This window comes from Macaca mulatta, chromosome X (genome assembly GCF_049350105.2).
Source record: "Macaca mulatta isolate MMU2019108-1 chromosome X, T2T-MMU8v2.0, whole genome shotgun sequence".
Taxonomy (NCBI): domain Eukaryota; kingdom Metazoa; phylum Chordata; class Mammalia; order Primates; family Cercopithecidae; genus Macaca; species Macaca mulatta.
Window position 1 is genome coordinate 75,626,938 of NC_133426.1, and position 144,179 is coordinate 75,771,116.

The 144,179-nt window shown below is 48.1% G+C and overlaps 1 protein-coding gene and 1 long non-coding RNA gene across 3 annotated transcripts; one reads left to right on the forward strand and one right to left on the reverse strand.

The window, feature by feature from the left end:
• Positions 1-40,557: 40,557 nt before the first annotated feature.
• Positions 40,558-45,185, reverse strand: PJA1 (praja ring finger ubiquitin ligase 1). Of its 2 annotated transcripts, none has more exons than XM_015127613.3 (2): positions 45,063-45,185; positions 40,558-42,828 (listed from the first exon to the last, which is right to left on the reverse strand). In XM_015127613.3, exon 2 carries the CDS (start codon positions 42,765-42,767, stop codon positions 40,998-41,000), a length of 1,770 nt encoding a protein of 589 aa, XP_014983099.2. In that variant the 5' UTR covers positions 42,768-42,828; positions 45,063-45,185; the 3' UTR covers positions 40,558-40,997. The 2 variants fall into 2 exon arrangements, with proteins under 2 accessions (XP_014983099.2, XP_014983098.2); XM_015127612.3 differs by having other exon boundaries at positions 40,558-42,834.
• Positions 45,186-59,763: 14,578 nt separating this feature from the next.
• On the forward strand, positions 59,764-89,669 carry LOC106995229 (uncharacterized). Its single transcript, XR_001442000.3, has 5 exons — positions 59,764-59,852; positions 81,278-81,433; positions 84,160-84,277; positions 84,620-84,756; positions 88,006-89,669. It is a non-coding gene; the product is annotated as an uncharacterized LOC106995229 (long non-coding RNA).
• The last annotated feature ends 54,510 nt before the right edge of the window (positions 89,670-144,179 follow it).

The window sequence follows — 144,179 nt, forward strand, 5'->3', positions numbered from 1 at the left end:
GCCTCAGAGGGCTCCTCAGAGCTCGTCTCAGCCAGGCCCCAGCCCGGCCCATGCTCCCTTCCCCTTCCACCTCCAACCCACCTCCAATTCACTTAGCTTGACCCCGATAGGAGTGGCCAGGTGGGGGATCCACAGCTCAGTGCTCCTGGGAACACACAGGCTCTGATTCAGCCACTTCTAAGGACTCAGAGGACTTAGGAGGCAGCTCTCAGCACACTGTGGAACAGACAGGTGTTGGTGACAGGCACTGTGTTCAAGTCTTGTCTAGGTATGGTTCTGTGTATATGCACATATGCGTGCACGCAGGATGACTGGGTGTCTGAGTCGATTTGCAATTGTGCAGGTCTGTAAATGTGTCTGACTCCAAGCACTTGGGGCTCTGTTTGCCTGGGTGGAAACAGATGTCTGGATGTGTGTGCCATTGTATACATGTATCTATTCACACATACCACTGTGTCTATGGATGTGTGTTTCTCTATGTAAATCTATAACTACAACTGTGTGTGTGCAGGATTGCAAGCACGTGAGATAATCTTTCCAGTGTCCGGGTGTGGCTGGGTGTGGACGCAGGTGCCTATACCAGTATCTGTGCCTGTTGACTGTTGACTCAGATTTATGTGGGTGCCAGGTGTGTATAATATCATGTGTGTAATTTATACGAGTCACTGTGTCTGCAGGAGTGTGATCATCAGGGTCTTTGTGCATCTGGGAGAGCGTCTCCACGACATGTGCCTGGGTCTAGGGATATCTGTAATGGCATATATACGTAGAGCACACACTTGAGTATGTCTGCACGTGCATCTGTCTGTGTACACCTGAGCCTCTGAGGGAGCCTGGTACATGCAGACCTCGGTGTATTCTCAGACCTGATCTCAGTCTCCACTGGGGAGTCTCAGTAGTCCCCCAACATCCCCTGCAGCCTCCATGACCCTCCCCCACATGCCAAGGAAGCAGGACCCATCCGGTGCAAGCATCCCTCTCACACCCTGCCAAGTGCACTAATCCCCCTGGGGAAGTGATTACCAACAACCATACACAGCCGGAGTTGCTTAATCACTCTTAAGAAATTTCTTTATAATCTGAGTAAATTACTTTAATTACTTGCAACTACCAATTAGTGTTTGAAGGTTTCCCTTCCAGAGAAACAAGCCTCCCCCTCTGGCCTTCCAGCTCCCTCCTCCTTGAGGCTGAGGGGTGCTCACCTGGCTGCCCCTCCTACCAGGCGCCAGACTGCCCCCTCCTCCATCCACAGGGCCCAGGCACAGTGGCCCAGACCCCGGCTTGGCTTCAGGAGGGCTCAGTCTCTCAGTGGTGCTCTGGGCCCTCCTTCCTGACCCCAGGGCCCATGCCAGAGAAGGAGGCTGGAGAGACTGGTGGTTAGCACACCAGCAGGCCCCAGCCCGGCTCACCCGATACACCCCCATGGGGCCTGGCTCAGCTCTGATCCTGTTCCGGGCTCTGCTGCCAATGGCCAGAACTTCCCCTCTCTGGGCCTCCCTCCTCTCCTGCCATCGCCTGCCTCTTCCCTGGTATGCAGGGAAAATGGCTGCTGCCTCTGAGCTCCTTGCACAGACGGGGCAGAGTGGATGTAGGTGTCTAAAGGCCAAGCAGTCCTCCAAGTCAGGCTGCTGCCAGCTTCTGCTGAAACCCCAGAAGAGACACTGACTTTACCCAGCTTCCACCCCCAGCCTAGGGAACCCCCTGGAGATTTCCAGAGAAAAGGCAGTGTGCTGTAAGAGGGGGAAGAGGAACACTGGCTTTGGGTTGGAATCCTGGCTCTGCTTCACCTGCATGCCCTTGCACACGTCATTTCCCACTCTAAGCCTCAGTTTCCTTATCTGTAAAATGTGGAAGATGACATTGACTTCACACTTTGGTGTGAAGATTAAACCCCCAGCCCCACGGCAGGATGCCAAGCACAGAGAAGACATAGAGTACATGCTAATTCTCAGCGTACTATAGGCTGCGGACACAGAGAAACAGGACCCTTTTGCTGCCTTCAGGAAGCTTCCAGTCTCGTATGTGGAGAACAACCGGAACAGAATAAGAATTGTGGTACTTGTCCCTAAAAACAGACACACAAATTATTGGGAATGGTCAGAAAAAAAAAAAAAAAGTAGGAAAAGTAGGGTTAGTGAAGGAGATAATTTCATTTGGCATTCAACTCACCACCCAATTCCCGTTTGTCCTTCCCTGTGTTCATTAAGACCCTGGACACCTGGGCAAGAGCGTCTTTGTGTGGCACAGCCATCTAGGAAGCCACAAGACCCCCCACAGTCTGCTCCAGCTCATTTGGTGCCTTTGTGCACGTGCATATGTGTTTGCATGTATAGGACAAATGTGTATGTGTGTGTGCACATGTTCATGAGAATCTTGGGGGAGAAAAAGAGTGGGTGAAGACGAGGCAAGAGAAGCAGGCGGCAGGGAGAACGGCTCCCGTCTCCCCTCTGCCAGCTCCTCTCTCCCTCTTCCCAGTGCTGGGTGGCAGCCCCTGCTTACAGAGCTCAAGGAGGTCGACTACCCACCCACTGCCCCACTTCAGGCCCCTCTCTTCCACTCGGCACCCCCTTCCATCCCTGATATTCCTGATTTCTTCCCATCTGTACTTGTACACACAGTTCTCAGAGCATTTGCCCCTCCCCTGTCCCATTAGATTGGTCCCACAGTTCTGACAAATAGGTGCTATTAATATCCGTTTTAAAGATGGGGAAACTGGGGCACAAAGAGATGATATGACACATCCCCTCCAAAAATTGTGCTCGAAGATAAGCTTCTTAGACCCTAGTCCCTTGGCCTCTAGAGGGGAATCCCACCAACTCTTTGAGGGGCGGGGAGGGGGATTGAAAAGGAAAGCTGCTTCTTTGTCTGGGGGCCAGGGGTCACTTGGGTTCCAGCTCCACGTCCTTTCTTCGTGCTTCAGTTTCACTGCCCCCCACCTTTTCCTCACCCCACAGAGATGAGGGAACTGGCAGGCTCCTGGGCAGGCAGTAGGGCTGTGGGGGTTAATTAACTGTTTCCCAAAAAGCTTTGAAGATGAAGGCTTCTGCAGGAGGCAGGCAGTGCAGGCCAGCTTGCAGGCAGGCAGAACTGCCAATGAGTTGGGGCGCCAGGTTGTTATTAAGGAAAAATTCCCAGCTTCTGGCCTCCACTCCACCCACCCCCTGCCAGGTGCTCTGTACTCCGCAAGCTCTCGGGACTCCGTGGCCTATCATGCCTGGGCGAGCTTTTTGAAGGTATGCAGCCCTGGTGGAGGGGGAGCTGAGACCCTGGTCTCCAGTGGGCAAATGAGGAGGGAGGGGAATGACCCAAAGCTGGAGGTAATACAGGTCCCAGAGCCACGTGGAGGGGAGGCTGGAGGTGCTGCCCAAACATCCTGCCTGTCCCGGCTCGATTTGGCTCTGGCCTTAGTTCATCTACACCAGGTTAGCACGGCACACTCCTCTGCCATGTGCCTATGTGTGGGCGTGATCCAGAGGGGCAGAAAGATGGCTCCTGATTCAGTGCCTTGGGTCCTCAGAAGGCCAGAATTGGGATCTGAGATGTTTTTCCCCAGGAAAACCAGGTGAAAAGTAAACTTGTTCCCACCTTCAAGCCAGAAAGTTTCCATAACTGCTTTTTTATTCTCTTTCTTGCTTCCTTCCCTCTCTCCTGGTGCTGCAAATGTAGAAATGGCAATACCCTGACCCTGGACTCCTGGAACTTACAGTCTAGGTGGAGCAACCGAGTTGTTAGATAAAATACAGCCATTTAACCCAGCATTCCTCTTCTACGAACCATCCTGTACTCATGCACGGGAAATTGTACACAACCTAAATGGCCATCATTAGGGGGCTGGTTTTAAAAGCTACTCCATACTATGAAATACAATGCAGCTGGTCAAAAGAATAAGACAGATCAATACATGCAGAATGGAAAGATGCCCCACACATACGTTAAGGTTATTTTTATTTTATTTTATTTTGAGACAAAATTTCATTATGTTGTTCAGACTGGATTCGAACCCCCAGGTTCAAGTGATCCTCCCGCCTCAGCCTCCTGAGTAACTGGGACTATAGGCACGCACCACCACGCCTGGCTACCATTAAGTTTAAAAAGCTGTAAAACATTGGGTGCACGTGAAGTCGGATCCCACTTGTGAAAAATGAAACCAGGCTGAGCGCAGTGGCTCACGCCTGTAATCCCAACATTTTGGAAGGCCAAGGCGGGCGGATCACCTGAGGTCAGGAGGTCAAAACCAGCCTGGCCAACATGGTGAAACCCCGTCTCTACTAAAAATACAAAAATTAGCCAGGTGTGGTGGCAAGTGCCTGTAATCCCAGCTACTCAGGAGGCTAAGGCAGGAGAATTGCTTGGACCTGGGAGGCAGAGGTTGCAGTGAGCCGAGATTGTGCCATTGCACTCCAGCCTGGGTGACAGCAAGACTCCTTCTCAAAAAAAAAAAAAAAAAAAAAAAAAAAAGAAAAGAAAACAAAGAAACCAATTCTACATGTCTATCTGTACTTATTCACGTATGTGTGCAGATATACAGAACAAAGTGCCGGCTTTCCCTCGCCCCTCCTGGACAGCTCCACTAGCCCTGGACTGGCCTGCAGGTGGGGCCTGACACTTCTTCACTGATCTTCGTCCCACAGTGGCACAACTACAAGACAGGAACTAATAAGAAGTAACTGAATGCTCACTCTAGGCCAGGTCCTTGCTAGGACTGAACATGTGTTTGTTGAGGGTGGCTAAGTCTCAGCTGAGGCTGACCAGCACCGCCAGAAGTCATCCCGTTGTGACTCCTGCCTCCACACCAGATGGCTTCTTCCCACACCAGTCAAACCAGGGTCTCCCTGATCTCTGGCAATGCATGTCTCCCTTTCTCCAGGTCTGGGACCAGGGGTCAGCAAAAGGGTGTGTGCTCTGTGGCCCATGCTAAACCCTGGGAGGGGAGATGGGGAGCCAGAGGAAAGAGTATCTGCCCCCACAGTCTGCTGGGGGTGGTAAAAGAAGTAGGGTTCTGATGGCACATATGGAAACCAAACTTCAGTCAACTTGAGCTACAAAGGAATTATTACCGAGACTCACGGAAGGGGTACTGACAGAACTCATGGGAACCAAAGAGCCAGACTTGAGAGCCAGTGGAAGCCAAGGTTCAGGAAACGTGATGCACAGTGCCTGTCTTGTAACCAGCACTGCCTGGTCAGGACGCTGTCACTGCCACACAGCCCTCATGGCCAATATCCACCACTCCATTGTGTACCTTGCTTTCATGGCCAGCCCCCTCAACCACCTTAAGTTGAAGCAGTTATCTTAGGTTACACCCCAGTAAGACCATAAAATAGGAAGAGGTAATTCCTTCAAAAAAAAATCAGGTTGCCAGCCAGGGTGGTTCACGCCTGAAATTGCAGCACTTGGGGAGGCCGGGGCGGGCAGATTGCTTGAGCCCAGGAGTTCGAGACAAGCCTGGACAACATGGCGAAACTCCATCTCTACAAAAACATTTTAAAATTATCTGAGCAAGGTGGTGCATGCCTGTAGTCCCAGCTACTCAGGAGGTTGAGGTGGGAGGATTGCTTGAGTACCGGAGGTGGAGGTTGCAGTGAGCTGAGATCACATCACTATCACTGCCACTGCACTCCAGTCTGGACAACAGAGCCAGACCCTGTCTCAAAAAAATAAAATAAAATAAAAAAGAAAAAGAAAAAAAGAAAAGAAATCAGGGGGCAGGTGGACGGGAAATGGGCAGCTTCCAAATGGCAAGTGGCCAGGACAACGGATGCTAGGACATAGGTATCAGACAGAGCTACCCTAGACCAACAAAGCCTTCTGTGCTGAGGGCATGGGTAATGGCCATCCAGGCATGTGGGGAAGAAGTGTTGAGCACCTCCTCAAGGCTGGCCTTGCACCAGGCTCTTTCCACATATCATGACCTTCATCCTCACTTCAGCCCTAAGACATGGGCAGTATCATCTCCAAATACAGATGGGGACCTGGCGGCTCAGAGGCAGGAAATGACTTGCCTGATGTCATCACCTACCAACAGGCTGAATTGGGACTTGAACCGGGATTCTGGCTGTTCTCTCCCCCTGCTCCCCACCCACAATGTGGGAAAGCCACTGCACTGCTGTTTGACCAGCTCCTCAGGATCGCAGCAGGGCCTTCAGAACTCTGTGTTAGCGGCACTCTCTTGGGCTCTCTTCTCCCTCTCCCTCCTTTCCTCATTCCCACCTCTAGAGCTCAATCTATCTAATCTAAGCAAATCTCTGAGCTTGATTTAGAAAGGGTGCTTGAGGCCTTTGGTGCCAGGCGGCCTCGTGGGCAGAGGCAGGGTGAGCTGTGGTCACATTTCCTGGAGGCTTTCCTGCCAGCTCTCTGCAAGGCTGGCCTGGATCCGTTGGCTATGGGCAGGGCCTGGGAAAGAGCTTCAGTCCTGGAGGGGACAGAGCAAGGAGTTCCTATTTCTCTGCTGCCTTCTACCCACTCCAGCAGCACTGAGGCAGGCATGAGGCTGCGTGGAAAGCAGGGGGAGTGCAAGATGGCTACAGAAGGTAATCCAGGCTATCCAAGGGAGAAGGAGAGGATTCTTCTGGCTGGAGGGTGGCCTGGAGGGTTCTCGTGCTATCCTACCCCTCCTCTGAGCTGACTACTCAATCAGCCACATTGGTGGCTGGCTCTCCTACCCTCCCTCCCCACTCCACTGCCAGAGCACAACTATCAGGACTCAAGCCCTTTCCAGGCACTTAGACTACTTCATGGGCTCCTGGCTTCTCACTCACACTAGGTGAGTTGCCTTCTTAGAGAGATGAGTCTTGGGGGACCCTGGATGGGTCTGTTCAGGGCCTCAGGCAGGTCTAGGCCACTGGCTTTGAGGCTTATACTCTACAGCCACGGTTCAGGGGGATTAGCAGTTCTTTGAACTCACACTTAGAAATCCTTGACTTGTTCCTCTTGGCCCATCAGCTATATGGTAAAATTAAGGACTGTAGCCTGGAGAAAAAAGTTCCTTCCCGCTGTTGCTTGACTGAGCTGCCATGGACAATGCCAGGAGGTACGTGGGTGTCAGTGAATAGGACAGAGAGACCTGCAGGTGCAATTCCAACCCTGCCGCTATTCGCTGTGTAACCTTGGGTAAGGCCCTCCCCTCCCTAGCTTCCTATTACAACCCCTAGGTCACAGAATTGCTGGAGGCTCAAATGAGTCAATGGTTATAAACAAACTTTGTAACACAAATAATTTATTGAGTGCTCACTAACTGCCAGGCACTATTCTAAGCACTTTCTAGTATTAACTCATTTAAGTCTCACAGCAACCCTGTGACCTAGGAACTTATGGTTATCATAATTATACAAGGGGATTGGGGGAGACCTAAAGCACAAAGAGACTGTCTAATTCACCCGAAGTCACAGAGCTACTAAGTAGTAAACCAGGAGTTAAGCCCAGGAGACAGGAGTTAAGCCCAGGAGACTTGGCTCCAAACATTTCCCTTTAAACACTACGCTACACAGACAGTCCCTAACTTATAATGGTTCGACTTAGATTTTTTTGACTTTCCAAAGCTGCAAAAGCAATAGGCATTCAGTAGAAACTGTAATTCAAGTACCCATACAACCATTGTTTTACTTTCGATACAGTATTCAATAAAATACATGAGATATTCAACACTTCATTATAAAATACACTTTGTGTTAGATGACTTTGCCTAACTGTAGGCTAATGTAAGTGTTCTGAGCACGTCTGAGGTAGGCTAGGCTAAGCTAGGATGTTCAGTAGGTGAAGTGTATTAAATGAATGTTCGACTTAGGATATTTTCAACTTATGATGGATTTATCTGGACATACCCAACCTTAAGGTGCATCTGCACTATTAAAGGCTGCACATGCCTCCGTATGATTTTTAAATAACTGCCTCTAACTAAGGCTGACTGCGGTGTTCTTCAGAGAGGAGGCTCTAAGGGAAAGCAAATGAGGATTTGGGGAGGAAAAAACAAGTGAGTGCCCGCTTTTTGAAGCTGGTGGAGGTATGCAGAGGTCAGCTTGTGCCTGTCCTGGCTAGGAGCCTGGGGTCCCTTGGATTTGGGGGAGCCTCTGGGCGGCTCCCGTTCGCTCAGGTCGGTGGGACGGGAGCAGCGGGTGAGCAGCTAATCAGAAGCAGCGGGCCTGCCCAGGCTGCGCCCCGACCGCTTGGCTCGCTCCTATGCAGCAGCGAGCGCCTGCTGAAAGGCCTCCGCTCCACCCCGGAGCTACTGGCCGTGGCGGGGGCGGCGGTAGTGGCGGCGGCGACGGTGGTGCGACGGCGGCGGGGTGAAGATGAAGAGCCCGCGAAGCCCCTCCCCAGGGGCAGGCTGCCCGCCACTTTGCTTTGATAGCCTGATCCAGGAGGCAAGTCCGCAGTCCCGCAGCTCCTCAGGCGCAGCACGCATTCTTCCCGGCCGAGAAGGAACGCGGCGAGCTAACGGGATCCAGATGTAGGAGTCCTCTGGGCTTGAACCCCAAATACCCCAAATACCAGCCAGGCCACTGGGAGACCTGGGGACGTGCAGGAGGCGTGCTGGGGACTCCCGGCCTCATGGCCTCATCGAGGGCCTGGAACCCACCCTCAAGCCCCCTCCAGTTGTGCTCCAGTGGCCTGAGGGCAAGATCTGGAGCCTGGGCCCAGGCCTCTCCTCCCTCTTGATTCTGTGCTTGGTCCTGGTGGTTAGCCTGCCAGGCTCCCCAGCTCTTTCCCCATAGGAGATGAGGAGCCTGGTGGGTAGCTCTGAGGCCCCGGAAGAGGTTACATGCTCCTGTTGGACTCAGAAGCCCTATCCTCTGACACTGCCACCACACTCGGTTCTGTCCCCAACCTGAGCTGTCCCTCTTTGTCCAGAGGGGACTTTGGGCAGCCATGACACCCAAGGATCACAAGACTTGAGTGCCAAGTCTTGGGTGCATGTCACTTCAGTTTTCCAGGGCTGTTACCTCATCCCTAGAATGGGAGTATGTGTGGGCAGTTCTGCCATATGAGGAAAAACGGATCCCAGCCCTGAAAGCTGAACCTGGCACCTGCTGGCTCAGAGGGAAAGGAGGCAACTCTCCAGAGACCTCTGGAGTGGTGCCCCGACCCCTACTCTTACATGCTTGCTTCTTCTCCCACAGGGCCTGGCCACGCTAAGCAGAAGGAAAGGGACTGGCAATGTGTGTTTGGGTCCCTGCTGCAGGAACTAGAGGCTGGAAGCAAAGTTTGGGCAGGCAAATCTGGGTGCCTCCTTGGACATACTCCTTTAAGAGCGGTGCGACTCAACCTATGGCGGTAAGCTGTGATCCCAGACCAACAGGCATTACTGAGTATGTGGCAACACAGAGTATTGGATAAATGGTGTGTAATATAATATGATGGACTCTTAAAACTTCCCTCATCCTCAAGCTCTTTTTCAGTCTCCAACAAGCCCAGAGAGCCTGAAATTGCACCATTAGCACTTTACAGCAAGTTATCATTTGCCATTGACACCACAGTGTGAATTAGTTGATTAGCTTGCTGGAGGACCAGGAGTGATGGGCGTGGGGGAGATCATTTCAGAGCCTGGAAGGATAGATCTGGGCCTGACTCAGGTGCAGAGACAAGAGTGCCAGGCCCCCAAGGAGCTGGCACAGGGGGACTGCACCTTCCAGAGCGCTGGACTGAGAAACAGAAAACCCACGTTCAAGTTCTGCCATTGTTACTAAGTTGTATGCCCACAGTCAGGTCATGCCCCCTTTCTGAGCCTCAGTGTCCTCATCTGTGCAGTAGGTAGAGCCTGCTCTGGATGGGGACAAGGAAGGTAGAGTAGTCTCTAAGTGCTATCTTAAGGAGAACATTCAAAGATTTTAATGTCCCAGCAAAGCTCTGAGCTGGGCCCAGCCCAGAGTCTCCCTATGGTCTTGAGAAAGCGGAGGAAACAAGGTCTTAGGGGGAGAAATTCTGGGCCATAGGAGTGGGGAGTAGGGGGTTCCTGCTTTGTGGGAGACCCAATCCCTGGTCTATACAGACTCAGAAAGGTAGATAAAGAGGGGAGGAAAGAAGAGGGAGTGAGAGGGCTAACTCCAGCCTATTCCCCTCACTGCATTCGCTTTTAAAATAAAACCCATTTATATATAAATGTTGGCCTGATGCCCAGTCTCTGTAGAAAAGCTTTTCTGTATTAAACGCTACAATGAATTAAATTAACCATAATGATTTCTTTGTGAATGGAAACCTCTCTCTCTCCTCTCTCTCTCTCTCTCTCTCTCTCTCTCTCTCTCCCTCCCTCTCTCTCTCCCCCCACCCTTTCCCCCCTCCTTTGTGACATGGTTTTGATCAGGTTTTCTCCTCCCTCTTCAACTCCAACACCCCCCACCCCATCTTCCACCCTCCACCCTTCTACCCCACCACCACCCCTGCCAGCAGCACTGCCCTCCCACCAGTGACTAGTTCTGTGGGCCCTTCCCAGGTTAAACTGATGCCTTCTGACTTTCAATGGGGAGCAGAAATCAGCCAACTTAGGGGACTCGTGTGCACAAATGTAGCTGAGGGCACGCCCTGGGAAAGCATGTGCCCACCGTGGCTTCCATGTGAGGTTTTCCAGCTGTACAACACTTCTCTCAGTCTCACTTCACCTGCAAACTGGAGTGAGTGGTATTGAGGTCAACAAATGAATGCGGGGAAAGTGTAAGGGGGCTATTCCTGTGGGCATGTGTGTACACTGGCTGTGCACAGGAAAAGAGTAGATGGGGGTTCTTTGTGGGACATGCCTGAGAACATACCTACCCACAGAGCAATCTCCAAATGTGGGTACCTGGACTCTTGTCCTTGCTCATACATTTAGCCATGTGTGTGTGCATGGCAGGAACATGAGTGCATATGCAGCTTGATCTTCTAGGAACCTCCCCCAGGGCTCTGTGGAGAGAAATCAGACATGGGCTTTGCCTTCGAGGCACTCACAGATGCTGTGCAAGGAGAAATGACCTGAAGAGAGGCTCGGGCTTCCAGCTGGGAATAACCGAGGAAGGCTTCCTGAGGGTGGTAGCTCTTAACCTGGGGGCCAGAAAGGGCGGGCCGAATAACAATAACCTTTCCCATAGACAGAGAGCTTTACATGTCCAAGGCCCTTTTATAGGCATTATGTCATTTCTCCCACACACCAAGCCTATAAAGTATGTGTTATTATCCCCATTTTAGAGATGAGAAGACAGGACTTCAAGTCTCCAATACCAGTTTACTCTACAGCCATAGCCTGGCCCCAGCCCATCACACATTTGATCTCCACCAGGCCAAGCCAACCAACACAATGACTCCAGTCCTCAAGCTGTGACTCATACAGCTTTCCCCTCCTTTTGCACCATCACCTCACAGGTACATCCTTTCCATACCTCAGTATCTCCATCTGTACTATAAGAAGTGCCCCCAGAGCCTAACCCACAGCCCTCAAAATTACCAGGCCATTGTATGCCTCTGAGTCTCTTCCCAAACTGCATCCTCTGCCTCCTTGTCCACCTTCCAAACACCTGTTTACCTTTCAAGTCTCCCAGCACCCCTCAGTACAATGCAGTGGCTGCCTCTTTTGCCCTCCCTCCCGGCACTCTGAACAATATCCCAGCAGGACACCTAAATAAGACATTTGAATGCTTTGTGGACATGTCTGTGCCTCCCACCAGATGGTGAGCTCAGAGATGGTGGGAGTGATCTCTGATGCATTTCTCTTTCTCTGGGGCCCAACGCAGTACAAATCACTGAGATGTTTGTGGAAGGGGTGAGGTGTAGGGGGCTGGGGAGAGGGGCAGATGGTCTTTTCAATGCAGAGTCTACTGAGGTACTTGTGGCCTTCATTCAATCAAAAACTGTTAGGATAAATGAGCCTTTATGATAGTTCTAGGATATATCAATTTCGAGATGGTGAGGGCAAAGCCAGGGTGCTGCCATCCATTGATTGCAAGCTGGAAACAGGAAAGACAAGTGTACTAAGGTTGGGGGTAGTGATGTGAGATGGATGACTCCCAGGGCTATGAAGCCTTCCTACTGAGGCTAAAAAGCCTCTGGAAAAATAGGTCCCAACAGCCACAGGGCACAACAGGCAGATGCTGCCGGCCCAAAAGAACAAATCCATCACACAAAGGCAGATTTCTTTCTAGAAGGCTGGAATCCTCTAGAGACTTTGTGGAGAGGGGAGACACAGGAGCCTGATAAAGGGGCAACATCTTAGAGTCTCACAGGCATGAAGGGCAGGGACGTGGAAGGGAAGTCTGCCCCTGCCCTTTCTGTTTCACTCAAGTGCCCTAAAACTGGTGGGCACTGGCCCAGCCCCAGGGCTTGTAGGGTTGTGCCTGGATTCTAAATGTATAGATAGCCATATCTGACAGAGGCCAGAGATGTTAATGAGGCCATTCCCCAGCCTCTATGCCTTTGGAGGTCCCTCAGTAGATGGTGGCCATGGGGGTCACATAGGAGGGAGACCAGGCTATGGGGCTGGCTCAGAAGAGTTCGGCAGGGTGCCAGCAGGCCTGCCCTGGCACAGAGATGTGAACGCATGGCCGTTGCAACTGGTCTAATTGCTGTCTCATCAGCTCTCCCAGGGGCTCATTCCAGAGCTAAGCAAAGGGAGGTTTCTGCTGTGAGACTTGAGGGAGCCTGAAGAGAGGTGGAGGGGCCGGCACTTTGAAAGGCACTGACAAACCCCAGCATGCCCAGGGCAGAGACCCAAGTCTGGGGGCTATGGCGGGGAGAGGCAGGGAGCAAAATGGCCAGGAGGGAAGGGACTAACTTTCCCATCAGCTGCTCTTGGCTCCCCCATTGATCCTGTGTCTCCCTAGTTAATGTTCCATATCTCCTTTTCCAGGGTCTTCACTGGGCTGTCCCCACTTCCCCATCTGTCCTCCACACCTAAGACCACTGCTGACAGCTTCCCACCCCTACTTCAGCTCTCACCCAGGACCTCAAAAACCTAATTACAAGAAGTCAGTGGACACTTTTTCATCCTTAGCTCGTGGAACCTCTCAGCCACATTTGATATTTGTGACTACTCCTAATCCTCTACTCTCTACTTAGACATGGCTTTCCTAGTTCTCCTCTGGCTTGACAATTCTTTCCCAGTCTCTTTCCCAGGCCCCTCTTCTCCAGTATGCCCCTTAAGTGTTGGGTCACCTCCCCTACAGATGCTCTCCCTGGCTCTCTCAGCCCCTCCTGCGGCTTCCACCACCTCCTCTCAGCAAGTGAATTCCATGTAACCTCAGCCTGGGCTACTCCCCCAAGCATCAGCCAGTACAGACATTTACCCAGTGGTCATCTTCAAAGACACTTCAAACTACCTTGCCCCAAACAGATTTATACTCCCAGACCACACATCATTTCTCCAGACCCACACCACACTTCATTTCAGCTTTATTCTCCAGGGGTAACCCCACCATCCACCCAAGTTCCTGGCTAGAAACCTTTTCTCCTCCCTCTCCCTTGCTCCTCACATCTAATTAGTTTCTGTGACCTGCCAATTTTACCTCCTTAATAGCTCTGGAATCCATCCCAAGCATTCCATCCCTACAAACACGGCCAGAATCCAGGCCTTTATCATTTCTCTGCCACCAGAGTGCGTCCTCCTCAGACCAGCCTCCACACAATAGCCACTCAGACCTTTTCTGCAGACAAATCTGAGCATGTAATTCTCCAATTCAAATCTGCCAGTGACTCCCCACTGCCCCCAGAGGAGAGTCTAAGTTCCTGAGCCTGGCGCACAGGCCCTTCAGATCCGGCCCCTGCTCACCTATCCCACCTCCCAGCCCTGGAAGGGATTGTGCTTTCATGCTATGCTCTATAATCTCACCTTACTCTTCTGCTGGCAAGTTTCTACTCACACAAGCAGCTTGGTGGAGTGGTTGAGAGTGTGGGCTCAGGGCCCTGACTGCCTAACCAGGAAAGTCACTTATCCTCTCTGGGCCTCAGTTTCCCTATCTGTAAAATGGGGGTGAAGACTGTTTTTACCTCTTAAGGTTGTATTTGTCTTACAAGGGAATTAGATCATGCATGTAAAGCACTTATAACAGTGCTTGACACACGTTAAGCACTGTATAGTGTTAGCCACTATTTATTATTCCCCTTCAAGAACCAGTGCAGACTATACTGTATCTGTGAAGCCACACCCTCCTCTGAGACTACGTGCTCCTCTTCTGGTTCCTTCTGGGACTCTAGAGCCCTGGCTAACTTCTATCACAACACTTGAGACCATCTGCCTGCTGTTTGACCTTTCTCCCTTGCTATTTGATATCAAGGACTGAAGTCTACCCATCTTTGCATCTCTAGCACCTAGCCCATGTCTTTTCATATGGGCCTCAGACTAGCCTGAGATCAGACCAGTACTGTAATATTATCATGTCCATTTTGTAGATGAAGAAACTGAGGCTCAGAGAGGTAAAGGCAATTTTCCAAGATCGCACAGCTAGAAATTAGCAAAACGTGGGTTTAAACCCAGGTCTGCAGGATTCTGAACTCCATGATCTTTCTACTTTATCTAACTCCTTGGGGGAGGGGAGTCTTGAAATCTTGTCCTAGAAGGAAGGATTAAAGAACTAGTGGATGCTCTGCCTAGAGGACAGACAACTCAGGAGCAAGGAAAATCCCTTCCCTTCCCACCCATCTGTCTGAAGCCTACTGGTGCTTATATGTGTGTTTCAATGTTGATGCCAACGCATGTGTTGGACACGTGTGCAATGAGGTCATGCCAGAATGCTAGAGATGGAAACCTTAATCTCAGAGCCCCTGCTCACCTTTATATGGTTCTCCAGAGTTTACAAAATGCTTTTGCGTCTCATCTTGTCATTTGATCAGCCTCACGCACCTGGGATGTGGCAGTCATGCCCTAGACAGGGCAGTGAACTGCCGCAAGTCACCCAAAAGTGGCAGAGCTGGGACTCCAACATTTAGTCAATGCATAAAGTCTGCAGCAAGCCCCTTCCTTCCAGCAGGAAGCCTGAGGATTCTGAGACTGTGGCTGGGGAAGTCATTCCCCCAAAGAAAAGGGGATGTGAATGCTGTGTGTGGCCCAACCTAGAGAGAGGAGAGGTGAGAGAGAAGGTCTCTCAGACTCAGGGTTCCCATCTACAAATGGAATAACACCCCCACCCTCACGTGGTAGGTGTTAAGTCTCAAAAGAGATGATATACGTAAAATGAAACAAATGCCTGGTGTGTCCTAAGCACCCAACAGATACAACACTGCACCTTTTTTTTTTTTTTTTTTTTGAGACGGAGTCTCGCTCTGTCGCCCAGGCTGGAGTGCAGTGGCCGGATCTCAGCTCACTGCAAGCTCCGCCTCCCGGGTTCCCGCCATTCTCCTGCCTCAGCCTCCCGAGCAGCTGGGACTACAGGCGCCCGCCACCTTGCCCGGCTAGTTTGTTTTTTTTTTTTGTTTTTTTTTTTTTGTATTTTTTAGTAGAGACGGGGTTTCACCGGGTTAGCCAGGATGGTCTCGATCTCCTGACCTCGTGATCCGCCTGTCTCGGCCTCCCAAAGTGCTGGAATTACAGGCTTAAGCCACCGCGCCCGGCCAACACTGCACCTTACCTCGTGGAAAGTTTGTTTGAAACAGTGGCAAAGGTGTTCAAGGAAAGTCTGCCTGTCAAGAATTAGGCAGAGGTGGGTTTTGAAATGCCATCTCTGCCCCTTACCAACTGTGGGGGCTTGAGAAAGTCACATAAACCCTCCAAGTTTTTGCTGCCTCATTTGTAGGATGGAGACAATGAAGTCTACCTGACAGAACCGTTGTGAACGGCCACATGCCGAGTTTGTGTGTAAAATGGCTGACACAGGAGCTGGCACTAATAGTCATGATTATTGTTCTCACAGATTAGATGGCAGAGCCAGTGAAGATGACTCTGGAACCATACCACCTGGGTTCTAAGCCCAGCTTTATCTACTAGCTATGTGACCCTCAGCAAGTCACTTCACTTCTCTGTGCCTTGGTTTCTTCAGCACACAGATGGTTAGGATTAAATAAGTGACTACATGTCAAATGCTTCTAGCACAGGGTACATGCTCTGAGTGTTGGTGAGCATTGTTGTTATCAAAGGCCCGAGAGGCATGAAATAGGGTCCCTCTTCGCCCAAGGCATCACATCCCCTTCATGAACAAAGACATTAGCTGAGGCCAGTTGGAACAGATTAATGGGGTTCCTTTCATTCAGCTTCCTAAAGGCATAAAATGACCCCTCCCTAGCTGGGGCCCTGCTTGTAAGGATAGCTGTGTGCAAGCCAGACTTCAGCCAAAATGCCCTAGGCTCTCCCCCAGATTCAGCCAGAACTGTCCAGATTCGTTGCAAAGGGCTTTGTTGGGCTCGGAGAGCTCAGAAACCATTACCTGCTATCCCTCTCCCTTCTTGGGAGGCCGGAGGTGGCCGTTAGGGAATAGATGCACCGCTCACACACCTAACTCTGGCCCCCATGGCTGTGGGCGGTAGGGGTTTGGCTACATGGGCTCAGCAGCAGCAGCAGGAGGGCCGTGTGGGGCAGAGTTGGGGGCCAACACCTGGGGTCCAGGCCCAGACGGTGGAGGCCCTGAAGTTCCTGTTCTGGCTCCATTTACAACAGGCTTCCTGGAGTCACGGTGCATTTTCCCAGGCGCCTGCTCTCGGCTTTCATAGCTGCCTCCCACCACCCAGACCCAGCTAGGCCGGCCTTCGGGCACCCAGAAGGAAGCAGGAGCCCAAGTCCTGGCTCACTTCGGTCAGTGCTTGGGCTGGCTTGCCGCGGCTTTCACACACAACTCTGCAGCCGCGAGGAGATGACCCCTCCCCTCCCCTCCCCAGGCCAGCCCGGCCCCGCCCCGCCCCCAGTGCCGCGTGGAGGGAAATCAGGAGAAGCTGAGGAATTGTTTGTAATTAGTGTGTTTTTAAAGGCTTTTCCGTGAGCCTTCAGCCGATTTCGGGGGAGGGCAGCTTGCCAGGGAGCATTGAAATGGAAATCCTGTGTTCTAGCCGGGACCCTCTTGGAAGGAGATTCTTCCCAGAGAAAAGACCAGAAGCCCCGCCCCGTCCCCCGGGTCTCCCGTGCGCGGCTGTGGTCATGGCGGGCTCAGCGATGTGTGGCGGCTTTGTGGAACGGCATTCCTGGCCAACGGGCCTCAGCTCTGCCTCGGGACCCCGCCATTCAGCCCCCGCATGAAAGGCCGCTGCCCGGGCCCGCAGCTCCCACTCTCCCCCACCCCAAGGACGCACCCATTCACCTCCTCTCCCCACCGCATCTCCCTTTCCCCCATTTTCCCCAAACGGGAGGCGCTGGCCCTGGAACATGGCACATCCAGGGCTACCTCCTCCCAAGCTACCCAGAGGTCATGTGTACAAGCAGCAATTCTAAGAACAGTCCCTCAGGCGTGAGCGGCATTTTACAGTTTGCAATGCCTTTGCACATCCACCAGGCCAGTTATTCCTCGTAGCAACCTCGCGAGGAGCTTCTATTATTATCAGTTCTCAAATGGGACTGGGGGAGGGGAATGCCTTGCCCAAAGCCCCTGGGCTAGCAACTCACAGAGCTGGGCCTAACCCAGGGGTCTGCAGGATGTCTCCTAACATTCCCACCCCAGGCTGCCTCTCCCACATGCTGGCTGACACGCAGTCAGGACTGTTCTTCTGGTGCAATCCCTGGGCCTTGTGGTCTGGGATCATTTCCTGTGGCCTAAAGTACTTATTTGCAAGTTGTAAGGACTGCTGGGTTTCTGGAAGCCTCGCTGAATGCTTCCAGCTGGGAATTTAACCTTCTCAGACCCAGCTGTGGATCATGAGAGCTCTCTTAGTTCCCACCCATTTTCCTGGAGCCCCCTGAGATAAATTAGTTGTGTCTGGGTGGGGACAATGGAGGAGTACTGGACTGGGATCCAGAAGACCTGCCTGGGCCTGGCTCTGACACCCACTTGCTCTGTGACCTTGGGCAAGTCCCTTCACCTCTCTGATCGCAAATCAAGGCTTAGAAACTGTGCTTCCCTGCCTGAGTTTGCAAGCCCAGCCTCTTGTTCTCACTGAAGTATGAACGGAATTGACCTTCCCTTCCGCAGCTCCTCCACAGCTCAAGGTCTTGTGAGAACCTTGGAATTGTTGCACCTGAGAGCCGATTATGTAGGCCCCTGAAGATAGTGGAAACCACTCCCCCCATCCTCCAGCATCAGACAGATGGGCAAACTGAGGCACAGGAAAGGGGAGCAAGCTAATAGTAAGGTTAGGATTAAAATCCAGATCAACAGAGGTGATACCAAAGGTAGTGTGAGAGATTTTAGCTTCCTATACTCTTCCACCACTTTCCCAAGCCTTCCTTTTATTCACATTTTACACATTATTATTAATTATAATAACATTAAAAATAAATGCATAGTTAAAATCCTGTGTAAAATGTTTATAAAGGTATCTTCAGAAAACTTCCCTCTTTTTATGTATCTGTAACACACATCCTCTGAGCATATACAGTGTTTGCTCGGCACATGCAGCCTCAAGGGGTGGCTAACCTCCCACCAGATCTCTGCTGCCCTCAAGGCCCTCTTATAGAGAGACTCAGTAGGCATGGGCCCCTTGCACTCTTCCCAGAAGCCTCCTCTTTGTGTTTGGGAACACACAACACCCGTGGGTACCTTCTTTTAGCCCAAGATCCCACCCCTCCTTAACTGGGGGAGGCTTCTCAGACAGAGCCCCACCCTCCTCCACTTCTGCCCTTACATTGGTTCTAGGAAGACAAAAGCACAAGGAGGAGAATCCGAGATTTACAAAGGAATAGTTTCATGGATGTTTCAGAGGTGACTCTGCCTGCCTTTCCCTCATGTCCTCCTCCTTCATAAAGGAAGCATTTTTTTTTTTTTTGGCAGAATCTCACTCTGTCACCCAGGCTGGAGTGCAATGGCATGATCTCAGCTCACTGCTGACCTTCACCTCCCAGGTTCAAGTCATTCTCCTGCCTCATCCTCCCGAGTAGCTAGGGTTACAGGTGCCTGCCACCACACCCGGCTAATTTTTGCACTTTTAGTAGAGACGGGGTTTCACCGTGTTGGCCAGGCTGGTCTCAAATTCCTGACCTCAGGTGATCTGCCCGCCTCGGCCTCCTGAAGTGCTGTGATTACAGGCATAAGCCAACGCGCCCGGCCCTAAAGGAAGCGTTTCTGAGCTTTCCCTAGTCCACAGAACATCAAGGAACTAGAGCATGCTACAGCTCCAATAAGCCCTTACACATCTCCATTTCAACTTTCTCAGGTTACAGATGAAGAAACTGAGGCCCAGAGAGGGGGCAGAAACTGAGAAACCTGGCAGAAGAGTGAAGACCAGAAACCTCTTCTGCCTCCACAGCCAATATTTTCCCACCGTCCCCTGTACCCTGCTGCCTCCTGCATACACGTACAGGCTCACCCATGTGTGTACTAATGCAGGTTGACGGCTGCTGGGAGGGTCACACATGGAGCCACACACTGGCCCATTCACTCTGACACATACCCCAGCTGGCCGTCCCCAGATACACACTCCACCATCCCCACTCGCCCACTTGCCTGCAACTACCCATCCCATCCCCTCCCCGCCATCCCCTCCCACAGGCACACCCACACTGATTCACAGGCCTCTCCCTGCTGGCTGCCCTGGGTCTCCCTTTGTTGATATGACTGCCCAGAGCTGCGCAGAGAAGGTGCTGAGGCAGGGGAGACAGGGAGGGGTGTGTTGGGGGGTTGGGAGGGGTGTGTTGGGGGGTATGAATGTAGACTGGATCCAGAAGGCTCCGACTGGTAGACGTGAGGCTCACCCACAGTTTGGATAGAGCAAAGCAAGGGGAAGACTCTCTAGTGTTTGGAGAGGGAACAGGAGAAGGAGACAAGGGCTAAATAGCCCAAGCAAGGTAAGCTCAGGAGTGGAGGGGCTGGAGCCCCATTCTGACAAAGCTGGGATGAGGTCCTGGAAGAGTAGCCTGGCAGCCATCCAGAAAGTGTCCGTTCGGGGACCACTGGACATTAGTCTAGACTGGAGGTAGGTGAGGGATGAAAGTGGGGGGCAGCCTCTCTAGAGCTTGGGGAAGAAATTGCTGAGCTGGAGAGAGGCCAGGCAGAGGTCCCCAAGCAAAGAGCTATGAGTTTGATAAGTCTCTTGGGCTTTATGAGATTGGACATTGCCTGACACCCTGTGGGTGGCAATCTGTGATTATTAGATAAATGAATCAATGAGCTCTGTCACCCTTTGCCATTGTCATCACAATGGCCTGGGCCTGAGCCCACCACACAGTCCTGGCTGACTTGGTGTGGCTGGCTGCATGGGGAAGGTTTCAAAGGACAGTGCCTTGAGGAAAGGAACTGAGCCCTTGGGCACCACTAGGTGGGATGGCACAATGGGGCACAGCAGGTGGGGCCCTGGGTCATCATCAGCCAGAGCTAGCAGGGCCCCTCCTAGTCTTTTTTTTTTTTTTTTTTTTTTTTTGAGATGGAATCTCACTCTGTTGCCCAGGCTGCAGTGCAGTGGTGCGATCTCGGCTCACTGCAACCTCCGCCTCACGGGTTCAAGCCATTCTCCTGTCTCAGCCTCCCGAGTAGCTGGGACTAGAGACACATGCCACCACACCTGGCTAATTTTTGTATTTTTAGTAGAGATGGGGTTTCACCATATTGGTCAGGCTGGTCTCGAACTCCTGACCTCAAGTGATCCCACCTCGGCCTCCCAAAGTGCTGGGGTTGCAGGCATGAGTCACTGTGCCCAGCCCCCTCCTAGTCATCTAATTTAACCTCTTCCCCACTCTCTTAGGTGAGGAACCTGAGACTCAGACTGGGAATGAATTTTCCAAGATCCTGCAGCCCACTGGTGACAGGGCTCAGCCTGGGGCTTGCCTTGCTCACCCAGTTCAGGCAGCTTACTGCTTCCCCTAGCTCCCGCCTCCGAGCTGCCTCAATCGCAGCACTCTCAGCTGCTGAAGTCTGCTTGGGAGCCTTGACCCAGTGGCTTCTGGGCCTGGGAGAGATGTGAAGAAACCAGGAAGGATAGAGAACATATAAAGTAAGAAGAGAGATGAACTTCTCTGGGGGAGCAGAGGAGGAACTACCGGGTCATAAGTAGAGTTGTGCATCTAGGAGACAGATGTCCATTCCAGCTCTTTTCTGCCACTCTGATGCCACTGAGGTGGAGCCAGTTGTTCCTCACTCTCAAAAAGTCCACAGGGCAAGGTTTGTGTTCCCCATACACCACACTGTGTGCACCCGCATGCACACACACACTGATGCACATGCACAGAGCCCTAGGGGGGAATCTGTCCCATTATGTGACAGAGGCAATGGTTATAAAGACAGTCTCTGTCCCTCCATCTCACAGTAGGGCCTAGCATTGCAGTTAGAAGGGAAGTACCGGGTGGCTTGGGGGACAAAGGCCCTTGGATTCCATACACCCCCGATGGATATTTTTCTTGTTAACATACAATGCTGCTTGCATAACTGGAACTGGCTAGACACTGTGAGAAATGTTTAGTGCTTGGGAAAAAAGCAGGAGGAGGAATAAACAGCCACAAAGCCACAGGGTCCCAGGGGCTGCTTTCCCAAAGATGGCCTGCTACCCCCACCCTCCCACATTCCATGAATGGGGTTCTGGAAAGGAGGCTGCGAGGAGCGAGCAAGCGCTCCTCTCAGCCACACCAAATGGCCCACTGGGTGTGCAGGGCTTGTCTCTTTGCACAGAACCCAAGGTTCTCCGTGGCCTCTCATCTTTTTGTCCAGCTGACCCAGCAGGACCCTCTGGTCCTGGATTCTGGTCAGATCCAATCTCTAGGTTGGGTCCAGGCTGGGTGAGCAGCAGTTGGACAACTGTCAGGGCCTAAGCCGAAGGGATGTCTCCACATGCCTAATCAGGTCTATGTAGAAAAACCAGTTGTTTCTATTCAACCCAAGCCCCAGTCTTGGCCCTAATTCCAGCGATAAAGTGATCCCTGAGATGGTAAGCAGTGGCTTAAGGATGTGGGAAAGATGAGGGGGAGATGATCAAAGAAAACTGATTTTATCAGATGATTTGGGAAAACTTCTTTGGCGAAAATGTGGCAAACTCCTTTGTCCCCTCAGCTGGCCCCCTTAGCATTGTCAAATGCATAGGCCTTATCTTTAAATACAGGGCTAGGATGAAAGGACAAGGGAAAATGGGCCCAGATGCCTCAACCCAAGTGTGCAAGGAGATGCATATGGGTACGTGTGCAAGGCCAATGAGCAAAGATGGCATGATGCCCGTCCTCAGCCACCAGGGCCAAGCCATATGAAAACCACCTTCTTGATGCTTCCCTGGAGCCAACAGGCCCAAGGGTAAATAGTCCTCAGAAACTGACATTCTCTCACTGTAGGCTTTGGGGTGGGGAGGGTGAGAAACATTGTATCCCCTGGCCCCTGCTCCTCAGTTCTTTTGCAGACAACTTCCTGTTGCCATACCCTTAAGCCTTTTCTGGAGGCAAGACTCCCCAGAACTTCATTTTCTTCATTCCCACCTCTGCCTTTCCCATTACCTTTTGGGAGGTGGACTCCTTGAAAAGAGGCCGTGCTAGGCCCCAAGCATCCCATTCCAGTTCTCGTTCTGCCTGCCCCCTGGAAAATGGGTAAGGGGGATCTGGTGACTGGCACCCCTGGGTCCTTAAATGAGAAGCATGTTTGTTTATAGCCAGAAGAAATTCATCCCTACTCCTACCTACCCCCTCCCACGTCTATGTATACGTCTCAGAAGTTCCTGCCACGGCCTCTGCACCAAGCTGGCTGGGGAGGTGGGGTCCCCTCCTCCCACTTCTCCCAACCTTCCCACCCCTGGATCCCCGAGAGGCGGGGCTGAGGCAGCTGCCACATTCAGCGTGGCAGAGCCGCTAGCTCAGTACAAATCAGAAACACATTGGAGGCATGCAGGCCGGGCGGGGAGCAGACAGGCCGGGGCTGGGGCCCATTAAGGCCGGAGCCCGGCCGCGCTGTTTACCGTCTCAGCACAAGGTTTCAGGTTTGCCTCTTGATTGTTTGTTTGTTTCAGAGATGAGAAAGGCCAAGAAGGCAGCTGACAAGGACCATGGGGGGCATGGCGGGGAGGGGGCACGGAGGCCCTGGCTCTCACAGGTTCTCCCCACCCTGTGTAGGAGAACTCACCAAGTGTAGGAGAAGCAAGCTGCCTCTTTTCCCTACCCCCACCCCCAAATTTCAACCAGATGTGCAGTCAAGATTCTTCCTCTCTTGGTTGGGGGAAACAAAAGAAATTAAAAATGGGACCCTAGAGACACCACTTTAAAAAGAACCCTAATATAAAGAAGGGATGAAAGGGAGACACAGGAAGGACTTCCGGAGGTGCAGGTGAAATGGGAGAAGTGAGGGGGGTAGCTCACCCCTTTCCCGAAAGACAAGTTCCTAAAGATTCCTATCTGGGGTTGGGTGGTTGCAGGGAGAGTGGTGCTGCCTGGAAGGATGATTGCTCTGGGAGGTCCCACTGAGTCTCAGATGTAAAGGATTCAAAGATGTCCGCAGACATGAATAGAGTCTATGTATCTTGATTCAGTGAGTCCTGACTTAATCAGGGCTGGCAGTAGAGACCCTGGAGCCCAGCCCTTCACTGAGAGACAGAGACTCTGAGGCCCAGGGAGGGGAAGGCATTGCTCAGGATAGCACGGCAGATCAGGTTCTGGACAAAACCTGCATCAGAGGTCTGCTGGCTCCCAGTCCAGTGCTCTTTTCATTTTGTGCTGCTCCCCTTGCTCAAATGTTGTGATTTTGTAGGAAAGCAGATTCCGGGCTTCTCTCACCCAGTCTCACCCCAGCTCAAACCTAGTGTCTCGGCGTTCTCTTTCAGGGGATCTCTGCAAAGTCTGAAAGTTCTCTCTGGATTTGCCCTGCAACCACAGCTGCCTGTGAGGGGGTTTCTACTAGTGCCTGCCTCTTCACCCAGGCCAGTCTCAAATTGGTTGTGAACAGTGTTGCCAAATGGTGAGCACCTGAGTTTAGGTGACTGGGCCAGTGACCTTGTTCCTGGAAGCAGAGCTTCCAGCCTGCCACTGGCTAGGCCAACCCAGGCTACCAAGAGTTTCATGCCCAGCACTGTTCAGTCCCTACTCAGCTCCTCCCTCATCTCAGATCTGTCTGCCTCCTTGCTAAGTCTGTTGTAAACCTGGTCTCCTTCCATGCCCACCAGAGGCCAGGCTGAGGGAGTAGAGACCCTCTGGTCTAGTCTGTAGCAGACTCCAAGGCTGTCTCTGGATGCTCTCTGGACTCCTGGAGGGACCTGGACAGAGATGGTCCCCACAACATATACATACTTGCACACATACACTGTTTCCAGAAGCATCTGGTGACGGCTATTCTTCCACTTGTGCCTAGGGAACTGGCCAAGCCTCACCCTACTGTTAAGACTACTAGCCTTGCAGTAACCCATGGCCCATTGTCTACACAAAGCCCTTACCCCAAGGGGCTTTGAAAACGCCTGTGTTGGTGTCCATGCTAACAGCGCTAAGGATCAATGCTAAAGAACAGGTTTGGGGAGATGGTGACCAAGGAGATTACATTCTCTTTCAGTGACCCCCTCCTCTCTCTCTCTCTCTCTCTCTCTCACACACACACACACACACACACACACACGCACACACACGCACATGCACAAACATCCTCCTCGTTCCTCTCTCTCTCTTTCCCCCCTCACTCCCCAGTTCTCTTTTTTCTTGCAATAAATTCTAAACAGATGGGCAAGTCTTCTACCCCCACTTCTGAAGTTGAGAGGGAATATCAGCCATGGGGGAACAAGAAATCACTCCCTTCCTCAGACTGGATCATCCCAGCCTCTCTGGGCCTCCCTTTCCAGTGTCTCATGCCTCACTGGATTAGGCCAGATATTACAAAGTATTTCCTTAGTCCTTTTTGTTCTGCGTCTACTATTGACACTTGTGCTTTCCTCACTGCAGGGCCTTAAACACAGTGGGGGGTGAGGAGGAGGGAGGGGGGAGGACACACTTTCTAGGATTCAGCTATCTGAAGGGCCAGACCCAGGCTGCAACCCTATTATCACAGGGGAAGAAAAGCTAAACTCTTGGGCATGACTGAGAATATCAATGGAGTGTCGTGTCTGCCTATACAATCTCTCTAAGCCTAGAGACAAGCACAAACAGAAACAGCAGCATTTGGAGCAGTCAAGTGCTGCTTCTTGCTTTGCAGCAAGAGCTGGGTCTTGTTATTTGAGCTATAGACAGAGGGATTTCTATGTCTCTATGTGATTTTCCCTCTCAGTGCCAAGGCCCAGAATCCCTATGCATAGGCAGGGCTGGGACAAAGCCTCTCACATCTCAAAGACGTTCCCAGAATCAGCAGCGGGGACAAAGTTGGGCTGAGCTACCTGGTTTCTTCGGCTTGCAGCCCCTTATGGCTACGGCTGTGGCCACAGAGCCAGCACCCTGGCCCCTGGGGTTGACCTTTAAACTCAGCTGAAGCTTCACCTGGACTCTTAGACCCCTGGCTTGGGTGTCATCATCACCTGCAACTGGTTTCACAACAACTTGTGCCTCTGCCTTGCACCCCAGATCCAGCAGCTAACCCCCAAGCTTATCTGTTTGGGCCCTTCATAGGACTATGGAAGGATGCCATAAGAGGGACACAATCGCTACTTACTTCTCTGACAAGTAATAATAGCAATGATAACTAACACCTTTTGAATGCTTACTATGAGCCAGGCACTGTTCCAAGAGCTTTATATGTATGCTATGACATAGAAACTCAGCATTGCTCTCATTTGAGGCGAGGGACCTGAGGCACAGAGAGGTTGAGTAACATGTCCAAGGTCACACAGCTAGCATATATAAGAAGTGGGATTCAGCCAAGTATAAAGATCATGCCCTCAAGCACATAATCACTGCCTTCCAGGGCTGCTGCCCTGTTTTCTCAGTCTTCCCAGGATTGCAGTCAGGCCTCCAAACCCCATGCCCTGTGGCTATTCTTCGATTGGCTGCCTATCAGAGTCTTACCAGATGCCACCCACCTGCCTAATACCTCTCCAACTTTCCGACCCTAGGCTCACCGGCCCTCCTGCCTGCCAGGCAGGGCCTTGGCTTCTTGCCATCTGATGGGACCTTCCCCCATTACCTGCCCTGCTCTATCTAGGGCATCTCTTCAGAACCGACAGCATTGTTACCTCTACTGGAGATTTAGCATGGTGCTGTCCAATAGAAATATAATGCGAACCACATATGGAATTTTCTAGTAGCTCAGTTCAAAAAGTTTTTTTTAAAAACAGGTGAAATTAATTTTAGTAATATATTTTATTTCACTCAATATGTCCAAACTATTATTTCAACATGTAATCAATATAAAAATTATTAATGAGATGTTTTACTTGTGACCTTCCACAGTAAATCTTCAAAGTCCAGTGTTTATTTCTGCTTCCAACACATGTCAATTCCAAGTAGGCACAGGTCAAGTGCTGACTAGCCACAGGCAGCGAGTGGCTACTGTATTGAATTGCACTGATCTAGAGACACAGTGTGGACCTGGAGGGGCCCAGAGTACAGAAGATAACGAAAATAATGCAGAGGCAGGGTCAGTACACTGTGCAAGGGAAGCAGGAAGCAAGAGGGATATTGACTTGGGAGCTAAGAGTCCTGGGTTCTACTCTCAGTGCTGATGCTACATGACCAGGGAGTTTGAATAAATACTTCACCTTCTCTAGATATTACAACTGTATTACAATGAGAGGATTGGCCTGAAGACTCTTCCAGCTTAAACATTCAACCACCACCGCCTCCTATCTCCCCACACACCGAGGGTATCCAGTTATTAGTAAAAATAGAAAGTCCAGTAAGTGATGCAGTTCTCAGGAAGCAAGATGAGCACTGGTAGAGCCCCATTTCTCCAGACCATAAAACTGTGGCCTCTTCTGGAAATATCCCTGGTTTTGTGGAACTTGGCCCTTCATCCCTCAGAACCAAAGGACACTGAAACTCGGCCTTGGACTGTCACAGATAGACACTTAAATCGATGCAGAGTCAGGTCACCTTTCCAACAACAGGAGCAGCTTAAGCACAAGTCAGCCCAGGAGTATATCAGTCAGTCGGTTCTCAACTTTTTGAGAACCCTCCTGGCTCAGTGTTTCTCAATCTTCATTCATGCGCATCCACCTCCACATTCTGTGTATCCCATATCAACCAAAAAGGTTTGATACAAGCTTGACTTTCTGGAGGTCAGATCACGGAGAAGAAAATAGGTATCTTGAATCTGCTTCTACAAATTACACATGCCCTTGGGAATTCTGTAATCCACCACCAGCACATCCCTACCTCCTGACCAAGCTCACAGTCATTGGCCTAAATGAAAACACTTTTTCCATTAGAGAAGTGTTTTTAGTAGAGTTCTAATCCTGAGATTTCAGAAGACAAGGGAATTTTCCAGTGATTTGGGCTAGTTATAATCCACTTGGAGCCATGTTGGCCTATTAGAATTATTCTTCTAAAGAAAATATAGCCTGCTCAAAGTTATTACTGGAGTAGCCTTATCACCAAGGTCAAATGTTGTAGAATTAAAATAAGTATTCTACTTCCAGTTCATAAAAAGAAATAATTTTTCTTTTTGTTTCATTATCATTATTTTGAGACAGAGTCTCACTCTGCCACCCAGGCTGGAGTGCAGTGGCGTGACCACAGTACACTGCAACCTGGATCTCCCGGGCTCAAGGGGTCCTCCTGCCTCAGCCTTCTGAGTAGCCGGGACTACAAGTGTGTGCCACCACACCTAGCTAATTTAATTTTATTTTTTTTGTAAATACAGGGTCTCGCCATGTTTCCCAGGTTGGGCTCAAACTCCTGGTCTCAAGCAATCCTCCTTCCTCGACCTCCCAAAGTGCTGGGATTACAGGTGTGAGTCACCACACCCTGCTAGAAGTCATTTTTCTTTGGTAACTTAAGACTTTGTTTATGACGGTGGGATGGGCCAGTGTATGTATTGATAGGGGAAAACCTTTGCAAATGTGGTCCAGGACACAGAAAAAAAAAAAATGGACATTTTGCTTGGACATTGCCCCTGAGACAAATATTTCAAGACTTGGTTACAGCTTTTGGCTATGGGACCTTGGGTAGGTTTCTTCCCTTCTCTGAGACTTGGCGCCCCCATCTGTAAGGTGGGATCAACAGAGCCAGCCTGCCTGAGTCCCAGAGTTGTTATGAGGGAAGGGCCTATGAGATAACTAACTTGCAAACAGAATTTGTAGACTTCAAAGTGTTGAGCACATGTGAAGGGTTATCTCCCCACCCAGAGGAAAACAGGGGTACAAACGCAGAGACTATCCTGTCTTTTGGCTATCTTCTGCACGTTCAGTGTCAGTGGGGAGGCTCAGAAAATGTTTTGTCTACTATGGTTGAAGGGTAGATTGGGCACTGGGAAGCAACCAGTGCCCAGGAGGAGTGGAAGGAATTCCTGAGTCAGAGGTGAGAATGGAAGAGGCAAAGGATGTAAAGATCTTGGGTAGGATCTTGAGCAAAGTTAATAACAATAATTTTTAAAGCTTATAGTTTATAGCATTCTACTTTTCGAGAAAACACTTGTGCAAATATTAATCATCATAACAACTCTGAGAAGTGAGAGCTATTATTATCTCCACTTGACTGCTGAGGCCCAGAGAGGGTAAGTCATTTATCCAAAGACACACAAGGCTAGTAAATGACAGAGCTAGGATTTGAATCCTAGGCTGTCTGATGACAAAGTTATCCTCTGTTCACACCATGCTGCCCCTGACCCCAAGAGAACCGTGGACAAGCACACAATAATACTGACAGACTCATGGCACTGTCCAGGCACTGTTCTATGTCCCTTGTGCATATTATCTCATTTAATGCTCATTACACCCCTGTCAGGCAGGTATCATGATTATCCTCCTCACTACATAGGGAATACTGAGGCACAGAGACACTAAGTCACTTATCTAAGGCTACCCAGCTGCCAAGTGGCAGAGCTGAGATATGAAGCTGGCCATCTGGCTCCGGCGTCCTTAACCACTTCCCCATGCAGTGTTTTAGGCCAAGCTGTCTTGCCCAGGCAGTGGCCTAAAGGAGGCACCACCTATGAGCCTCTTAGTTAGTGGCAGCTGGGAAACAACCCAGGCCCTCCTCTGCAGGCTGGATCCAGCATGCCCTCCCCAGGAGTAGTGAGCCACCATGCCCATCTTTTTTTTTTTTTTCTCGAGACGGAGTCTCACTCTGTTGCCCAAGCTGGAGTGCAGTGGCAAGATCTCGTCTCACTGCAACCTCTGCCTCCTGGGTTCAAGCGATTCTCCTGCCTCAGCCTCCCAAGTAGCTGGGACTGCAGGCGCGTGCCATCACGCCTGGCTAATTTTTTGTATTTTTTTTAGTAGAGATGGGCTTCGACATGTTGCCCAGGCTGCTCTCAAACTCCTGACCTCAGGTGATCTACCCACCTCGGCCTCCCAAAGAGCTGGGATTACAGGCATGAGCCACCACGCCCGACCATACCCACCTTTTAAGAGAGCTCAGCCAAGCAGAAGCAAGCTCAGCCTGACAGAGAGGCAAGATGGTGTAGTGGAAAGAATGTGGCCTCTAGCATCAGACAAACCTGAGTTGAAATTTTGGCTTTGGAAATTACTTTGTGACCTTGGGCAACTCACTGAACTTCTGTGGATTTCAGTGTTCCACATCACTAAGGGCTGTTGTGAGAAGTAAATGAAATGGCTATATAGAAAAGTGAATTATATACTCTAAAGTGCTCTTGAAGGTTAGTTATAATTGTTAGTTGTTCTATAGGGCTAAGTTCCTTGGCCGAGGCTGGGCCACAGCGGCGACACGGAGAAGTGGGCTTTAGAAATGCTAATACCATGGGTGAGTGACAGTGCGAGGACAATGGAGGAGGGCGCTGTGAATGGGGCCGCCGAGGCCTGGGAGCCGGGCTCCCCACGTGGGAGCTAGGTGGGGGAGGGGCGGGAGGGGAGAAGCGGGTCCCAGCCTAGGGGCTCCGAGCCTGGGCTAATTGGAAGGGGCTGCAGCTCCGGGGGCAGGAAGGGGGAGGGGATTACCTGCTGGTCGGCCGCGGAGGGGCAGGGCTCTGAGGAGGTGGCGGGCCCTGCCGGCATTGGGAGGGGGCGCCGAAGAGCCTTGGACCCGCTGACCTGGAGACCTGGAGAAAAACGATGGGGAAGCCAGCGAAAAAAGGCCCTGGGCCTAGGCCTGCTGGGGTGAAAACTGAGCAGGGGTTTTTGGGATGGGCAACTCTAGGTCCAAGCCTCTCCTGAAGGTAGGAAAGACATGACAGCTAGTTTCCAAAGTCAGCTCGGATCCTGACCACCTTGGGTTGACTTGGGAATCAGCCTCCCCAGAGAGCGAGGGAGCGAGCGAGAGGTGTGCGGGTGCGTGTGATGGGTTGGAGGGTAGGGGGAGGCAGGAGCTGGGTTCTTCTCTTCTTCCCCCACTCCTCACCCCGTCTCTTCCCTCTCTTCCTCTTCTCTCACCCCTCTCCTTTTGCCCTCCCCTCCCCCTCCACCATGAAGGCTGTTTTTGTTCCTCCTCCTGGCCTAGCCCCTGAGGTGTGCAAACAGGAAGGACCTCTCCCTGGGCAGTGAGTAAGGAGGGAAAAATGAGGTGTTGAAAAGATGACAAGTCGCCCTGTCAGAGCTCACCTTGGCAGGGAGCAGGCGGCAGGGGCCTGTGGGTGGTTGGGGGAGGTCGGCCCTGGAAGCCAGCCTACATGTGCCCAGAGCCAGGCAAGCTGATACGCAACAAGCAGGCACTGTGTATGCGTTTGTTTGGTTTAGAAAAGTCTAGCCCCCTCCCATTCCCACCATCAAAGATTCCTTCCTTTCCTTCCCAGTAGGAAGAGTAAAAGCCGCTGGGCCAGCGGTTTAGTGTATGATTGAAGGAGGAGGGGCACTGGGAGAGGGCTGGGCAGGAGGCCCAAATCTGTCTTCTAAACTCCGAGACTTGGATCCCAAAGCCTCCTGGACATCCCTTGCATGTTTCAAAGGCTCCTCGCCCTTGACACATCCTAACCTGAATTCATCAATGCCACTTTCCACACCCGTGCATTCGGTCTCTCCTATATGGCTCCTATCTCAGTAAATGACCTCATCCTTCAGCCACCCAAGCCAAAATCTTGGGAGTCATCCAAGACTTCCTCATATCCCCGTTTGGATTGGTCTCCCAATCTGTTCAGTTCTCTCTTATCTCTCAAATCTGTCTCATCTCTCTTCCCTGTGGCCACGACCCTATTTCAGCTTCCTTCATTCATTTACTCATTCGGCAACTTTTCATTAAGCCCTTACCGTGTGCCAGGCACCGTGCTAGCCACTGAAGATTTGGCTGTGAATAAATCTGATCTGGTTCACACTCCCATGGAGTTTTGTGTCAGGCACAGCTGGGCTCACTGCAGTGGGATGGGGCCGACAAGACGAGCCAGAACACGATGGTTAAAAGCAGGGATTCAGGTCAGGCATGGTGACTCACGCCTGTGATCCCAGCACTTTGGGAGGCCAAGGCAGGCAGATCACCTGAGGTCAGGAGTTCGAGACCAGCCTGGCCAACATGGTGAAACTCCATCACTACTAAAAACACAGCTGGCTCTACCACTCATAACTGTGTGGCCTTGAGCAAGTCACTTAATCTCCTTGTGCTTCAGTTTTCTTTGTGTAGAAGATGCAGATGATGATAGCACCTACCTCACAGGGCTAATCTCAGGGTTGACTACATTGATATTTTAAAGTGCCAGGTAGCACAGTGTTCTATTCGCATTGTTAATTTTATTATTTAAAATATGCAGTGAGGCAAGGCCTGACCATAAACCAAGTTCCAGGAGTCCAGGGAGAGGCCAGGCTGGGCTGGGAAGCAGTGGGTCGGATTGCAAGAATATGACAGCAGGAGCTTGCCATGGTCCCGTCAAGAATTCAGCACAAGGAAATCCAACCGAGTCCTCATTAGCTGGCAGAGGCCTGTCATAGGACCTCCAGGTGCAGCATCCAGAAATCCAAAGGATATGAAGCAAAGGGTAGCATAACAGTTACTGCCAAGAAGGCTGGACTAGCAGCTCCAGCTCTGCTGCTTCCTAGCTATGTGACCCTGAACAGGTCATTTCCCCCTCTGAGCCTCAGTTTCCTAAGGATGGCAGTTGGCAAGTGCTGAGAGCTTAATATGTGCCAGGCACTGTCCTATGCACCTGCTCCCTGCAAAGGGAGCTACTATTATTTAACTCCCATTTTACAGATGAGAAAACTGAGGCACAGAGCGCTTCAGGCTCTTGCCCAAGGTCACAGAGCAAGTGAAGTGCAAAACTCAGACCTGAAGGCAGGTATCTTTGAGACTAGTGATCAGAGCACCTTCCTTATAGAGCTGCTGGAAAAATTCCCTGAGATGATACTTAGGGAAGTGTTTTAACAGGCTGGCAGGCTGCCCAGGAAGGACTGTCATCAGACTGTGGGCTCTTGCCACTGGGCTGAGGCTACAAAGGCTAGACCAGCAAAAGGAAGCCTGAGCCTCAGGCATCAAACAGGCCCTGAGGCAGCATCAGCAACTCCAGAAACAGGCCAGAATTCCGCTGGTCAGAAGCAGGGCTCAAGGTCAATCCTGGGCTAGTGGCTAATAACCCATGAGACTGAGGGCAGAGACCATTTTCCTCACTTTTGGATTTCCCAGTGCTCCACAAAAGGAAGTACTTAATAAATATAGGAAGGAAATGGCACTTTTAGAGTGCCTCCTGTGTACCACCACGGCACTAGTCCCTCATGTCCTCTTTGAAGCAGTTCTGTGAGGTTATCATCCCCCTTCAACTGATAAGGAAACTGAGGCTCAGAGAGGTGAAGTGTCTCACTAAAGATCTAGAGCTGATAAATAGTCAAGTGACTCTTTCAACCTAGAGAAGAGAGGGAAAAAAAAAAAAAACAGTACAAAGAACCCCTCCCATTCATGGCAGGGGAGGAAGGTGCATTTTAAAACCCCAATTGACAATTTTCTGGTGATCATGGGCCTTACCACCTCTGCCTCACACTACCCATCTATAGCCAATGGACGAGCTCTACCTCTGCAGAGCCAACACAGGACGAGATTTGCACTTACATGTCCTAAGCCTTCACTGACAACCCTTGGGGACTGGGCCATAGAAGCCCCCATCCTCTCTGGCCTAAAAACTTGGTGCTGTGGGACTTTTCCACGTGAGAACAAAGAGACCAGCAGGAATTTCCGACTCTCACAACCCTAGATAAGATCCCAGGTCAGCTACCCTCTTAGCTGAAGGGACTCTGGGCAAGCTTTGGGCTTTTCTTTTCCCAGTGCCCAGCCTGGGAGGGAGGAGTCGATGTGGCAGCCATGTCTAATCAGGCGGGGCCCCATGACACAGAAGCTCCTTCATCTAGGCCTGCGGAGGGGTCAGACTGGGGCTCTGGGAGGGGCCACAGGAGACACAGAGCCCATCCAGCCTGGACCAGCCCACATTCCTCAGCAGGCCTGGATGGGGTGGGCACGCGCAACAGGAAGCCAAGCCCTTCACCAAGAGGCTAAGCCACCATCTGTGCATGTAGACAGCAGTGAGCAAAGTGCCTGGGCCAGCAGAGTCAATTGCACAGAAAAAAAATAGCAAACATTTTGCTTCCTCCCCCTACTCCCGCCCCCACCCCACCATCATGCAACACTCCGCTTCCAAAGGGAATGTTGGAGTCCTGCTAACTATTTTTCTCCAGACTGGGGCCAGGCATCCGGAGCCAGCCTTGCTAAGTTGCTGAAGACAGAACGATGAGGATGAGGTGGAGGGATTCTTTCTACCCAGGGAGTAGTTTGTTTGTTTGTTTGTTTGTTTGTTTTCCTTCTGAACCTTAAGCTCCTACTGCCCCAGCCCAGAGAAAAAAGAGCTAGGAAAAACAACAACAAACAACAACAATCCCATTAAGATGGTATAGTATATTTTGTCTATCATTTGCTCATTCCCATCACTCTATGGGATAGGGATTTTTTGGGGGTCCCATTTTATAAATAAGCAAACCAAAGCTGAGAGAGGGCATATGCTTGATCAAGACTCGCAGTTAATTAGCACTAAAACTGCTTCAGACCCAGGTCTGACTCCAAATGCTGTGGTCGTTCCACTAGGCGACACTGCCTGGGTGCAAAGCCTCTTTGCAACTCCAACACAGGACCAGGGTGGCCAACAAGGGCCTGCTTGGCTTCCCTCAGGAAGATCCCGGCCTGAGAGGTTTCAGTCAGTGTTTGAGCAACATTTTAATTGTCTCTTAATTCTTTCTCCCCAATCATCTGCTTGTTGAAGAGAATTTAAGAAATGCCCTCAAAAAGGAAAGACAATTAAAATTAACTACATCCCACCACTAAGAGAGAATCACTGTTAGCTAACTTCATGGTAGGTTTCCTGATAATCTTTTTATTATGCACATATACGATGTGGAGATCTCTTTTACATACCTGAGATCATGGTGGACCTGCTTTCAGTGCTGGGCCACCTTCCAGCCCCCACATCATGTCTTCATGAGGCTAGCTCAACTGCAGTTCTTCTTCTCCGTTGGAGACCTGCTGGAGCCACAATTTCTGGTTCCCCGGCGGGGGCCTGACCTTGTAGCTGAAAGTCCCGACTGGCGTTTTTCCATTTATATCCTGACAATAGACTCCCCACTTCATTACTACATTACTAGATGTCACTTGGGAGGGTCTTTCTTTCACAACTCAGGGTCTCACGTGCACAACACAAACACACGCACACACACACACACCCCACACCACACACGGTACTGTTTCATACCTCCATGCCTTTGTTCATTCCGGCCCTTTGCCTGAGATTTCTGCCCTTTTTTCTCCCTCCCTCCCTCTTTCTCTGTTTCTGTCATGTATACACATGGTAAAAAACAAAACAAAAAAAAAAAACGAACAAAAATAAAAACAAAATCAAATTAACATAACAAAAACTCCAAAAGGGAAAAAGCATACAGTGAGAATTGAGGCTCCTCTTGTCCCTCACTTTGGGCCGTTTCTTATATATCGTCTTTCCTGAGATATTCTGTATATTCGTTAGTACAAATGAATATGTATCTTTTGTGAAACGTGAATGATAATAACTGCCCACTGTTTCACACCTTGCTTTTGTAACTTCTTGATTTTTTGATACTGCTGCACGGCAATAACTGTGGATGTGCCTCATGCTGGGTATAGGCTGTCTAGCGAAGTATCTGATGGCTGTGCCATAATTGATTAAACCAGGCCCCTAGTAATGGACATTTAAATGCCTTTCTGTCTCTTGCTACTACAAACAATGCAACAATAAAGATACTTGTACAAACAACTTTGTGCTTTTGCACATGTAGCATAAATTCCTACTACTGGAATTGCTGGGTCAAAAAGTATGTGGATTTTAAATGTTAATACATTTTACTAAAGGGCCCTTCAAACAAATGGTAACAACTGACACCCCCACCGTCAAAGACAACCCGACAATGTAGAAAGGGCCCATCCTACACTCCCTTTCCTTACCTGTTTGGTGCCTCTGAGGCCCAGCCCTTCCCAGCTGGGCCAGCCAGGCTCTTTGCTCTCAGGTCACCCTGTGCCTGCCTCCACATTGCCTTTCACAAAGAATATGGCAAACCTATGTCTGTCTGTCTCCCACACTGGACTATGAGCTTTTTGAGGGAAGGACTAAGCCCTACTCATCTCTTGCAGGCCCCAGTTGAACACACCACAGGCAGGAGCTCAATCAATATTTGTTGAGCTAAACTAGCCAACTCTGAACCTCCGTTTTTGAGTGCAAGAGTGGGCAGAAATGTGTTTGCTGAATGCAATTCGAGCATGGTCCTGACTGAGCAGAGCCTTGGGCTTGGTTCCCTGGGTCCCTGCAGATCTGTCTCCATGGGTTCGGTGGCCCAGTCACACACCTCTGACTATGAGCAGACACTATCTGCTAGTCCCCAGTTCTATGTATGAATTCTTCTACGTATGTGTCTTGTTTCTCCTCTTCCTCCTACCAAAGTGCCTGACTTCTATTGTCTGCGTGCCCCTGGGCTGCTCTTGCCCTGGTCCCACAGTGCTGTGCTTGGACGCAGGTAGCACACAGTGCTTATGACCAGAGTGCCTGAATGGGGTCTAGCTGCAGCCAGTTGGGGGTTCTACATTGACGTCCAGATCCCCAGGTGCAACCCACCACGCTGGGACTAGGATGGATGGGGAGAAAACATCTCTGCTGCCCTCCCCCACCAAGCAAACATGCTCTTGCTCTGTCTTCAGAATGTCATCACCTTTCTGAACATTGGTCTCCTTACCACTCACCTGGGGTTGATGGCAGGGTCTAGTGAAATCAGTGAATGCAAAGGGGTCTGGGGAAATCTTATCCAAATGTGAGAGATTGTGAAGTCTCACTAATGTTTTACCACCCTTCTTGGGATAGTGAAGTACCCAGGGAGGAAACAGGAGGAAGGGGGGCCTCCAGGGGTCAGCAAAACCCACAGCAAAGGGCCTAGCCACTAAGTTCCAGGCTGCAGAGGCATATGCCAAGGCAGGCTGAAAGGGTTGCCCAGGGGTCCCAGAATCTGGCTTGCTCCACACCAGACCTTGTGCAAGGCTGGGACCGTGTCGGCAAACACCCTATCAGCTTCATTTTATTCAGAGGTTCAATCCAGGCCAAAGAGGGGTGTGCTGAAGCTTGTTGCCATGTATTTCTCCATCTTCAGATAAATGCCACCTTCTCTCCACAGGCCTTGGGTATGAGAACAGCCTCTGACACACTGGGGATTCCACAGGACAAACAGAAAATGGGATAGAGTTTGAGGGTTGAGAGGGTGGCAGGAGGGGAGGGGGGCGCCAGGGCCTCAGAGGCTGGGGGTGGGAGTGGGGCTAAGCTTGGTCCAAGTCCCCATGACCCCTACTGCGTTCTCTGAACACAGCCCCTGCTTGAGCCTACCTTGGGAGAGGAATCTATTCACGCTGTCACCCAGTGTTGCAGAACACTTTTGTGCCAAGCAGTGCATGCTGGGACTGTAGAAATGGCTCACACATAGCTTTTGACATCAAGAACTTAGAGATGGGAGACACAGAGAGGCAAGGAGCTAGGGGATATTGAATTTTTCTTTCCAGGAGCTGGCAAATTAGTTTTTTTTTTTTTTTTCTTTTTTTGAGATGGAGTCTCGCTCTGTTGCCCAGGCTGGAGTGCAGTGGTGCGATCTCGGCTCACTGCAACCTCCACCTCCCTTGTTCAAGCCATTCTCCTGCCTCAGCCTCCTGAGTAGCTGGGACTACAGGCGCGTGCCACCATGCCTGGCTAATTTTTGTATTTTTAGTAGAGACGGGGTTTCACCACATTGGTCAGGCTGGTCTCAAACTCCTGACCTCGTGATCAGTCCACCTCAGCCTCCCAAAGTGCTGGGATTACAGGCATGAGCCACTGCGCCCGGCCACAGATGAACTTTTTAAAGGATGAATAAAATTTAAACAGAGCTGGAAAGGACACTTCAGGTCAGAGATCCCTAGGCACTTCCATGGAAGGGTTTCACTGAAACAAAGGGCTAAGAGAAGGGTAGGGCCTTAGGGCACAGTAAGAGCCTTCTAATGGTTCAGCTGTAGTGCCAGCTGGGGAGACCACCTCAGGAAGTTACAGTGCTCTCTTGCAAGATGTAGTGCTTTATGCCTCAAATGATTGACCAAATCCGGGGTTTTTTATTTCACAGCCAGAAAACAAGACCAGAAACCCAGAAGTAAAGTGTAGTGGGTGATACCTTCAATGAATACCCAAACAACTTATTTTCATAAATGACTGCTTCATGTCTGGAGGCCCCTGAGGCCTGCTGTTCTAAAACCATGGCCCCGGGTGCCAATGACAGGTCCACTGCATCATAAACAGAAATTGCCTGACCCTTGGCCATGTGAAATATCTCATATGATGAGGAAAACAGCCACAAAAGTGGGATATGGTATTGGCAAGTACTTGGGGTTCCTAGTTACAAACAACAGAAACCAATGCTAGTTTAGTTGAATCCGAAAAGTTTTATTGGAAAGCTATAGAGGAGACTGGGGAATTGTCAGAGAGGCTGGAGAATCAGAAACTGGCAAGAGCAAAGGAACTGGGCAGCCAAGCACACAGCCACATCCTGCCATAGGAGCTATTGGCTGCCAGCACTGTCAGCACGGGACCCACATCACTGCCACCCTGTACCACTGCTGCTGCCGCCCCTGCTGCCACCACCATCATCACCACAGCAGCATGGGGACAAATGCTTCAGGATCCCTGCTTCTCTGACTTTCTCCCTCCAGCCTTAAAGTACTGGGCACGAGTGTATGATGGGCTTAGTTCATGTCCCAGGTCCAAGTCACAGCTACTCAGGGCCCCAGGAGTACAGGTCCTGGGGCCTGTGGGCTTTCCTGGTAGAGCACGCCTCAAGTCCACCAAGACACTGCAGTAGCAGGTTGCTCCAACACACCAGCAGGGGGCTTTGAGCACTGGGTAAGTGTCCCTTTCTGTTTCTGTGCAGAGACTAATTCTGACTAAAAGGCAAATTAGGGTCACTGCTATGCAATAGCAACAGAAAGGAAGATGATTAGGACCCAAGCGTGCTCCTAAAACACCTCCTTAGGTGGTGCCAGTCAGAGCACAGCAAAGGTTAATGGTAAACCTCCAAAACCCCACCCTAAAAGGGCTCTCCAAGGACTCAGACTCCTGAGCCTCCATAACCAGCTGAGGTGCTGGCTGAAGGCCAAGGGGAAACCTAGAATGACTTGTGAGGGATGAAGTCATAAATATCAGCTTGACCAGTTGCAGAAAAAAGAGCTGCAGTTTCAACCCACATTTCTGTACTTGCAGTGAGAGAAGAATGACATCCTGCTTTTCCTAATTGGAAAATTTTTTGATTTTGCTTATTTTGTTGTAATAATATTCATGAAAATGCACTGACACTGTAAAAAATATGAAGCAAATTCATTATTTCAGGTGAAAGACAAAAGCCTCCTTCCTGACTGCTTTCCCCCAATCCTCCGTCCCTCCCTAGAGGTAACCCCTGCCATCAGTTAGGCATGTCGCCTTCCAGACATTCTTAGGCATTTTCATATAAAGTTTGGTTTTGTAAGGTTTTATTTTACACAAACACTGTACATATTACTCTACACTATGCTTTCGTAACACTGTCTTGGAGATCTTTTCGTATCAGTACATCCAACTTTTAACTGCTGCATAGTTTTAATTCCATACTAGCAAGGAACCCAGGTTGGGCTGAAGTGCACGCACCAATTGAATATGCTGATAGATAGCTACTACCCAAACTGTTCTCCAAGAAGACCGCTATAGTTTATATGCACACCAACCCCATGAGTCTTTTCATTTCATCTCTTCCTAGCCCAAACTAGATATTATCATGAAGAAAAGCTATTGGCTTCTGATAGATGTAATATGTTTCATCGGTGTGTTAATTTACATGTCACCGATTATGAGTCAGGTTGAACTTGAACAACATCCAGCCTGTTGGAGATGTGCGGAAATAGCACTCAGAAACTGTCAGTAGGAGCATGAACAAGTGCAATGACTTTGGAAAGCAATTTGGCAATATCTAGTTGGGGTGAAGATGCTCAAACCCTAGAACCCAGAAATTTCACTTCCATATACTTACCTCTAGAGAACTTCACACATGTGCACAAAAGGACATCTGTTTAGTATGTTCATTGCCGCAAAATGCTGGGAAGAACCTAAGTGTTCACCAGTAGGGAAATGGATAAATAAGGTGTGGTAATTCATACAATTAATATTTTGTATACAGCAGTTAAAACTGCATGAACTAGATCCACATATATCGGAATGGCTAAGTCTCCAAAACACTGTTGAGCGTAAAATTCAAGTTGCAAAATGATATATATAGTCTATCAATTATATCCATTTAAAAAACATTAATACTGTATTTTATTATGAATATATACACACATATACATACATACACACACTCATATATATGTCTAAAGACACACACAAGAAGTAAACACACCATTTTCTGGTGTGTTTCTTACCTCTGTGTAAGAAAGAAGGTAAATATTATGGGCTGAGGAACTTCACCTGTGCTTAAAAAATATATATTTATTGGAGAGAGAGAGAGAGAAGAGAGGGGTGGCGGGAGAGAGAGAGAGAAAGAGAGAGAGAGAGAGACACATCTCTGAAGCAAATATAGCCAAATGTTAAAACCTGTTCACTCTGTGTAGGTGAGTACCTGTATTTTCCTGTAGCACTTGTGTGGCATATTTTTTCTATTCCTATCTGTGTCGCTGTGTTAAGCTATAAAATTCGCATATAGCTTTATTTTTTTGGACCCATTCCCTCTGAGAGTTTCTATTTTCTCAAAGGTGATTTCAACTCATTCATCCCTACATTCAGTTTGGACTTAATCCTGCCATTGTTTTGTTTCTTTACCATGCTTTCTTATTGTTTCTTTCTTTCCTTCTTTGTTTTCTTCCTTCTTCATCTATTTGACTTTTTCCCTGTAGTAGCTGGACAACCATACACTTTATTCCTACTTTTAAAGTCACTGCCCTCATTTTTTTTTTTTTTTTTTTTTTTTTGCGATTGTTGAAGTCAGCATTTCCAGTGAAACTAAAGTTTTTGATGCAAATGCAAGGGATCAATTATAAAGTCATTCAGTACCACTGTTTCAGACAAAACCAAAGAATTCCATTACACCATGTAAAACCAAAAGAAAAACTTTAATAAGCTTTTACAGCACTGCAATTACAGGAACATCGACCCATAACATGCAACAAAAATGATTTTGCCTTTTGGACATATTTAACAGATACACTTGACATTACAAGTAACAGCAACACATTCTACTGAAGAAAACAAATGCGATTTAACTTTCAGGTTAGAAAACGTATGTTCTTACTGCAATCTCAAGTAGCATTTATAAAGTTTAGTTTTCCCTTTTCTAACCTCTAAAAGATGATATGATTTTTAATGCAATCATACACAACTGTTTTCACATTGGAAATAATCACGAGGAATCAATAGGTTTAGGCTAACTGACTGACTGGTTTTGTTTCCATTGTTAATTTCAAGAGGGCTCCTGCAGTATTGTGGATTTCAGATGGGGAAAATAATCAGACCAGGAGTAAACAGCCTTGGTCTTTAGAGTGGGGGAGGGAACATGCAGCGGCACACAGGGCAGGTGCCTGACTTCTGAAGCCAGATGGACACACACGGCTTGTGGAAATAGTGGTGGCATGGCAGCTCAGTTGCCACCTCCCCCTTCACATATTCGCTACAGCAGATGGGGCAGCACATCTCCTGACCAACTGCGCCATGATCTTCAGTGACCAGGATCTCGGGAAGAGCGTCAATGCTCTCCTTGCTTGCTGGTGGATTGGCCACCTCCACATCCACTGCAAGAGACTCCAAGTGTGCAAGGGCAGTTTCCATTGCCTGGGCCAGGCGTTCTTCAAGTGCCATGTAGGTGAGGAACTGAGGATCCACATAGGAAATGGCTTCAGCCACTCCTAACCCATCTGCAAATCCATCAAAGAGGCTCCAATCCACTTCTAGGTCTTCGCTCACACTGGAGTCATCTTCAAGGTTGTTGTTCCCATCCAGCATGAATACCCCAGGCTGCATCAACTCATGACCAGAATCATTATCCCCCTCACTGCTACTCTCATTCTCATTGTACTGGAGCCAAGGAATTTCTCCTTCTTCCAGGGATGCCTGCTCTTCCTGAAGAGATGGTTCTCGAACTTCTTCAAGGTAATTGTTGCCATTGCTGCCAGCACTGGCCCCGGCGCCAGCCCCGGCACTGGCACTAGCACCGGGGCCGGGGCTGGCGCCAGTGCTGGCACTCACCTTAGCCTGTGGAGGTTCCCGCTCTTCTTTCCCCGGCAGAGTCTCCCAGCTTTCGCCACTGGAGGACAGGGCTTGCTCTCGGCTTCGATATTTCCGACGCAGAGCAGCAATCCACTCTTTGTCACTGTCAGAGTCTTCCTCGCAGTATTTGTAGTAATCATCACTGTGCGTCCAGAAGTCAGGGTCGGCCATGGTGTGTCGTCGTCTCGGCACCTTTTCTGGTTTCACTTGGTCACTCCTCACTTCCCGTTTGTCTTCAGGGTACTTTGGCTCAGAATAGCCACTTGAACTCTCGCCTCTGCCTCTTCTTGCTGGGCCATCTGAGTGGCCTTCATTGTCATTGGCAGTATCCCTCCACCTGGAAGTACTGTGTGGCATATCATCATCATCATCAGTATCAAAAAAAATTTTGGGTTTCACGCAGTTTGGACTTGCCAGGTTTCTGATTTTGGGCCTGACCACAGGTTCCTCTGCACTCTTTGAGGTGTTTTCCCCACCACCACAAATACTCACAGGAGCCCTGCTGGGACATGCAGGTAAATTTTGCTCCCTTTTCTCCCTCTCCAAGCTGTCACCTTTTGTAGCCACCTTGCCTTCAGCAGAAGACGACTGTGAGGCCACACTACTTTGTGGCAGGAAGTCAGCTCTGCTAGCTGAGCATCTTGCTGCAGGGACTGGGTCTAACTTGTCTCGCTCCTCTCTCACATCACGGCTAAAACTAGAGAACTGTGGAGGTGGCCCAGCCAAAGACCTTGCCCCTTTCTCTGGGTCATACAGCTTATCATCTTTAAACTTGCCAGTTTTTCCTCTCGCTGGCGGTCGCTCAACAGGCCCAGCCCCCTCCTCCTCACTATCATCTGCCCCATAAGAGTCAATATGTCCATAGGTCATTCCTCTTCTGCTACCCGAAGCTCTGTACTCTCTTGGCGGATACCTGGAATAGTCCTCATTATCAATATTTAGGTTGGTTCCCGAACTCTCGCTGTCGTCCCAACTACGACGAGTAGTGGAAAATGGCGATCGGCTCCTCTTGGTGGTTTGACTGGAGGCTGATCTGTGCATTGGGACTTTGGAGTTCGTCTTTCTCTGGCTGGCAATCCTTTCCCGCTGGCTCGTGGGTGGCCTGAAACTGACATAAGCATGCCTTCTTCCATACCTCCTACCTGTATTGGACTGATACCCTCCTGTTGGATTGGGCCATACAGGCTTGCTAGATTCCTGACCCATCACTCTGACTTAGGAGGGTTTTCAATACAGCTGGGGCTGGGGCAGGAAGATTCCTGCTCCCTGCACACGTTTTTCAGATGGGAAAGTAAAATCAGTTTAGAATAAAGGAGCAGGGAGATTTATTTTCACTTCAGCAGGCAGGTAACTGAAAGAATAAGGGGCCTTTAAATTTAGTTTCACTTTCTTCTAAGGCCTGGAGTAGCATTCCAGTGACAGGTGTAGACCTGGAACACATTTTTTAATGTTGGCAAAATGATTACAAGACTGGGTTTGCAGGAAAGCCAGACTTAGGGGAGAATCTGATGGAAGATGGGGGGTGACCGGACACTTGGAAGGTGGGTGAAGTACTGTAGAATTGTGCCAATGTGGGGAAAGGAAAGACTGCTGTAGTTTTCTTTTTATGGGGTGCCTGCCTTTTTCTGAGTGCTGCAAAATACAGGAGAAATGCAAATTGGAATAGAGTGGAAAATACAGATCGCTGTGTGCGCACAAGTGCCTATGTGTCTATCAAGAGGAGAGGGACAGGTGGAAGGGGACCAGCAATCCTGCAACAGAGGGATGTTTATGTTTGTAGGGGGAAAGGGTATGAGTGTTAGAATGATTCTGGATGTGGGTATGAGAATGACAGGCATGGGTGGGGTGGCTTTGGAGGAGAGGGGTGTGTGTATGTATGAGGAAAGGGAAGGTGTTTATGTGTGTCGCTGTATGTGTGGCAGCTGAAACTACAGAAGGATGCCCATGTTTATGTGTATGTCACAGGCAGGGGAGTGTATGGTTGGCAATGGAGAGGAGTGTCTGAGAGTTTGTGTGTGCGTATGTTAGTCAAAATGGGAGGCAACAATGGAGAAATGTCAGTGTGAGCAAATGCAGCAGGCACAAACGGAAGCGGGGGTCGGGAGTGGCGCAGCACTGGAGACGGATGCGCTTGAGGTGGATGGAACAGAGGCCGGCAATCAAAGAACGATGCCTGCCTGTGTGGATATGGCAAGCAGGGAAGCAGGTGGTGTCCCCATAGAAGGATTTATGTGAGTGTGTGTGTGCACCTCAGGGACCAGCGAAAGAGCTGTGTCTGACACACGTGGCAGATCAATAGAGGAGAGCATTTGAGGAGGGGGTATGAATGAGCACATGTGGCTGTATATGCATGTCACTGGCCAGCAATAGAAGGATGTCCTTATGTGTGTATATGACAGGAAGGAAGAAGGAGAGCAGCCTGAGGGGGTGTGTGAATAGGCATGTGTTCGCGAGAGCACGCAGAGGCCGAACAGGGAGGGGGCCGGTGCTAGAGGTGTGTATGTGGTAGGCGGATAGAGGAGGGGGAAGGCATGGGAGGGTGTGAGGGTGTGAGGGTGTGTGGAGGGTGTGTGAGAGGGTGTGTGCTGCGTGTGCCTGCGCATGCGCGGGAGAGAAGACGCACTGGAACCTTGAGGATGGAGGGGCAAGGAGGGGGCTGCAATGGAAAGCTTCTCTGCGGGGGCGCGTGCTCGCGAGACACGGAGGGGTGTGGGGTAGGGGGTACGCAATGTCATAATAAGAGGTGGGAAAAGGCCATCAGCTCAAACGGGAGACCCAAACCGATGTAGCAGGGAAGAGGCAAAATGAAAGAAAAGGGCGTGCGTGGGTCTAGTTTTCCCTGAGAATAATTATTTTTTCCTCCTTACAATTTTTTCCCTGGGAACAGTATTTTTACCTAAAAATCTTAACCATTTACCATTTGGCAAAACAACAGCAAAATATGGGAAGAAAGGCCACGGAGTGCTCCGCAAAGGGGCCGAGGAGGGAAGAAGGAAGGAGAGGGGAGGAGAGGCAGGGAGAAGTGGGAGAGGGCCGCGACCACCACTACCCTCCCAATAGCGATGAAAGCCACTCGAGTGGGGACCGCGCCACACGAAAGGGGTTCCCGGCAGCGGAGGATGCGGCCCCAGAACAGGCCGATGTAGAACATGGGCCTCACTCTGCAGTCAGGTCCCGCGTCCGCCCCACCCCTTCCCGAGGGGCGAACCTGAAAAGCAGTTCCCAGGAACCCCGCAAAATCCTCGTCCCCGTGCCCGGCCACTCGCACTGCGCCCGACCACTCGCGCCACCGCCAGCGCCCGGATGAATCGAGGAAACAATCAGCCTTTCACTCACCAAGTCCAGAAAGCCACACGCTTTTCAGAGAAGCAGAGCTCTCGGACCTCCGACCGCCACGACCGCCAGAGCCGCTGCTCCCGGTCTCGAGCTCCTCCCCCGCCAGACAGCAGCGGGGCGGGTGGCGACTGCGGCGGCGGAAGTGATTGTGAAGTCAGCTGGAGCCCGCCCCCTTGATGTGGCGGGGGCGGCAGCTGCTCTCCACAAATCAGGGTGGGCCCGAAAGCATTATTTCATCTTAAATGATGAAATCGTCAAGGATACAGCAAAGGACAGCGAAAAATGTCACGAACACCCAGCTTTAACTAATGTTAAATATTTAGCTATATTCCCTTCTGTGTTTTTTTTTTAATAAAATAAAATCTGCAAATTCTTTCTGATTAAGTCCAATGTGAGAGTAATTACGTTACTACATCACATCCTATGTTACGTGTTATGGTTGTACCGAAAGTATTAAACCTGTGAAACTATATTTAGGGTTGCAGTAAGCTTAAATTTTTTTAACCTTATTGTTAAAGCAAACTGAAGCTGTTTAGTGTTGAATTTGTTGCTGCTAATCACAAAACCAAGCTTCTCTATTCAAGAGATCATAAGACACAACACAGGTTCATATTCTGGTATTGCATTGCAGTTAAAACATATTACAGTTATGCCTTTTGGATTTATACCATTTTACTGAATTCTGAAGTCTTTAAATTGCGCTTTATAATGGAACTCTAATATTTACAGCCAATGTAAACATTTCCTATGTTCACAACAGTAGCAAAGTTTTGTTCTTACTGGAAACAAAATGCACAAGAGAACAAAAATCTTAGGGGTAGCAACATAATAGAAATAGAATGTATAACTTTCAAACCATTAAAGTAATAATATGTGGAACAAAGAGAAAAACTCATTCTGAACAAAGGTCAAGAAATGTTGCTGGGGGTGTGCAAAAAAAAGGATGCAAAAAGTAAACAAAAACGCAGGAATCTAAATATATCAGCATGCATTATGGGTTAACATCTCCTAATAAAAACCAAACTCTTATTTTGAGGATTTTGTTTTTAAAAGTCAAGTTATATACTATTTCTGTGAGTTTCACCTAAAGCAGAAATAGAAAAAATATATATATGACAGTAAAATACTAGCAGAAAAAAAGGAAGGGAGGGAGGGAATGAGGGAAAGAAAGAAGCAAAAAAAAAAAAAAAAAGAAAGAAAGAAAAGGAAGGAGGAAAGAAACTCGTAACAACATCAATATCCTAAACATCGAGAACTCAGAGTAAAAAGCACTAAAGAGAACAAAACAGGTTGTTTTATTCACTCAGAAAGATACGACAAGCTGATGGTGTGTGCCTGTAGTCCCAACTACTTAGGAGGCTGAGGCAGGAGGATTGTGTGAGCCCAGGAGGTTGAGACTGAAGTGAGTGGAGATCACGCCACTGCACTCCAGCCTGGACAACCAAGCAAGATGCTGTCTCAAAATAATGATGATAATAATAATGATAATAATAATTGAACTTCATTGGCGAGAAATCTGAAGCTATCAATTTTTTAAATGGAGATACATTTTCTTTCTTTTTTTTTTTTTGAGATACATTTTCATCTAGCAATTCTACTTCTAGTCAACTTCTCTGTTGTGTGTTCTATTGAGACACACAAGTGGAGACAGATATGTGAATAGGAGTGTAGCAAGATAATGCAAACCACTTTAATTCTCCTCAACAAATAAATTGCTTAAATTTACTTAAACATGTTGCTTGGTGGCTCATGTACAGACATGGTGGCTGACACCTGTAATCACAGCACTTTGGGAGACCAAGGCAGGAGGATTGCTTGAGCCCAGGAGTTTCAGACCAGCCTGGACAATATGGTGAAACCCCATCTCTGCAAAAAAATGTAAAAATTTCCTTGGCACAATGGCACATGCTTATAGTCCCAGCCACTTGGGAGGCTGAGGTGGGAGAATCACTTGAGCCCAGGAGGTTGAGGCTGCAGTGAGCTAAGATTGCGCCACTGCAATCCAGCCTAGAAAATAGACTCAGACCCCGTCTCAAAAAAAAAAGAAAGAAAGAAAGAAAGAAAGAAAGAAAGAAAGAAAGAAAGAAAGAGAAAAAGAAGAAGAAAGGAAATAAGGCAAGTATATACATACTGATCTAATATAAATATATTAAGTGAAAAAAGCATGTTGCAGAACAACGCATTTTTTTTAAAAAAAATATGATAGTCACAAAAATTTATGTGCCAAACAACGTAGTTTCAAAATATATAAAACAAATACTGTTAGAAATATAAAGAGAGATCAGGAAGTCTGCAATTATAGTGGGAAACTTCACCTCATTTCTTATGGTATAGATAAATCAAATAGACTGCAAAATAAATAACGATATGAGGAAATGGGACAATACAATATACTGAATGTATATGTATTTTTGTTTTCTGTTTTTTTGAGACAGAGTCTTGCTCTGTCACCCAGGCTGGAGTACAGTGGTGCAATCTTGGCTCACTGCAACCTCCACCTCCCAAGTTCAAGCAATTCTCCTGCCTCAGCCTCCTGAGTTGCTGGGACTGCAGGTGCTCACCACCACACCCAGCTAGTTTTTGTATTTTTTGGCAGAGATGGGATTTCACCATGTTGACCAGGCTGGTCTCAAACTCCTGACCTCAAGCGATCCACCTGCATCGGTCTCCCAACATGCTGGAGTTACAGGCTTGAGCCACTGTGCCCAGCTTGTATATGTATTTTTGGACTCAAGAGAGGATACATTTTCTTTATAAAATATTCTTAAATATGTCAACTATACAGAAAAGTAGAATACAAAATACACATTTGAATGCACCTGTCACATGGATTGCGCAAATTTTATTTTCTCCAGATCCTCAGATCCTTCTGTTTTTGAAACAAAATAGTACAGTTGAAGCTCTCACTTCATCCTATTCACTTGACCTCTCTCTTGAAAATAAGCCTTATTTGGAAGTTGATGTGCTCTCGTCTTGTTCATGTTTGTGTGTGTATATATATATATCTATGTATAGATAGATGTGTATATATGTATATGTGTATATGTATGTGTATGTGTATATATATACATATATGCATATATGTAGTATATATTTACAGATGTGTATATATATATCTGTGCATATATGTAGTATATATTTACAGATATATATATATCTGTGACCAATACACAATTTTTTTCATGTATTTAAATTATGCAAATGGTATCATTATAAATATATACTTTTGCAACTTAGATTTTCACTCTATTGATTTTTGAAACTCAGCAATTTTGATACCTGTAGATCTAAGTCATGCATTTTAACTGCTGAATATTACTGTATCAATTATCCAATATATTACTATAACGTATTATTGTATGGCCTTCTTTTGCATAAGTTATCTAATTTATCTCTTTTCCTACTGTTTCTGTTTTGTGCAATTATAAGTGAGGATTCAATGAACATCCTAGTGCATGGCTCCTTGTGCCTACATAGAAGAGTTTCTTCAGGGCAGAGCTTCCCAACTGAGTTATAAGTGTTCTGATGTATTGATCCCCTTAGATCTACAGGAAGGTAGCTCTGGCTTCAGCAGCTGCCCCTAGGGACTGTTGCCTCTGGCCAAGAGCACACTGTCTGTTTATTCCAATGAGCTGACACAATATTAGCATTTTAAATATATGTTCTGATGTGAAAAGGATTGAAATAAATTGCTCCAGTATAGAAACACTGAAATAGAATTTCTTGGTCAAAGAGTATGTTGTAGTTATCTATTGCTGTATAACAAATTTCCCTAAAACATAGCAGCTAAAAACAACAAACATTTATCATATCACGGTTTCCATGGGTCTGGAATCCAGGCATGGCTTAGTTAGGTGCCTCTGGCTCAAAGCTTCTTATGAGGTTGCACCCAACCTCTCATCTAGGGTTGCAGTCTCATTTGAAGGCTCAAGTAGGGTAAGAGGTCCACTTCCAGGCTCTTTTACATGGTTGTCGACAGGCCAAAGAAGACCCATTTCTAAGCTAATTCATGTGACTGTTGTCAGACTTTGTTTCCTCGTCATGTGGACCTATCCGTAGGCTTCCTAAGTCTCCTCACAGCATGGTAGCTGGAGAGAGGGAGAGAGAGATCCCAAGAGGAAAGATGCAGTGAGAGCCCATCACTTTTGCCATATCTTATTCATTAAAAACAAGCCATGGAATTTGTTCATTTTATCTAAGTTACCAAATTTGTGGCCATAGAGTTGTTCATAATACTTTGTATTATCCTTTTAATGTCCATGAGGTCAGTCGCAATGGCTCCTCTGTAATTTCTGATATGAGTAACTCTGTTTACTCTCTTTTTTTCTTGGTTAGTCTGGCTATAGGTTTCTCAATCTTGTTGACCTTTTCAAAGAACCAGCTTTTGATTGTATTATTTTTTCTCTACTATTGTTCTGTTTTCAATTTCATTGATTCCTGTTTTAATTTTATTGCCTGTTTCTTTCTACTTACTTTGGACTGAATTTACTCTTTTATTTTCTAGTTTCCTAAGATGGAAGCTTAGGTGATTTATTTAAGGTCTTTCTTATTTTCTAATGTATGCATTCAATGCTACAAATTTCCCTGTAAGCACTGCTTTTGCTGCATCCCACATATTTTGGTAAATTATCTCAAAATACTTTAACATTTATCTTGACACTTCTTCTCTAACCCATGTTTTATTTGAAAGTGTATTGTTTAATCTCCAAATACTATATGATTTTCCAGCTATCATTCTTTTATTGATTCCTAATTCAATTTCATTGCGGTCTGAGAGGATACTTTGTATAGTGTCTATTCTTTTAAATTTGTTGAGGCATGTTTCATGGCCCAGGATGTAGTCAATCTTAGTGAATGTCCAATGTGAGCTTGAAAAGAATGTGTATTCTGCTTTTGTTGGATGAAGTTATCTATAAATGTCCATTAGATCCAGTTGATTGATGGTGCTATTCAGTTCAACTGTATCTTTACTGATTTTCTGCCTGCTGGATCTGTCAATTAGTGATAGAGTGGTGTTGAAGTCTCCAACTATAATTATGAATTCATCTATTTTTTCTTGAAGTCCTATCAGTTTTTGACTCATATATTTTGATGCTCTGTTGTTAGGCACATACACATTGAAGATTGTTACGTCTTCTTGGAGAACTGACTCCTTTTTCATTACATAACACCCCTATTTGTCCCTAATAATTTTCCTTGTTCTAAAATCTGCTGTGTCTGAAATTAACATAGCTAATCTGGCTTTCTTTTGATTACTGTTAGTATGGTATATATTTCTGAATCCCTTTACTTTTAGTTTATCTCTGTCTTTATACACTTGGTTTCATGAAGATAACATATAGTTAAGTCTTGTTTTTAAAATCCATTCTGATAGTCTCTTTTAATTGGTGCATTTAGATCATTCACATTTAAAGTGATTACTGATATAGTTGGATTAATATCTACCACACTTGTAGTACTTGTAACTATTCCCTATTTGATGCCCTTGCTCTTTTTTTTTTTTTTTTCTTGTTGATGGAGTCTTGCTCTGTCACCCAGGCTGGAGTGCAGTGGCTCAATCTCGGCTCACTGCAACCTCCACCTCCTAGGTTCAAGCGGTTCTCCTGCCTTCACCTCCTGAGTAGCGGGGATTACAGGTGCCCACCACCACACCCAGGTAATTTTTGTATTTTTTTAGTAGAGAGGAGGGTTTCACCATGTTGCCCAGGCTAGTGTTGAACTCCTGACCTCAGGTGATCCACCCACCTTGGCCTCCCAAAGCGCTGGATTACAGGTGTGAGCCACCATGTTCAGCTTTTTTTGTTTTGTTTTGTTTTGTTTGTCTTTTTGTTTTTTTGAGATAGAGTCTCACTGTGTCACTCAGACTGGGGTACAGTGGTGTGATGTCAGCTCACTGCAGCCTTGCCTCCCAGACTCAAGTAATCCTCCCACCTCAGCCTCCTGAGTAGCTGGGACTGCAGGCACACACCACCATGCTCAGCTAACTTTTTAACTTTTTTTGTAGAGATGAGGCCTCCCTATATTGCCCAGGCTGGTCTGGAACTCCTGGGCTCAAGCGATCCTCCCACCTCACCTCCCAAAGTGCTGGGATTACAGGCATGAACCACTGCACCCAGCTTCTCTGATTTTAATTAAGCATTTTATTCTCTCCTCTCTTAGCATATTAAGTTTACTTTTTATTTTTACTTTTTTAGTGATTAGAGCTTGCAATATACATTTACAACTAGTCCAAGTTCACTTTTAAATAACACTATAACTCCTCATGAATAGTGCAGGCACCTTGTAACATACTATTTCCAATTCCTTCCTTCAGTCTCTTATAACAGATTTAATAATCATTTCTGTCATTCATTTCATTAGTATATATACTATAATCATTCAACATATTGATACTATTATTTTGAACAAGCTGTTATTAGATCAATTAGTAACAAGAAAAACAAAATATTTTATTTTATTTATACCTTAATTTATTTCCATTTCAATGTTCTTCCTTTCTTTACGTAGATTCATATTTCTAACCAATATTATTTTTCTTCTCTCTGAAGAACCTCTTTTAACATTTCTTGCAAGGCAATTCCTAGAAGTGACATCATAATACTTTTGCCACATTCTATTTATTAAAGGTGAGTTACTAGGCCTAACCCACATTCAATGGGAGGAGATTACCCAAGAGCATGCATGGGGGCAGGAGGAGGCCATCATGAGGCATCATGGGGGCAGGAGGATGTTGGAGCATTTCAACCTTAATAAATATTCCCAATGTGTTTTCCAAAATGGTTATAACAATCACATTTTCACCTGAAGTTTATTCACATCTCTGCTTTTGGTGAGTATTCGCCAGATCCTCACCACTCTTGATATAAGCTTTAAAACTGTTGCCAATTTGATGAGTATGGAACACTGGCTTTGCTTTTCCCTGAATTACTAGAGAAGTTAAGCATCCTTTCACAGTTGTTGACCATTTAGATCTCTTCTCTGAATTGCTTGGTCATATCTTTTGTCCGTGTTTCTACTGGGGTTGTTTTTATGGTTATTGATTTCTAGGAGTTCTTTATATATTCTGAATACCAGATGTCAGCTGTATTTGTACCATTGCAACTATCTTCTCATAGTCGGAGTTTTCTTTAAATGGAAATATGAAATTTTAAAAGCAGTTAAAATAAACCATGGGAGAATGTTTTTTTTATAATCCTGGAATGGAGAAGACCTTTGTAAGTTCGATGAAATATACAAGAGAAAAAAAGAGAGAGAAAGAGAAAAGTTTCAACTACATCAAAAAAATCTTCTGGCCAGCAAAAAATAAACAATTCTAAGTAAAATAAAAGAAAAATGAAGTGCCAGGCACAGTGGCTCACCTTGACAACTTGAAGCCAGGAGTTCAAGACCAGCTTAGACAACATAGCAAGACCCCATTTCAATTAAATATTTGCTGCTAATTGCATAAAGGACTAATTTCCCAAATACATGAAGAGTTCCTATAAATCAATAAAAGGCCAACAAACCAATTTTAACATGAGCAAAGGATACCAATAAACATTTTATTAGAAAGGAAATACAAATGGTATTTCAACATGTGAGAAGACGTTCAAGCTCAATGATACAAATAAAATGGAATATGATTTCACCCATCAGACTGAGCAATGAGAGACAGTTTGATAAACACTGTTGTTGAAGGTGTGGAGCCACAGGCAGGCACCCTTCAACATTGCTGGTGGTAGGGTGAGGGTACTTGGTAGTTAGAGCCTCTGTAGTCAGCAAGTTGGCAATAGCTATCAAATTACTAATGCACATACTTTTTGGCCCAGAAATTCTACTTCTAGGAATTTGCTTACAGATATACTTGCACATGATTGAAATGAAATATGTGCCATTATATTCCTTACATCACAGTGTTGTTTTGAATAGCAAAAAACTAGAATGAACCTAAACATTTATCAAAAGGGAAATGAATAGTTGTGACGGTGGAAGACCTACTGTAACACAGCTAAGATGCAGACTCTAATGCTAGTTGTATCAGAAGGGATAAATCTAGAAATCAATATTGAATGCAAAAAGTGAGTTGTAAGAGGGTATGTATATTACAATAGCATCTATATATGTTTTAAAAGCACATAGGGGGCATTGTAGGTTTGAGATTGTTCTATCTTCTCAGAGAATTATTTATTTGATCACCAATAAATGACATAATGATATACCTCTAATAAGACTTTTGGTATAAAGGTCAATCCTGCCAGCAATTCTACTTTCCAGTTTTTGTTGTTGTTGTTGTTGTTGTTGTTGTTGTTGTTGTTGTTTGAGATGGAGTCTCGCTCTGTCGCCCAGGCTGGAGTGCAGCAGCATGATCTCAACTCACTGCAACCTCCACCTCCTGGGTTCAAGTGATTCTCCTGCTTCAGCCTCCCGAGTAGCTGGGACTACAGGCTCATGCCACCATGCCATGCCAAGTTAATTTTTGTATTTTTAGTAGAGACGAGATTTTGCCATGTTGGCCAGGCTAGTCTTGAACTCCTGACCTCAAGTGATCTGCCTGCCTGGGCCTCCCAAAGTGCTGAGATTATAGGAGTGAGCCACCACACCCAGCCTCCAGTTTTCTTTTGTTAAGATTTTTTTCTGGCATATTTTTACTCATCTTCTAAAAATATTTTTAAGGTAATATCTTTATAATTACACACAAATATTTATGTAATTTTAGACCCAGTCATAAAAGAAACCCTATGTGCATGCTTTATTAAAACTATAGTCCTTTCTCGGCTTGGGCGGCGGGAGGGCTGGCAGCAGCCAGCCAGCCCAGCTTCGTGAAGGCTCTCCAGGCGCCGCAGCCCACAGGCACCCGGCACGGGAGGCACGCGCCCTCCCCGCCGCGAGGATTCCCAAGAGGAAGGTCTGCTCCGCCTAAGGGGCCGCCAAGGAAGAGCCCAAGAGGAGATCGGCGCGGTTGTCAGCTAAACCTCCTGCAAAAGTGGAAGCAAAACCGAAAAAGGCAGCAGCAAAGGACAAATCTTTAGACAAAAAAGTGCAAACAAAAGGGAAAAGGGGAGCAAAGGGAAAACAGGCCAAAGTGGCTAACCAAGAAACTAAAGATTTACCTGCAGAAAACGGTGAAAGGAAAACTGAAGAGAGTCCAGCCTCTGATGAAGCAGGAGCCAAATCTGGTTAGTGCCATATACCATGTCTTATCGGTGGTCCCTGTCTCACTTCTTGTACAATCCAGAGGAATATTTTTATCAACTAAATAGTTGGTAAATTTACAAAATTGCAAATGTAAATGCAAGTTTTTTAGTAGCTCTAGAAACATTTTTAAGAAAGAGGGAATCACACCTCATCCCATTTTTTAAGTGTAAATGCTTTTTTTTTTTTTTTAAGGTGAAATCATTTGCCGGTTGTTTATTTTTTGGTACAACCAGAAAATAGTGTGGGATATTGAATTATGGGATGTTTTGACTGTCTTGGGTGTCAGCTTAACATTCCGTAGATGGGGGTTAGTTTTTATATCCTGTAATACAAAGCATATTAAATGGCAATATGGAGTCAGTCCTGCATTTAATGTCTTGAACATTTTAAATTACTTCTATTCCCATGGTTTTTTTTTGTTTTTGTTTTTTTGTTTTTTTGTTTTTTTGTTTTTTTAGTAGAATTGTTTCCTAGAGAAAACCACTCTTTGATCATGGCCCTCCCTGTCAGAATTGTATGCACTCTATAACATCTTTGGTTGTGGTAGTCCTGTTTTCCTGATAACTTTGTTACTGTGCTGTGAAAGATTTAAAATTTGAATATGTAGTGTACATGCTATTCAGTTGTGAATTGGTGGGATATATAATAGCTTATCAACATGTGAAGGTACTGGTACTTGATAGCCTCTTTTTTTTTTTTTTTTTTTTTTTTGAGGCGGAGTCTTGCTCTGTCGCCCAGGCTGGAGTGCAGTGGCCAGATCTCGGCTCACTGCAAGCTCCGCCTCCTGGGTTTATGCCATTCTCCTGCCTCAGCCTCCCGAGTAGCTGGGACTACAGGCGCCCACCACCTCGCCCGGCTAGTTTTTTGTATTTGTTTTAGTAGAGACGGGGTTTCACTGTGTTAGCCAGGATGGTCTCGATCTCCTGACCTCGTGATCCGCCCGTCTCGGCCTCCCAAAGTGCTGGGATTACAGGCTTGAGCCACCGCACCCGGCCTTGATAGCCTCTTAAGGAAAATTTGCTTCCAAATTTTAAGCAGGAAAGTCACTGGAATAACTTTAAAAAAGAATTACAATACATAGCTTTTTAGATTTTTGTTACATGTGTTAAGAATTGTGTACAAATCGAAATGTCTGTACTGATCCTTAACCAATAAAATCTCAATTATGAAAAAAAAAATCATAGTCCTTTCTATTTTTACTTGCCTCCCACCTCAGCCTGTATCAGTACTCCCTCCACAACCTATGTCAATAAACTAGTATTCATTATTCCATATTTTTCTTCATACTTGTGTAATCACATACAAACATATGCATACACATATATGTATACTTTTGTGTGTATATACATATACACATATGCAATACATGCACAAGTTTTTATTTGTCCTTTTTTATTAAAATGAGATTATATACATACTCTTCCAGTTCATATTCTTCTCACTCAACAACACTCCCTGGAAATCAATCATATGGATCTAATTACTAATCTTCAATGGTTGCCTAGTATTTCATAGTGTGGATGTGTCATAATCTACTCAGCTATTAACCTATTGATAGGTTACTATGATTTTTAGGGTTTAAAAAAGCTGTAAGTAATTATGCAATACACATCTGTTATGGTTTGAATGTCTCCTCCAAAACTCATGTTGAACTTTAATTGCCAATGTAATGGAATTGGGAGATGGGGCCTTTAAGAGGTGATTAAGTCATGAGGGCTCCACCCTCTTGAATGAATTAATGCCATTATTGTGGTAGTGAGTTAGTTACAGAGGGAATGGGTTCCTGATAAAATGATAAGCTTGGCTTCTTCTTACTCTGTGCTTTGCATGCTCACTTCCACCTTTTGCCTTCCACCATGGGATTACCCTCACCAGATGCCAGTGCCATGTCCTTGGACTTCCCAACCTCCAGAACCATGAGCCAAATAAACTTCTGTTCTTTACAAATTACCCAGTCTGTGGTATTCTGATACATCAGCAGAAAATGAACTAAGACATCTTTGTCCATATAGGACCTTAAGTACTGGGGTTTCCATTCTTACAGGATGATGTCCCAGAAGTAGGATTGCTAGGTCAAATGATGTGCATCTTTTTATTTTAATAAATGGTGTCAGACTGCTTTCCCCAAAGCTTAGAGCCTTCTCACTTCCTCAACAATGTGTGGCCCAGCAGCCTGGCTAACTTGACTTATTCTTGGCAGAGATTCCTCTCCAAAGAATTTGAAATTCAAAAGGAGACACACAGAGATTGAGAAGATTGGAGCTGTGTCATATTCATATCAATCAATTCTGAAAACAAGCCCAATATCTTGAAAATAGTCTTAGTTTTTGCCCAAGTTAGCCAGAGTTGAATTCTGTTGCTTGCAACCAAAAGACACTAATAAACCGTAGTCATGGACTGAGACCTCAACCTGGTCACAAATCCAGCCCTGATCCCAACTACGAATTCAACTCTAATCCATGCCATAGACTTAATCCTCACCCAGGTTGGAAACTGAGGGTCATTCCTGGCCCCAGACTTCACTGTACACTGCCTGCCAAGAACTCCTCTCCAAGGGATGTTCCTGGCTGCCAGTGGATACATTTCAGTGGAAACATTTCGGCCAAACGTATCCATAGCCTGGGACCCAAAGTTAAGGCTTCTTTGTGGCAACCAGTGCTGATTACTTCTGGAGACGGGGGAATTTCTTGTGAAGAAAAATTTGTAAAATCTAAGAGATATTTTGGGGACATCTGGGTTGCAGGAAATAAAAGATCAAAAGGGAACACGGTTCTGGGGTGAAGGTTTAGTTTGTGGAGGCAGATAATAGGGATATGAGGGAGCCAAGTGTCTGGAGCTGAATGGGGCTGGGCTGAATCCCCTGCTGGAGCCTACATGGGTCTCTGTGAGAGAGAGATCCCGTGCTCCCAGGATAAGCTCAGAGGAATTGTCACCAAGAGGTCCGGGCAGCCTGTGACCCATAGTCTTCCTTCTTTGTCTCTCTCAACATTCTGGCACTGCCTCAACTGGCCCAATGGGCCCCCATGAGGCTCAGGCCCCTTTCCCCACTGTTCTGACACAGGCCCCAAAGCCACCTGCCACTTTCTCCTTCCTTCCAATTTCCCTCCCATCATCTTTTCCCCTGGTGTATCTTCTCACTGCATGCCTCCTGCTGAATTTCAGGGATTAGGACTGTCTACCATGGGACACAGCTCCCTTCTCTTCTCCCTGGAGCCAGGAGGTTCTTGCCAAATCTGGCCCCAGCCTCACCCCAAGGATCTCTGGAAGGAATTAGGCAGAACTTGCTGGGTGTGTGACTGGAGAGACAAGTCAAGAGTGTGGGGAGGGAACTACCATTTGTCAAACACCTATTATTATATACCAGGTAGGGAGTTAGTACTTAGCTCCCCTATTTAATCTCCACAGCAAGTCAATGAGATAGCAATTTTTATGGTCAGATAGGGAAGCTGAGGCCCAGGTATGTTCAAAGATTTGTCCAAGGCTACTCAGCTAGAGGTGGCAGAGCTGGGATTTGGACTCAGGACTGTTGAATCCAAAGCCAGCTCCTTCCAGGACTTAAACAAGAGGAATGTAGTGGCCTCAATTTCTGCCTAAAAGGGAGGCCCTACCAGGTAGAGAGTTCCCTGGTGGAGGCCTAGAGCACCTTCCTGGACCCTGGGCCCACTCTGTAGGGAGGGCTAGCTGGGTAAGAGCTGTACTAGAGGGGCAGAGAAGCAGGTTTCTCTCACCCCAACCCCTGCAGGTTCCACTCAGGCAGTGCTGGCCTCCCTCCTCCCATAGTGTCTCCCCACTCCCCTTATTCCTCTGTGCTTCCATCAACAGGGAGAGAAGAGAGCCAGCAGACAGTGCTGAGAGTAGGGTAAGCAGAGTCAGAAGACCAGACACAGTTCATTCACAGGCAAGAACTCTGGGCTGCTCCCGCTTCACTGTTCCCATCAGGGCAATGGGGCATGGGGGGGGTGTATAAGACGATGGCTGAGACCATGTCAACTCCACCAGTGCATGTGTGGTGAGGCCTGCCTGGGCAGGCAAGCACTGTGACCATGTCAGTGGAGATGACTTTGCCCACAGAACATGATTCAGGGGATAGCAAGGGCAGGAGCTAGGGTAAGCCAGGAAGACACATCAATAGCTGGTACAAGAGCTCTGTTAGGCCCTGCCTGGGGTCCAAGCCCTGCCTCTGGCTGCCCCATCATGACAGAAAGGTGGAGGATAAGCAAATGAGAATCTGTGGTTAATAGAAATGGGGACTTTTTGAAAAGAGGAACACTACAGGAAGTACAAGAAAGTAAGAAAGGGCTGGAAACACTCTCCTGGTTGTCCTGAGAGGGAGAGGAAATTACACCTGTAAGAAAAAGCTTGCCTTTAGATCTCCACAGAGGCAAGGGGCACTGTGTGGCTGATTAAGCGGCGTTCTAGTTACAGATCTGATACCCCTGCTTGCTGTACAACCCTGAGCAGGTCTTTTATTCCTTTCCGGGTCTCAGTGTTTCCATCTGCACAGTGAGAATTTGGACCCAAATGTTCTCCAAGAGCTCTGTCAGCTCTCAAATTCCAGCATCTTCTCCAAACCTGCTCTGAGTCAAGCCCCTTGAGCATGGCTGTGCCTCAGGCACTGATGGTTGTTTTAATGTGCTGATCAGTAGTGGAAGTCACAGTAACATTGTGACATAGGGGTGGTGTGCGTTGGGGTCATCCTAGGATCCAACATGAACTCCTCACCACAGCCTAGAGGCTTGAGTGGATTAATGCCCTGCCCATCTTTCCAGCCTCCCCTCTCCCTCTCCAGTTTCCCCTGACCTCCTTTCCTTGCCTGGGACATATCAGACTCGTTCTTGCTTTGGCACCTTCACATACACTGTTCACTGTACTTGGAATGCAGGATCCCCACCTCTTTGGTAATTCTCTTCCTTTTGATCTTAGCTGAAATGGCCTCTCTTCCAGGAAGTCTTCCTGGGTCCCTAGCCTAGGCCAGCTCCCACTCTGAAACACACTCATAGCATCATGATAAGATCACAGTAGTAATTGCTTGTACCATACAAGTATGTTTGTATCTGTCTCCCCTCCTCAATTATTATCAGCTCCCTGATAGCAAGACCCTTGTTTATCTCATTCACAGCTCTACCCTTGGTGTCCAATAACCCAGGAAACTTTTAACCAACAACTATTTCTTGAAAACAAAACCCCTAGAAGCTGCCATGTGCTATAGACTTACTGGGCTCCAGGCACAGACATACAACATCTCATTGGATCCTTGGATCATGCCCTCCCTACTTATTTCTTAGGTGCAGAGATAGTGTGGCAGAGAGCTGAGGGGTTTTGTCCTTTCAGAAGTCTTTGTCCTGGACCAGTTGGCTGGGATGCGCAGAGCTGGGCCTGGCAAGCAGGTCTGCCTGTTTTGCGCCTCCTTTATTTGCTTGCCACCACTCTTCGGAGAGGAGCAGCAGCTGTGGCCGCTCCTCGTGTTCCCATAGCAACCAATGCTTACCTCCCGCTCACACTGGTTCCTAATTGCCTGATTACGCATCTTCTCCCCCACCAGCTCGCCAGCTCGGGAGCTTCTTGAGAGCAGGGTCCATGGCAGGCTTTGCTCACCATTGCGTGGCTCCAGACTCAGTGAGTATTAGTTAAATGAACAAAAATGAATGCATGACCATCCATGCACATGGGTTTTTACAAGCTTTCATCAAAAACAAGGCACCTGGCAACCTGTAGTGGCTGGGGGGAGGGCGAATTTGAGGACTCAGTGCTCCTGGCTCACCTCTGCTTAGTGGCGTGGGTGGCCAGCCCCCCTTCTCCTTTCTCCCCTGCTGCCTGGGGAAGCTCTTTAGAAAACAGGCAAGACAGCCTGCACGGTCATGGCTGCTGGCAGGAGGGGGATGCTGGAGATGGTGTGACACCCTCCCCTACCAATCCCCCCACCCCTGCTCCGCCATGCACAGGCACACTCGAACTCCCTCACCACCTCCTTCTGATGGAAACCATCTCAAATGGCCAGTTTTTGTTTTAAGAATTACCAGAAACAATTGAGCAGCCTATCCAATTCTAATGCTCTGTTCACAGTCTCACCAGTCAGCCCCTTTACTCTGTTCCCATTGCCATCATGTTAATCCCACTCACCACCATCTTCCACCTGAGCTGCTCCAACAGCTGCCTCTCTGTCCCACTTCTGTCCTCTTCTCTTCCCCCTCCTGCCCTCCCTCACCCCATCTTCCGTGGCACAGACAGAAGGAGTGTCCCAAACAGAAATCATACCATGTTATTCCCAGCCAGACTCACGAGGGAGGCAGGTGCATTTTTTACTATTTTTGTGGCATGACAGAGTCTGTGTAAGTCACCGAAGTGCCTAGAGGGGGAGCAGGCAGAGCTACTAGTCCATTAACTTAGTCTTTAAATGTTTGTTTCCTTAAATGTTTGGCTTTGGACCACACATAAGCTGGTGAGTCCAGAGCTCACAAGGATGGGACCAATATGAGTTTTTACCCTAATGGAAGAAACAGAAAAAAAAAAAAACAAACTGAGACGTGATCCGCACTTTGTAGAGGGTGCTATGGGAATGTACAGGGAAGTATGTTTGTGCGGAACCAGAGGAAGAAACATTTGAGCTGGACTTCCTATCAGAAATTGTTGGTTGCAAGCAACAGAAAGCATCTCTCATTAACTTAGGAGAGAAGGGAATTTGTGGGGTTGGAGGGGTAAGCTATAGGGAGCTTACAGAATCAAGAGAAAAGCTAGAGAACCAGATATGGAAATTGACATAAGCAAAGGCACTTCTTGGGGAGGGGTTGGGAAGGAATAGGAAGCAGGAATGGTTTGATCAGGATGCTGCCAATAAAATGAATGAAATATGTTTCCTCTATTCTTATATTCCTTGTTCCAGATTCAAAGTCCAACGAGAGTGTCCAGTCACCAAGCTTAGTCACATGCTCTCCTCCTGGCTATACTGGGCTGGGGAGGGGAAGGCAACTTCCCTTTGGCTTCTATGAAAGGAGGCATGCATAGATTTATTGTTTCACCAACATCACCCACAATCAGGCAGAGACAATTCACTAAACAGGAGCCTAAGGAAAGGGGAGGAATGAAGGCTGGGAAGCCACAAACCAACAAATGTCCACTCTCTGCTTGATGGCAGCAAAAAAAGAGGAAGAGGGCATTCTAGCCAGAGAGAACTGAATGGACAAAGAAAGAGCTGAAGCCTGCTGTGCTCATGGCAGGCAGGCAGCAATGTGTGACTGGGGTGTAAGAAGAGGAAGGCAAAGAGCTACAGATGAGATGAGAACAGGGAGAAGACAGATCACAGTGTGTCCTGTGGAGTGGGCCCTAGGGAGCTAGTCTCTAGGGGTGGGGGGGTGGTTACCACATTGGCATTTTAGAAGCTTCACGCTGGGGGTGTCAAGAATGGATCAGAGATGGCAAAGTTGGAGATGGGGAGACCTGCAAGGAACTCTTGTAGGCAAGAGATGATGAGGCCTGAATTCCAACATCGGCCATGAAACGGAGAGAAGACAATGGATTCAAGAGCAATTCAGGACCTAGAATCCTGAAGTTTGAGAGGGTGGAGGAGGGAGAGGAGTAAGAGATGACTGTGTGTCAAGAGGGAGGAGTCAGTTTGGGAGAGTTTGTGCTTTCTTCACGGACTTCAAGAAGCCCACAAAAAATGGGTGTTCTCTCAGCACTCATTCAATCAGTAGTTAATGTCAGCCTGGCCCCACTAGTATGTACTGTATTGAAAAAGGTGGGGAGAGAGAGTGAGAACTTTTTTTTTTTTTTTTTTTTTTTTTTTTTGAGATAGAGTCTCATTCTGTCGCCCAGGCTAGAGTGCAGTGCAACTTCACTCGACTCACTGCAACCTCCACCTCTCGGGTTCAAGTGACTCTCGTGCCTCAGCCTCCCGAGTAGCTAGGATTATGGGCGCATGCTGCCACACCCAGCTAATTTTTTTTTTTTTTTAGTAGAGACGGGGTTTCACCATGTTGGCCAAGCTGGCCAACTTGTGACCTCAAATTACCCACCCGCCTCAGCCTCCCAAAGTGCTGGGATTACAGGCATGAGCCACCCGCGCCCAGCCAAGAGTGAGAACTCTTAATGGACCCTCTCATACTCTGCTGGTGGGAACATATACTGATGCAGTTACTCTGGAGAACAATCTGCAAGTATGTTTTACTGTTTTAAATATGCATACCTCTGCACATTGATTTCTAGAAATTTGTCCTTACAAAATAACAAGTGTGTACAGATAAACATAGGTACAAGGATGGCTCAACAGTGTTTATAAGAGTAAAAAACTGGAAACTACCTCAATATGCATCAGCAGGGAAACTGGCTAAATAATAAGCCAGTAGGGACAGAAAAGAGAGAAGACACTGACCACATCCCTGGCCTCTGCAGCCTGACAGGCCTCAGTGGAGGAGAGGGGTAAAGCTTTCACTTTTAGTGAAGTTTGGGTTTTGTCTGTTCCATTAGACTGGACATGTTAATTCCTGGAAGTAATCGGAGGATTTTTTTAATTATCTGAAAGCACCTCAAAAAGTTCTGGCTCTTCAGGAGATTTCACCCAAGAAGCAGGGGAGAAATAGGTCACAGAGAGTGTTTAGGAAGAAATAGGAGAGAGAAAATAAGTTTTCTGCTTGTGATTTCAACCCGTTTACTAAAGTTACAATAACAACCATTACCTCTGGGGAATTCTGATTGAAAGAGGCAAGACTTTTACTTAATATTTTAACAACTTTCGCATTGTTTGAATGTTTTACAATGTGCCCAAATCACAGAAATAAAAAGATAGTAAAAACAATAAAGATACTTGCATTTGTGGAGAGGGTGGAGATGCTGACAAGCTCCCTGAACCCCTGGAGCTTCCAGAGCAGGGTTTCTCAACCTGGGCACTATTGACTTGTTGCAAGGGCTATCCTGTGCATTGCTGGGGTGGGTGAGGCAGACTGTTAGCAGTATCCCTGGCCTCTGCCCACCAGGTGCCAATAACATACCCCCACCCTGAGTTCTGACAACCAAACTGTCTCCAGACATTGCCAAATGTCTCCTGGGGAGCAAAATCACCCCCAGTTGAGACGACTGCTCTAGAGGGATTATTCAGAATATGTGGGCGTCTTCTGAGCCTCTAAGCCTGGTGACCTCATTAATCCTATCTCCTAATGGCTCCCTGCCAGCACCTTTCCATGACTCCATTGGTCTGGTAGTCAGAAGATGTAGCTTCCAGTTTCGGTTCTGCCACTTACTAGCGATGTGATCTTGGGCCTTCCAGAGCCTCATTTCCTCATCCCTAAAATGGAATAATTAACAATGACGTGGCTCAAGGACAACCAGGTTCTCCCTTTCAACTGGATCTTTCCCTACGGCTTTTCAGGTGCCCAGGTGTCTCCCACTGAAACCAACAAACCAACCCACCTTCCTGGACCTTACTTCCTTCTGCAGCTACTGCCTTGCCTCTCTCTTCTTCACATACAAACTTCTTCAAAGAGTCATCTCACTCTTTGAAGGCATTTCACACTCAATGTGTCCTAAACTGATCTCATGATCTTCCTCCCCAAACCTACTGTCTTTTCCTGTCCCTTACATCTAGTTACACAAGCCACAAGCCTAGGAGTCATTTTCAACATCTCCCACATTACCAACCTCATAGCCAATCCTGCTCATTTTACTTCCTATGTTGCTTTGACTTTCAAGGTTATTTATCTCTAAATAGGAAATACATTGAAAAATCAAAATAAATATAAAACAAGATTTAGTAAGGAGTCTCACCCAACTCCATCAACTTCAGTACTCCCCCTAAAACACACACAGATAAACCACCTTTATTTGAGGGGGTAGGTATCCTTCTAGTGCATCTTTATGGAAGGACAAACAATAGATATTGCTCCCTTTCTTCCACAAAATACAATACTGTACATGCTGTTTTGTACCTTGCATTTTTCACCTAAAAATATATTTTGTCAATCTTTCTGTTCAGTATTAGAAATCTTTAGCTCTGTTTTTACAAATAGTATTCTACTGGGTGGACCTAATAACATTTATTTTACCATTCCCTTATTTACAAGTGCCAGTTATAGGTAATCTGCTATTCTAAGCAATTTCTAAACATCTTTTCAACCCATCCACTTGTTTCAGTCTCCTTTGTCTCCCCTCTAATGCAAGCTACCACCATCCTTTCCTGGACTCAGCAGTATCACTTTCTAAATACTCTGCCCAAATCATCTCTTGCTCTATCTTCATGTAGTGGCTGGACTGGTATTTTCAAAACAGGACTTTGATCATATCCTTGCCTTGATTAACGACCTGCTGCAGCTTTCTTGTGGTTTCAGGGTAAAGACAAAACTCCTCCTTATGGCCTATGAAGCCTCATTGAGTCTGGCTCTGCCTCACCCACCTCTCCCTGCTCCCCTGACCCTCTCTGCCCCTCTCCGCCCCTCTCCTTCTCCACTCCACTCCCAGTGGCCACCTCTTAGTTCTTTGCATATGATGTTCCTTCTGCGTAAAACACTCCACTCTGCTCCACTTACCGAGTTCCTTTCTATGTGCCTTCAGATCTCAGCTTCTTTGTCCACTCCTCAGGAAGCCTTCGCTGAGCTCCCTGCTAGGTCAAAGCCCCAAATTAAAGGATCTCATTAGTACCACATGCTTCTCCTGCATAACCCTAGTCCCAGTTGTAAGTTCACATTCATTTGGGGGACACTTTGATAAATGTCTGGCTCCTATTCCCATGTGGACTATGAGGTCCATGAGGGCAGAGGCCGTACCTATCTTTGCTTTCCATAAGGCCCTGCATCTAGAAAATTGTTGACCAAATGAATGAAAGGATGAGGCATATAAGGGCCCCAGCAGAGAACCTGACACATAGTAGGTGCTCAAGAAATGTTGCTTTCCTCTTTCTTGCATTCACTGTCTGTCTTTGCTCTGGAGCCTGTAACGGGTTGCCTTCCATGTGCGCTACTCAAAAACGCTGCTCTCTAAACACTCAGCCTGTGGCCTTTGCTTGGACTTCTCCTTTCTTGATATGACTCATTTAATGGCTGATCATTTATTCCTCCTGAAAATCCTCTCTTGGCTTGGCTTGATGCCCTGGGATCCCCTTACCCATGGTGGCTTCCTCTCTACTTTCTCTTCCTCTGCCTACCCCTGAGATGTTGGGATTCCTCAGGTTTTATCTCAAACCCCTTCTCCTCTCATTCTATACACTCTCTTTTGAGCCATCTCATTTATGCTCATAGCATCCATCACCACATATGTGCAAACTTTGAGTCTCCCGCTCAGGCTTTTGTAATATGCCTCAAGCCCCCATATTAAATGCCAGCCTCTGCCTCTAGAATGTAAGTGGAGCAAGAGAGCAGAGATTGTGCTGTGTTTGCTTATTACAGTGTCCCCAGCCCCTGAAGTAGTGCTTGGCACATAGTAGTCGCCCAATAAATACATATTGTCAAATACATAAATGGCAGGGCCCATGTTAGCATAGAGACAGCTGCCTTCCCCAGAGGCAGCCTTTTTGTTGGCAAGGCAGTGGGGCAGAGAAAAAGGCTAGGGGCTAAATGTCATGTCCTGGCTTTTCTCATGCTGGGTCTTAGCAGATATCTCACACCCACAATCAGGGTGAAAGATGAAATTCCAAGCAGGATTTGCACCCCGGAGCCAGCAGTCTCTGAATCAGCAAACTGTCCTATGGGATTGTTTCACTCCATTTGCAAACCATAAGGCAGCCTTTGAGAGAGAAGGCAGCTCAACAGAACATGTGCTAGCATCATGTCCAGCCAAGTAGCCTTTAAGGGGAGCAAATAGCTGGCCACCGTGTGTGGCAATGTTGTCAGAGGGGAGGAGGGCACTAGGCTGAGGCTGCACCTGCCAGGATATGGAGATGAGGTGGAATCCTCCTGCCCCACTGGAGAGGGGAGCCAGACCACCCTGCTTGCAAACCCAGGGCCTTTCCAACAAAGGTCAAGGGTGGAGGAAAGCCAGGTTGAGTGGGCAGAGGAATTCTGCTTATAGCCCTGACACACTGCCTGTGGCACAGCCTCCTACAACAGGCTGTTCTGAACTCAGGCCAGGTCCTGCCTGGTCTGCCATGAGAACTGACACAAAAGTACAGACTGTTCTAAGTCAGAGCTGAGGAGGCTCTTTGAACCCCAGTTCTACCCACCTCATGATTCTGATGGAAAAGCTGAGATTTAGGTTCAGGCAGAGACTGTCCTGTAGTTGGTAACTAGCAAGCCAGGGCATCTGGCTTATCTCTTAGCCTTTAGCCTGCTTGGCCCTACAGACTTGATAGTTTCTTCCTGCTTACATTTTAGAGGGAAGAGACAGACCACAATTTTAAAAAGAATATGCAAGTAAAATATGTAGCATGAAAGATGGTGGCAAGGGTTATGGAAAAGAAGAAAGTAGTGGAGGGGAAATGAGGGTGCTAGGGTTTGTGATTTTAGATGGCGTTGTCAGGGGAGGCCTCCTTAACAAGGGAGCACTGGAGCAAAGCCTGAGGGAGGTGAGTGGGTGCACTTACTCTCTCTACAGTGTACTGTGAGGACACCTGAGACAGAGCTCGAACCTCCAGACTGCCCCCAACAGGGCCATGGTCAGAGGGCCTCCTGGGAGGTTTGCCTATGGATTTTGGCCTGGCCACAGGGACAGGAATAAGCATATCTTCTGAAACTGAGACTGGACACAGAACCAAAGGCCTATGACACCCTGGGTCAGGTAATATTAATAACGACAGTAGTAATAATAATAATAGCACCATTTTATCTGCATTGAGCACATACCATATGCCAGGCACTGTTTCTAGCATGCTACTTGTGTTATCTATCTTATTGCATTCACACAATGACCCTATGAAAATTGTGCTGTTCTAATGCCCATTTCATAGATGAGAAAACAAAGTCTCAGTGTGGTTACAGAACTTGCCCAAGGTCACAAAGCTAATGAGCAGTAGAGTCGTGCTTTGATCCTAGGTCTTTGGACTCCGGAGCCCGTTTTATAGACAGAAGCAGGTTTTAGGCATCTGGGCTGGAACGGTTGTCTAGAGGCAGAGGGTAGATGAGATGATCTCTTGGGTTCTCTGCTATGGTCATAAGGGCCAGGCAGCTCAAAGGCAGTTGAAAGGGATGTCTAACATGGCAGCCAACCTCGGGGTAGGATTGTGTCTGAGGCCTCTATGGAAGCGGTAGACTTCATCTTCTCTGGAATGTGAGCTCCATGAACAATAAGCCTTGTCTGTCTGGTCTGGTGCTCTATCACCAGTGCCTGACACTTTGTCAGTGATCAATAAATATTGGAGTAAATGAACGAATACAAGAGTGAATCAATAATTCACTCTCACTTATCGAAGGTGGGCCCAGCCATAGACACTGCCATCTTTCCAAACAACCAGGGCATCTGGACTTGTGTCTCCCTGAGAATGTGAGGCAAAGAAAGAAGGCAATAGCAGAACTAGGAGCGAGGGAGATGCTGCTGGGCTCAGGAGCCAGGACAGAGCCCAGAGCTGAGGACTGGGACAGTGATGGGTGCAGAGAGGCCACCCTTTGTGAACACAGTTCCGCGTGCTTTACGTGCGCTTCCTCATATCATCCTTCCCACAGCCTTGGGAGATAGAGATTGCTACCTCATAGAAAGATGAGGAGACTGAGGCATAGAGAGGCTAAATGACTTGCCATGGATCACACAAGCATTATGGGGTGGAACTGGGTTTAAACTGGGATTGGCAAGGCAGGCCAATTGCTTCGTGTGGTCCCTGACTGGGGTGCAGTCAGAAACTCTCTCCCCTCTGCTATCTACCATCCCGCATTCCAACCTCCCAAGCTCCTTTGCTCTGCAGCTGTCTCCAAACCTCAGTCTGGGAGCTGGACCCTGCCTCTTCAGTCTCCCTAAAGAGGGGAGACTCCAATGCAGCAGCTTTTCCCTCCCTCCCTCCTTTCCTCCCTCCATGTACCCTAGAGGTCTGAGGTCAGGGCAAAGCCAGGACCAGCAGTAAAGAACAGACCTGGAGTGAGACAGATCCGAGTTTAAGTCCTGGTTCTTCCACTTAATACCTCAGAGAGGAAGAACTACCTTGCTGATCCTCAGTGTCCTCCTCTGTACGTATGGGATAATATCACCCATGTCATGGGGTTGTGGGGACTAACTGAAATCACTCAGGGGAAGGAACTGGATTCCAGGTGAGCTGAAGACAGGAGGAGGCAGTCACAATAGTCCACCACATTACAGCTTACACAGCACGTTTCCATTAATTTCTAGGCTCCCCTTTTTTTCTGTATCACCATTCCATTGGGTAAAGTTATGGTCCCTCTTTTGTAAATGAGAACACTGGGGCTTGGAAGTGACTTGCTAACCAAAGGCATGCAGTTTGGAAGTCGCAAGGCAGACATTCTAAGCTAGATGCATGTGACACCCGAGTGTGTGGGGAGCCCCCTTCACCTTCCAAGGCGAGCACTCCTTTACACTCCTATATCAAGTCTGGTGGTGAGAGTACTGGTCTTGTAAAGGGCTGGTTCTCCTGATCCTCTCCTCCAAAGCAAGACTCAGTGGTGCACTGAGAGGATCTCCTCCAGGCCATGGCCCGCCTCACTCTGCAGTAGCAGCAATGAGGAAAGGAAAATGGTTGTCCCAGCACAGGATGGGAGAGTCAAGCATGGTCACAATGAGGGCCAGAGAGGGAGCAGGAGGTAAGCAGAAACACTGAAGTAGTGCACCTCAAACCTAGGAAAAACCATGTCTTTGGCCATCTTGAGAGGCGGCTTACCAGAGAAGCTGCAACAAGACCCTTCCCCGTCATCAGGTCATAGCAGTCATCCTCTGTGCATGGCTCTGTCTCATATTGTGAACTTGTTCTTTGTATAGAATGGGTCTCTTTTCTGCTGTAGCCTGTGAGGTTTTTTTCCTTATCTTTGATGGTCTGTGAATTTCCCACAAAGTGTCTAGGTATAGACTTATTTTTATTTATTTTGCTTAGTCCTTGGCCTGCCCTTTCTCCCTGAAACATATCTCTTTTCCTTTCTGAAAAATTCTCAGCTATTATCTCTCAATGATTGCCTCCTCACCATTATCTGTTTGGAGTTTCTGTTAGACTTAGGCCGAAGCCCCTCCATGCAAACCCTTCATGCCTACTAACTGCTCTTTCAAAGTTTGTTTCTATGCTGGTGTGAATCCCTCAGCACTAGCTTACAATTCTCTAATTCTTTCCATGATTGTGCCCAGGCTAGAGCTATCCCATTCATTGAAGTTTGCTTTCTTTTTATTTCAATGACTATATTTTTGACTTCCAAAGTTTCTACTTGATTTTCTTTTTTTATCTCTCTTCCTGTTTTTGTGCAATCCTATTTTGTCCTTTTAAGGAATGTCATTCCTTCATTTCTCTCTGTGAGCATCCTAGGCATGCTTATTTTCAAAATCTGTCAGCCTATTCTCTAAAACTCATCTGGAGTAAATTTATGTGCTGATTGTAGATTTTGCTGGCTCTCCCTGAGCATTTGATTTCTTTATGTGTTTTGGAATTTTGGTTTGGAGAGGCAGTGTTGGTGTTGTTTTGTTTGTGTTTGTGTCTTATTGTCTTTCTCTCTCAGTGCTTACCCCTCCCTGTCTGGTGGTTTCATGGTGGCCTCCATTGGCCCCTCCAAACCCCTCAGCCCAGAATCTGATTTTATGACACTCAGGGCTCTTGCCCTATAGGAGATGTTGGGAGCATTCTCCTGCTTCAGTGTAGAACCTTGGGGCTCGGTTCACTTCCTTGTCATGAGGCCGAGTCTCCCTCCGCCCAGCTCCTCATGGCCCAGGCTGCCTTGTAGTCAGAACTCCCAGAAGCAGCTGGAAGCTGTCTTTTCCAGCTCATAAGGGGAGAACCTTGCCCCTCCTCCCCCTGGTTTCTGCCTCCCATCCCACAATGGAGCACTTGTAGTACTCACAGGAGCTGAGTCTTGGCCACTCCTGCCCACCCCCCGCCACGGTGCCCGTGTTCTGACCCAGAGACTGGCAAGTTACAGCTGTGCTGGTTGCTTTGCATTTCTGTATGTGCTCTATATCTCATTTTTTCAGCCTGACTCTGTCTTTGGGGTTTTCTCTTTTTATAGTGTATCGATCTTCCATCACTCCGTGCTTGGTACAGAGGGGCTCTGTTGCCATCTTAACTGGAAATGTACTCTAATTGTGTACTGTATGTACCATAACCAGAAATGATTTAACCAATCCCCCATTGTTACACTTTTATGTTGTTTGCCATTTGGGGCTACTACAAATAAGAAGGCAATAAACATCCTTAATGTACTTGTCTAATCCCTGATGCGAAGTTGTGAGATCAAAGGGTAGCCATGTTTCCATTTGATACACATTTCATTTTGTATGTACTACCCCAACCATCACCACCACCACCAATACACCATCACTGGCATCTGGTTGGTTGAACAGAACAAGGGAAACCCTGGAAATAAATGAGACCGTGCTGTTGTAAAGTCTAACTTGGTGTACACAGGTGAGGCATTCTTAGACAACTTCTTCCCTGTTCCCATCTCTTTTGGAGCCCCAGATCCTTCTCATGGGTTATTTCATTTAATCTTCGTGACATCCCTACAGGATAGGGAAATCTCATTTTGCAGAGGAGGAAGCCAAGGCTCAGAGAGCTAAGACGACCTCCTAAGCTTTTACTGATAGGAAGAGGAGTCCACATGAAGTTGAGGAGAAAGGTAGGGTGCTCCCCAGTCCACTGAGCTGCAGAAGGGAGTCTTTCTGGCCTTCACTGATCCATATGTTTAGGAATCTGGCTGCCTCCATGAGACCATGGTACAGCGATTGTGGGCCACTCCTAATCGTCTGGGTTTGGGCACACTGGGGCAGCCTCCACTGTGTGTGGGACAAGTGCTGGCTTTGCAACTCAGGCTCAGCCCCTCTGTAGTTAAGTAATGATGAGCTCCTCCTTATCCTCTCATTTTTCAGTTGGAGATAGCCAGGTATAGTGAAAGCACACAGGCTCTGGATTCAGTTAAAAACCAGCTCTACCACTTTCCTGCTGCTTGACCTTGGGCAAGCCACTTCACCTCTGTGGGTCTCAGTTTCCACATCTGTAAAGTGGGGTAATAAGGCTTCTCTTGGAGAGGCATTGTTAAGATGAAAGAAAGACCGGTGTGCCTGGCACATAGTAGAGATTCAAATAAAGCCTGTTTCTGACAAGGGTGAAAGGTCACATAGCTAAGCCTGCTCAGCCAATCAGCTGGGGCCACACCCTGTCCTGACTCCACACTCAGTGTTGAAGCTCTGGTCTCTGTGCATGCTCCCACAGCTTCTGCTGGGCTGCCTGACATGAGCATGGGCCCTGAAAGCTCCACATGTGTCCCTGGACCCCATCACAGGTGTGAGCCTGGATGCGTGACTCTGCAAGATGCTACACACTGAGAGGACTGGAAGTTTGAGATTACTGTGGAATGGTAGCTGCTGACGGGGCTTCCGGCCTGCCCATTGCCTAGACCTGTAACCCTCAAGCGAGTCTCCCCTGCTGTCTTGGAGGCACTGCCAGCAGCCTGTTGGAAGATCACAAAAAGCAAGAATTGGCCCTTCCTCTTCTGGCAGAGCCTGCACAGCCTCTGGGAGGCAATTAGGGCTTGGGCCTTCCTTGGGAATTCCCAAGGGTACCCCAAAACACTTCAAAGTCACAAGCCCATCTGCCTGCTTCACCCTGGGGGAGAGGGGCAAGGGGGTCATATTGCAATCACTCCCCGGATGGGAAGCTAAGGAGACCAGTCTCAGGCCCACGGTGGCCTGGGATGGAAGCTCTGGCCATGTGAGGTTCTTCCTTTGCACAGTGCTGTGGCACATAAAGGTGTCTGGTTGTGGGCTCAGTGTGAGGGAATGGGGTGCTGGTGAGCAGAGGTGAGGCAGGGATACTTGGAGTCCCAAATGCCTGCAGCTCTCACAGCTAATGACCTGGGTCTCAAGATAGGCAGAAAGACTCTGTCACAGGGAGATGGCACTGGAACGTCATGAGATTAGAACTGAAGACCCAGACCCTTCCAGTCTGGTCACTGGCACACTCCTGAGGTGCTCTCTGCCCATCACTGGCAGGTTAGTGCTCCTTGAGCTCTGTACCAGGCTCACCTCTCTTCCATCCTTCACATGCCTCTGGTGTGACCTCATCCACCCCTCAGATTGCAGCTACCACCTCTGCCCTAATAAGAGTTCAGATGAAGTGAGTGCTAACTCTGTGCCAGGCACTGATCCAAACATTGTGCTTGTGTCAATTCATTTAATCTTCACAGAAACCTAATGAGGCTGACCTTACGCCATCACACAGATGAAGAAGACAATGAGGTCTGGGAGGCTATAGAACTTGCTAGGAAGAGGCTGATGACTCCCAAACTGCTCTCTTTCCAACTGGTTTCTCTTCTCATCTCCTTTCTTCCTATTGCTCGTGGCACATCTAGGCTGGAATGTCCCACAAGCTCCTCAAACCCACCACAGCCAAAACTGCACTGGCATTTCTCCTGTACCCACACCCCATCTCAAAATCCTCCTTCTCCCAGAAGCCTCATCCCCCACAGTGACTTTCCCATCTACTACATCCCTGGGTGGTATATCTTGCATTCCTTTCTCCTCCCCCTGCAACACCTCAAGGGTCTTCAGTCCTACGCATTCACATTTCTTCAATCTCCCTCCTGTTTTTCTCCTTCCTCAGTGATCCTTCCCCCTGGGGTCTTCTTCTCCTTCTTCTTTGGTTTTATTTTAATTAATACATAATAATTTTGCATATTTATGGGGTGTAGTGATGTTTCCATACATGTATACATTGTGCAGTGTTCAAATCAGGGTAATTGACATAACCATCATTGAAGCATTTATCATTTCTCTGTGGTGGAGACATTCAAAATCCTCTCTTCTGGATATTTTGCAAGTACACTACATGATTGTTAACTGCATGGCCTTGCTGCACAGTAGCACACCAGAACTTACTCCTCCTGTCTAATTGTAACATAGTTACAGTTGGAACAACCTTTCCCCATCCTCCCTCCCCAGCCTGTGGGAGCCATTGTTCTACTCTCTACTTCTATAAAATCAACTTTTTTAGATTTGTCATCTCATATTTCTACTTTTGTCTTCTCCCCTCACATTTATCTTCCATAGTGCCATGGGGAGAGCCCATGGCCCATCCCCTGCTCAAAATCCTTCTATGGTTTCCCATAGCCTACAGGATCAAGGCCAAATTCCTGATCCTAACATGCAGGGGCCCCCACAGTGGGAACAACTATCTGCTGAGCTTCACCCTTTACTTTCCCGGCCACTCTCTCTAGCCAATCTGGCCTCCTTGCTGTCCTTCCAAGGTACATTTCAATGCCTTGAGCGTACTCCATCCCATCCCCACACTCCTCCACACCCTTGGAAAGCTCTCCTTCTTCCCATCCACCTGTCCCAAATGTCCATCCCAAATGCCACCTCCTTGGTGAAGCCTTCCTGTCCTTTCCTGTTGAAAGTACTCTTGGCTGTTTTGAGACTGCAGCACTGCAATATGGAGATCGGACAGACCACGGGATTTGGAGACAAAACTGAGCCATGGGACATCTGAGAAGGCCCTTTAATCACTCTACCTCAGTGTCCTTCCTTATAAAATGCAACCATGAAGACCTCTCCTCTGGCTTGTTGTGAGGGTGGAATAAGAGGCAGCAGGCAAAGCTTAGCACACAGTGAACAGGCCATGGGAGAGCCCATCACCTCTTCCCAGGGGCACTCCATGTCCACAGCCCTCTGTGCCACAGCACACTGCCAAGGACTGTTCTACCACCCCCGACCCCTGAGATTGTTTCTCTCTCTTTGCTTTCTTCCTAGCCCAGCATGCAGTGGTCCTCAGAAATCCCTGAGGGAGGAAAGTCCTGGCAGGAAATCACCTTTCTGGGCAGCCTCAGTTTGGGGCCTGATGGTAGAGATTTTCCCCAGTCTCAACAAGTGAGACATGCATCATTGTATTGTACAGGTCAAGATGGGTTGTTTCTGATTCCACTGAGCACTGAGGACTCCAGGAGTAACACTGACTGGCTTGGGAGGCCAAGCTCAAGCCCCCATCCTTCGTTGGCTGGAGAGGCTGTCATGACATGGTCATCTCCCCTAAGAAAGGGAACTTGGCCTGAGCAGTACTGGGCTCTGGGAACAAGGTATGTAAGTTATGGTCACAGAAAACCTGTTCTTAGAGGAGACCTGGACACCTTGTTCCTGGATTTATCAACTATCAGGTTTCTTAGCTTTTCTCCCCTGGGCCATGGGTCCAAGAACCAATGGAGCATTTCTGGGTTTGAACAATCTGTACTTCCCTCTGTTCTTCCCCCCAGCCTGATCAAAGCTCACTCTTGGACCTTACTCCCCTGTTCCTTTAACAGCAAGTTCAGGAGCATGGTCATGGTGCCTGGAGTGCCCAGACAATCCAGCTGAGCCCGACAGGACAGAGAATAAGCATTCCCTTATATGTGATTGAGTCATCAGTCACAAATCACATTCTCTGATTCAGAGACTCTCAGAGTAGCAGTGCTAGGGCAGTTCCATAGACCTTTCTCCTTGCATTGCTGCTGGGCAGACTGAGGTCCAGTGAGGGTGAGGGACTGATTCAGATCACACAGCAAGACAGCGGTGGAACCCAGACCTCCAGACTCCCAGTCCAAGGCCATTTTTCCCACACCCAGGACTCTATCTGAGAAAGTGATGGTAACTGGTAGGAGAAGCCAGGGGTGAGGGCTGCAGGAGGCAGGAACTTGAGGGGAGGAATGTGGGACTGGAAGGTGGAGGGGAAGCAAAGCCCCCAGCGTTGAGTGGCAGCCCACCCTGGAGACATCAGCCTAGCTATCACACTGCTTCCTTTGCTGAAGATTAGCACAAACATCCCCCAGCTGTGGCCCTCCCTGCTGGCCAGCTGTGCAGGCTTTGGGTGGCGTGCCCCAGATGCAGGAGGCCCCAGGCTGGAGGCTGGACTTTCTCTCTTGTGACGTTGTGTGCTCTCCCGGCATCCAGAGGGCATGGGCCAGCCTCTGGCTCATCTCTGCTGTCAGGCCTGGTGAAGGACAGTCAACACTCCTGACTGATCAAAGGCACTCCCACCCTCTGGCCCCAGGAGTGCCGGGGCCGAAGGGGAGTGGGAGAGCTCAGATGCCATCCTGTCATGCTTTGAAGTCCCAGTGCATTCTGGGATAGAACTTGCTGTGGAGTGAGACCTCTGGAACACAAACTTAACAAAAATTCCTGACATGTGTTATGATGGAGGCAGGAGAGCCGAGTCCTGACACCTTTGGCCAGACCTTTCACCTCTCTGAGCCTTGCCCTTTCCAACTGGGCCAGGAGGGCACTGGATTCCGCAGAGTAAAGGCCAGGCCAGCTTGCCGTCCCATGACTCTGTGACTTTCTCTTTCTTCTCTCAGAGGCCAGGTGGGTAGGGTGGCCCAGAAAAGGCTTATGGGCAGGAATAGAGGTAGTCTGGCACCAAGGACAGGGTACGTGGGATAGCTAGGGGTAGGGGCTATTTATTCATTCATTTATTCATTCATCCATCCATGGAGCACCTACTGCATTCCTTAGCCCAAGGACTTGGAAATCGGGCACCCTACCATGCTGATCCACTACTCAAGGGACCTATTAATAGATTCTGAACTGGCTCCTCCCCTCACCGTGCATCGCCTCTGTTCTAGAGTTAGGATGGGCACCCTGGTTTGTGACTTTTAGTCATCAGGGGCCATATCCAGCAAGAATTTTGGTTGAATCTGAGTCCAGCTAAGTTAAACCAAAAATAGATTTACTGGAAAGCTTTGGGATGGCTCATAGTCTTGTTGGGGAAGGGGGAGAACCAACCTCAGAGAAAGGGCAGGCACCCAACGAGGCAGGGAAGTATGTTACAGAACCAAGGGGCAGTCGGGCTCATACACTACTTCCAGTACTGCTTCTCCTCACCTGACCTCTGCCAATGGACCCTGACATTGGGAATCATTTCTGAAATGCTTCTTTTCATAAGGAGTATCTGTCTGTCTGTCAGGGGACTTGAGGAGGAGCTCTTTGAGCTTCTGGCCTTCTCCCCTTCCTCTCTGAACTCTCTCCAGCTACTGCAGCCGATGCCCAAGCTGATACTGTTTTCTGACTGACCAAGCTCTTTGGCTTCTCCAAATGCCCCAGCAAGCCCTGAGCTTTCTGAACTCACTATATCTCCAAATAACTTCTTTTCCCCCTCCACGTATGTCCTTTAAGGCCACAACTAAAGGGGCCAACACAGACATCTCCCTCACTGGTCTTGATCATTTTGTGCCTGGTCCCAGCCTAATTTAAAGCTCTGTAAACTAGTACATGTCATGACCTCAGGGTACAGGTGAAACCCCCTGCTGTCTGCTGAGGAGTGGGGGCGGGGCTCTTGCTGGAGGAATGGTACAGTCCAGACCCATGATTACCCCAGGAGAATCAGCCAGAGGCGAGCCGGTCTGCTCAAAGCCCTGGGGGCTGAGAGGTCTGGTGGCAGCCTGTCAAGGAGCCAACCATGCAGAGGGCTGGCCAGACTGGATGTGGGAACCACACTGGAGACTTATTGGTGTGGATCCCTCTCATAGCTATGCTACAAGCCCTCTTACATGATACAAAGGGGATCTTCTGTTCTCCACAAGGGCAACGTCCTACCAAGGTGGGGGTAAAACTGGCCTTGGGACATTAGAGACATTATGTGACTTGCTGAAGGTTATGTAGATGATAATGAGGAGAGCTGGAACTCCCCGGTCCTTAGTCAGCAACAAAGCACTCCAGCGAAGACCACATTGTACCAACTCCCCCAGATAGCTTTCAGGAGCCCCCAGCTCCCCAGCCAGCCTCCTGCCTCAGGCCTTAACTACTTCATTAGAACCACAGTGTTGAAGCTTGAAGAGACCTCAGAGGTCAGTAGCCTAGCCCTCCCCTCACACACACATATGCACACACACACAAGTACACAAAGTACAGCTGGAAAATTCAGGCTTGGGAAAGGAGAATGCCAAAGATCGGCAAGCGAGTTGATGGGTCTAGAAGCCAGATCCCTGGGCTCCTCTGGCAGCCATGGTTCTGTGTACAGGCCCGGCTACATTCCTGTCCTTATCTTACAACCTAGCTGCAGCAGCTATTCCTACCTGTCCTCTTTTCACCCTGTCCTCGAGCTGTGCATTCCGGGCCGAACCTACTGCTGGAGAAGTCCCCGCCCTCCACCTGAGCACCCATGGATCAGCTGGTACCCCCACGGCTACCCCTGGTGGAAGAGCCACCCCACTTCTGGCCTACTTCCTTCTCTTTTAGTAGTATGTGTGAAGAAGAAGCTGTTGGTGCCAAAAAGATTCCAAGAAAATAGGTAGGTCCAGGCCAGGCAGCCCAGGCTGCTAATGCAAAGAGGCAGCTCCTACCCTTCCATCAAAGCCCTGGAATCCAGAACTGCAAAGGCCCCAGGGAGGAAGTAAAAGGAAGCTGAGTTGCTAAGTGGCCTGCCCCCAGCCTCCACGCCCCTGGGGATGCCTGGCTGACTGGAGAGGAGGGGACTAGCAGAGGAATGATGATAACCATCCCTCCCATCTGGACGGCCCTTTCACACACCACTAATAGGCTTCCCTCCCCTTCCCTTGTCCTAGCCACACAAAACGCTTGGTAATTATCCCCAGCAGCCAGATGGAGGCTCAGAGAAGATAAGAAACCTGCCTGAGGTTGCACAGCCAGTTGGTGGTGGTATTAAGCACAATTTGCAATCCAGGAATCCACGTCCCATGCATATTCCCCTTAGCTTTCACCTGGCTTACAAACCCAGGCCTTGGGCTCCTGGATCTCTGCCCCAGCCAGAGGGCAAAGGGGATAGGGCACCTGGGCTGGAAGGGACTGTAATAGAAGAGGCTTTAAGATGGGGGAGGGCACTGAGAACCGGTATGACAGAAAAAAGCAAGTCTACCCCTGTCCCAAGTTTCCCTCATTGCCCTCTTGACTGAAGAACTTTCTTTAGCTTTTCTTTGAGAGCAGATCTGCTGGAAACACATTCTCTTAGTTTTTCTTCATCTGAGAATGTCTTTACTTCTGCTTCCTTCCTGAATGATATTTTCACTGGATATTGAACTCTCTGGGTTGACAGTTCTTTTCTTCTGGAATTCAAAAAATACTGTGGCACTTCCTCTGGTCTCCATGGTTTCAGGCAAGAAATCCACCATCATTCATACTCAGGTCTCTTCTGACTCCAAGGGTCTGCTCCAAAGGAGGCCAGGCAGGGTAGCAGAAAGAACTCTGGAGGACTGGGAGTTGAGCCACAGCTCCACCACTTCCTATCAACGTGACATTGCATGAGTCCCTTCACCATTCCCAACCTCGGCTTTTACATTGCTGCTATAAGAGGGTAGGACTGGATTGTCACACTAAAGACCCTGACATTCCCAGGGTCTCTGAGAATTATCCAATTCCCAGGGGTGCCAAGCTCCTGGTGATGAGGAAAGAGACCCCACAGAGACACCTTCTGTCCCTGCTTTCCTTGGGGGATGTGGCTTGAGTCCTGTACTTTTTGCTCCCTCGACTCATGCCTACCCTGGCCTCACCTGGTCCATTGAGGCAGGGAGGGTTCTTAGGATGTTTCAGGCTTCCCAACCCAGCTCTCAAATCCTGAGCAACCGGGAGAACCCCCTCATTCCCTCTCATCAGGGCCATTGCAGAGCGCTCCTTCAGTGGGCAGGGGGGCAATCTCCAGGACCACCCAATGTCTCTTGCCATCCTACCCACCCTACAGTACAGTCTGACTGCTGGGCTCTCCCAGACACTGCCATGCTGTTTTCATGCTTCCATTTTGTTCCCTCTGCCTTGGAAATCCTTTCTCCCTTGTCTACTTGGCAAGGTCTTGCAGAAGCAATACTAGCTCTTTACTTCTCTCTGCCTTGGTTTTCTCATCTGTAAATTAGAGATTACAATAATAGTGGTAATACCTACCCCATAAAGTCATTGGGAAGATCAAACAAGCTACTCCCTATGAAATCTTTTGAACAGTGGTTGGCCCATAGTAAATATTCAACAGACACTAGCTTATTATTACAGTTATCATTAACACTATTATAGTGTGATGGTTAAGTGCACTTAGAATCAGACTTCCTCTGTACAAATCCCCTGTGCCACCTCAACCAACTACTTGACCTCTATGTGCTTCAGTTTTCTCATCTTTAAAAGGTGATTAATAATAGCCCCGCCTCATAAGGTTGTTATGAGGATCAAATGAGATAACACTTTGCACAGAGCCTGACACATAGTAAGCCCTCAAAAAATGTTAGCTGTGATGATAAGGAAGCTCGTCAACATTTCAGCTTCCTTTCCTCTTGAGAAAGAGAGGCAGCAGGTACTCTTGGGGAACGTGTTCACTGGAACATGAGCTAGGGAGAGACACCCATGCACCCATGCAACTCTTAGACCACATCAGGTTCCTGGTTCTGGCTTGTGAGATTCCCCACCTCTGTGACTTCATGTGGCCTGTTCTCTATGCCTAAGTTGCCCTGTCCCCAGGCCCAGTTCCAAGGCCTCACCTTTGGGATGCCTCCCGCAGCTCCTGCATGTTGACCGACTTCCAGGTTCTTGTAGGACACACCCAACAGGTCATCTGAAGCTCCATCCAATGCTCCCCCAGGTCTGCTTGGGGTGGAGTTAGTTCTGCACTACAGCCCTCAATTCTAGTCCTGGCTCTGCCCCTGACTTTCTGTGTGACTTGGGGTCAGTGTCTTTTCCTTTCTGGGCCTCACTTTTTCATCTATAACATGAGAATTTTGACCCAAATGGTCTTTAAGGTTTCTCCCAGATGGGTAAATCCTAGTATTACTCGCCACTGTCATCCCAGGGCTAAGCTAGTCCAGTGCCTGATGTTAAACGTTTGATGGGGACTCAGGCTGAACTAAAGTGGACTGATTATAGAACCACAGACAAATGCCTCCACCCATTCCCTCCCATACCTCCTGTATGTCCTGTCACCCAGGCTTTAGCCATCCTTGGCTGCCCAGCTCCCCAACCTCTGCAACTCAGGGCTTGAGGACAGAGCCTAGCTGCTGCCTGAAGGCTGGGCTCCTGGGGCCCCAGCAGGAATGTTCCTGGGCTTATTTTGGTCCTTTAAATTAGAAGGCTGGAGGTTCTAATTTACCACTCCCTGCCCGGAGCGGGAGCCTGGACTGGAGTGGCATGCCTCAGCTGCCAAGCATGAACCCCACTCTCGACCACAACCCAACCTCAGAGCTGTCTGTGGCTGTCCCTGCATAGCAACACCACAGACAACAAAGGCCCTTTAACCCTCCTCTTCTAGCGGTGACTGTAGTAGTGGCTGCTGCTGCCTGGGACTCAGCAGGATGAGGCACAGAACGGGGAATGGGCTGGCTAAGTCAAAACACTAGGAAGGTACAGACAGTTCCTGTGCCCACACTGGAGACTCACCCTTTGGGCATCTTGGCAGGGCCACGTGGGCTGCCCCCACAGAGCTAGGCCAGATGGAGAAATCTGGCCAATGGAAACTAAGGCCTAGGACCTAGAGGGCCACTGGGCTTTGAGGGAAGAGCCAGCTGTTTTCCATCTTCACTGAGGACTGAGGGAATAGAAACAGGCAGGAAAAACAGTGAGAAGAACTGCTGGTTTCAAAAGGCAAGCCTTCTATCCTAGGCATACTGTGGAGAGGTGACTGGACCTCCAGTCATCCCCCTTCAATCCACCCTCCAGGCTGCCATCAGTGGTACCTTGCCAGCAAAGACTTGATCGGATTATTTCTTTAATTAAAACATTTCAATGGTTCCCTATCGCCTACAGGGGAAAATCCAGCCTTCCATTCAAGGAGCTAAGGCCCTTCACAATGTGGCCCCAGCCTACCTTTCTGCACCACTCTCAAGGCCTTTCCTACCCCACAAACCCTACAATACAGCCACTCTGGTGGCTGGCTTTCCCCCAGACCTCCCATGCTCTTTCACGCCTCCATTTTATTCCTTCTGCCTGGGAAGTCCTTTCTCCCTTGGCTCCTTAGCAAACTCTTTTTTATGGTTGAAGCCTCAGCTCAAATATTCCCTATTCTTGTACAAAGGTAACAGTTTCCTCTCTTGTGCTTCCAGTGTTTCTGTCAGACTTTTATTCATTCAAGCAGCATGTATTGAATACCTACTATACAACAAGCATTGTTCTAGGAACCAGGGATACAGTGGCAAAAATGACAAGCCATAGACCCTGCCCTCATGAAACTTCATGTGGAGGAGACATACAGCAGATCAGTATGCTGACAAATACATAAGATGATTTCAAATAGTGTTGTGTACAGGGTGTACTGGAAAATGCTGAGTGATCTGCTTGGAGGAGGGCATCTGCAGCACCTGCTGACTTCCGTGGTGCCGACATTCCCATCACGGCTGATCTCAAGCTGGCAGTGTGAAGTCATTGAATACTGAGTTGGGAAGAGCCAGTGAAAGCCAGCTCTAGCACACTGGTACATACTAAAAGGAAAAGAAAACCAGTTAATAGAATAGAGAGCAACTGAGGCACAGAGGTGGGGAGTGTTGCTCAATTCGATTAGGTGCAGGGGGGACCAGGGAAGGCCTCTTTGAAGAGGTGATATTTAGGGGATGGCCTGAATGACAAGAAGCCAGTTATGCAAAGATCTGGGGAAAGCTCTTGGCACTTTTGGTTTTTAAAAATACTTTTTCTATTGAGGCATAATTTCCATACATTAAAGTGCACTAATCTTAAGCATACAGCTCCATGAATCCTTACATATGTATCAGCCTCTGTAACCACCACCTAGGTCGAGATATAGACCATTTTCAGCACTCCAGAAGGCTCTTGTGTGCCTCTTCCCAATCAGTAATCCCTGCCCCAAGGGAAACTACTATTTTGACTTCTCTCCCTGTAGGTTGGTTCCACATGTTTTTGAAGTTCATATTCATGGAATATAAATATAGCATGCCATAGTATGTTCTTTCTTTGTGCTGTATTTCCCTCACTCAACATCACATCTGGGAGAGTCACACCCATGTTGTTACACGTTACATGTGGCCATGTTCTTTTTCACTGCTGTATGGTATTCCATTATATGACTCTTTCCTGGTACCTTCCATGTTAGTGATGTTTTCCTGTCTGTCTCCTCCTCAGGGCTTTGTAACACAGCATGAGCAGCTATGAGCTCTGATGTGGGCCCGGCCACCACTGAGATCAGGGATGTGGAGTCCTCTTCTCTGAACAGGATGTTCCCTTCTGTCTTTGTATCTGTGAAACAGATAGTGGCAAGCCCTCCTACATATGTAGCAAAGAGTTAGCAAGATGATCCACAGCAAGCACTTAGTGGAGGCCCTGGTCTGGAGGGTCTGCTCAAGGGCACCCCAGGTGCCTTCTCCGCCCTTGGCCTGTGCATTTGGCGAGCAGCAGGTATAGTTCGTGCATGTGTGTGGGGGAAACACAGCACACGTTTGATTGTGTGTTGTGCTATGAAATGACTGCCGAGATTGCTTTGGGGATGACTGGAGTGAGGGACAGTTTTGAGGGACCAGAGGCACTTCCATTGCTGAGAGGGCCTGGAATGTGAGCTGCCACAGAAAGGTCTTCAGTACCCTCCCCACCAGGCTGGACCAGGATGTATTGAGGGAAAGAAAGAGGCGAGGAACTCAAGACCCCTGCCACAGTGCTTGCACAGGAAGGAGTGCAGGGCACTCCGCTTGGAGAGGGAGGCAGGGCAGGGACCATTTTCTTCAATTTACAGTTGCATGAACCTAGGTTTGGAGAAGTAAGGTCAAGTTCACATAGCCTAGAAAGTGTTGGAGGAGAGATTCAAACCTAGGTGTGTTTAACTTAAAGCCAGTGGGTTGAGGGCATCTTGTGAGACCTTGAGGGTTCCGACCCAGCCTCAAGGAGACAGAGTAGCTGGGCGAGCAGGCTGGGCTCTGGCCTGGAGGAAGGCCTTGGGCCTGGTGCTGCCAACTGCAGAAGGGGCTGTCTGGGGAGTCCCTACCAACACGTCCCACATAATGGGGCTCACCTAGGCATCACATCCTCTTTTTTCTCCCTTTACTCCTGAGAGGAGACAGTGAGCAGTGGAAGAGGAGTGCCTAAAAAGAAACACGTGTCCTCAGCATTCCAACTACAACTTCCTGCCTGCCCACTCCCCTGCGCCTCTCCCTCACTTCCCCACCAGCCCCTTGTCCTTGGTGCTGCCACCTCTGGCTCTCCCCACACCTCCAATTTGTTTCCAGAGGCCTTGAAGGCCAATCTTTCTTCATGACAGAGCCTCGTCCTTCATTCACTCATTATCTCTGTCTTTCCCTGACTCCTGGGAGCCCTAGGCCAGGAAGGGAGAGTGATGGGGTGGGGACACAAGAACATGTGGCTCCCAGTCCTGACTCTACCACAGATTCCCTGCATGCCATTGGGTCAGTCCCTTCTCTTTTCTGGCCTCTTTCCCTATCTGTGCAATGGACCAATCTCCAAGGGTCTTGTCAGCCTTGGGTTTCTCACCAGGCAGCAGAGACTCATTGCCCTAATGGAGAGAAGCAGAATAAACTACAGCTCGAGGTCAAGAGCAGACCTGGAGGCAGAGAGGAGGCCAACTGGACTGTGTTCAAAATGGAGGGCTGATTCAGGCATAAGGGCATAAAGAGGCTGGGATCTGCTCACCCTGGGCCCCTTTTCCTGTGACCGCTCCCTCAACATGCATTCAACAAGTCACTATGGAGCAGCAGCTCTGGACCAGGCAATGAGTTAGGTGCCTAGGGTACAGCAGTGAGCAAAGTGGACATGGTGCAACTGCTAAAAATTGCAACAAACCCTTGGTTCCTTACTTTGGCCTTACAATCCCAGCCACAGCTTCTACTTCTCTTCCCTACAGACTAGGAGAAATGTGGGGCCTGATCATCCAAGGCCACACAAAGAATTAAAACCGAAAACTGGGCTCAAATTCTCATCTCCTAACCACCCCCACCTCCCCACACCTTGTCAAAATTTTTCTCCCTAGAATCCTAGACTCACTGTCTGATCCGGAAGGCACTTTAATCATGCCTAAGAGCCTGGAGATTTATAAAGGAAGCTGTAACTGGGAACAATCCGGCCTGCGGGGAAGCTGCTTCTACCAGGTACCCACAAGCAAGACACGTGGCTTCACTCCTCCGCACCCCCACAGTATTTTGTTTCCCCATGTAGGCACAGCAGTGGTGCAGGTTGCCCCCTTTCATCATTTACTCACATGCTTGTCTCTGGCACTGAGCAGAGCCTGTGTCTCCTCCATCTCCGTATCTCCCAGGCCTGGGCCAGGCAGACATGAGGAAGCAATTCAGTGGGTGCCTGTGGCATGGAATTGACCATGTTGCTCCTGAAACACAGTTTCTTTTCCTTCCTTCCTTCCTTCCTTCCTTCCTTCCTTCCTTCCTTCCTTCCTTCCTTCCTTCCTTCCTTCCTTCCTTCCTTTTTTGAGACAGGGTCTTTCTCTATTACCCAGAGTCGAGTGTAATGGTGCTATCTTGGCTCACTGCATCCTTGACCTCCCGAGTTCAAGTGATCCTCCCACCTCAGCCTCCCAATTATTGGGACAACAGGCACACACCAACACAGCCAGGTAACTTTTTGTATTTTTAGTAGATGGGGTTTTACCATGTTGCCCAGGCTGGTCTTGAACTCCTGGCCTCAAGTGATCTACCTGCCTCAGCCTCCCAAAGTGCTGGGATTACAGGCATGAGCCACTGCACCCAGTGCCTGAAATGTAGTTTCTTCTGTGCCTGCCCTCAGTGAGTGAGCTCTGGAGGAAGGTACCCTGGATTTGTGCTGTGGTTCTGTCACTAACCCCAACTTTGACAGTAGCTTAACCTTTCTGTGCTGTGCCTTGCTTTTCTACTGGTAAAATAACAGCAATTACGGTACTGATTCATGGGGTTGCTGTGATGCACCCCAAATAGTGTCTGGTACATAGTAAATGTTCAGTATTTATTACCACTATTACTGCGGCTCCCAATCCTACTACTGCACTCACTACTACTACCATTTTAACTTAAGGATGTATGAAGCTATTTCCTGGATAGGCTTCCAGAAGTGGATATTCCTCATATATGATTGCCAGCCTAAAGGCTGTGAACTAGCCTCCTCTTCTCCAATTTTCTCGTGCCTAGGACTCACCTGGGGATCTCATTAAAATGCAGTTTCTGATTCAGCAGATCTAGGGTGGGGCTAGAGACCCTGCACTTCTAACAAGCTCCCAGGTAGTGCTGACACTGCTGGTCCAGGGACCACACTTTCTATAGTAGCCCTTGCCAATATTAACTACCAAAGAGAACTACTGTCTATTGAAAACCCAGTAAGTGACAGACCCTGTGGAAGTGCTCCATATACATTATCTCCTTGAATCCTTGCATCAGCCCTGAAGAGTATGTATTTTCATCCCTATTTTACAGATGAGAAAACAGAGGCTCAGATAAATCAAGTGACTTTCCCAAAGTTACACAGCTTGAAAGTGGCAGAGACAGGGTTTGAACTCAGACCAGGCTGACTCCCAACTCCTATTTTTTTCCATTCTTGCAAAGAGCCTCCCTGTGGCATGGCATACCCCAGAAGATGTCTGTCCCCCCACAGAGAGAGGACTGCAACGCAGCACCTGAAGTGATAGCAAAAATCACTCTCTGGGCACAGCTCTTTAACATATCCAAAGCGCTTGCCTGCCCACCACAGGCCTGGTAAACAGGCAGGGCAAGGACCTGGATCCCTGTTGAAGCTGGTGAGGACTGAGAGCTGTTGGGGTGGGTGTGAGGGCAGGCAGAGGGTAGAGGAAGACGCTGGCCTGGATTCACCAAGGGATGGCCCATGACCCAGGAGCTATTCTTCATCTCTGTGTGCTCAGGAATCCTCCAAGGTTGCAGACTCAGGGCCACTGAATGCCACTGGCCCAAAGCCCAAGATGCTGAGGTCTCAACCAAAGGACCCATTTCATGCACTGGGGGCGGGACAGCAAGCCAGCAAGAAGCCCCTGTATTCTCACTGGCTTCTTACCATGAGGTAAGCCCACAGCCTCAGCAGAGAGAGCCTGTTGCTTCTGGCAGCTCTGTGGTTCAGGGCTGCTATGTCCCAGCCAAGCCTAGAGACATCCTCACACCTCTGACTACATGATTATGCCCATTCCTATTCCTGACTAGGCCCATAACAACCTGTTTTCACACAGTGCATAAGACGATAAACATGTGCTACTCTCTTGGGTCTTTCTGGGTCTCCTAACGGGACCATGGATCTGTTGGGTATCTGAGAGACAGGTTTCTGGGGTCTGAGATTCCCCTAGAATTGTAGGCAAAACCGTAGGGGGATGTGACATTTTCTGAAGGGGCTATTCGTAGCTTTTACCATTCATCTACTGATTTAGCAAATATTGATTGAATGCTTACTCTGTGTGGGGCACTGAGTTGGGCACTAAGAGTGCAGTGATGAGCGAAACAGAGATCCATGCCTCCAGGAAGCTTCCAGTCCAGGGGGCAGTCAGTGAACAAGTAAACAAACCAATAATACACATAAGGACAGATAGTGATGCTGGGTTCTGTCCAGTCCAGTGTCATTCGCTACATAAACAGGCACTGCTAACATTTTTGAAGTGATGCCTGAGTGAGGGCCAGGGTGAGGGAGGGGCAGGGCCTGCCAAAGGTCATACCCCCAAAACAGACCCTCGGGCTTCCGGGCATGCATGTGGACCATGACATACATGAAGCGTTTAAGTGGGCATGGAGCTAATCAACAGAGCTGCAGAAGAGAATGACCACCTTGGGCCTGGCATGTTTTTCGGTAACCAAAAAAGCCACCCCCACCTCCATTCCTATACTGAGCTTCTCTGTTTCCAACACAGATTGCTTATGGGGGAACCTCACCCCCTAGCCCTCTTACCCCAAAGGCAGCTGTTCTCCCTCTAGCCTGCTGGGTGGGCTCTGCACCTTCCTCGGGCCTCACTCCTGAGAAGGTCCAGCTGGTGGGCCCAGCTGGGGATTTCAAGGACGATGGAGCCCATCTGGAGGGAGCTTGGAGTGAGTCAGAGGGGCCAGTAGAGAGGAAAAGCCCCTTGGGAACAGAAGCCTGGGCTAGGGGAACTCTCTCAGAATGATGCGAAGAAGAAAAGGAAAGGCCGGAAACCTGGGTTGGCATTCATGAGAGCGTTCTGAGGCCTGAAAGAACTCTGAGAGGTCACCTTCACTCACCCCACCTTCATCTAGGACGCACTTCCACTGTATCTGAATCTGTGTCAACGTGCAGTTTCTAAAGACTCCTGGCTGGCGAGTGAGCCCTCTCCCCGCCCACTGTGCCTTAGCACTCTTCTCTTTCTTCTCTTCTGGCTCCTGTGGCCCAGACACCGGGCAATGTGTGGGGAAAGGTAAAGAGTGGATCCACAGCTGAAGAAGTCCTCTCTCTGTTCTAGAGGACTTCAGTCTCATGCAGGAGACAAAGCCTAAAGAATTTGCTTGGATACAATGTGGTCAGTGCTTTCGGTCTTCTGAGGAGGGAAAATTATGTCTGTGGAGGGTGGGGTGAGGGGACCAGCAGGGAGAGTAAGGAAAGGCCTCCCAGATGAGGCCTCAAGAAGTGAGAGGCTCTATGGACAGAAGGCCATCCCAAGCTTCCAGAGAGCTGCCTGCTCTGATCAAATCCTCATTCAGATGTTCAATTCCCGTCTACCATGTTTCAGTCAAATGCTTGCCCAGCCTCTCCTTTCCCACTTCCCGAAGCAGGGAGCTTATTCCCTCTCAGGACAGAGATCATTTCAGGACAGACTTAACTCTAAGAAAGTTGCTTCCTTTTTTTTTTTTTTTTTTTTTTTTTTTTTTTGTCTTTCTTTCTCTTTGAGATGGAGTCTTGCTCTGTTGCCCAGGCTGGAGTGCATGGCGCAATCTCGGCTCACTGCAACCTCTGCCTCCTGGGTTCAGGCCATTCTCCTGTCTCAGCCTCCTGAGTAGCTGGGACTACAGATGCCCGCCACCACGCCCAGCTAATTTTTGTATTTTTAGTACAGACGGGATTTCACCATGTTGGTCAGGCTGGTCTCAAACTCCTGACCTCAGGTGATCCACCTGCCTCGACCTCTCAAAGTGCTGGGATTACAGGCGTGAGCCACAGTGCCCGGCCCAAAAGTTGCTTTATTCAACTTAGCTGAACTCTGTCTCTTTGTGGTTTCCATCCATTGGTCACAGTGCTGCCTCTGGGGGCCACCTAAGCTCTGCCTTCTCCCTCTGCCCTCCAGCAGCCTCTTAGAGGTCTGAAGCATCACCATAGCCATAACCCCCAAGTCTTCTCCAAGCAAAACAACTCCACTTCCTTCAACTGTTCCTCCTGAGACCAGGGCCCCCGCTTTCTCCACGGCATGCTTTTGCCTCCCTGGTCATGCTCCAGTGTGACTCTGGTACCCTTAATACGTGGCACACAGAGCTGACACCATATTCCAGGGCAGTCTGTCACCTCCTTGTTCTTGAAACTTCACTTCTATACTGCCTACAGATGCAGCTGAAGGTTCCATGGATGTATTTGGTCAGACCATGCATATGACAGTCACCTCCTCAGCTCTGCTCCTTGCCCTCTCACCTGGTTCCCCCTTGCCAGCCTACATTTGAGGACTGGATTCAAGAGCAAGACCTAACATTTCTCCCTGTCATATTTCCTTTGTAAGCTTCAGCCCCTCCTTCTAGTCTGTCAGGAATGGGAATGCTTTTGAAAACAGACTCTGAAAGCCAATGAGATGTGCTCCTCCTGCCCACAGTTGGACCCAGGCTCCAAATTTGATCAGTGAATAGCCATGTCCGCACATGTACCATGAGGCACTTGTCTGCAAATTCATCCGGAGACCTTGACAGATGCCTGGAGGCCAGAAATCAGCCTCTTCTATGCTACCATGTGGCCCCAGGAGCCTGAAGAAAACACCAAGTACATCTAGAAGTTGATGGTTGACCGATGGGAGAAGGGGCAAGATGCCAATCACTCAGTCAGTCAACCTTTCCTGAAGATTGTTGGAGGCTCCAAGTGACATAGGGGATCATGCGAAGAACATTCAGAGACATCATCTACTGCCTCTGCCTTCTGGAAGTTTCTAGTCTCACAAAAAGGAAGACCAGGGAGACCCTTAAGACAATGTAGTAGGCTAAATAATATCCCCCAAAGATATCAGGTCCTAATCCCTGGAACCTGTAAAAGTTACCTGATTAGGAAAAATGATCTTGGCAGATGTGATCAAGTTAAGGGTTTCTAAATGCAATCACATAAGAGGGAGGCAGAGGAGACTTGACATAGACAGAAAAAGAAAAGACCACGTGACCCTAAAGGCAGAGATTGGAGTGAAGTGGCTACAAGCCAAGGAATGCCGGCAGCCACAGAAGCTGGAAAAGACAAGGACCAGGTTCTCCCCTACAGCCTCTGGAAGGAGCATGGCCCCATCAACACCTTGATTTTGGCCCAGTGATACTGGCTTTAGATGTCTAGCCTCCAGATCCGTGAGAGAATACATTTTTGTCGTCTTCAGCCACTAAGTTTGTGGTCATTGTTACAGAAGCCACAGGAAACTGAGATAGGTAATGAGGGAGCTCCACAGGCAGGTGAGGGGCCTAGACCACAACCAAGGTGGGCCAGGCAACTGATGGCCATAAATCTCAGGCAAGGCTTCCTGGAAGAGGCAGGCCTGGAGCTGGGACCTCAAGAGTGGTAGAGGAGGGGGCTTGGCAGAGGGAAGAGACAGGGCTCCCTGGGTTGTGACAACTGAGCAGATCAGGCCTGGTGTGGCCAGAGATCACTGAGACTGCAGAAGTGAAGGGTGGTGGTGTGTATGTGAAAAGGCCACATCCTGCCAAGTTGCCACTTTACGTTCCTCCCAGGGGAAAGTTAGCAAAACCCTGCATCGCCAGCAGGGTGGCCCTTGGTCATGCTGCAAAAAGCCAAGATGTGAGGTCAGACAGACCTGGTTCTAGCACCACCACATACTGGTGCCTGCTGCCTCCCTGAGCCTCAGTCTCCCCATCAGCAAAATGGGGATGATAATATTGGTGTAATTTCCAAGGTTATTTTCTCATTTTCCAGCTTTCCCTTGTCGCATTTCTTCTTTAAGCTAGATGTTCATAGGCAAGAGGAGGGCTGCTGCTTTTAAATGAAGGGATGCCAGGGGGGCATGGAAATGCCAAGACCCCCCTCCTTGGGATGAGGCGGGGATTGGGCAAAATAGTAGCCGGCTCTGATTCTGTGCACACTGAAGGTCAGTACCCTCCCTGCTTGCCTCCAAGAGCCACCTGCCAGGGCAGGTGCCCCTTCCTCCCCAGAGGATCTGGCTCCTCCCTCCTGACGTCTGCCAGCCCAGCCCCCAGGCAGCCTCAGGAAGGCATGGAGGAGAGTCGAGCTTGGCTATTTATAACATGGGATGCGATAAACACTTCCAAGAGATATTTCCCGATAGACCAAATTCAACGGAGATTACATAAGCAATTAGATCTTTTGAGCTCTCTGCTATCTCTTTGCACGGAGGCTGCCAAAAGCATGTGCGAGCAAGTCTTTCTTTATAGTCATACATTTATACTTTATGAGAATGTAATTGAAACGTTTCAGGTGAGCAAGCCCACCCTCCCTCCCTGCTCCACGACTCACCGTCTCCCTCCAGCTGCCACAGGCTGGGTAGGGAACCTCGGGGCCTCTTCTTCTCAGCCAGCTGTATGTTCCTGGCCAAACTTCTGCCCCTCTCTGTACAAATACAGGGCTAGACAAGCTGGCGTCTCGAAGGATGTTGGGAGATTTGAGGACTCCCCATGCCAGGGGCTACGGGAAGAAGAGCACTAGGCAGGGAGCCCCAAGCCTGAACTGAAGCCTTACTGCCACACTGACTTGCTGAGTGGCCTCAGGCAGGACCCTTGCTCATTCTGTACCTTGGTTTTCCTTCTGTACAATGGGGAGAACAACGTCTAGACCATAGTGCTGTCATGAGAATTCTGTGAGAATGTACATGTAAAGCTCCCAGCCTGGCCTATGGTAGGTTCTCAAGATATTCTGAATCCTAGGGTCCCTTTCCTCTCTCTGGTCCACCATGGGCAGAGAGGACGGTTAGTAAGGAGTCTGGCTCCTAGTTCATCTGGCCTACCCTCCCTGGACCCACCTTTCTCCTTATGCCACTCCTCCCCAAGTGCAGACGCTGCTTTCTCATTTATCAGGCTGCGGTGAGCCTGAACAGTGGGAGTTGTCTCTTGCTAAGGGTGAGAGCTGTCTACTTTCAACAAGGGTCGTGCCTCCACTTCTTCCTGGCCCAAGTGCCCAGACTCAAGCTGATCCTCAGGTGCTGGCGCTTCCCACCACAGCAGGATCTTTTGTTTGTCAAAATGTGCAGGTCCAAATCCCCCAAAGCCTTACAGCCAGCAGCCCCTGGGTCCTGGCTCTCATGAGTTTAGCTGTCATGACTCGGCACACAGTGGCCCAGTAGGCCTGCCTGCCCACTTTGTCCATGGGGAACTGGGCAGAATGGCTGGCTGGCAGCAGCCCAAGGTGGCTGGGGTGCTGAGAGGAGGCCTGACCCTAATTGTCCTCTCCTTCCTCAGCTCTGGTTGTTCTCTTCACGCACCCTGAGCTCCTGCCACACTCAGTTGCTTACTCTGTTCTTCCCACCTCCAGGCCTTTGCCTATGCTTGTCCCTCAGCCTCTGCTCCATCTCCATGTAATAGGTCCCCACTTATCATACAGGTCCCAGTCCAAATACTGACCTACTCTGTGAAGGCAACAATCTCCAAGATCTGCACTCCCAGGGGCTTAGTGTGTCACCCTCTCCTGGTATCAGGATATACTGTGGGTCTATGCTCTCTGTGGTCCTCTATGGCTAGCCTGGAGCACCTAGCTCAGAGGAGATGCCCTGGGGCATTTTGGGCAGTAGCATCAGGGTGGTCAGTACGGGAGACAGTGAGGCAGGTGGAATCTCTTCCCCCAAGGCCACACAGAAACGGGCCAGCACAGCTGGGGGCTCCTTTCAGTGGAAGAAATGAAAGTGAGGGGCTGAGGGAGGGTGGAGCCTCTTAGAGCTAAGATGTGACTTTAAAGGTATTCAGTAAGCACTCAAAGAAGGTTACTGTGGGACCCCTGGAAATACTTCTGCTGTGTAAGTGGCAAGGGATCTGTTTCAATGTGGTGGACAGAAAACCGGCCCTAGGATCACAAGACCACCATGCAACCAGCTATGTGATCTTGGTCAAGTCAACTGTTCTGACTCTCAGTTTCTTCATTGTATGATGGGGTAGGAATCCCTACCTTACATGGCTGTCTCAAGAAGTAAATGATAGCATGTGAACACTAGTCGGGACCCCAATAAACCACCATTTCCCTTCCCTACCAGGCCCCCCAAGGAGCTCACAGTGTATCTGGGGGCCTTATCCAGTAGAGCCCAAGTAGATTCCTAAGTTTTGAGGGCCTCAAAATTTGAGTAATGAGTTCTGTTTTTGTTGTTGTTTGTTTTTTGTGACAGGGTCTTGCTCTGTCGCCCAGGCTGGAGTGCAGTGGCGTGATCTCAGCTCACTGCAACCTCTGCCTCCCAGGTTCAAGTAATTCTCCTGCCTCAGCCTCCCGAATAGCTGAGATTACAGACACCTGCCACCACACCTGGCTGATTTTTTGTAGAGACAGGGTTTCACCATATTGGCCAGGCTGGTCTCGAACTCCTGACCTCAGGTGATCCACCCACCTCAGCCTCCCAAAGTGCAGGAATTACAGGCATGAGCCAGCACACTTGGCCGAGTAATGAGTTCTTAAAGGGACATTTTATGAGGACAGGGGTCATGGGAGTGAGGTTAAATGACTATAGCACAGATGCAGGTAAGACAACAGGAAGAATTCTCAGATGACGAGGACTTGGAACCAAGAAACTTTTGGAAAGGAAAGATCCTGTAAGGAATTGACATCTGAGCTCAAATCTGTATGACATGAAGGACCTGGCCATGGGAAGTGGAGCAAGTATGTTCCAGACAGAGAGAACAGCAATGCAAAGGCCCTGAGGCAGGAACCAGCTTGTAGGTTCAGGGCACAGAAGAGATGAGTGTAATTGGAACAGAGTGAGTAAGGGGAAAGTGATCCCAGATGAGGCCAGCGGTGTCAGCAGGGACCACTGTGGAGAGCCTTGTAGACCATAGGTAAGGCCTTCACATTTTCCTCTGAGTGACATCAGAAGCCTTGGGAGGGTTGTGAGGAGGGGAGTAACATGACTGACTTAGGACTGCCACAAATCATTCAGCTTTTGCGTGACTAACAGTTGGGAAGGGACAAGCCTAGAAGCAGGGAAGCTGAGAAAAGGCTGCTGATCCAGGCTAGAGGTGAGAGTGACCTGGACAAGGATGGCTGCAGTGGAGGTGTGGGGAAGAGATTGGGTCTGTGATTTATTTAGAGGTAAAGAAAGAATACTTACACTGGGCACGGTGGCTCACACCTGTAGTCCCAGCACTTTGGGAGACTGAAGTGGGTGGATCACTTAAGGTCAGGAGTTCAGACCAGCCCAGACAACATGGTGAAATCCTGTCTCTACCAAAAATACAAACATTAGTGGGCATGGTGGTGTGTGCCTGTAGTCCCAGCTACTCGGGAGGCTTAGGTGGGAGGATCACCTGAGCAGCAGTCACAGTGAGCCGAGATGGCGCCACTGCACTCCAGTCTGGGTGACAGACTGAGGCCCTGTCTCAAAAAAAAAAAAAAAAAAAAAAAAAAAGAACAAAGAACAAAGAACGCTTACTTGGCATCTATTATATGTGCATCCGTCATCTCACTGAATCCTCCCGACTGCCCTGTGAAGTCAAGCTCATTTACCTCCACTGAACTGAGGAGGAAATTTAGGCTCGGACAGGCAAGTGGCTTGCCCAAAGTCACACAGCAAAGTGGCAGACTAGGACTAGGACCCAGGTCTGTGTGATTCCAAAGCTTATATGCTTTCCATGACACCGTGACTGGAGGCCCTGCTTTCCCAGACATCAGCTCTCTGAAGAGAAGTTTCTTGCCACTGCTATGTTCTAAACCTGACCTGGAGCCCTGTTCAGCCCACCTGATTCTCCTCCCTCACTCCTGAGACCAGCCTTCATGTCTTCATCTGTAAAATGCAGGGACAGCCCATTCTCACTCTGGCAATGTGAGGGCTAAATGAGATGGGATGAGATAGCAAAAGCTCCCTGTCTAGAGTCTGGCACACTCCCTTCCCTCTTCCCTCTTAGCTGCAGGATTCACCTGGGGCCCAGATGTCCAGCAAGCTGCCCCCACTGCTTTGGTGCTCCCTTCCCCACCCAGTTCCCCACTCAGAAGCCAGCATCCCTAGGCAGGGCCCAGTCAGGCACACGCTCTCCCTTGTTCTCACCGTCCATTCCTCAGGGCTTAGGCAGATGGGATGAGTCCTGTCTTGCAAGAAGGATGCAGAAGCAGGAAGAAAAGCTCTTTCCTCTGGCATGATGTTTTTTATCCCCACCAAAAACAAACATAACTGACACTGACTCTGTGGGGCCCAAGCCCCTCTGGGGAAACAGAGAGGGAGCAAAATGTCCATCCCATGCCTTTCCTCTCCACATTCCAACTCTCCTGCCACAAAGCTTCAAGAATACTTCAAACCAAAAGGAAGCAATGGCTTGCTCTCGGCGCAGCACTCTTACGGTGCATCCGGAGAATCTCAGGCTCAGGAAAAAGGGACTTGGACACAGCTACTTAACAGTGGCACCAGAAATGAAATCCTCGTCTTCATTCCCAGAAGTATGCCTTTGCCTCTCGTCGTGACCACACGGCAGCCCGCAGGTACCTGGCATGTGAGACCATGTGCCCCCCACTGGCTTCCACTATTCTATGCAAGGGCCATGCAAGGGGAATTGGTGGGGGGGGTGTCTATGTTCAGAATCTCTTACAAGCCCCTGACCCTTTCTCCCTGTCCCCAGGACAGAGGTTCCATCCTGGGTCACCCCAGAGTAAGGACTCATTCCACAAGCTGCGTGGATCAAAGGCCCAAGAATGGATGCCACCACTGTTCCCTTGCCTCAGCCACCCACCTCCATCCCTGGAGACTGGCTTCTCCCCAGATTACCTGGCACCCACTATGTCCCCTCTTGGCAGCCCCATCATTGACCCCAACCCAGACTCTCTCCCACTCAAGCCAGGAAGAGCGGGAGGGCATGCAAAGGCCATGAGGAAACTCGTGCTGAGCCGGCCCTTGGGGACCTCACATTGGTGAGCAAGAAAGGGGCCATGGCCTCTGGGGGTGAGAGAGCCAGCACGGGATTATGGGCTCCTCGCTTGGAAATGATTGGTCGTGACAAGCTCACTGCAGGAACAAAGCCATGTGAAATTGACCTCATCACCAGCGATCAGATCAGATTGTTTAGTGTGAGGGGAATGTGAGGGGGTGTTCAGCTGGGCGATGACCTAGTTAGGGCCTTAAAGAGGCAGAGCAGCTGCCCCACTCTGGGGAGACAGAGGCAAGAGGCCTCCCAGGGGAGGCCCCCACTGAGCTACAGGTAGAGGAAGACCCATTCCCATGCAGGCCTTTCAGCATCTCCAGAGGGTAGCTGAGCATCTGGGCTAGGGTCTAGCCTCAGAGGACTAAGGGACAATGATAGAGGGGGCCAGGGTAGGAAGCAAGGGCAGAGTTCATATATTTGTCCAGGGAGATTAATGAGATAGAGCAAAAACTGGGGCAACTCGGAGGGTAGGAGTTGGGGAGATCCTAGGGGACAGGGGCTGAATTTATTTAACAATTATTTGTTTATTTACTACACCTCAGATGCTATTCTGAATATTTTACATATATTAACTCAACCCTCAAAACAACCCAGTGAAGTAGATACAATTATGATGCCCATTTTATAGATGGGATAAACAGACTTGCAAATCTATTATGTGGCCCAGCCTGGGCCATCTGGCCTGATGTCTGTGCTATTAACTGCTACATTCTACTGCATCTCCTCTCTTTGACAGGGTTGACCAAATGCGGCAGACCAAATAGAAACTAGGAGGAGGTTCCCAGTGCCTTTAAGGCCTTTCTTTCCCATCAGTCCCTAGGGGCACCAGGAGGCCCAGAGGCTGGGGCAGGGAAGAGGGGTCCTGTCAGGAACAGGTGCCTGTTTTCTCCTTGGATCCTGTTTCCCGACACTTGCTTGAGGAACCGAGAGGGGAGGGAAAGTAAAGGGACATGTGGCCAGCTGGGCAGAGCAGGCCCCTCTTTGCCAAGTGCTGCCTTAGGGAATATGATTCCTGCTGCCTGAGAGGTATAGAGGGATGCCAGAGAGGGGGCAGGACTTCTGGTGGGGCACATGGTGTTAACTCTTTCATCTGTGATATGTATGCAAAAAGCTTAGCACAGGGCCTGGCACGGAGAAGTAAGACACTCACTAAATGTGCAGTAAACAGCAAAATCCACTGACGGTAGGGCCAGAGCAACAGCTGCAGCATGAAGGATCCTGGTTGGCTTCTGGGAATCATTCCAGGGAGACCAGAAATCTCCCTTTAAGGGCTTGAAGCATAGAGAGACCCCTGCCACCCCAAGGAGTTTGGGAACACCTGAGGCCAGTGCCTGGGTGGAGCTGGCACCCTTGCAACTCCTTGGGGTGCCGTCCTAGTTTGGTGCAAGCTGAAGAGCCCAGGCTGGCAGGATCTCAAGACTTCGTGCCTGCTCTCTAGGGAGTGTGTGGCTGAAAAGCGCTCTTGCTACTCCTGGGCGCTGGGCTGAAAGGGCTGACTCAATGCTCTGTGCCTCTCTTCTTAGAGGGCATCCAGTCCTGAATGTGCCCCCAGAGCAGGCCTCTCTGCTCTCTGGCTCTTGGCTGCCCAGTTTCCTGGGCACCTGAGGTCTCCTATCATGGGTTTGGGTCTCAGGCAGGGACGGGCCAGCCTGCCTCCTGCCCTGGCCTTCTTTCCAGCTGCCTGCCTACTTTCCCTATGTCCTCAGGCTGGGCCAGTTTCCATTCCCTCACCTTATCTCAGACTGAGGTCCACGAACGTGACCTGGTGGGACATCATTTCTGACCAGTAGCCCCTCCCTGGAATATTTCTGATGCTCCTGCCAACTCCCTCCCCAATTTGGTTTAGCATGGGGATGCCCTCTTCAGGATGCAGTGCAACTACGATGTGTTGGAGGGCCTCTCATTCTCTCCTGAGAGCCCACATTGAGAGAATGCAGGCAGAAAAGGACCTTAATTCTTTGGGGAGACCTCTGAAGGACTGCCAAAGGGCAAAGGGAGCTAGGGTGACCTGGATGATCCCAAGGACCACAGTTAAGACTTGTGGGTGGAAGTCTCAGAAATAGCAATTTTAGTCCACTTCCAGAAAGGACCTCCTGTCAGTTTGAGCTGTTCTGCAAGGGGGCGGCTGAGTCAGGGCATATCGATACCCCCATTCCCAGAGGTTTGGAAGTGGAGGCTGGATGGACAACCATGAGGGATGCTGTAACAGGGCCAGTGAAAGGAGGGTGGGACAATTCTATCCCCATGTCCTTCTCTGTGTTTCTTTGTTGCAATTGCTACAGCCCCATGCGATGTTGACCTCTGGTCAGCTCTCTTCAACAGAATACCTATGCAAGTTCTTGAAGTTAAAGACAAACAAAAAGGCCAAGAGCAAATTCAAGACATTGAATTTGCTTTGGGGTGGAGGGAAAGAGAGGAGGAAAGATACAAGGAGAAAAGAAAAGTGGGGGTGGGGGAGGCAGCACAAGAGCAATGACGGAGAAAGAGAGATAGATACATAGAAAAAGGGCCAGAGACATCAAACCAGAGGCAGGGACAAAGTTGGAGACAGAGAACTGTTCCCTGGACTGTATTCTCCTTTGTCTCCAGCCAGCAGTGTTGAGGTTTCTGAGGAGCGTATCTGACCCCTAACCCTATGTGTTGCTTCAAAAGCGAAGGAGTGGCCCCCAAGGGCAGCTGTGTCAGTTGCATTGGTCAAGGCCTTGGAACATGCCTGGCTCAGGCCACCACACTTCTCCTCGGTTGTGCCTTTGGTCAGAGAGAGCTTTCAATGGGGCCCCAGAGGCACCCAGGTGGGAAAAGCCAAGAGAGGGCTCTGGGGGAGATGGTCTCTGGCCTCATACGTCTAAAGAGTTGCCACCGGGTAGAGAGGGCAGACTAGGGTCTGGTGGCCCCAGGGTACAGAGGTGTGATCCACAGGTGGCAGCCACGCAGAGGTAGCACTCAGCTCAATCCAGGGAAGGACTCGATAGTCATCAGGGCTCTTCACAGAGGGATGGAGTAAGAGAGGCAAGAGAGGCTGGCTGACAGCCTGGTGGTGGAGCGGGAAGGCCCAGGATTGCACGGAAATGAGACTAGACAGCTTCAGAGCCTAAGAGAGGAGCTGATTCTGTGATTCCCTGTGTACTGGGTGACACACCTTTCCAGCCCAAAGGAGAGAATCCTGCATTACTTTACATAGCCAAGCTTTCTAACAAGGCTTTTACATAAGAATGTTTCTAATCTGAAGAATTTGCATGTGTCTATGTTGTAATCTCTATGACTATGTAACTATCTATCTATGCATTTATAAATTTCCATAGCTCTGTATCTCTATATCTATCTATATATCTAAACGCCTCTATATCTAAGTAACTATAGGTCTATTTATGCATCTCTTTGCTCCATATCTATTCTTTATGCATCTCTCTCTCCACTTCTGAATGCGGCTGATGGAGATCCTGGAGGTTTAGAGCCCCCTGCTTCCTCAGCTGCCTCTGTCCATGGTCATTGCCCGCTTTCATGCCAGTTGTTCAAGGCCTGCCCTCCCGGCCTCCTTTCCCACAGGACAGTGGCCGTCCTGGGCTTGGGCCAAGGGGTTACTGGGAGGATCCTGGCCAAAGTCCGGAAAGCCACCCTTGTAAGCCAGAATGCACCCTCTGCCTGCATTTGGGGGTCAGGAAGACAGGAGAAGCAGGAAGATAATTCTGGGGAAGTGTCGGGGAGGGGAAGTGTGGGGAGGGGAGGGGAGGAGACAGGGAATGTGGGAGCAACCCAGCACTTGTTAATTTTCATTATGGGAGGCAGAACATCCAGATTAGTGGCCCGGTGTTGTCATGTACTTGCTGTGTGATCTAGGACAAAGTCCTGTCCTTCGCCATGCTTTAGTGTTTCTGTCCACGCCATGAGCATCTTTAAGGATCCTTCTGGAGCTGCTGCCCTCGAGTTTGGTGACAGGGCAACAGTCACCAAACTTTTAAAATCATTAACTCTTATCACTAGAGCATTTTGAGCACACCAACTCAACACATTCACAGAAATTTGTTTATACATAATAGTGGTTAAGAACACAGACTTTGGGCCTGGCCTGTGTGAGTTTGCATGCTGGCTTTTTGCTTGGGCAGGTGACTCCATCTCTTTCCACATGCTATGGAAAGTGGAGCTGGTAATACTACTTACGGCCATAAGGTGTTGTGAGGATCTTGTGAGTTAATGCATGTGGTATCTGGGACACAGTAAGTGTACATGGGTTGCTATTATTATACATGCATTACTTTACTAATTGATTAGGTATATCACAAATGGCATGCTGAAAGTCAAAACTGTTAAAAGATGAGGTAAAAATAAATAAAACATATATTGTGATATTTTTCTGTCATTCCCCAAATGGGTTGCCAGGTACAGTTGGAGTTGGAGGTGACTGTTGTAGAGTTTGGATGGGACCTCTTCTCTCGCCTTCTGACTGACTCTACTAGAGGAGCTTGAGTTTGACGGTGGGCCCCCAGGGGCTGACTGGGATGCCCCTCACAACCACTCCTGGGGCTGTTGCATCTTTCCAGGAGGCCCAAAGGGAGCCCTACTTCCCTAGACCCCAAGGGCCAGCACCATCCCAGGGACCCTCCCACACAGGCCCCCAGGCTCTGCGGCCCACACATCAGGCCTCTGGTTTTTCCACAGACCAGAGCCTGGTGTCCAGGTGGAGCCCCTTCTTCTTTCCCTCAGCGTAGCCAGCCTCACAGGGTAGGGCACCAACCTCTGAACCACAGATGAGCAAGCCAAGCCCAGGGCTCACAGTTGGCATGAATCACTATTTACCAAATTCATAGTAAGAGCTCACCACTGGCCAGGCACGGTGGTTCACACCTGTAATCCCAGCACTTTGGGAGGCCGACATGGGTGGATCACGAGGTCAGAGATCAAGACCATCCTGGCTAACACGGTGAAACCCCATCTCTACTAAAAATACAAAAAAATTAGCCAAGTGAGGTGGCAGGTGCCTGTAGTCCCAGCTACTCGGGAGGCTGAGGTGGGAGAATAGCATTAACCCAGGAGGCGGAGCTTGCAGTGAGCCGAGATCATGCCACTGCACTCCAGCCTGGGCAACAGAGCGAGACTCCATCAAAAAAAAAAAAAAAAGAAAGAAAGAGAGAAAGAGAGAAAGAAAAAGAAAAAAGAAAAAGAAAGAAAAGAGCTCACCACTGGCCGGGTGCAGTGGCTCACAATTGTAATCCCAGCACTTTGGGAGGCCAAGGCAGGTGGATCGCTTGAGGTCAGGGGTTCGAGACCGTTGGCCAACATGATGAAACCCTGTCTCTACTAAAAATACAAAAATTAACTGGGCATGGTGGCAGGCACCTGTAATCCCAGTTACTCGGGAGGCTGAGGCAGGAGAATCGCCTGAACCCAGGAGGCAGAGGTTGCAGTGAGCTGAGATCCCGCCACTGCACTTTCAGCCTGGTTGACAGAGCAAGACTCTGTCTCAAAAAAAAAACAAAAAAAAAAAAAACAAAAAAAAAAAACAAAAACGGCCGGGCACGGTGGCTCACGCCTGTAATCCCAGCACTTTGGGAGGCCTAGGTGGGCGGATCATGAGGTCAGGAGTTCAAGACCAGCCTGGCCAAATGTTGACACCCCGTCTCTACTAAAAATACAAAAAACTTAGCGGAGCGTGGTGGTGCATGCCTGTAATCCCAGCTACTCGGGAGGCTGACGCAGGAGAATTGCTTGAACCCAGGAGGCAGAGGTTGCAGTGAGCAGAGATAACACCACTGCACTTCAGCCTGGGCGACAAAGAGAGACTCCACCTCAAAAAAACAGAAAACAAAACAAAAACAAACAACAACAAAAAAAACCCTCACCATTACTGACGGCTTGTTATGCACTTTCTTAAGTACTTTACCCACGCTGTTTCTTTCCATCGTCCCAAGGATCCCGTGAGGCAGGTGCTCTTATTCCAATGTGACTGATGCTGGAGAGCACATGGTGAATAAGCGAGGGAGCCCGAAAAGACTTCCAGCAGTGTGACTGAAGAGCAGCCTCTTAACCACCTTTTGATGCGGCATGAACGAATGAGGGAACGGGCTCTCGGGCCCCCTTCACACTATTCCAAGTCACCTGCTGTTGCCTTCCTTAATTCTGGCCTTATCCAGACCCCTCAGCTTCCCCGCCTTTTTTTCTCGGGGTCTTCAGGTCAGCAGGTCCAAGGTTCTTCCGGCGCCCACTCCCAATGCCGGCAGGGCCCCCTTACCTCCTCGGAGCCCCGCCCCTCCGCGGCCGACCCGCAGGTAATCCCCTCCCCCTTCCTGCCTCCAGAGCTGCAACCCCTTCCAATTAGCCCAGACTCGGAGCTCCTTGGCTGGGACCGGTTTCTCCCCTCCCGCCCCTCCCCCACCCGGCTCTCACGTGGGGAGCCCGGCTCCCAGGCCTCGGCGGCCTCATTCACAGCGCCCTTCTCCATTGTCCTCGCACTGTCACTCACGCATGGTATTAGCATTTCTAAAGCCCCCTTCTCCGTGTCGCCGCTGTGGCCCAGGCAAAAAGGGACTCACTTTGAAACGTAAGTTTTGGGAAAGGGTGCTTCCTAGGCTGCTCAAAAGCTTATCTTTGGGTCCTTTGACTCCGGGCCTCAGTGTGTTCGCCGATGAAATGGGGAGAATCGTTTTCCCTCATCTCTAGGCTCAAACACCTGGAGCTTCTCAGCTCCAAGAGTGGTTGAGAAACGGGGCGGCCCCCAGGGGCCCCAATCAACTGCCTGTCCCTTCCTCTGGGTTTCTTAAGCCCTGCCAGTCTGGACCCTCCATTTCCCACCCACGTGCCAGAGGAGACATGGAGTTTTGTCAAAACTGGTTTTCCCTGCCCTAACCCAGGCGCCTTTGTTAAGGGCCTGGCAGGATGGGGCATGAATGGGGGTGACTTCTTTGCCCTGGCATCTGAAACCCGCCTAAACACTTGGATGGAGAGACAGCGCCACCCAGTGGCTGCCTGGGCTCTATGCCAATGTTCCCTGGGGTGGGTCCTCGCATACCTGGCTTCTGGGCTGGCAACGGAGGAGTCTCACCAGAGAAACCCTTTTCACTTGGCGGAATTTCATTTGCATTCGTTTAGCTGCTTCAGACCCAAAGCTAAATAAAGAGCTGGTGGTTAGAATCCCAGCCGGCTCAGCTCAACCTCACACCCCACCCCACCCCTCCCACCCCCTGACCGCCCTCACCACCCCTGCCCTGGGGCTCAGTCCGTGAGGCTGGCAATGGCTCTTGCTGCAGACTTTGTTGCCAACGGCCAGACTTTTCCCCTCCCTGGGCCTCACTTTTCTCCATCTGGAAAATGGTAGAATATTCCCCAGCCACCCCCTCCTCCTGATGGGCTGGGGAAATGGGCACTAGCTCGGGAGTTCCCTTTTTGTGGGGTAAAGGGAGGGTGTGGATATGAGGGCCAGGCAGTCCTCCAAGTCAGTTGGCCACCTGGACCCTGAGAATAGGCTCTGGCCCCATCCGTACACCACTGCCTGGAGACCCATCAGCTGCTGACTAGCCCCTCTGAATACCGGGAAAATGGGATCCACCCCTCCCCCATGCCTGCTTTCTTTCTTTAGTTCTTACCCCCTGCTTCTAGCCTCTTCCTGCTTCCTACCCCCAACCCCGCCTGTTCAGCCGTATGCTGCAGGCTGTGGGCATTTCTCTTCAAGCCTCGTAGGGAGCAATATGAGGCAGGTGACCTCTGTCTCCAATTAAAGTCCCCTCCATACCCGGTTCCCTTCTGGAGCCCCTTTTGAACCTGCTCTGGCTGAAGCAAGTGTAGGGACCAAGGGAAAATTTCCCCTTCGCCCTCGGAAGTTTCGCTGAAAAATCAACTCACAAAAGGCAGATTAATCAGAGAAAAGGCATACAAATGTATTAACATGTGCACAGGGAGAATCGTGGAGTGATTACCCACGCCCCCAGTCGGGGGCAGAAGCTTAGATACCATCTTGAGGTTACACAAAGAATGGGGACTTGGATCGTGGCAAACAGGTTATGGGAAGGGGGAGAAGAGGAATTCTGCTGAGGAGCAATAAATGATTACCAATGAGAATGACTGAATCAGGGAACAGAGATTAACGTGTAAACAGTTCTCTTTGGAATTTGAACGATCCTGAGAGACACATTATTCTGTGAAAGGGTCTGTTCAGGTGTGGTTACATTTTTTGTTTTCTTTTCTGCAATAGATAATGAGATAACAGGGAAGGGGAAAAGATTGTTCTCCTTGGAGGGTCTGTCCGGTTTTTATGTAAATGGGGGAAACGTCTCATCCAGTGCCTGTTGATGTCTAAAGACCTTTAATTCAAAATACTCCTTATACCAGGGAGCCATATTTTGGGGTGAAATTCCTTGTGCTCCTTCACAGGCAATGAGGAGAGAGGGAACCAACAGTAGGCCCCAGAAATCTGGAGTACTCAGCCTACATCCTCCCGAAGCTCCTGGCCTTCTCTGGTGGAGTCTCCCTCTGTGTAGGAGAGGGCAAAAGGGCTCCAAGCTCCCTCTGGCTTGGGGAGACGGAGGAGGTAGACTGGGCCTAGAGCTTCTTTTGTCTGAAATCTGCTTAGGCCTCCAGAAATACTGGACTGATGGAGAGAGTAGGAGAGAGGAGGAGGCTCAGTGGGGGAGGAGGCTCAGTATGGGAGGAGGAAGCAGAAGATGCTCAGCTCTGTGATGTAGTGTCACCTCTAAGCAGGCTCCAACCCAGACTTTCCCCCAATCCAGCAGGAGGTAGCAGTGAAAAAGAGCTGAGAACAGGCCCAGCAACATGGATGCTGCTTTCTGCAGCATCAAGGGTAGGGCCCTGCTGGCCTTCAGTCCCTCTCTATCTCTGCTCTGAAAAAAAAAATCAGAGAGGTCCTGGGACAGCTAGGTATGGGTGTGGCGTATTTAAGGGGAGGCCCCCCATCCCAAAACAGCTCTACTCAGTCTGTCATTTTTATTAGAGTTCCAGATGAGATTTTGCCTAGAGAAAATATGCCACCAAAAAATAAAGTTTAACAAACCCTGATTTCACCCATCCCTACATTTTACAAAGGGAGAAACTAAGGCTTAAAAAGGTAAATTAAGGTGGTCCTGGCATCTAGCATAAGGCACTGCACCCACGAACTCCTCAATCAACACTTGTAGAAGGAGCAATTGAATGCCATGAAATTTTCAAGTAAATTTAAAGCATAACTGAATTCACTTTCAATTTATATAAGAACACACCACAAGACCTGCCACCTTCTTAAGCTATCTAAGTAAGTTACCATACAAGCAACAACAAAGAAACTTGATAATTTGTTCAAATGTTGGGAATTACCTAAAATTGGAGTGAACTCTCATAATTGAGGTGTAAGCAAAGAGAGATAATTTCTAAAATTGCCTAATTGTCCTTGCCTGCTGTCCAAGCCAGGATGTATATATATTTGTGTGTAAATTTTGGCTAATTTTCATCATGGGTTTAACATTAGCTTGGCTGATGTTTGACATGAAGAAGCCAAAAAGGAAAAGACTTCTCTCGCTTTGAGGTTGAAATGTGAAAGATGTAGTCCTGAACACAAAGACTTATTCACACCGCAAAAGGGTGGTTTGATACATGGGGCTCCTCATTGTCCCTGAACCCAGGCAAGGGTTCCAGTACTCTAGTTCCTTTCTCAGCCCTCCATGGACCATTGTGCACCACAGAACAACTTGTGAATGCACACTGGCATGATTTTTTCATCATCCTCATGTAGATTATGCCCAGGAAGGGTTTAATCCTGGGCTACTTTCTCTAACCAACTGTTGATGGACTATCAGGAAAGGAATGTAATGTTAGGAGTGGCTTGAGTAGGACATAATGATCAAGAGAAGCCATCTACCAAAATGGGATCGTGCATACCAAAAGCAAAGAGAAATAGTTGGTAGACTAGGCCCTGGTTTGACTTATCCATGCTGCTGATTTGCTCCACCCTCCCAGCCCACTTCCCTATACCCCCAGTATGGCTAAGTAGAAAGAGCTTTCTGCCACTGACTCTCACTGAATGTGACTTCAGGCAAGCCACATTTTTCTCTAAGCCTCAGTTTCTTCATCTGCAAAAAGGGGGTTAAGAGTGAACTATAGATCAAGAAAAGTTAACAGATAATCCACAGAATGGGTGAAAATATTTGCCAATCATATATCTAATAAGGATTTAGTGTTCAGAATGTATAAAGGACTCTTACAACCCAAGAATAAAAAGACAACCCAAATGTTTTTAAATGCGCAAGAGAAATTTGGACAAATAATTTCTCCAAAGAAGATATACAAATTTCCATTAGCACACGAGAAGATGTTCAACATCATAGTCGTTAAGGAAATGTGAATCAAAACCACAAGGAGGTACCACATCACACCCACTACCATGGCTAGAATAAATTTTTTTTGACTCAGAAAGTAACAAGTGTTGGTAAGGATGTAGAGAAATGGGAACCCTCCTGCATTGCTGGTGGAAATATAAAAATGATGCAGCCACTGTAGAAAATGATCTGTCATTTCCTCAAAATATTAAACATAGAATGGCAATACGACCAAGCAATTTCACTTCTAGGTATATACCCAAGAGAAATGAAAGCACAAGTTCATGCTAAAACTTGTACATGAAGGTTCACAGCAGCATTGTTCATAATAGTCAAAAGGTGGAAATGACCCAAAAGGCCAGCAACTGGTTAATGAATAGACAAAATGCTGTATATCCATACAATGGAATACCACTCAACAATAAAAAGGAATGAAGTACTGATCCAGGCTATAACATGGATGAACCTTGAAAACTTTATGCTAACTGAAAGAAGCCAGATACAAAAGGGCACATATTTTATGATTCCATTTATATGAAGTGTCCAGAATAGGCAAATCCATTGAGACAGAAAACAGATCAGTGGTTGGTATAGGTTGGGGGAAAAGGGGGCTGGAGAGTGACTGCTAATGGATATGGGGTTTCTTTTTAGGGTGATGAAATGCTCTGGAATCAGATAGTGATAATGCTTGCACATACTAAAACTCTGGAATTGTACACTTTAAAAGTATGAATTTTATAGTATGTGAATTATATCTCAATCTTTTTTAGAAAGAGTGAACTGTAGCAGTAATTTACAAATTTGGCAGAATCGCAACTACTCCAGAACTACCCCTCCTCCTGGGGATTCTGGGCCTGTAAGTCTGTATCTTTAACATGCCCCTGGGGTGGTTCAGATGCAGCCAGGGTTGGGAACCACTGGACCAGCTCTAACATTCTGGGTCCCTGCCTGTGTCTGTAATGAGAGGTACCTGTAAACAGTTGCACACAGCCCCTTTCTCTGTGGGAGCTGCCCCCTCTCAGGTTCTGCATGCCCTGAAACAGCCAGACCTCACACCCCAAGAAGGATCTGTTGCATTAGCCACAGAAACAGACCCCTCTTGTGCTCCTCAGGCTGCAGGGGGTTTTCCGACCTCTGAGGCAGGTCTGCTGGCATTGCCCCCGCTCCCCGGGTGTAGGGGGGCCTTTCACTCCTCCCCCTCCTCCTTCCTCCAGGGTCTCCCTCAGTGGAGCCTGAGATCCATTGCCCTTTGCTCCATACCAATACCAGGCCTGCCCAGCAGGCCATGTGGTGGAGGAACTCAAACCCTGCTGGAGGATCTGGCGGGGGAGGGGGCCACAGGGATGACCCTCAGGTGCCTGGGAAACCGCAGGCCTGGGCCAGCTTGGCTCTGGTGCTTGGATCAGACTCTGAGGAGGGAGCTCTTGGAGAGGAAATCCAGGCCCCACCTTCAGCAGGAGGTGCAAGCAGATGAGTGCTTCTGGTCCCCTTCAGTGTGAATGAGGACAGGAGTGTGTGTACAGGCCTAGCAAGGCTGTAGTCTCCGCTGCAAGCCAAGGTGTTAGGGCCTCACCAAGAGCTCCTTATGAGCCTTGAGCCTTGCCTTGTCTGAGGCTCAGCTCATACTCTTTCCTCACAATCGCTGCAACAATAACACCGCCCACTGATTGAGGACTGACTATCTGCTTGGCCCAATGAAGCAAGCTTTGAGGTATTTCACTTCAATTAATCCTCACAACTTTTTCAGTAGGAATTACTCTTCTCACTGTACCTGAGGAATGAGGAAGTCAAAACTCGTATATTCACTTCATGAATATTTGTTGAGCACTTACTATGTGCCAGGCCCTCTGCTAGGTGCTGGGAATACAGAAGTGAGTAAAGTCTAGCCCCTCTTAGAGAATACATTCGGTCTTCAAGCAGGAAAGGAGCTTTCTAGAAAGAGGTTGGGCTGAGATAGCTAGCAAGTTCCACTTGAGTCCACAAGTCCTCCTCCCCCAGGCTGCCCCACCTCTACTACATGTGTAGATCCCCTCCACACAAAGCTCCCAGAAGCCCTCCCAGGGCTGCCCTGTGGCTGCGTTGGTCCAGGAACATGAGAGGAGCACAGTGCTACCAAATGTTAGTTGTTCACATCCCATCAGCATGATTTTTGCCAGAGTCGCACCACTGTTCCATCATTCAGCTGTTGTTTCTCTTTAAATGGACTCATTTCTGAAAAAAAGACTTTTCATACATACTTACCTTAGTGTCATACTAAGCAATGATATCTATGAAATCATTTGTTGGTGTGCTGGTTGTATTCCTTTCCTAATAAACCTTTAAATGAATTTATCACTATCAACATACAAATCTTTATTTATGTGCCACTTAAAATTCCCTCAACACCAGCAATATGAGCACTATACTTTGGGGAAACACTGGGATAGAAAGAAAATATGACTCCCTTAGCTGCTTGGAGGCGAACTTGTGTGGAGACCACCTTCGTTGGGAAGTGGCTTTGGTAACCCTGCTTTGGGCTAGACCCCGAGCCTCCAGAGCCCAGAGGTGCCCTGATTGAAGGCTTATTTGTTATTCTAGAAAGGCCAGGAGGGAAGCAAGAGGAAATGCAGTTGACAAAATGGTGGAAGAGCCTTCATACTGCCAAGTGACCCCCGCCTTATAACCCCCACTCCCCCAATCACCAGTTAGTCATTCTGCTCAAGGAAGGCTTGAGGCAAGTAGTGAAGGTTGTGGGCCTCTGGGCAGACTGAAGAAGGCAAAATCCCAGGCAGCAAACTGTCTGTGTGGTACGGAAATCCTGGGGAAGCCTTTGGATTCTCTCAAGGTTCAGGCCAAGCTCACCCATATTTGATAAGGGCAGGGATCCTCAGCCACAGTGGCTGTGTGACCCTAGACAACTAACTTCATCACATCTCAGTGTCCCCATTTTTTAAATGGGGAAATAAAAGGGCTTTCATTTCAGAGTGGTTATGAGGATTAACAGACAAAATGTGTGAGTGGACTTCTGTAAAGGCCCATCTAAATATTATCATTTTATTATAATCACTATTCAACAAATTCAATAAACATGCTTTGGCTCCTTTGGTGCACAAGGCAGCATTCCAGGCACTTAGGCATGAGGGAGGAAAAGAGACGGGTGTGGAGGGGTACACAGAGATGAGTACAATGCAGTCCCTGCTGTCTACAAACGGAAGCAGATAGACAAACAATTTGGGTTGAACCATATGAAATTGCCAACATTCAGCCATTTTTGGCTCACAAACCAGTACTACTTCTGACATCAGGCAAAGTGAAATAAACACAAAATAGAAACGAAGGAGGGAATGATTTTCTCTAGCTGGAAAAAGGAGGGAAGGTTTCCCTTGAGGAAGTGAGCTTTGACTGAGTCTTGAAGGATGGGTTGGACTCCAATAGGCTGAAAACCAGTGAGAAAGCCCTTGCAGTCTAGGAGGAAGGGAGAGCATGACAAAGACATGGAGGGGGGGTCATGCAGAGCTTGTCTGGGAAATAGGAATGGACCGTGTTGCTCAAGGCATAAGGTACCTGGGGGAATGCACTGCAGAGGAGCCCAGAGAGCTGAGCGGGACCCATTGTTGGGGGTTTTAGCTGCTGACCTCGTCTTCCCGTAGGAGTTGGTGGCTGTCCATCAGCAAACAGGGGATGCCATCATTCCTCCATGCTTATTTGGGCAACTGACCCAAAGTGGGTCAGCAGCCTTCCTATGTTACCACAAAAAGCTGAAATGGTAGCAGGAGAAATGGTAGTCAGCCAAAAGAAAGAACTTTCTGGAAGCGAACTATGAGAACCTATTCTAGAATGACCAAGGAAGGCTGAATATTCTCTTCACCTGGAGACCTTGAAAAGCAGGAGAAATTCTCATCTGTCTGGTTCCAGAACAATTCTGCCCAGAGGCAGGGGGTGGACCAGATGACCTATTTGGGTTCTTTCCAGTCTGCAGCCTTGATGATCTCATCTTTCCATTTTCCTCTGGACGAGGCTTCTTCGCCCCAGCTCAGACTCATGGGGATTACTCCTGTTGCTAGAGATCTCCCAGGCCCCCAAAGCCACAGTTCTTCCAGTTGGTGACTCACAGCTTTGTCAGCAAGATCATCCTAAATGTCTAGCCTCCATCCTCCTTGCTGTCAACTTGAGTAAGCTGAGCCTTTCTCTTCCTAGCTTCCCTTGGAGGTAAGAAAAGGCAGGCTATTCACCTTGTATAGCCAAGACCCTTCCTGTTCAGTCTTATCACTAGCCTTCCTCTCACCTTTGAAGAGATAGGGAGGACCTCCCACATACAATAGATTTTAGAGTCAAAAGGCCTGGGTTTGAATTGAGACTGGCTGTGTGACCTTGGGCAAGTTGTTTAAGGACACTTACCGTGTGCTTAGTGACAACTTGTTGAATAAATCCAGTTGTATGCATTATCCCCATTTTATGGGCAAGGACACTGAGTGAGCCTCCAAGAGGTTAAGTCTCTTGCTCACTGTCACCCAATTAGTAAGTGGTAGAGCTAGGACTGGAACTCAGATCTGACAGATTCCAAAGGCTGTGCCGTCTCCACTCTGTTATGTTACCTCTTGCTTCACTAACTCAACCTCTGTTTCTGCCATCTGTAAAATGGGGCTAATACGCTCTGCCCCACAGCTATTGGGACGATTAAAAAACAAATATACTCTGTGTGAAGTGATGTATAAGTTCAAAAAGTGCTGAGCAGACACTAGATAATTATACCTTCTGAAGCCCTGGTCAATTCTCTGGGCTTCTGCCCACACCTTTGAGAAGCAGTTTCTGAGGGCGGCAGGCAAAGTGAATCTCTCCCTTCCTTCCTACGGACCTCTCTTCCATCACAGCTCTTATCTCACTGGGCTGTCAATTTTTCGTTAGCATGCATGTTGGCCTCCCTAATTCAACTGTGAGCATCTCCAGGGCCCAGTGCTTGCCACATAGGAGCACCCAGGGAGTGTGGCATGAATGAATAAATAATGTAGCGACTTTCCTCCACAAACCTGCTCCTTCTCTGTCAGAGTTCCTGCCATAATCTGTTCTCTGTCGATGGTCCAGACTCCTATCCTCCCTCCCTAGACTAGAGCCCAGCTTTCTGACTGAACTGCCTACTGCTAGCCTGCTGCGGACCAATCCTGTGGTCACACGCTAACCTCAGCCAGCTGGCATTCAGTCCTCAGCATCTGGCCCCAGCCGCATTCTCTTTGAGACCTTTCCACCCACTCTACTGCCCTCACACTGCCAGGCTACTGACCAAATGGCCAGACTCAGTTTCTCAAACATGCTGGACATTTCCCTACTTCTCTGCCTCACCACTCCCTCTACAGGAATGTCCTTCTCACCCAATGCCCTCTTGTCAACGTGCATGTTCCGGCTTCTTTGTGAAGCTTTCCCTAACCATCCACCCTCTCCAAAGCTAAAGGTGATCTCATTTTCCCATGAATCTCCATTGTGCAGGGCAGATGCCCTTTAGAGGGCTCCTTCATATCTTCTATTTTCTCAGGTATCATTTGCATCCTGCTCTGTGACCTTGGGCATGCTCCTACTCCTGTTCTGGGCTTCAGTCTCCAGTCTGTACAGATGTGTCCAGTGACTCTTGCAACCCTGCCACCCTGTGATCCGGCTCCTTTGGGAGTCAGGGAGGACAAGACACCCAAGAGGAAGAGCTCCAAGTAGGCTGGCCGCGACTGGGGCTTTCGACTCTTGACAGCACATACTCAGCTCCCAGTCCTGAAAATCAGCTTCTTAGATATTACATGCTAGTTGGCTTGCTTAATAAAGGGATAAATAAATATCTACTTAACATGATTACTGTCAGAGGCCTGAGCTCCAGAGCCTTTCCATCATTGGGGTTTTATTGCCAGAGAAGCTAATTAGCTCTAATTAGGTGACTCCCAGATGCTTAAGACAGCGGGATTGGGGGAGTTTGGGGGAGTGGAAGACAGGTGGAGAAGGGGAGGGAAAGGTGCTTGTTTCCTTATTCACCTCTCTCAGCTGATAACCTCCCATAACTGGGCTTGGGACACCTCAGGAACCTCAAGCTTAGTGACACCTCAGGTACCTGGTTCTTAACTCCTCACCCATCTTGGATGAAGGGAGGAAGACTCTTGAGAACCTACTATGTGCTGGGTGGTGCATTAAGCATGTTCTCTGCGTGATTTCATTCGATCTTCACAATAACCTTCAGAGGTAGGAAGTATTCATTGCCCATTTCATAGACGAGGAAAAGGAGATGCACAGAAGTTAAGCTCCTTGTCTGAGTTCATACCACCGGGAAGCAGAGGAGCTGGACCTGGATCTGATTCCAAGGCCAGGGCTGCTGTCTTTGGCTACTGCTGCCCCTAACAGGAAGTTTGTGCTGCGCAGAGAGGGGCTTTTGGATAGGCAGTGGCTTGCCTTTGCTGTGGTGCAGCTTTTCCAGGATGGGCCCAACTGGGCACAGCCAGAGCTTGCACAGTACCTGATTTGGTCATGTTTTGATTCAGGGACTCCTCCCCCATGAGTCAAGGCTCTGGACTGGAAATCCTGGATGACTCAGACTCCTGCCCTCAGGGAGCTCATGTTCCAGTGGAGGTCTATGGTCATTGGAATAGCAAGTCATTGAAGTACAAAGCTTATATAAAGAAATACATCTGTCTTCTCTCACGGTATTACTCTGCTCAGACATTTTTCCTAGATTTTGAGGCCCTAAATCAGCAAATTTAGATTTCCATGAGACTGCTTGGGGTATGGGAAGGAGCATAAACTGTGGAGCCTCAATCTGAATCTAGGTTCTGCCATTTATTAGGTATATGATCTTGGTCATGTCCCTCTTTATCTCTGTCAATACTCCCACCATTCTGGACCTAGCATCCCAACTCTCACCTGGAAACCCAATCTCTTAACTGGTTTTCCTGTCTGCTTCCTGCTTCTCTGTAATCCATTCTTTATGCTGTAGCCAGAATCAGCTGGATAAACATGAGACAGCTCATGCGATAGCCCTCTCTAAGTCCTTCAAAGTCCTCACCATGGCCTGAAAAGCTGCATAATTGGACCCTTGTCTATCCTGTCTACCTCCCTGGCCTCCTTTCAGTCCACTCTCTCACCAAACTCCACCATGTTGGTCTCAATGTTGTTTGAAACAAACTAAACCTCCCTTCTACCTCAGGGCCTTTTTTCTTGCTGTTTCTGCCACTTCAATGTTCTCACCCCAGCCACATGTGCATTGTTGGCTTCTTTTCATTCTGAAATGTCACCTCCTCAGAGACATAACAGCAGTATCACTTTTGTTCTGTATTCAGTACTTCTTTTGTCTCCTTCCAAACATGACAATTGGTCATTATTTTTATTCCTTAAAAAATGTGTTTATTGTCTGTTTCCTTCTACTCAAGGGAGGATAATGACTCTCTTTTCATCACCACTGTGCCACAGATAGTGTTCAGCACATAGTAGGTGCTGTGCTCCATATGGATGTGTTAGATAGACAGATGGATAGGTTGACGGTTGGAGTAGTGAATGAATCAACACTTCTTAAAGCTGTCATGAGGATTAAATGAGATAATGCATGTTAAATGTCTGGCACAGAGCCCAGCAAAGAACATAGCTCAATAGCTAATAGTTGAACCTGCATGTGACCTGCTGCCGGACGCCCAACTGCTTCCTGAGCCGGTCTTACCCTAGCCAGCTAGTCCATCCCAACGCTCTGCTTCGTTCAAAGCCCAGCTCCTACTGCCCTGGAAACAACCAATTCTTATCCATAGGCAGTGGTGTGCTGGAGTTGAGAGCTGGCTATTAAATATTCAAGAACTTTACATGCAGTTTGTTAAGCTATTGGTAGCTTAAGAGTGGCCATGGTGGTAGTATTTATATCACAGAAATTGGCAAATAGTACGAGTTTGTACTATTTGCCACCTGCAAAGAGCCAGTTTCCCAGTACGCCACCACTAGGCTTCACCTCTGCTGTCCACCCTAGCAAAATACCCTACCCCATATTCTCTGCCTGCATCCAGCCTGCCAGCCTTCAAGGTCCACATCTAGCACTGAGTCCCCCAGAAAGCTGTGTAACCCTCTCTGATCTCACTCCTGCTGATATCCTCAGTGTGACCAGGCTAGAGTACCTAAGCCAGCATTTCTATGTATTGATTTTTGTCATCTTTTTCTCCAAGTAAACGTGAGAATCTAGTCCCCAAAGTTCTTTTAAAACTGTGAAATTAGCAGCATGGTCTATATATTTTTTCTTCTTTTCTTCCATGGTGCCTAGCACAAGACTGGGAACTGTAGAAGTATTCTGTAAAGACTCACAGCAGCAACTTGGTAGAGTGGCAGGAATCTAGGACAGGGAAACAGGAGCTTTGCATTATGGCTCAACTCAACCACTGACTTGCGGAGGGACCTGAGGTCAGTCCCTTTCCCTTTCTGGGCCTCAGTTGACCCATCTAAACTGATATTGATGATTTCAAAACTTCCTTCAAATTTCAGGCTACAAAGGGTTTATTCATTGACTGATATGCTGACAAGTGTTTATTATTTTTATGGGAAAAGTCAGGTATTTTCTTTTCTTTTCTTTTTCTTTTTCTTTTTTTCCGAGATGGAATCTCGCTCTGTCTCCCAGGCTGGAATGCAGTGGCACAATCTCGGCTCACTGCAAACTCTGCCTCCCGGGTTCAAGTGATTCTCCTGCCTCAGCCTCCTGAGTAGCTGGGAACTATAGGCATGTGCCACCACACCCGGCTAATTTTTGTATTTTTAGTGGAGATGGAGTTTCACCACGTTGGCCAGGCTGGTCTCGAACTCCTGACCTCAGGTGATCCAGGGGCCTCAGCCTCCCAAAGTACTGGGATTACAGGTGTGAGCAACTGTGCCCAGCCAAGGTATTTTCAAAGAAAGTGGCATCTCTCCCACCCCATCCACTACAATAGAAGACTTGGAAGGACCGTTAGGGAAGCTTAAACCCACCCATGACCTCCGTTCTGCAGATAATTTACTACGATTTACTAAGCATTTATTATGTGCCAGGTACAACTCTAAATACCTTATTTACATGGACTAACTAATTTAGCCTCCACAACAACAATGCTAAAATGTAGATGCTATTAACAGTATCATTTTACAGATGAGGAAACACTAAGGATCAAAGAAGTGAAACAACTTGTTCGAGTCACACAGCGGGGAAGTAGGCTTGAACTAGGCAGCCTGATCCTAAGCCCCACACACCTAACCACTATGGTGTACTACCTTTTACAGTTTCTCAGAGGAAGTGGCTGCCTCTCAGAGGCCCTGAGGCCCCCAGGCAGACAGGTAGCTTTCCCACTATGTTTCAGTAGGTCCCAATATAGCCCAAGCTTTACCAATAGGCCTTAGAGGAAACAGTATATATTGGTTTCTCCATGTCCTAGCTATGTGACCTTGGGCAAGCCCCTCTGCCTCTCTGAGCCTCAGTTGTCTCATCTATTTCATGCTGGGGTCTGTGAGGATTGAGAGAAGAAGGAGATTAGCATTTACTGGATGCCTACATGTGTCCGGGCACATTGCTTTAAATTACCTCGTCTGGTTCTCCTGGAAGCCTAGAGGGAAAAATGATTTTTCTCATTTTATAGAAGTGGAAACACTCTCAGACAGGCTTATAACTTTCTTAAAGCCACATGGTCAGGAGGGGCAGAAATGGGATTCAAACCCAAGACTTCATGCTCTTCTTGTTCAAACAAACATTTTATTTTAGAACAGCTTAAGATTTATTACAAAAAAAAAAAAAAAAAAAAAAGCAGAGAATACAGAGAGTTCCCATATACCCTGTACCCAGTTTCCTCTGTTCTTAGCATCTTCCATTAGGATGATATATTTGTCACAATTAATGAGCCAATATTGATACATTGTTATTATTAAAGTCAGATTTTCTTCATTTGTACTTATTTTTTTTTTCTGTCCCAAGATACCAAATTACATTTAGTCATCATGTCTCCTTATTCTCCTCTTGGCTGTGACAGTTTCTCAGATTTCCCTTGTTTTTGATGATCTGGACAATTTTGGGGGAGTACTAGTCAGGTATTTTAGAACATCCCTCAACTGGGATTTGTCTGATGTTTTTCTCATGATCAGACTGGGGTTATGGGTTTTAGAGAGGAAGACCACAGAGGTGAAGTGCCGTTCTCATCACATCATATCAAGGGTACTTATGATCAATATGACTTATCACTGTTGTTGACCTTGATCACCTGGAAGAGGTAGTGTTTGACAGGTTTCTCCACTGTAAAATTACTCTTTGTTTTTCCTCTTTCCATATTGTACTCTTTGGAGGGAAGTCACTATGTGCAGCCCACTCATAAAGAATGTGGAATGGGAAGATATGCTCCTTCTCCTTGTGGGAGCAGGATCTACATAAATTATTTGTAATTCTTCTACACGGGAGATTCGCCACTTCTCCATGTATTTATTTATTTGATCATTTATTTATATCACTATAGACTCAAGGATATTTGTTTTATACTTCGGGTTATAATCCAATTCTACATTATTTATTTTGTTGCTCAAATTGTTCCAGTTTTGGCCATTGGAAGCTCTTTTAGCTGGCTCCTATATCCCTTTGACATAATCCCAACATTGTGGGTTTTATGTTTTTAGTATAATAATTCCTTTCTAGTACTACAAGATGCTCCAGGCTTATCTTGTATATTTTCTGTTATCTGGAATCAACCACTTTTGTGAGGAGCTCTGGTTCCTTTCATTGGAGAATGGTTTTAGAAACCAAGATCTGGGCACTGGGTGTGTTCGTTGCTACTGGGCCCGCTTGGCTAAGAGAATAAGGAGATATATGTGTATATACTAACTAGCGTATATACACATATCTACAAATATTTCTCTGCATAACCATCTGTACCTACATTAAGCTAAACATGAGTTCGTGCTGATGTCTCCTCCTCTAATGCATTGCCACATGGATCATTCCAGCCTTCTCTCTTGCTTATCTGTACACTCTCGCTCCAACAGTGAGCAGCCTGGCTCCCATCATCCACTATCCGACTTTGTGCCCTTTTCTTAGCCCTTCCTCCCTCACTGCTGCCAAGTTCCCAAGGCTTACATGGCAACTGCCATGGGAAGTAGCTGTGTTCAGCTTTCCTGGGCTATGGGTGGCCCTCAGTGGCTGGCTGTGATTTAGCAGCCTGGGAAAGCCTTGTCCTCAGGCCCCCTTTGGTTTGGTTTCCACAGGCAGTCCTTGGAGGAACCTCCTCCAGTCCTTTGGAGGACACAGGATGGTTGGCACCAGTGCCTGCCTGTGGATGACTAAACCATTAGACCTGCAGGAACTCATTGCTGGTGTGGCAGCAGCCCCTTCTCCACTGCCTGGTGTGCTAGTCTTACCACCCCTTCCCCTGCCATCCTTCCTCCTAGCCAGCCAAGGGGGTCTCTTGCTTAGCCTTGCTCAGACAAGCAGTCCCAGGCCAGTGGTCTCGGCTGAGGTGTGGTAGAAGATCCAGAGAAAATTAGAATCCCAGGCATGGGCAACCCACAGCATGAAGAGCTAAGGCTCCTTTGGCCAGAGTTCAAATCAGTTTGGCTCAGTGACTGTCACGTTAGAGCAGTACATTCTATAGCCCCATGCAAACAAGGCCCCTGCCCCAGTCCCACCACTCAGGGGCCCTTGTGCTTTGGAGGGCCTTCCTCCTTGTGTTCTCATTTATTTTCTGGTGCCTAGTACAGGCCAGGGCCGGCAGCACCTCTCAAATGGGGTGCTTCAAGCCCAAACGTGAACCCATGCACACCCCAGTCTCTGTGCCTCCTCTTTGGGGCAATCTCTGGCTGGTATGCATGGAGTCAACCAGATGCCCTGAGGAGCTCCAGGACTCGCATCTATGGTGTCTTCCTGGGGTTCTGCAGCTGGGCCCAGTTCCAGGAGAACGATCTGGCAGGCAGATAGCTCCTGCTCACTGGCACAGTACTTTTTTGTGCCGGATCATGAGAAAGATTAGGCTGCCAGAATGATGCTAACAGGCTGGTTTGGGGTGACTTGAACTGTTTATATAGAAATGGGCCCAAGGCCCACAACACTCTAAGGGCAGTCCTTCTTTGGAACTTAAGGAGTTAAAAGTACAAAATGTCCAAGCTGCAAGGGAGTTTGGAAGCCATTTAGCCCAAGGCATTATTGGTGTGTATTTGTCATTACCCCCTTGCCCCAGAATCTGCCCTGGGCTGGCCCAATCCTGGAGCTGCTGAGTTGGAGAGAGTAATAAACCTGATCCCTGCCCTCTAAGGGCCTCCCAGTCTAATGAAAGACACAGACACAGAAATTGTCACTTAGAATAATGTATTTAAAAGAATAGCAGTAATACTGGTAGCAGATAGCATGCATTGAGCTCTTACTCTGTCCCAGGCACTGTGCTGTGTATTTGGCATGCATTCTCTTATTATTTGCCCTCAATGAGTTATGAAGTGGGTGCTACTATTATTCTTCTCTCATGGAGGAGGCAACTGAGGCTCACAAATGTAAAATGGCCTAAGCACGAGAGCCAAGAGTCTGCCTCAGATCTGTCCAGCTCCACAGCCTGAGTTCTTTCACACTCTCACACCTAAAGCCTGAAGAAACGGAAGCCAAATGGGGTAAGGCGACTTGCCCAGAAAGAAAGAACTTGAATCCAGTGCCCTCTGCCCTCAGCCCTGCAGGGAAGCTGCCAAGCCTTGCCAGAAAGATAGTGGCATGTGTCCACGATGTTGGCTCTCTTCTCCTGCCATGGTCTCATCACCTGGCACGGTCCCAACCCCAGGCTGAGCCGGGCAGGCCATGTGGCTAGCACATCTCCCTTTCAGCTCTGCCAGGCCTGCAGCTGGCCCACCCCTCGCATGCCCCCTCCAGTGCCCAGCTCCCTCTCCTCGGCCAACGACGCAGCCCTCCTTCCGTTCAGCATTCCTGCCAGCTGGTGTGTGTGCCCTGTACGAGGAGGCTGGGTTGCCATGGCAGCCGTGGAGGGCTAGTGTGGAGGGGAGCCACCCTGGTGCAGGGCTCCTGACCCCCCTGGGAAGGGGGGCTGTGGCCTGGGGCCTAGGGAGTGCTTTAGCAGGTCACCTCAGAAAGCCTGCCCCCACCCCGCCCTGGCCCTCTGCCCACACCGGGTGTGCTTTAAGAGCTCTCACTTCACAAGAAAGGGATGAGCTAGGGAGGAAAAATGCCCAGACCCTTCAGAGCTCAAGCCCAATATAGCAGAACTAATTTGAAATGTCACTTAGGGCAGTCTCGCTCCCAGCCAGCGAAAAGCTGGTTTATTTACATAGTCGGCCATGGCGGGAGGCCAAGAACCCCACCATGCCAAGGCGTAGGGGATGGGTGGCTGGGAACCCCAGTTGTGACCCCTTGGCCTGGAAACTTGCTGAAAACCACCATCTGGAAACCCCTGTGGGCAGAAGGGCCCCATGCATGCCTTCCCCCACTCCAGCCAGCACTCCCCCATTTCAGGGCCGCAGGATGGGGCAGGAACTACTAGTGACTGTCTTGGTGCCAATTCTGTGCCAGGCACTATGCTGCATGCCTGACACAGTTTTCTCATTAAGCCCTTGCCAAGCTGAGCAGAGGGGTTATTATTACCTCCATTTCACAAGTGAGCAAACTGAGGCCAAGAAGGATGTATGACTTTTGGGGGCTATAAAGCAAGTAAGTAAAGATTACTTAACTTGCAGTTGGTATTCAAATCCAGGTCAGTCTGACTCCTGAGCCCATGTTTTGCCCCCTGCATCCATATTCTGTATCTTGAGTCCTTGGATCTCACTGGCCCGGCCACCACCAAGGAAGCGGCCTGTGGGAGCCACTGAGCCTGTGAATTGATTACTGATGGCATTTTTTTTTTTTTTTTTTGTAGACACCCAGGCTATGGTACAATCATAGCTCACTGCAGTCTTGAACTCCTGTGCACAAACTATCCTCCTGCCTCAGCCTCCTAAATAACCAAGTAGCTGGGACTGTAGGTGCACACCACTTTGCCCAGCTTCTAATGGTCTTTTTAAGCAGACTTCCTATAGGCCCTACTGGATTTCCCAGTGAACCACTGGTCTAGGGACTGACAGGACTCGGGTAGGTCAGAGTGGACTCAGGCCCCCAGTAGAAAAATGGAAGCTCTTCCTTGTATCTACCTATCTTCTTTAGTCATGAGAACATCCAGGTCCCTGGCTGAGATAGGGCATGTAGAATTGACACTCTTATCTGTCTATACTTGACTCTGTCATGTACCAAACATGTAGCAAACATCTTCTGTATGCCTGGAACTGTGCTGGGCATTGGGAGGATGATGGTGAAAAAGACACAGTCCCTGCCCGCACAAATCTCCGACTCACTGTCCACAATAATAAAACATCAAAGGCTAACATTAACTGGTCAATGCTAGGTGCTGTTTAAGCAGCTCGTGTAGATTAATTTGTTATGTGTTTTAAAAAATTTTTTATTTTTAATTTTTGTGGGTACATAGTAGGTGTATATATTTATGGGGTACATGAGATATTTTGATACAGACATATCTAATGTGTAATAATCACATCAGAGTAAATGGGGTATCTATCACCTCAAGCGTTTGTGTTTTGTGTTACAAGTAATCCAGTTATATACTCTTTTAGTTATTTTAAAATGCACAATTAAGTTATTATTGACTATATCATGTGGTTGTGCTATCAAATAGTAGATCTTATTCATTCATACATTCTATTTTGTTGTACCCATTAACCATCCCACCTCCTGCCTAAGCTCCCCACTACCCTTCCCAGCCTCTGATAACCATCCTTCTATTCTCTATGTCCATGAGTTCAATTGTTTTGATATTCAAATCTCACAAATAAGTGAGAACATGCGATGTGTGTCTTTCTGTGCCTGTCATGTGGATTAATTTGTATAATCCTTTTAGCAAGGCTATGTGATAGGTACTATTATTATTCACAGATGAGGAAGCAGCGGCATTGAGAAAAAAAGCATCTTGTCCAGGATCAAACAGCTAGCAAGTGACAAATTTGGGGTTTGAACCCAGGCATACTGCTTTCAGAACCAGACTTCTGATCCAACATTATCAAGAATACAAGGAAGAGAGCTGAATGTGGCAGCAAGAAGGCTCAGGACTAGACATAGAGCAGGATTTCCAAGGCCACCGTGGCAGGCAGGCACGAGAAGGTGTTCACCAGCCAAAGACCCTTCCTTGGGTACTTTTCCAGAGTGTTGACCCCAGGGAAGGGGGTCAGGGGCGGCTCAAGCTGCCCTCAGAGAAATCTGACCACTCTGTCAGATCTTGACTCCATTTTTCTTGGATTTCCTATTTTGGCTGCTTCTTGGAGGGGCCCAGTGAAGAAGGGCCTACACTCAGTGCCAGGGCCCTGGGAAGAAGATGGGGCTGGGATCCACTGGGAATCATTAAGGGACATTGGCAGGGCAGACTGAGGTGGGGAAGGATATGGAGAAGGCCCAGAACCCAAGGCAGTGGTGTGGCAAGTGGCCAGCCAGCAGGATCAGGGCTGATGGGACAAACATAGAGTCAGGTGGGGAGGAGGAACTGCTTGGCCCCAAGTGGAAAGCCTGCTCACTAAGTGGTCCTCCTCGAGGCTCAAGACCCAGGGAGCAAACGTCTGGAGAGAAGGCTGAGAGAGGAAATGGAGACTTGGCCTGGTAGATGGGAAAGGGGGGCTGAAGGTCTTTTAGAACCCAGGCCACTTGGCGGGTTAGGATACCCCGTCCACACTCCGCTTTGCTGTATGTCTCCTGAGGACTCATTTAGCCTCTCTGGGATTTCCCAAAGCAACCCAGAAGGAATTAGAGAGAACTCAGTGGTGCTAAGGGCTAAGATGTCCCCTCCCCCTGCCCCAGCCCTACTGCCAGTGCCCACCATCCATACAATTCCTCTGCAGAAAGGCAAGCACAAGACTTGCCTTTGATACTGCCACGAGCTCTGGAGAATTGTATCCGGTAAATGTTTCTTGACCTAGAAACCCAGGGAAGAGTGGGCAAGAGAGAGGCTGCTGCGTGGGCTGGAGGTCCAGCTAAGCTCCTCAGGCAGTTGGCTCAGAACTGGTGCTGAGGGCACCTTGAGGAAAGGGGGCAGCACTAGCTGGCAAGTTAGTGGCAAACTGCTGACCTCAGGGAATCGATCTGGGGAGAAGGGCAGAAGCTCAGTTTCTGCCTGAACCCATCTAGAACTGCAAAGAGTTCTACTGAGTAGGGAGACTGTGGGACATCTCACCAGAGGCCACTGAGAACTAAGAGAGGTGCCAAGTAAAAGTGGGCTTTGTCCTAGGATTCCTCTAACCTCCTCAGCTGGTTCAGGATCCCAGGGACCTGCAAGCAGTCATGGGACCAGCACCCTGTGGCCCCTGATGCAGGCCTGACAGCACCTCTGATGGCCTTTAATAAGCAGGTGGCCAGCAGAAGGAGATCCAGGGCCTTACTGAGCTGGGAGAATGGGCTGGAGTGACATTCAAGGTGTCAGAAATGTCATCTAGTTGCTGCTAAGCCTTTGGGATGAATTTTCTGGGTCCCTGTCTCCTTTAATTTCACTCCTCTAACTCCACCAATGACCCACTCTCCTTATACTCCTTCGGTGACTCTTCATTCTCCCCAACACTCCCCACTCTACCATTTTCTCATGCTACCTCCTTGCATACTGTCTTCACATCCCAGCATTGGGATCAGCCACATCGACGTGTGTATTTCCAATCCTTGCCCCACGCTCTGTCATCCCGAGTAGGCAGCCAAGAGCCAACTGGGTCCCTCTGAGCCCTGTGTGAACAGGGCAGGTATATTCTATGTCTCTCCATTTTAGCAGAGAGATGCCAACTTGGGCTACTGAAGGGGAGAAAAAGGGCAGAGAAGGAAGGAGACCAATGAAACAGGATAGAGCTGCTCAGCTGTACCCCAACTCTCAGCAGCCTTAGCAACAAGGGCTCTCAGGCTTACAGGAGCACATGCTGGAAAGCATGTGAGCATAGAACAGGGTGCTGCCAAGCACGGGCTGGCAGGCAGAAGGCAGATGGGCTCAGGATTCACCTTCCCTACAGCTCCCCCTACCCCCATCTTCCCATGAAAGAACTCTTGCTGGCCCAGGTCCCAAGGTCCAGGGAAGCTCTGGGCACTGGGGGGTAACTGCCAGAACACTCTGCTTTCCCCCATCTTTGTGTCTGTTGATCCTAATCCCCCCAGCTGCCCATCTAAGGGCCCTGCTGTACTCCTCACTCTCCCTTTCCCACCCTCACAACCGTTCAATCATAAAATCACCAAACCTTGCCCATTTCAACTCCTAAACCTCACATCTTTCTTTCCCATTCTGTACCTTTCACTATCACTAACCTAATCTTCAAAACAACAACACTATCTGTCCTTTGCTAAGTGCTTTAGATATGCCAGGTTCAATGATAACTATCTACATATATTTGCCTCATTTAACACCCTTACAACAACCCTCTGAGAGCTGTACTACTTTATTGGCTCTATTTTACAGATTAGGGCAACTGAGGCCCAGATAAATGAAGTCCCTTGTGCAAGGGCATTCAAACTCAGGCAGTCTGATCCCAGAGCCACACATCAAGTCACGGTGCTCTGGTGGCCCCTTCCTGAACACTGGTCTTACTGCCTTTCCTCCTCCCTCCTTACTGCTGCCAGGGTGGTTTCTCCAAAGCCCAGCTCTGATCGTGTCTGTTGGACTCCTGGCCCAGTGCCCTGTTCTAGATTTCCTTAGAGTGTCAGTGCATCCCTCCTCACTGCCATTGCCCCTTGTCCGGGCTGCCAGCATTTCTTGCCTTCCAACTTTTGCATTCCACTATCAGCTGCTTGAGAACTAGGGCTGCCTCTGTCCTGTTCACCAACAAAATATCCATCACACAGATGAGCTGGATAAAAATTCACTGAGTCAACAGATGGAAGAACAGACTCCCTGTTTCCTGTCTTCTCCCATCCAATACCTTTACCACACTATTGCCAAAGGGATCTTTCCAACTGTAGCCCTGAGCACGTCGTTCCTCTGCTGGAGATCCATCACTGACAAATGTGACCCACAGATTCTACTTCTAGGAATTTATCCTATTGCTATAAATGCAAATAGACAGATGCCATATGCACAGATTATTTATTGCCCACATTGTAATCCCAAAAGATTGGAAATTACCTAAATGTCCATCAGTTGGAGATGGATTACCTCTTGGACATGAAAAGAGAATGAAGTTCTAGATCCTTGAGGAATCACCACACTGTCATCCACAATGTTTGAACTAATTTATACTCCCACCAACAGAGTGAAAGTGTTCCTATTTCTCCACATCCTCTCCAGCATCTGTTGTTTCCTGACTTTTTAATGATCACTGGCACAAGATAGTATCTCACTGTGGTTTCTATTTGCATTTCTCTAATGACCAGTGATGATGAGCTTTTTTTCATATGTTTGTGGGCCACATACATGTCTTATTTTGAGAAGTGTCTGTTCATATCCTTTGCCCACTTTTTGATGTGGTTGTTCGTTTTTTTTTTTTCTTGTAAATTTGTTTAAGTTCCTTGTAGATGCTGAATATTAGCCCTTTGTCAGATGGGTAGATTGCAAAAATTTTCTCCCATTCTGTAGGTTGCCTGTTCACTCTGATGATAGTTTCTTTTGCTGTGCAGAAGCTCTTTAGTTTAATTAGATCACATTTGTCCGTTCTGGCTTTTGTTGCCATTGCCTTTGGTGTTTTAGTCATGAAGTATTTGCCCATGCCTATGTCCTGAATGGTATTGCCTAGGTTTTCTTCCAAGGTTTTTATGGTTTTAGGTCTTAGTTTAAGTCTTTAATCCATCTTGAGTTAATTTTTGTATAAGGTGTAAGGAAGGAGTCCAGTTTCAGTTTTCTGCCTATGGCTAGCCAGTTTCCCCAGCACCATTTATTAAATAGGGAATCCTTTCCTCATTGCTTGTTTTTGTCAGGTTTGTCAAAGATCAGATGGTTGTAGATGTGTGGCGTTATTTCTGAGGCCTCTGTTCTGTTCCATTGGTCTATATCTCTGTTTTGGTACCAGTACCATGCTCTTTTGGTTACTGTAGCCTTGTAGTATAGTTTAAAGTCAGGTAGCGTGATGCCTCAAGCTTTGTTCTTTTTACTTAGGATTGTCTTGGCTATAAAGGCTCTTTTTTGGTTCCATATGAAACTAAAAGTAGTTTTAGTTTCTGTGAAAGTCAATGGTAGCTTGATGGGAATAGCATTGAATCTATGAATTACTTTGGACATTATGGCCATTTTCATGATATTAATTCTTCCTATCCATGAGCATGGAATGTTTTTTCATTTGTTTGTGTCTTCTCTTATTTCCTTGAGCAGTGGTTTGCAGTTCTCCCTGAAGAGGTCCTTCACATCCCTAGAACCAGAAATACCATTTGACCCAGCAATCCCATTACTGGGTATATACCCAAAGGATTATAAATCATTCTACTATAAAGACACGTGCACATGTATGTTTATTGCAGCGCTATTTGCAATGGCAAAGACTTGGAACCAACCCAAATGCCCATCAATGATAGACTGGGTAGAGAAAATGTGGCACATATACACCATGGAATACTATGAAGCCATAAAAAGGATGAGTTCATGTCCTTTGCAGGGACACAGATGAAGCTGGAAACCATCATTCTCAGAAAACTAACACAGGAACAGAAAACCAAACACCACACGTTCTCACTCACAAGTGGGAGTTGAACAATGAGAGCACATGGACATAGGCAAACATCACACACTGGGGCCTGTCAGGGGGTGGGGGGGAGGGGAGAAATAGCATTAGGAGAAATACCAAATGTAGATGACCGGTTGATGGGTGAAGCAAACCACCACGGCACGTGCATACCTATGTAACAAACCTGCACATTCTGCACATATATCCCAGAAGTTAAAGTATAATGATGATATAAAAAAGAATGAGGAAGCACTTTATATACTGACATGGAACAATCCCTAAATGTAATATTTGGTGAAAAAGCAAAGTGCAGAACAGTGGCTATAGCATTTATATAAAATAAAGTAGGAAAAGTATATGTAAATGCATTTGCGAGATTCCCAGGCAAGATGGCCAAATAGCGACAGCTTCGATCTGTAGCTCCCAGTGAGACCAATGCAGAAGGCAGGTGACTTCTGCATTTCCAACTGAGGTACCCAGTTCATCTCACTGGGACTGGTTAGACAGTGGGTGCAGCCCACGGAGGGTGAGCAGAAGCAGGGTAGGGCATTGCCTCACTCAGGAAGTGCAAGGGATCAGGGAACTTCCTCCCAAGCCAAGGGAAGTCATGAGGGACCATGCTGTGAGGGACAGTGCTATCCAGCCCAGATACTACGCTTTCCCCATGGTCTTCACAGCCCATAGACCAGTAGATTCCCTCAGGTACCTATGCCACCAGGGCCCTGGGTTTCAAGCACAAAACTGGGCAGCCATTTGGGCAGACACCAAGCTAGCTGCAGGAGTTTTGTTTCATACCCCAGTGGCACCCAGAATGCCAGCGAGACAGAACCGTTCATTCCCCTGGAAAGGGGGCTAAAGCCAGGGAGCCAGGTGGTCTTGCTCAGTGGATCCCACCTGCATGGAGCCTAGCAAGCTAAGATCCACTGGCTTGAAATTCTTCCTACCAGCACAGCAGTCTGAAGTCAACCTGGGACGCTTGAGCTTGGTGGGGTAAGGGGTGTCCAGCATTACTAAGGCTTCAGTAGACAGTTTTCCTCCCATAGTGCAAACAAAGTCACCAGGAAGTTCAGACTGGGCAGAGCCCACCACAGCACTGCAAAGCCGCTGTAGACAGACTGCCTCTCTCTATTCCTCCTCTCTGGGCAGGGAATCTCTGAAAGAAAGGCAGCAGCCACAGTCAGGGGCTTATAGGTAAAACTCCTATCTCACTGGGACAGAGCACCTAGGGGAAGGGGGAGCTGTGGGTGCAGCTTCGGCAGACTTAAATATTCCTGCCTGCTGGCTCTGAAGAGAGCAGCAGATCTCCCAGCACAATGCTGGAGCTCTGCTAAGGCACAGACTGCCTCCTCAAGTGAGTCCTTGACACCTATGCCTCCTGACTGAAAGGCACCTCCTAGCAGGGGTCAACAAACACCCCATACAAGAGAGCTCCGGCTGGCATCTGGCAGGTGCCCCTCTGGGATGAAGCTTCCAGAGCAAGCAGCAGGCAGCAACCTTTGCTGTTCTGCAGCCTCCGCTGGTGATACCCAGGCAAACAGGGTCTGGAGTGGACCCCAGCAAACTCCAGCAGATCTGCAGAAGAGAGGCCTGACTGTTAGAAAGAAAACTAACAAACAAAAAGCAATAGCATCAACATCAACAAAAAGGATGACTATGCAAAAACTCCATTTGAAGGTCACTAACAACAAAGACCAAAGGTAGATAAATCCATGAAGATGAGTAAAAGCCAGCACAAAATTCTGAAAATTCCAAAAACCAGAATTCCTCTTCTCTTCCAAAGGATTACAACTCATCACCAGCATGGGAACAAAACTGGCTGGAGAATGAGTTTGACAAATTGACAGAAGTAGGCTTCAGAAAGTGGGTAATAGCAAACTCCTCTGAGCTAAAGGAGCACGATCTAACCCAATGCAAGGAAGCTAAGAACCTTGATAAAAGGTTGGAGGAATTGCTAACTAGAATAACCAGTGTAGAGAAGAACATAAATGACCTGATGGAGCTGAAAAACACAGCACAAGAACTTCATGAAGCATACACAAGTATCAATAGCCAAATCAATCAAGCAGAAGAAAAGTTATCAGATATTGAAGATCAACTTAATGAAATAAAGCATGAAGACAGGATTACAGAAAAAAGAATGAAAAGGAACAAATAAAGCTTCCAAGAAATATGGGACTATGTGAAAAGACCAAACCTGCATTTGATTGGTTTACCTGAAAGTGACGGGGAGAATGGAAATAAGCTGGAAAACACACTTCAGGATATTATCCAGGAGAACTTCTCTAACCTAACAAGACAGGCCAACATTCAAATTCAGGAAACACAGAGAACACCACAAAGATGCTCCTCAAGAAGAGGAAGCCCAAGACACAGAAACATCAGATTCATCAAGATTGAAATGAAGGAAAAAATATTAAGGGCAGCCAGAGAGAAAGGTCGGGTTACCCACAAAGGGAAGCTCGTCAGACTAACAGTGGATCTCTCCACAGAAACACTACAAGCCAGAAGAGAGTGAGGGCCAATATTCAACATTCTTAAAGAAAAGAATTTTCAACCCAGAATTTCATGTCCAGCTAAACTAAGCTTCATAAGTGAAGGAGAAATAAAAGCTTTTACAGACAAGCAAATGCTGAGGGATTTTGTCATGACCAGGCCTGCATTACAAGAGCTCCTGAAGGAAGCACTAAATATGGAAAGGAAAAACTGGTATGAGCCACTGCAAAAACAAACCAAAACATAAAGATCATTGACATGATGAAGAAACTGTATCAACTAAAGGGCAAAATAACCAGCTAGCATCATAATGACAGGATCAAATTCACACATAACAATATTAACCTTAAATGTAAATGGGCTAAAAGGCCAAATTAAAAGACACAGACTGGGAAATTGGATAAACAGTCAAGATCCATCAGTGTGCTGTATTCAGGAGACCCATCTCACATGCAAAGACACACATAGATTCAAAATAAAGGGGTGGAGGAAGATTTACCAAGCAAATGAAAAGCACAGAAAAGCAGGGGTAGCAATCCTAGTTTTTAGACTTTAAACCAACAAAGATCAAAAAAGGCAAAGAAGGGCATTCCATAATGGTAAAGGAATCAATGCAACAAGAAGAGCTAACTGTCCTAAATGTATATGCACCCAATACAGGAGCACCCAGATTCATAAAGCAAGTTCTTAGAGACCTACAAAGAGACTTAGACTCCCACACAGTAATAGTGGGAGACTTTAACACCCCACTATCAATATTAGACAGATGAATGAGATGGAAAATTAACAAGGATATTCAGGACTTGAACTCAGCTCTGGACCAAGCAAACCTAATAGATATCTACAGAGCTCTCCACCCCAAATCAACAGAATATACATTCTTCTCAGCACCACATCACACTTATTCTAAAATCTACCACATAATTGGAAGTAAAACTCTCCTCAGCAAATACAAAAGAACAGAAACCATAACAAACAGTCTCTCAGACCACAGTGCAATCAAATTAGAACTCAGGATTAAAACCCTCACTCAAATCCACACAACTACATGGAAACTGAACAACCTGCTCCTGAATGACTACTGGGTAAATAATGAAATTAAGATAGAAATAAATAAGTTCTTTGAAACCAATGAGAACAAAGACACAATGTACCAGAATCTCTGGGAAACAGCTAAAGCAGTGTTTAGAGGAAAACTTATAGCATTAAATGCCCACAAGAGAAAGCAGGAAAGATCTAAAATCAACACCCTAACATCACAATTAAAAGAACTAGAGAAGCAAGGGCAAACAAATTCAAAAGTTAGCAGAAGACAAGAAATAACTAAGATCAGAGCAGAACTGAAGGAGATGGAGACACAAAAAACCCTTCAAAAAAATCAATGAATCCCAGAGCTGGTTTTTTGAAAAGATTAACAAAATAGAGAGACTGCTAACCAGACTAATAAAGAAGAAAATAAAGGGCTGGGCACAGTGGTTTACGCCTATAATCTCAGCACTTTGGGAGGCTGAGGCGGCTTGATCACCTGAGGTCAGGAATTCGAAACCAGCAGGGCCAACATGGTGAAACCCTGTCTCTACTAAAAATACAAAAAATTAGCCAGGTGTGGTGGCGCATGCCTGTAATTCCAGGTACTCAGGAAGCTGAGGCAGGAGAATTGCTTGAACCTTGGAGGCAGAGGTTGCAGTGAGCTGAGTTTGTGCCATTGCACTCCAGCCTGGGCAACAAGAGTGAAACTCCACCAAAAAAAAGAAAAGAGAAGTATTAAATAGACACAATAAAAAATAATAAAGGGGAGATCACCCCCAATCCCACAGAAATACAAACTCCCACTACCATCAGAGAATACTATAAACACCTCTACACAAATAAACTAGAAAATCTAGAAGAAATGAAAAATTCCTGGACACATACACCCTCCCAAGACTAAACCAGGAAGAAGTTGAATCCCTGAATAGCCCAAGAACAAGTTCTGAAATTGAGGGAATAATTAATAGCCTACCAACCCAAAAAAGCCCAGGAATAGACAGATTCACAGCCAAATTGTACCAGAGGTACAAAGAGGAGCTGGTACCATTCCTTCTGAAACTATTCCAAACAATAGAAAAAGAGGGACTCCTCCCTGACTCATTTTATGAGGCCAGTATCATCCTGATAACAAAACCTGGCAGAGACACAACAAAAAAAGAAAATTTCAGGCCAATATCCCTGATGAACATCGGTGCGAAAATCCTCGATAAAATACTGGCAAACCGAATCCAGCAACACATCAAAAAGCTTATCCACCATGATCAAGTTGGCTTCATCCCTGGGATGCAAGGCTGGTTCAACATACGCAAATCAATAAACGTAATCCATCACTTAAACAGAACCAATGACAAAAGCCACATGATTATCTCAATAGATGCAGAAAAGGCCTTCAATAATATTTAACAACTCTTCATGCTAAAAACACTCAATAAACTAGGTATTGAAGGAACATACCCCAAAATAATAAGAGCTATTTATGACAAACCCACAGCCAATATCATACTGAATGCGCAAAAGCTGGAAGCATTGCCTTTGAAAACCGGCACAAGACAAGGATGCCCTCTGTCACCATTCCTATTCAACATAGTATTGGAAGTTCTGGCCAGGGCAATCAGGCAAGAGAAAGAAATAAATTGTAGTCAAATAGGAAGAGAGGAAGTCAGATTATCTCTGTTTGCAGATGACATGATTTTATATTTAGAAAACCCCATTGTCTCAGCCCAAAAACTCCTTAAGCTGATAAGCAACTTCAGCAAAGTCTCAGGATAAAAAATCAATGTGCAAAAATCACAAGCATTCTTATACACCAATAATAGACAAACAGAGAGCCAAATCATGAGGAAACTCCCATTTACAACTGCTACAAAGAGAATAAAATACTTAGGAATACAACTTACAAGGGATGTGAAGGACCTCTTCAAGGAGAACTGCAAACCACTGCTCAAGGAAATAAGAGAGGACACAAACAAATGGAAAAACATTCCATGCTCATGAATAGGAAGAATCAATATCTTGAAAATGGCCATATTGCCAGAAATAATTTATAGATTCAATGCTATTTCCATCAACCTACCATTGAATTTCTTCACAGAATTAGAAAAAATTACTTTTAGTTTCATGTAGAACCAAAAAAGAGCCTTTATAGCCAAGACAATCCTAAGCAAAAAGAACAAAGCTTGAGGCATCACGCTACCTGACTTTAAACTATACTACAAGGCTACAGTAACCAAAAGAGCATGGTACTGGTACCAAAACAGAGATATAGACCAATGGAACAGAACAGAGGCCTCAGAAATAACGCCACACATCTACAACCATCTGATCTTTGACAAACCTGACAAAAACAAGCAATGAGGAAAGGATTCCCTATTTAATAAATGGTGCTGGGGAAACTGGCTAGCCATAGGCAGAAAACTGAAACAGGACCCCTTCCTTACACCTTATACAAAAATTAACTCAAGATGGATTAAAGACTTAAACTAAGACCTAAAACCATAAAAACCCTGGAAGAAAACCTAGGCAATACCATTCAGGACATAGGCATGGGCAAATACTTCATGACTAAAACACCAAAAGCAATGGCAAACAAAAGCCAGAACTGACAAATGTGATCTAATTAAACTAAAGAGCTTCTGCACAGCAAAAGAAACTATCATCAGAGTGAACAGGCAACCTACAGAATGGGAGAACATTTTTGCAATCTACCCATCTGACAAAGGGCTAATATTCAGCATCTACAAGGAACTTAAACAAATTTACAAGAAAGAAACAAACAACCGCATCAAAAAGTGGGCAAAGGATATGAACAGACACTTTCAAAAGAAGACATGTATGTGGCCCACAAACATATGAAAAAAAGCTCATCATCACTGGTCATTAGAGAAATACAAATGAAAACCACAATGAGATACCATCTCATGCCAGATAGAATGGTGATCATTAAAAAGTCAGGAAACAACAGATGCTGGAGAGCATGTGGAGAAATAGAAATGCTTTTACACTGTTGGTGGGAGTGTAAATCAGTTCAGCCATTGTGGAAGACAGTGTGGTGATTCCTCAAAGATCTAGAACTAGAAATACCATTTGACCCAGCAATTCCATTACTGGGTATATACCCAAAGGATTATAAATCATTCTACTATAAAGACACGTGCACATGTATGTTTATTGCAGTACTCTTCACAACGGCAAAGACTTGGAACCAACCCAAATGCTCATCAATGTTAGACTGGATAAAGAAAATGTGGCACATACACACCACGGAATATTATGCAACCATAAAAAAGAATGAGTTCATATTTCTTTCAAGGACATGGATGAAGCTGGAAACCATGATTCTCAGCCGAATTGCACAGGAACAGAAAACCAAACACTACATGTTGTCACTCATAAGTGGGAGTTGAGCAATGAGAACACATGGACACAGGGAGGGAAATATCACACACCAGGACCTGTCAAGGGATGGGAGGTTGGGGGAGGGATAGCATTAGGAGAAATACCTAATGTAGATGACAGGTTGATGGGTGCAGCAAACCACCATGGCACATGTATACCTATGTAACAAACCTGTATGTTTTGCACATGTATCCCAGAACTTAAAGCATAATTTAAAAATGCATTTGCTGTGTATGTTAACCTTCTTGTCTCTTCTATTTTTAAATTTTTGAACTGTGTGAATTTATTACGTAGTGAAAAATATAAACTTCATTATTTAAAATCTAATAATGTGAATGACAATTTTTATTTACACAAACAAAACAAGGTCTCCTCATCTGTCACACACCTAACCTTGGCCATGCTGTTTCCTCAACCTAAACTGCCCTTCCCCTTCCTTCTAGCTTCTCTGAATGGCTACATTGGCGCTGCCCATTCTGGTGGGTACGAGCTGCACATGGATATTAAGCACTTGAAATGTGACTAGTCCAAATTGAGATGCACTGTAAGTGTAAAATCCACACCAGAATTTGAAGACTCAGTATGAAAAAAGAATGTCAAATATCTGCATAATTTTATGATCTTCATTACATGTTAAAATGAGAATATTTTAGGCATGTTGGGTTTTAAAAGATATAATTAAAATTAACTTCAGCTTCCTCCTACTTTTTAAATATGGCTGCTACGCCAGATGCAGTGGCTCACAGTTGTAATCCCAGCACTTTGTTGGGAAGCTGAGGTGGGTGGATCACTTGAGCCCAGGAGTTCAAGATCAGCCTGGGCAACACAACAAAACCTCATCTCTACAAGATAGAAAGTGAAGATTAGTTGGGCATGGTGGCACACACCTATAGTCCTAGCTACTTGGGAGGTTGAGGCAGGAGTATTGCTTGAGCCTGGGAGATCGAAGCTGCAGTGAGCTGTGATCATGTCACTGCATTCCAGCCCAAGCAACAAAGCGAAGCCCTGTCTCTACAAAAAAAAAAAAAAAAAAAAAAAAACAAAAAACATCACACACATATATATATACACATACACACACACACTAAAAAGAAACATATGGCTGGGTGCGGTGGCTCATGCCTATAATCCCAGCACTTTGGGAGGCCGACTTGGGTGGATCAACAGAGGTCAGGAGTTTGATACCAGCCTGGCCAACATGGTGAAACCCCATCTCTACTAAAATATAAAAATTAGCTGGGCACGGTGGCAGGCACCTGTAATCCCAGCTACTTGGGCAGCTGAAACAGGAGAATCACTTGAACCCAGGAGGCAGAGGTTGCAGTGAGCCAAGATCGTGCTATTGCATTCCAGCCTGGGCAACAGAGCGAGACTCCGTCTCAAAACAAAACAAAACAAAACAAAAACAAAAACAAAAACAAACAAACAACATATCTCACAGGGTTTCTGTGAGAATTAAATGAACAAGTGCACATGAATCATTTCATGGTATGCTTACAGTAAGTACTCATTAAATACTGGCAGCTATATTATTACTGTGTGCCAAGCACTATGCTAGTCATGTTACACACGTATTCCAATCGTCACAATTATGTCATGGCAAGCATGTATTACCACCCTCACATGAAGGATGCAGAAATTTAGTCTAGAAAGACTCCACATTGATATAGGTCTCTACTGGCAGAGCTGACATTGGCTCATTCAGTTCCTGCCCCTTCCCGCTTTGACATGCCTTGATCCATTCAAAGGACTTCTGGTCATCTTCAGGGCAGAAGTCTCAACCACTGCTTCCCCTGAGTGCCAGTGAGGTTCAAGGAGTTGTTATAGGCCTTCCTCTAGGAAATGTGCCTTGACACTGGCCTGGCATGGAGTCTCCAGCCAGCTCTTTAGAGTGGAGGCTGGATCTCAGGTTCAGAGTCAACCCCAGAGCAAGGACCATAGAGTCAATGGCCATTGGGTCATGCTAGCTGAGAAAGCACACGTTCTTGAAGCCAACTCTGAGTTCAGATAGCTAAAGATTCATCCAAAGCATTTACTGGATACCAGGGACTACTCTAGGTGACTTTACATGCCTCATCTCAATGAATTATCACAATGAGGTAGGCTTTACTTCCCCAATTTATAGGTAGGGGACCTGAGGCTCAAAGAGGTGACTTACCCATCTGGAGCAAGAAATCAAACCCAGGCCCCACTTGCTCACCAACTCTATTAATTCATATTTCTTAGTCTTTCATTAATCACCAATTAGGTACTGAGGACACAATGTAAATTAATTTCTGTTATAGAAACCAGACTGGGGGAGAACTGAGAAGGAAGAAACCCAATGACAGCTGGGAGGGGTGTGTGTGTGTGTGAAGTGTGTGTGTGTTATGGGGAGCATTGGCAGACAGTGAATGTCTCTGAGACAAAGCGTTTATTGAAGAATAAACACAATTTCACTGGGGGTGGGGAAGGGAGAAGGGGAAGATGTTTTAGGGGAGGGAATAGCTTGGGCGGGGCTGTCAGAATGCAGTATGTTTTGTGGCTGATGAGAGACAAGATGGTATGTGGTGGGGCCTGTAGAGGACATGGGGGACAGTGCAGGAGGTGGACCTGCAACCTGTATCTTACAGGTCTTGTATGCCAGTGCAAGGTGTCTGAACTGAACTTGATGGGCCTGGGGAGCCACAGAGGATTTTATGCATGGTCAGTTTGCTTTGTAGAAAGACCACTCTGACAGCAGGGTGGAGTGCAGATCTAGGAGGCTGAACTGGAGGCAGAAGCCCAGACAGAAGACCTTGGGAATAGGTCAGGGAAGGTGATAGATAAACTACAGTTGTGGCCCTGGGGACAGCAAAGAGGGGAAAAATCTCCCAAGAATTGTAGTGGGTAGATGGGACAGGAAGGATTAAAGGCAGAGGATGGGTGGAGGTCAAGGCTGATTCCTAGCCTCTGGGTTGGGCATCTTGTTAGATGAGGTTGCCAGGCCCTGAGTCAGGAAGCAACACAGAGGAGGAGCAAATGTAGGGCATATTGAGTTTCAGGACATCCAGGTATAGAATGGCTACATTTGGAGCCCAGCAGTGAGGTCTGGGCTGGAGAGAGATTTGAGAACCCTTGGCTGCTTTCTTGATTCTTGGTCTCATGCTCCTCCTATTCTGTGCAACCGACGTCAGATATCTTCTGAAAATGGACGGGCCTGGTGACACAGCAGAGAAACCCCCATTGAATTTGGGATCTAAAAGCAGTCCAGCCGGGAGGCAGTGGGGTTTCTGCAGGGTTCATGCAAATGCAGCAAGACTCAGAGAGCTGGACTGAACGGAAAGCCAAGAGGTCACCTCATCCAGCTTGGTTCTAGGCAGAATTCCACCTAAATCCTAATTTCCATGAGAGCCCTCCCCCTCCCCCATCATACCCAGTCAGGGAGAGAGCTGGAAGAACTCTGAGTAGTGCTAGGAGAGGACCAACCGGAGCGTGATTTGCATATAATTTGCATAAGACAATCTGTTCTCTGGTAATTTTCAAGTGAAAATGTTATCATCGCTCCCGGAGGGTTACCGCTGCTTGATTTTTCTTTCCTTTGTTCTTCCGCACACACAGACTGCCCCGGGTCTGCCCTCGAGGAAGGCTTAATGGAGAGGAGGGGCCAGAGAGGGGCTGGGAAAGTAGGGTCTGTAGCGTCCGGGTCTGTGCTCAGTCTGGGGCTCCCTTCCCAGGGCACAGTGTAGACCCATGTTTCTATTGAACCCCCTTAGGGCTCTTCAGAGCCTCCCACCCCCCACCAGGCCTGGGCTGCTGCCTGCCTCCCCCTGACCCCTGGCTGCTGCCGTGCTCTGGGGCCTCCCTTGGGGCCCAGCTGCTCCGTGGGTCCCAGGCAGCTCACAGCACAGGCCTGGCTCAGGGGACGTTTTCTAATAGGCGGATAATTGCCTCTGTTAATTGCAATTTGATTTTAGCAATTTTTCTCTAAGAGCCTAGAGGCCTCAGGCCCAGATATGGAAAGGAGGTGCATGGGTGGAGCCTCCAAGCTAGGGTCTGACTGCTCAGAACTTACCACCTGCTGGGTCTCCCCTAGGCTCTGCCCCTGCCAGGCAGGGGACTGAAGCCTGCACTGCATCTCACCCCACAGCCTCAGCTCCGCAAGAAGGACATGCTGCAGATGGCTCTGAGCAACACCAGCCCTGAGGGAGTAGTTTGGCGGAAGCCTCTGGAAGGGGTCAGTTGGCAGACACCCCAGGGGCAGAGCAGGAGCCCCACTGCAAAGCCTGGAGAGCTTTCAGCTGGAGCCAAGAGACTGCAGGAGTTCTCTCCCATGGCCATCCTTGTTCCTCAGACCCTTTCCTGGGACTGCCAGTCTCACCTCCCAGGTACCAGCCAGCCTTGTCTTCCAAGGTCCCTCAGAGCATGGTTTTGGAGCCCAGACACCTAATAGACCTAGAGCAGGTTCCTCTATTTCTCTGTGCTTCAACTCCTTGGTCTTAAAGTGGGGAAATAATAGTATCTCCATGGTAGTGATCAAAGCAGTTAATGTAAGCCAAGTTCTTCACCCAGTGCCTGGCACATATTAACTTCTCTATAAATGGTAGCTGTATTCTGGCTTTTACCATAATCCACATCTTGGGATGCCCTGGACTGGCCTCTAGTCCTGCAGCCTATGACCATATGGGTCTTCAGGGGCAAAGATGGAATCATGTGGGAGAAAAGTGCCTTAAGGTGAGCGTCCCTAGATGAAGCAGGGTCTGCCCGGGACGGGGCTGGGAGCTAGGAGGGAGAAGCTGCAGCCTGAAGTCTCCAGAGTGGAAGTTCATCGATTTGAAGCTGAGTGCTTCAGGATGAAGAGTAAATTATGCCTCTTGCCCATCCACTCTCCTTCACCTCTTCCTACCCATCCAAACTGGCCATTCCTCCACTAAAAAGGACTTCTTGGAGGAAGAGGCCTCCAGGGAAGGGAGAGGTTTGTGGAGCTGCATTGCTTCCTTGGAAAGGCATGTAGGCCAGATTCCTTTTCCTCTTGTTAGCCGTGAGCCTTGGGCCTCTGACTCTACCTCTCCCAGCCTTAGTTTGCCCCTCTGTACCAAAGAAGCTACTCTATGTCCCACATGGGGTGGCTATGGGGAGCAGCTAGAATAACGCGTGGCCGCCTGTAAGTAGGTGCTTCGTAAATAGCCATTTCCTCCCCTGCTCCCTCCCCTTCCTTCATGTGTAAGGGGAGCAATTCTCTCCCTGTGTTTATGCTTGTGCTGCCTGCCTCTCCCCACCCAATTCCTCAGCATGGAGGTGTCGGCCACTGCCTTCCTTCCCACTGCACACAGGCCTTCTCTGTTGCTGGCAAGGAGGGGGGAGGTGGAGGCAGGCAGTGGTTTGGGGCCCAGGGAGAGTGTCTCGGCGCCTGCCCACCACCTCTGGCCTGCCACTCCAGGCAGCATGCTAATTAAGCCTGGAGGACCCACAGAACAAAATTGCAGGCCCCCTGCTTCAGCCCAGCCCCCAGTGGCCTAGTGGGGAAATCTGGCAGCACAGACAGGCCCTTTGCTTTGGGCTTGGCGGAGGTTGGGTAGAGCTGGGCTGGGCAGTGGCCCAGAGAGGAAACAGAGGAGGGATTGGCCTGGGTCTCAGGGAGCCTGGCCTCTTAGGCAGGGCAGGAACCAAGAGATGTGAGGAGAAGGCCACAATTTCTGCTTGGTCCTGGGCCATGCTGGGCCTGGTCTGGCCCGACCCTGCCTGTAAAGGAGGTGTTGACAGAATGATGGGGTGGGAGCTCCCCAGATGGGGGCACTGCAGGGCCAGCATGCTGGGAGGTGACTGCCTGGTACCTTTTCCTGGGGCTTCTGGACTCTACTACCCACTATAAATTTGTGTAACTCAGGGGAAAGTCCCTTTACTTCCCTGAGCCTCAGTTTCCTCTTCTCTCAAATGGGGCTGATGATCAATATGTAATGAAAACATGCATGGAAATGAGGTACGCTAGATTCAGGAGAGTGGTTATGTCTGGGGAGGGTGAGAGGAAGGGAAATGGGCCAGGGCAGGAGTATATAAGGACCCTTATCTCTGCTGGATTGCTTTATTCCTAAAACAAGGCGTGAAGCAAATGTGGAATACTGTCAAGATTTCACAAAACTGGGAGATAGGTACACAGGTGTCTGTTAAGGTATTTTTTTCTTGTGTCTTGTCTGTGTGTCTGAAATATTTCATAATCCAACAAATGTCCAGTGACAGCATTACATGCAGGATTTGAAATGTGCTGAACCTCAGGAATCCCTTACAAGAGTGAAGCAGATGTGCCCTGGGAAACAAACTCCAGTGTTGACCGGGACCTCGAGGCCAGAGGCATATGGAAATCCGTGCATTTTAGATTAAGTGAGTAGGAGAAAACAATCTCAAAATTCACATCCTTTATCTGGGACGAGTGGTTTCCAATAGACATGTACACCTAACTAAGGAGTCAATTAAGTATTATAAGTAGAATCGACAAGCTGCCATGGCAACTGTGGCACATATGAGGCAGCCACCTCTGTCTCCTCTGCCATGAAGTGCTGGAGTATTGGGTCAAACCTGATTCCAGTGACCACCTAGATCACTGGTTCTCAGCTCTGGCTTCACATGAGAATCACTTGGGGAGCTTTTAAAACATACGAATGTCCAGGCCCCATACCCAGGGACTCTGACTTAATTGGTATGGGGTGGTGCCTGAACATTTGTATTTTTAAAAGCTCCCCAGATGATTCTCCTGTGTAGCCAAGGCTGCGAACCACTGGGCTACAGCCAGCAAGGCTGTTCCCAGCACCCCTCGGCCTCTCCCTCTTACCTGCTTTGAGAGAAGGCCCTGAAACCAAACACAAGCAGTCATCCTTCTTGGGCCAAAGCTATGTGATCTTTCGCCATCAGAACACATTGCCTGGAATCCCTGACTCCTCCCTCAACACACAGAGGACTGCTGGCTTTTAAGGAGGGTGAGGAGGTGAAGAGGAATCATCTCCCACCGTGAGGCTGAGTGAGGTCGTAATTAGAAATCATCCACCCCATTGGCTACTTCTCCACCTGCATCTCCTGGGCCTCTGGCCCTGGTGGATGCAGCAGACTCCTTCCTGAAACTCCTCTGTTGATTTTCATGAAGACTTATTCTCCTGATTCTCCTCTGATCTCTCTGCCAATGCCCTCTACCAACACACACACACACACACACACACACACACACACACACACTTCTCTGCTTCCTCCTCTTCTGTTCACCCACGCCTCATACATTCCCACCTCGAGGTTCTGACTTTGGCACAAAATTTCTGTCTTAAGACACTCTCTGCTCCCTCAGTCACACTGCTGCCCTCTTAAAAGAGGCTTTTCTCTTTTTTTTTTTTTTTTTTTTTGAGACGGAGTCTCGCTCTGTTGCCCAGGCTGGAGTGCAGTGGCATGATCTCGGCTCACTGCAACCTCCAAAAGGAGGCTTTGCAAATTTCTTCCCAGCCCCATCCTCTTTGCCAAACTCCAGTCTCACATCCCCAACTGGGAGACACCTGGAATTCTCTCTAGCACCTCAAATTTAACATGGCTAAGCTAGATTCATCTTGTCTTCCATGTGCCCTCCACCAGCCATCTGGTCCAATTACTGCTCATGGTACCACTGTTCACTCAGCTCAGCAAGCTTCAGTCACCACAAATGCTCCCTGTCCCTGCTTTCCCCTTACACATCCTCCAGCCAGTGGGTCACTCTCCAGACTGTTGAGTCTCCTCTGGTCATGTCCTCTGCACCCCAGGATTTTCCTCCACCTCTCTACTCCCCACCCCTGCTTCAATTGAGACCATCTCATCCCTGCTGAAACCATCACAACTGCTGCCTCCACAGTGGCGCTCCTCCCTCTTGACATGCCTCCCTATTGCCTGTCAGTAAAGTCACAATTCTTCAGCATAGGAGACAAGATCCTGTGCAGTCAGTCTGCAACTGCCCTTTCTAACCCTCTCCCCATAGCTTCCGCAGGAAACCTTTCTCTCCTGGCAGGCTGCTACCATTTGACATGCCTTGAGCATCCAGGGCTCCACACTGTCCTCCAACAGTCTCGGTCTGCATGGAGGTCACAAAAATCATTGGCGTGCAGAGGCTGGGTAGGGAAGGGAAGTGAGGGATGTGAGCTGAGTTGGAGATGCAATCAGGAGTAGGGCAGAGTGTGGAGAATGGGAGTGGCATGCCTCATTTACAAGTGGTGACATTCTTCAATTCCCACCAATCATGCCCATGCAAGAATGAGGGCCTGTCTTAGTTTCTTCGGACTGCTGTGACAGAATACCATAGACTGGGTGGCTTATAAACAATGGAAATTTATTTCTCACAATTCTGGAGGTTGGGAAGTCCAAGATCAAGGTGCTGGCAGATTTGGTTTCTGGTGAGGGCCTGCTTCCTAGATGGCCATCTTCTCACTGTAACCTCAATAGCAAAAAGGACAAGGGTGTCTCCAGAGTCTCTTTTAGAAGGACACTAATCTCATTCATGAGGACTGCACTCCCATGACCCGATCAGCTCCCAAAGATCCTACTTCGTAATACCATCACCTAGGGGGCTACGAGTTCAATGCATGAATTTTGGGGGGAATACAAACATTCAGATTATAACAGGGCCCAATGTTGCCAGATCGATCCTCTAATTTATCCAGAAAAGCCAGAAATCCAAAACCTGAAGGTAAAATCTCTAGATTTTTTAAAATGTCAAATCATTCAGATTTTTGTAAAATTTTGAGCTGGGTCACACAAAACACATCTGCCACCAGGTGCTGCTCATTGACTCCAGTCTTGCGATATCCAGGCTCATTCCACACCCAGCCCTGCTTGGAGTAGCGCCCTCCTACCCCTCCTGTCTCAAGCCTCCCCAGTCTTCAAAGCCCAGGTAAGGTACAACCGAGCTGGTGAAGCCCTCCCTGGCCACCCCAGTCCTCTCCAACTTCCTGTGACCTTTAGCCTTCAACATCATGTACCTGGCACCCCAGCTAGGGTGCTTAGGGAGGCAGCAGAGCACCAAGATTAGAGGTCGGAAGTGTGGAATTGTAATTAGGCTCCTTGGATTTGAATGTTGGCTTAGCAATTTATTAGCTGTGTGACCCTAGGCAAGTTTTTAACCTTCCCTGTGACCCATTTTCTTTCTCATGGAGTTGTTATAAGGATTAAATGGGATAATCTATGAAAAGCACTTGGGGCCGGGTGTGGTGGCTCACGCCTGTAATCCCAGCACCTTGGGAGGCCGAGATGGGTGGATCACCTGAGGTCAGGAATTCGAGGCCAGCCTGGCCAACATGGTGAAACCCTGTCTCTACTAAAAATACAAAAATTAACCAGGCATAGTGGCATACGCCTGTAATCCCAGCTACTCAGGAGACTGAGGCAGGAGAATCACTGGAACCCGGGAGACAGAAGTTGCAGTGAGCCAAGATCGCACCACTGCACTCCAGCTTGGGCGACAGAATGAGACGCCATGTAAAAAAAAAAAAAAAAAAAAAAAAAAAAGAAAAGAAAAGCATTTGCAACAGCGTGTGGTTTATAATAAACACTCGATAAATGGTACCTGTGATTATCATTGCTGCTGGGGGTTGTTTGCTCACCATTTACATGTTCAGATTTTGCCTATTTGCCTATATGCCCAGAGAGAGCAGGAATCATGTCTTATAGCATCTGCACCCTCTATCCCTGAACCCCTCAATACCTTGTCCAGACACTCAGGAGCACAATCGACACATCAGAAAATGTTGGTTGCAACAGATTGAATTCAATTGACAAACATGTATTGCATACTGACGCTGTACCAGGCACAGTGCTAGACACCAACAGCAAAGCACTGCAGTAGCAACACTGGCATTGGAATCAGGCACCCCAGCCTGCTGCTTCCTAACTATGTGAGTGCCAGCCGACTGCTTCCTACCAGTGGACTTCATGTCAGCATCTGTAGGATGGCAAGACCTCCCTATACCTAGGGTTGCTGGGGGCACTCTGGAGAGGTATGGGTATCCTTGTCTCAACTTAGGTAGCTTTTCTAAGATTAGAAGGAAAGCACTCAAGTGTCTGTTCATGGGAGGGAAGCTGGCAGATAGGCCACTTCTCCCAGTATCTTCTGGCTCTGAGCCTGCGGCCCTGAGAGATTTTGCTATAGATTGCCTCACTGCCCCGCAGGTACTGTCTCCAGGCTCCCTCTCAGGGAACACACTCCCGCCAGGGTGTGTGTGTGTGTGTGTGTGTGTGTGTGTCGTGTGTGTGTGTGTGTGTGTGTGTGTGTGGCCAACTTGACCACAGGCTGGATAAGACAGAGTAGCTTACAACATAGAATCACCATCAACTTTAAAGCAAGTTTTAGACACCGTTCTTTAAAAAGTTTCCTGAGTGTTTCTCACCATCTAGGTAACCTCTAGCCTGCTTGGCCAGCTCTCTGCTCCCCACTGTTTGCTACCCTATGGCAACTCAAATATACATATGTCTACATCTTCCCTCCCACTTCATTATAGTGAATAATTCGACCTTCTCCAGCCCCTGCCCCCACGCAGCTCCCAGACTGCCTTTCTACCTTTCCAAATTCACTATCATGCTCTACTTAACACTGGACCACTTCCTTTCTCTCTCACACTTTCTCTTTGCCCTAGAGGGGAAGGCAGCGGTACAGAGATGTATCCCCTATCCCCACCCCATGTGAATTTTGTCTCAACCCCTTGGATGCTAGAAGTAACTTTAGTTGTTTGGGTTTAAACTGGTTTTTTTTCTCTTCCATCATATATTCACATGTGTATGCAGCCATGAAGCATCTAGTGCATCCAGTGCAGCACCTGGCCTGTGAGAGGCGACCCTTGTGATTAACCCTCCCCGCATCTTACGCTTCAGGTTCTGAGGCCACAGACTGGAAAAAGACTGATCTCTGTCCCACACCTCACCCCACCCAAGAGCTCACAGTCCAAAGAGGGAGAGGAAGAGCCAGACACCCAAACCTGTGCTGCCAACAGGAGTAGAGAAAGGAGGTGGGAAAGCCATCTAACCTGGGGCTAGTAGGAAATCGCCCAATAGAAAGTGACATTTCAGCTGTGTCTTTAAGGATGAATGAGGGCAATGGGAGTGGCATGCAAAGGACAGAGGTGAGAAGCATCAGATAGTCTACCTTGGCAGAGGAGAGAGTGGATACAGGTGTGGAGTCAGGAGAGGAGCTAGATTGTGGCCCACTGTGACTGGCCTTGAAAGCCAGGCTAAAGAATTGGGACTTAATCCTGTCGGCAATACTGAGCCATCAGCGGTTTTGTAAGTAGGGGAGTAACATGATCAGAGCTGTGTTTAAGGAAGATTAATTAAAAATAATGTATGGTGTGTTTAATTCATAGCTAGCCCTGGGCTTTGGAGAAGACAGGAGATGAAGAAAACAAGGCCCCAATGAGCAGACAATTCACAAAATAATGGCCAATAAACATATGAAAAGATGTTCAACCCCACTAGAACGCAAAGAAATGCAAATTAAAGCAACAATGAGATACCATATTTGGCCTATCAAATTAGCAGGGATTAAAAATGATAACACTTGATGCTACGGAGGGTTTTGTGAGGCGGTCCCTTGCTCACTGCAGGGAGGGGTGCAGGGGAGGGAGTCGGGCGGCAAATCACTTCGGCCGTTGGAACGGCCGTTTGACAAGAAATAAGAAAAGCTTTTTAAAAGTGCACATCGTGTGACCGAGAAATCCCACTTGTAGGTATTTGTCCTAAAGAAATTGTGAATGTGAGTAAAAATTTATGCCCCAAATGTCCCCCCGCCCTGGGTGTTATTTATAAAAGCAAATAACTGGATCGAATGGGGGAAGTGTTAAAACTGTGTGACCGCGACCTCGGAGACTGGACCTTAACATTTCTCAATCCTCAAAGGCTGGAGGCAGGAGACAAAACCGCTATTTCTTTTTTAAGCTGCCGGTGATGTGTTGCCCGGGTCTCTAAGGGGAGCAGCTAAAATTTGTCCTGGAGGCAGACGGTGCCTTTGTTCCGCTAGGGACCCGCAGGCGAGGCCTCTT

What these genes read in the sequence shown, in the direction of transcription:
- PJA1 (XM_015127613.3), bottom strand. Translation starts at nt 42,767, where the DNA reads ATGCACAGATCAGCCTCCAGTCAAACCACCAAGAGGAGCCGATCGCCA.